The sequence below is a fragment of the Rhyacophila brunnea genome, unplaced genomic scaffold (genome assembly GCF_057557595.1).
Source record: "Rhyacophila brunnea isolate RB1 unplaced genomic scaffold, BYU_Rbru_1.0 scaffold_20, whole genome shotgun sequence".
NCBI classification, from domain to species: Eukaryota; Metazoa; Arthropoda; class Insecta; order Trichoptera; family Rhyacophilidae; genus Rhyacophila; species Rhyacophila brunnea.
This window is the reverse complement of record NW_028232860.1, coordinates 25,762,126-25,884,514: the sequence shown is the minus strand read 5'-3', so window position 1 is coordinate 25,884,514 and position 122,389 is coordinate 25,762,126. Positions and strand designations below refer to the sequence as shown.

At 32.9% G+C, this 122,389-nt stretch overlaps 6 protein-coding genes across 7 annotated transcripts; 4 read left to right on the top strand and 2 right to left on the bottom strand.

Annotated features, from left to right (window-relative positions):
* The first annotated feature begins 7,851 nt into the window (after positions 1-7,851).
* On the top strand, positions 7,852-15,111 carry LOC147071452 (uncharacterized). The gene is made up of 8 exons (XM_085948227.1): positions 7,852-8,130; positions 9,154-9,714; positions 10,112-10,672; positions 11,057-11,617; positions 12,012-12,575; positions 12,960-13,520; positions 13,886-14,446; positions 14,565-15,111. The coding sequence occupies exons 1-8, from the start codon at positions 7,882-7,884 to the stop codon at positions 14,931-14,933; spliced, it is 3,987 nt and encodes a 1,328-aa protein (XP_085804353.1). The 5' UTR covers positions 7,852-7,881; the 3' UTR covers positions 14,934-15,111.
* Positions 15,112-19,270: 4,159 nt separating this feature from the next.
* Positions 19,271-27,717, top strand: LOC147071451 (uncharacterized). Of its 2 annotated transcripts, XM_085948015.1 has the most exons (6): positions 19,274-19,551; positions 21,900-22,460; positions 23,005-23,565; positions 23,991-24,551; positions 25,726-26,286; positions 27,169-27,711. In XM_085948015.1, exons 1-6 carry the CDS (start codon positions 19,303-19,305, stop codon positions 27,535-27,537), a joined length of 2,862 nt encoding a protein of 953 aa, XP_085804141.1. In that variant the 5' UTR covers positions 19,274-19,302; the 3' UTR covers positions 27,538-27,711. The 2 variants fall into 2 exon arrangements, with proteins under 2 accessions (XP_085804142.1, XP_085804141.1); XM_085948016.1 differs by lacking the exon at positions 23,005-23,565 and having other exon boundaries at positions 19,271-19,551; positions 27,169-27,717.
* A 1,789-nt stretch (positions 27,718-29,506) lies between these two features.
* On the bottom strand, positions 29,507-32,368 carry LOC147071450 (protein G12-like). The gene is made up of 2 exons (XM_085948589.1): positions 32,117-32,368; positions 29,507-29,890 (listed from the first exon to the last, which is right to left on the bottom strand). The coding sequence occupies exons 1-2, from the start codon at positions 32,366-32,368 to the stop codon at positions 29,507-29,509; spliced, it is 636 nt and encodes a 211-aa protein (XP_085804715.1).
* An 8,425-nt stretch (positions 32,369-40,793) lies between these two features.
* LOC147071449 (protein G12-like) lies at positions 40,794-43,015 on the bottom strand. Its single transcript, XM_085948588.1, has 2 exons — positions 42,764-43,015; positions 40,794-41,165 (listed from the first exon to the last, which is right to left on the bottom strand). The coding sequence occupies exons 1-2, from the start codon at positions 43,013-43,015 to the stop codon at positions 40,794-40,796; spliced, it is 624 nt and encodes a 207-aa protein (XP_085804714.1).
* A 7,273-nt stretch (positions 43,016-50,288) lies between these two features.
* On the top strand, positions 50,289-65,590 carry LOC147071448 (protein G12-like). Its single transcript, XM_085948587.1, has 3 exons — positions 50,289-50,385; positions 63,546-63,769; positions 65,213-65,590. Exons 1-3 carry the CDS (start codon positions 50,289-50,291, stop codon positions 65,588-65,590), a joined length of 699 nt encoding a protein of 232 aa, XP_085804713.1.
* Positions 65,591-70,297: 4,707 nt separating this feature from the next.
* Positions 70,298-72,108, top strand: LOC147071447 (protein G12-like). The gene is made up of 2 exons (XM_085948017.1): positions 70,298-70,598; positions 71,622-72,108. Exons 1-2 carry the CDS (start codon positions 70,347-70,349, stop codon positions 71,991-71,993), a joined length of 624 nt encoding a protein of 207 aa, XP_085804143.1. The 5' UTR covers positions 70,298-70,346; the 3' UTR covers positions 71,994-72,108.
* Positions 72,109-122,389: the final 50,281 nt, after the last annotated feature.

Here is a 122,389-nt window from a genome sequence, read left to right as displayed (position 1 = left end):
ATAATTATAGGTACCTATTCAGTTGCTGTTGCTAGATGAAAATATAAACTTAATTGTGTTAATATTTTGTCTAGATAAAGTTTCACTTTGAATTATTATATATTTTGAAGATAACATACGATCAACGATAATCTACTTGGCAAGATGCGATTGATAAAAATAATATTAGCTTATTATTACTAACTGTCCTAAAATTTTCACGCGTCTAGACTGCGTAGCGCTGTTACTGGGTCGTCATCATTAGTATGGTGCAGCGCTGTCGCATAGTAAAACGAATAGTAAAGAACTCAAATCAATAAGAATTTAAATTAAAATTCCACCAAGTATCCACGGTCTTTATTAGTCAGTGTTCATTTTTTAAACTTACCTTTCATAAAATATTTTAGGTCCAAAAATAATTCCATAACATATTAGGAAACACATCAATGTCAACTTTTTTTATAGTCTAATACCTACTCGCTAGTCGCACTGTCCACTAATTATTTACTTAAAACGCTGGATAGAGTTTACACGAGTTGACAAGTAAACATGTCTCACTACCATCATAGCAAATACAAAAAAGACGCTACTGCTCGTATTCTAATTAGTCACTGAAAAAATATTCGTTTATTACAAAATATTTCAAATTATGCCAATAAACCATTCATAATTTTAAATATTTTATACATAAGAATATTTTTTATCGATTATAGTTTGGTTAGGCAGGGCTTAATGAATTAAAAAAAACTAACTAACACCATCTTTAAAATGTATTCTTAATTCAACGAAAACAAATAAGTATGACTGAAAAGTGTGCACCATTTTGTCGGATTGCCCATATTATACCTAAACTATTATTGATTTAGACACCCACGGTGGCCGCGCGGCTTAAGCGTTGGACTATCACGCCGTGGGTCTCAGGTTCGAATCCTGGGTCTGGCAAGTACACATATTGTTTTTCAATTTGTGTGTGAGTCATTCAGTCAGTGACATCCATTTCTCGTAAAAAACAAAATCTGTTAATACAAACCTCTACTCTGTGGATACTCATATGATCCTATGAGGATCGGACATGGTCGAAAAAAAAATTATTGATTTAGGCAGAGTTTAATTGCATTTAAAAAAATAACCAGCACCATTTGCAAATAAATTGTATTCTTAGTTCAATGAAAACAAATAAGAGTGACTGGTATAGTTTAGTGTGCACTATTTATGTCGAATCTTAACAGCCTACCTCCACCCTTCCCCACTGCAAGTAGGTACCTACCTACATGAATCATACTAAAATATATTATGACGTGCGTTCATGGCGACCACGAAGGTGTGAGAACGACAGGCAATGTAATCCGTGGATTTATTATTTATTCAAGATAATAATAATGATATGATACAATAATTATTATTATGCGTAGGAACATAGTATCTATCTGTACACCACGTATGCTACCCAAAATGCTGAATACAATTAAGTAATCATGATTTATGAACCTACTTACTAACAAATATGATAAGTTTATATTATTATAATTATGTATGTTAATATATTATTGTGCTCACGTGTACCTATTTTTTTTTTCGACCATGTCCGATCCTAATAGGATCATATGGGCCTCCACAGAGTAGAGGTTTGTATTAACAGAATTTGTTTTTTACGAGAAATGGATGTCAGCCACTTGCTCAACCTATTAGGTCCATACCCTGACTCACACACAAATTGAAAAACAATATGTGTATTTTGCCATACCCAGGATTCGAACATGTTGAAAAATTGATAAGACGTTACCATCTAATATAATTAACAAACTACTTCATAGTCACCCATTTAAAATTTTACATTAATTTTGTTTCATGGCTGATCATGCACATTTCTCTATTGTTGTCCTATATTTCAAAGAAATATTAAATAATAGATAAAAACGAAATCGGAAGTATTACTTCGTTTAACTGTTCATAAACCGTCCGGTGTTCGAATTTAAAAGTAAGCTCATCGGTATAATAAATATTGAATGATATGTAAAATGTTAGCATGTGGCACCCTCATTCAGTGGACAACTTATACTGGTGGATATTATATAAAACCTCCGATGTGACAATTTTGACATTTTGTTTTATTTTAATAATCAAAACAAATTCAGTTTCTCTTAAATTTACATCTGAAAGTCCTCTTACTTTATTTACAAAAACTACATATTTCGAAGAGTACAAACAAGCTACAGTAAATTGTGGCGAACCTATGGCACGCGTTTGAAGAAAAAAAATACATATAATAGTAAATGACAAATCGCATTGTATAAAAAATAGTTGGCAAATGTAAGAAAGAAGTAAGAACCAATAGTTAAAATCGTAGTAATTAAGTAGGACGTCCGTAGCTTAATTAGTAAAGCACACTGGCGCGAATCCAGAGGTTACAGGTTTAAGTACCGCCGGGTGTCTACAAAATGATTTCTTCTAGTGTGTATATGCAAGATTTGTTTTCAAATTATGTATATTCAATATATAAAATGTTACATTCTCAAATCTTGTGTCTTATTCGTTGAAAAAAAAAATTGTTGCTACTTATCGATTGCAACAGCAGATGTTTTTTTCAAACTAAACAGTCGCATTCGACCAATCTGCGGAGCTCCATTTGCTGACGTGTGTTTTGTGAATAACGAAGACGTCACATCGACGTATTCGACACGTTGCAGGCGAGACGAGCCGGTTTACATCTCGAAAATAAGATGTAGAAAGTGTTTTTTATATTTAATACCAAGGCTATTTTAAAAAAATACATAAAGCCTCAAATTTTGTTGAATATTAGGTATATAAAGTAAGTAAATCATGATTATTGTTTCTTAAAAATACTGCATTTTTTGATATCATTTCTTTCGTCATAACGAGGATATCTGTAGCACCTAAATTCCATGCAAAATATGACACTGAATATCATAATGATAACAGAATCTGGAAGAGAAATGTAACTAATCGAAGATAATATTATTTTGCTATCTCATTTGCGTAAACAGAACAAATAATCCTTTTAAAGATTGGACTTTATAATAAAAAAATAATAAAATTGATTTGATTAAGTAATTAATATTCCAGTTCAAGCCGATGAAATTTTGAACTTTTATCGCAAAGACAAAGGTTTGCGTGATAGCATAGCGATGTTTGCACTCGTGACATTAATAGATTAATACCATAATTTAAATTTGGTTGTGATTCCCAACCGGTGTTCCGCGAGAATTAAAAGAATATTAGAAGAATTGAAAAAACTTGATTGTGACATAGTTTTTATACAATGAAGCTTTTTGAAAGTTTAGTTTGACTAAAAATCGTGGCAACAAGGAACAAAGGAATAAAAATTAACGAATTTAACTGTCAATACTGACTGATGTAGCGTTTCTTATGATTCTGCCAAAGCTCTTAAAATTTGCACTCTAACGTTATAATTCACCACAGTCTTTATTTTTTGTACTATGTATTGTAAAGTATCTTTTATTGACATGTATATTAACAGAAAATTAAGAATGTGTGTAATAATTAAAAGGTAACTTTTGGATATTGTATATCGTCGAGACGACACATTTTTGCCTTAGGCGCCAACAGACCGCCAAGTTTTGTATACGCGTAGAGGCCTGTCTACATTCAGATATTTTTTGTTCGCGAGATAAACGTATCATAGTGCAGTGATCCACCCAGAGGGGGAGGGGAGGCCCTAACACCCCCCAAACATGAAAATTATCAGAATGATTTTAAACATTGAAATTGAAAGCCAATAAACGATACCTTGGACAAATGAAAACACGGTAAAAAATGATTTTAATTTCTAGCATAAAAATTTCGAAACACTAATGTTGGGTTGTTTTAGAAACCCAATCCTTAAATCTCGGTGTCTACCAGAATTCCTGAGTGGTGTAGGTCATGGCTCAGGAGGGCTGACAGGGATCTAGCCTGGGGGCCCAGCGTGTCGGGTTGACCAGATAATTGAGATACATACACATCATAAATTAGCTTTAATAGTAAAAAAAGTCGCTATTATACTTCATAGCCATGAACATTTTAGATTATATAATTGTGCAATATATTTTCTGATTATTATGTGTCGATACTTGACAGCTCCATTATTAAAGTAGATGTATTAAAAATCGCCAATAATTCACTGTATCATCATCATCAACCGGGGTCTATCCACTGCTGGATGAAGGCCTCCCCAAGCTTTCTCCAACTCTCTTGGTCCTGTGTCGTTCGCTGCCACGTATTTCCGCCGAACTTTACCAGTTCGTCAATCCAGCGGCTTTTAGGGCGACCCTGTGGCCGTTTCGTACCCCTTGGGTACCATTGGATGACGGCATTTGTCCAGCGGCCGTCCTTTCGGCGAGCAATGTGCCCCGCCCATCTCCATTTCAGCTGTTTGGCAACGTCTATTACATCGCGTACTCTTGTCTGCTTCCTAACCCATTCGTTCCTCTTACGGTCCTTTCGCGTGATGCCCAACATGCACCTCTCCATGCCTCGCTGTGTGACTCTTAGCCTTTGGACATCTCTCGTGTTGAGGGTCCACGTCTCGCAGCCATACGTGAGCACGGGTGGCACACATTGGTTGGACACCCTACGCTTAAGACATAATGGTAGGTCACTCTTGAAGATAATATTCAGACGTCCGAAAGCACTCCATCCCAGCTTTGTTCTTCGAGCAATTTCATCGTGCATGCTTCCGTCTATGGACACCTGCTGTCCAAGATAGACTTAGCTGCTGACTTGCTCGAGTTGGGTGCCAGAAATACAGATAATCGTAGGGTCCGAAAAACAGTTCCTCATCACTTTTGTCTTTGATTACTTTGAGTCACTGTATAAGTACCATTAATTCGAACTAAAACACAATTTGAAAAACGTTAATGTAGTATTTCACACTGCCTTTAATCTTAGCGGTAGGTAGGGGCTCACCCAATATCCTAGCCTGAAGGCCCGTTTCAGGATGTGGGGGCCATGGTGTAGGTACATCGAGTGCAATAGACAAAAGACCGATAAACGAGAAATTAGGCTGTGTTGTGTTGAGTAGGTTTGTGTATAAGTTAAATGCACTAATACTTTTTTTGTCCATTTTAAATTAATATTTTGGAACCTCAATATTAAAAAACAAAAATCGACGATAAACATTCGGCGAAAAAAACGACTACACCCAGTGACGTCCCGTGGGGGTAGGCAGATTGAGCGTCGCTTTGGGGCGGCAGTTGCTCGAAGGGCGGCAAATCGAGGAGAATCTTTTGGTATATCGTTTATGAGAAAGCAATACCTCGTATGCCACATGACACTTTTTGTGCATGAGATGAAAAAAAATCTATATTATCTCTATGTTTCCATCAAATTTATCACGTATTTTTCGTATTCTACTATTAATCTTAATAGTGATATGCAAAAAATTAAGAATTTTATGCCTTGATAGTGACTAGAGAGAGTTTTCTTCATCTCGTGTTTTGTGGCATACGAGTTATTGTTATCTCATGAGCGATATATAGAAATAGCTACCTAAACTGAGTAGGTACTTAATAACTAAAATATCTTTCATTTAAAAAATCAGTTCACTGGTTGGAAACAAAATGCATTAATTAACGTAAAAGGTTTAACAGGGCTGTATTTTTTATCGGGTTCGTGATGTCTAGTTCACTTCCGTTTCCCTTCGACGTCCTTGGTGACCAGTAACGACACGAGCACGGATGATAAAAAATATTGTATACAAAAATGGGGCGGCATTATGGCGCTGCCCAGGGGCGACATTTTGTCTAGGGACGTCACTGACTACACCCACTAGTCGGTGGTAGTGTAAGTCAAAAGAACATTTTTTTTTCGGTGGAATTCGGCATAAATATTGTAGCTCTCTAGACCAAGCGGGTAGCACAGCCGATAATATTTGAGTAATGTTTTAGCATACTAGGCACACATGTCCAGCATGGTCGCTGTTAGTCACTTCCAATCCGCCAGTCGCTGATGACACGCTCAACGGTTACTACCGTTATGCCTCCAATTTAATAAAAACTAGAAGAAACTGTACAAATATACCGCCGTGTATTGTGAAAATATGTAAAAATAATTATATGAAGAATTAAAAGAGCCTATGAGACTAATTTACATTCTCCTCCTTGGGCCCCTCCCAATATTAAATCCTGGGTGCGCCACTGTCATAGTGCATGCATAGCTTGCGCATTGCCAACCCAAAATCGCTTTGAAAATTACCATTTTTCATTATGAAAACATACCGCATATGCGTGATGTTTAATAGTTTTGACAGAAAATATGACGTAGTTGGAGCGACAGCGAGTGAGAGAAAACGATGCAATAGGCTTAATATAATGGAAATAGTATCGGTAACAATAATTAGGTTCACCTATGTAATCAGTGCGTACCAGAAGAAATGGCATCTGCACAAGTTCATGGTTAAATTGTTCCACTATTGCGCACGTAGTTCCATCACCGATGTGTTTATGTTCAACATCACGTCGGTGTTGCCAACCGATTGATTCAGATAATTAATTTAATAATAAAAATACTATAATTTTGAAAGATTCGAAACGAAAAATGTCCTGTACTTCATTCAGCATTAAAAGATGACAATACTGCTTCCCGTGGAAAATTTAAAATTATTTGACGTTAAAGTGTAGAAAGTTGACGCGATGCGTAACACACTTTTACCATACAGCATGCGTAGAACTACATAGCTTATTAAACATATAGCTTATAGCACCGTTTTAAAGATTTTCTTTGTATGCTTTCATTTACAATAGCCACGTATAAACGATAAAATGTACTAAAGTATAATACCAATTTTTTTCAATCGAAAAGGCGAGTGTGGTGCTGGGCGGGTTGGTTTGGAGGGGTCGTTTGTGTTGTTTCGAAGCCCCATTTTTAATCTTCTGACGAATCTATTGCATCATCTGCGTCAATGTACAGACTTCATTCGGTAAATACGTTCAAATGTCAATGTTAGGTTAGGTTAGGTTTTTTGAAGTTATACTTCTTTAGGCGCGTTTGCAAAATCTGATCAGAGTGTATTTTTGGCGTGTGACATGTAACGCATAATTTATTTTTTCACACAAAAAACACACTCGAATGAATTCGAACCAACGATTGTTCGGTTATCAGCCGAACGCACAACCATAACGCCACAGAATGATACTGCAATCGTGAAGATTATACAGTATAATATTATAATTTAGAATTGTTCTGTTGCTAGGAAGCGAATTTATTATTGTCGGTCATTTGCAGTTACTTACGTAAACAAACTATTAAACATCATAGTGGCAGTTGTTACTTTAAAAATAAAAACAACGATAAATAATTATATAGTATATATATAGTAATATAAGTTAAAGTGTATAGAAATAAACCAACGGCGATCCAATAAGCGGTCCTTTTTCTTGAGTGTGTAATTTCACAAGATAATTAAGAGCTAGTCGAAGAATCTAGTTTATCACAAGTTTTGTTTTTATTTTGTTACGCCAAAGAAATATAGCTTCTAACGCGCGTACATAAGTACTTAGCTTTAATAAATCTTTGTATAAAATCATAAAATCATGAGCGGTAGTTATAAGATTGATCATTGATTCAGATTAATTCAGATACGAATCAAGTATTGAATGCGTTTAAATAAAGTGTTTAATATTGCAATGAAATCAAAAATATGACAAATATATTCAATCAAAGATAAGTATCTAGAAATGCACTTTGAATGCGTATGTACTTTACAGAATATTTTAATGAGGGATAAGAAGATTACGATAATGTGAGACAAGACAATTTAATCCGTCCTAAATACGTGATATGATCATCGTTATAACTCGATACTGCGAATGGAATGAGTATAAATATAGATGTTTTTGGATAAATTGTCACTTTTCAGTGAAGCTTCGATCTGATCAAGCCACAATGAAGGTGTCACTCATCATTCTGGCCGTTCTCGGTCTCTTCTATGGGACAACGGCTCTCCCGGTTCAGCCAAGGGGTCTGAATGAAGATCTCCAAGACTTCATTGCTCTGATCCCCAAAGAAAAAATTGTGGAGATCGTCAAAAGCCACTTGAGTGACCCTGAAATCCAAGCTGTCATTGAATTCATCCACAGCGAAGAGTGCAAAGCCTTGGTCATCGAAATTTCCAAAATTCCGGAATTCAATCAAGTAAGTTAAATTATTTGATTTTTTAAATGGTTTTTGGATGCCTGATTCTTTAAATATACCTACCCTTACTGAACATATTTAGTCAGGTATAGGAATCAACTATTGCATTAATACCCAAAAATATTTTCACTGACAAAAAAAAATATGATGAACCAGGGGATCTAAATCTTTTCTATGCCCGCACCCGAATGCATGTTTGATTATTAATTGTCCACACCTTTACAACATAATTTATTATTTTGAAAATAAGTTTTTAATTTTTGAACCAAATAGAGTACTTTGAGTGAACGAATTGAACTTCAAAACCTTTCCATTAGTGCATAAAATGCAAATATAAATTGGATTGGATGCAAATATAAAGAATTTATATTCAATTTGAAATAAAAACATAATATTTAATGATTTTATTGTTACTACTTCTTTGCTATGATGTTATAAAGGATGTACCATTTTTAAATCTTGAGTACATTTGGTTTTGAATGAAAAAATATTAATTCAAAGAGATCAAAGACAAATTTGGGTTGATCTAGGATCATGTTAGTATTACAATTACAATGATTTAATTAAGAAGTAGGTTGCTTATTATTATCGGAATTTTAAACTGTCATATATCATAGTTGTTATGGATAGTTTGCATGAGTCAGAGAAAAATCGATAGCTTAACGGATAAGAGCACTCACACTGGCAGTAAAAAATGTGAGTTCAAATTATATTCGGTCCATTTTAAAAAAAAAATTATATGTAGCAACGGTTTTCTTATTAATCGCAATTCACATTTCTGCCTGAGAATATAAGCGACTCCTGTCTTGATTAACAACATATAATTGAATCCAAATTTATAAAAGTACGTAGATTGCTAATAAAATGAGAACACGGAGTGATTTTATTGAAGTGTTAGTACTTAGACAAATTAAAAATAATTAATTTTGAATTGGTAGGTACCTATAATACTTTGCATAATTAAATAAAGTTTTGATGATTATAAATTATTATATAAATTAACTAACCTATTATAATTAATAGGTCGTTGCCTACTTGGATGCAGCTGGTCTTCCCATCCATCATTGGATCGAGGTGGTCAAAGATTTCCTCGGAATCACTCGATCATCTTTCAACAGAGCTTCAACCCGTGGGCTGAATGCAGTGATCCAAGAAATCAAAGCTATTCTTCCAATTGATAAGATCATCGCTCTCTACAACGAGAAGCTCACCAGCAGCCCAGCCTTCAAGACCTTGGTCGACAAACTTCACTCACCAGTATTCAAGGGATTGACTGAGGCCTTGAAAGCCAACAAGGGAGTCCAGAAAATCGTGGCTCGCCTCGAAGCCGTCGGCGTGGATGTCAAAGGATTCATCGCTCTGTTGAAACAATTCTTCGGTCTCACCTATGCTTTCTCCGGCCCAGTCAGGGGTCTGAATGAAGATCTCCAAGACTTCATTGACCTGCTCCCCAAAGAAAAAATTGTGGAAATCGTCAAAAGCCACTTGAATGATCCTGAAATCCAAGCTGTCATTGAATTCATCCACAGCGATGAATGCAAAGCCCTGGTCATCGAAATTTCCAAAATTTCCGAATTCGAACAAGTTAGTTATATTTTTCTGGTTCTTAGATGAAAGATTCTTTAAATGTGGTGTTATCAAATATGTTTAATTATCAGTTAAATGACTTGATTATTATATTCCCCAAAATATTTTCATTCACTATTGATTGCAATAATATGCTAATGACATTAATTTTCTTCTTTATGTAATTATTTCACACAGTGAACTTTAATCACTCTCGATACATACCTATATATTTTTTGCTTCATATCTCGACTACTTTTCGTCAAATTGATTTTAAGTAATTTAAAGTAACTATTTAAAAAAATCTCTATATGTAGGTAACATAATTGTTCACAATACAGTAAACGAGTATTCACAATTGGTTTCGATGGTTTTACATTATTTACAATATTAACTAACATTATAAATTTAACAGGTTGTTGCCTACTTGGACGCAGCTGGTCTTCCCGTTCGTCACTGGCTCGATGTAGTCTATGATTTCCTTGGAATCACTCGCTCATCCTTTACCAGAGTTTCCACCCGAGGACTGAACGCAGTCATCAAAGAAATAGAAGCCATCCTTCCACTAGACAAGATCATCGCTCTCTACAACGAAAAGCTCACCAGCAGCCCAGCCTTCAAGACCTTGGTCGATAAACTTCACTCACCGGTATTCAAGGGATTGACTGAGGCCTTGAAAGCCAACAAGGGAGTCCAGAAAATCGTGGCTCGCCTCGAAGCTGTCGGCGTGGATGTCAAAGGATTCATCGCTCTGTTGAAACAATTCTTCGGTCTCACCTATGCTTTCTCCAATCCAGCCAGGGGTCTCAATGAAGATCTCCAAGACTTCATTGATCTGATCCCCAAAGAAAAAATTGTGGAGATCGTCAAAAGCCACTTGAATGATCCTGAAATTCAAGCTGTCATTGAATTCATCTACAGCGATGAATGCAAAGCCCTAGTCGTCGAAATTTCCAAAATTCCCGAATTCGAACAAGTAAGTTTTTCTAGTCCTTGGATGCCAAATTATTTAAATATAGTATTACAAAACAAGTTTAATCAGTTATTGGATAAGATTACTATATTGGAAAAAATCTTATCATTCACTAGTGATTGCAATATGCTAATGACATTTTCTTCTTTCTGCAATTATGTCACACATCGAGTTTTTAATACTCCTAAAGTATATTTTTTTGCATCATTTATCTTGACTACTTTTCGAGAAATTGATTGAAACTCATTTTAATAAACATAATTATACAATTTCAAATTTTACTATGTAGGTATCAGAGTAGTTCAAAATATATGAATAGATAGATATTCACACATGATGGATATAAATTATATACAATATTAACTAACATGATATATCTATTAACAGGTTGTTGCCTACTTGGACGCAGCTGGCCTTCCCGTCCGTCACTGGCTTGATGTAATCCATGATTTCCTTGGAATCACTCGATCATCCTTCACCAGAGTTTCCACTCGAGGACTGAACGCAGTCATCAAAGAAATCGAAGCCATCCTTCCACTAGACAAGATCATCGCTCTCTACAACGAAAAGCTCACCAGCAGCCCAGCCTTCAAGACCTTGGTCGATAAACTTCACTCACCGGTATTCAAGGGATTGACTGAGGCCTTGAAAGCCAACAAGGGAGTCCAGAAAATCGTGGCTCGCCTCGAAGCCGTCGGCGTGGATGTCAAAGGATTCATCGCTCTGTTGAAACAATTCTTCGGTCTCACCTATGCTTTCTCCGGCCCAGTCAGGGGTCTGAATGAAGATCTCCAAGACTTCATTGATCTGATCCCCAAAGAAAAAATTGTGGAAATCGTCAAAAGCCACTTGAATGATCCTGAAATCCAAGCTGTCATTGAATTCATCCACAGCGATGAATGCAAAGCCCTGGTCATCGAAATTTCCAAAATTTCCGAATTCGAACAAGTGAGTTATATTTTTCTGGTTCTTAGATGAAAGATTCTTTAAATGTATTGTTATCAAAAATGTTTAGTCATCAGTTAAATGACTTAATTATTATATTCCCCAAAATATTTTCATTCACTAGTGATTGCAATAATATGCTAATGACATTAATTTTTTTTATGCAATTATTTCATACCTTGAACTTTAATCACTCTCAATATATACCTATATATTTTTTGCTTCATATCTCGACTACTTTTCGACAAATTGATTTTAAGTAATTTAAAGTAACTATTTAAAAAAATCTCTATATGTAGGTAACATAATTGTTCACCATATAGTAAACGAGTATTCAAAATTGGTTTGGATGGTTTTACATTATTTACAATATTAGCTAACATTATAAATTTAACAGGTTGTTGCCTACTTGGACGCAGCTGGTCTTCCCGTTCGTCACTGGCTCGATGTAGTCTATGATTTCCTTGGAATCACTCGCTCGTCGTTCAACAGAGTCTCCTCCACCCGGGGATTGAACGCAGTCATCAAAGAAATCGAAGCCATCCTTCCACTAGACAAGATCATCGCTCTCTACAACGAAAAGCTCACCAGCAGCCCAGCCTTCAAGACTTTGGTCGATAAACTTCACTCACCAGTATTCAAGGGATTGACTGAGGCCTTGAAAGCCAACAAGGGAGTCCAGAAAATCGTGGCTCGCCTCGAAGCCGTCGGCGTGGATGTCAAAGGATTCATCGCTCTGTTGAAACAATTCTTCGGCATCACTTATTCCTACTCCAGTCCAGCCAGGGGTCTGAATGAAGATCTCCAAGACTTCATTGATCTGATCCCCAAAGAAAAAATTGTCGAAATCGTCAAAAGCCACTTGAATGATCCTGAAATCCAAGCTGTGATTGAATTCATCCACAGCGATGAATGCAAAGCCCTGGTCATCGAAATTTCCGAAATTCCCGAATTCGAACAAGTAAGTTTTTCTGGTCCTTGGATGCTAAATTATTTGAATATAGTATTGAAAAAACAAGTTTAATCAGTTATTGGATTATATTACTATATTGGCAAAAATATTATCATTCACTAGTGATTGCAATATGCTAATGACATTTTCTTCTTTCTGCAATTATGTCACATATCGAGTTTTAAATACTCTTAACATATATCTTTTTGCTTCATATCTTGACTATTTTTCGAGAAATTGATTGAAACTCATTTTAATAAACATAATATATACTATTTCAAATTTTACTATGTAGGTATCAGAGCAGTTCAAAATATATGAAAAGGTAGATATTCACACATGATAAATATATATTATATACAATATTAACTAACATGATATAACTATTAACAGGTTTTTGACTACTTGGACGCAGCTGGCCTTCCCGTCCGTCACTGGCTTGATGTAATCCATGATTTCCTTGGAATCACTCGCTCATCCTTCACCAGAGTTTCCACCCGAGGACTGAACGCAGTCATCAAAGAAATCGAAGCCATCCTTCCACTAGACAAGATCATCGCTCTCTACAACGAAAAACTCACCAGCAGCCCAGCCTTCAAGACCTTGGTCGATAAACTTCACTCACCGGTATTCAAGGGATTGACTGAGGCCTTGAAAGCCAACAAGGGAGTCCAGAAAATCGTGGCTCGCCTCGAAGCCGTCGGCGTGGATGTCAAAGGATTCATCGCTCTGTTGAAACAATTCTTTGGTCTCACCTATGCTTTCTCCGGCCCAGCCAGGGGTCTGAATGAAGATCTCCAAGACTTCATTGATCTGATCCCCAAAGAAAAAATTGTAGAGATCGTCAAAAGCCACTTGAATGATCCTGAAATCCAAGCTGTCATTGAATTCATCTACAGCGATGAATGCAAAGCCCTGGTCATCGAAATTTCCAAAATTCCCGAATTTGAACAAGTAAGTTTTTCTGATCCTTGGATGCCAAATCATTTGAATATTACAGTTGGATTAAATGACTATATTCGCAAAAATCTTATCATTCATTAGTGATTGCAATATGCTAATGACATTTCTTCTTTCTGCAATTATGTCACACATCGAGTTTTAAATACTCTTAAAATATATTTTGTTTGCTTCTAATCTTGACTACTTTTCGAGAAATTGATTGAAACTCATTTTAATAAACATAATATATACTATTTCAAATTTTACTATGTAGGTATCAGAGCAGTTCAAAAAATATATATATATAGACAGATATTCACACATGATGGATATAAAACTATATACAATATTAACTAACATGATATAACTATTAACAGGTTGTTGCCTACTTGGATGCAGCTGGCCTTCCCGTCCGTCATTGGCTTGATGTTATCCATGATTTCCTTGGAATCACTCGATCATCCTTCACCAGAGTTTCCACTCGAGGACTGAACGCAGTCATCAAAGAAATCGAAGCCATCCTTCCACTAGACAAGATCATCGCTCTCTACAACGAAAAGCTCACCAGCAGCCCAGCCTTCAAAACCTTGGTCGATAAACTTCACTCACCGGTATTCAAAGGATTGACTGAGGCCTTGAAAGCCAACAAAGGAGTCCAGAAAATCGTGGCTCGCCTCGAAGCCGTCGGCGTGGATGTCAAAGGATTCATCGCTCTGTTGAAACAATTCTTCGGTCTCACCTATGCTTTCTCCAGTCCAGCCAGGGGTCTCAATGAAGATCTTCAAGACTTCATTGATCTGATTCCTCAAGACAAAGTTGTTGAAATCGTTATGAGGAATTTGGAAGATCCGGAAGTTCAAGCTGCGCTTGAATTCTTCTTCAGTGCTGAGTTCAAGGCATTGGTCATCGAAGTTTCAAATATTCCTGAATTTAATCAAGTAAGAAAATAGATGGGTTATTAAAAATAAATTTTTTACCTTATTATATATATTTATAATAGCTTATATTTTATATTGTAAGTAATATTAATTATTATTTTTATTTCCTGATTGATAGGTTGTTGCTTACTTGGATGGAGCTGGTCTTCCAGTAAATGAGTGGATTCTGTGGATCCATGATTTATTGGGAATCACTCGTTCCTCAAATAATGGAATTTCCACGCGTGGACTGAACTCAGTCATCCAAGAGATCAAAGCCATCCTTCCTTTGGACAAAATCGCTGCCCTCTATCGTCAAAAGCTCGCCAGCAGCCCAGATTTCAAGAAACTCGTCGACAAACTCCAGTCACCAGTATTCAAGGGTCTGACTGATGCTTTAAAGTCAAACAAGGAAGTCCAGAAAATTGTCTCTCGTCTCGAAGCCGTGGGCGTAGACGTCAAAGGATTTATCGCTCTCTTGAAACAGATCTTTGGCCTTAGCTACTAAAAAGCTAGTGATATTATATTGTCCTGAAGTATTTATTTAGGTTCTGTATTGAAAATGACTAAGGCTTGGATGCTTAATATGTAATATTAATATTATTATTGGCATTACTGATTTTGAATGTTACTGATTAAAGTCAAGTGAGAAACATATATTATTGAATAAAACATATTCAAACATATTCAGTCGTATTATTTATTATGTTTTTAAATTACCAATTAACATATTTAAACGATATTTTTTTTATATTCTACAAAAATAATATAATTTGTCAACGACACCACTGTCTGTATAACTATGTATTATATAATTACAAGATAAAAATAACTTTTATAATAATATACAACTCTGTTGAACCATATAAACTTGACTTGACTAGCTTAAACGATCAAAAGATATTGACATGTCATATTGATTTCCACGCACGTAAATATTAATAATTTAGTTGCTAGGACCCCAGACTCCTAGAAACTGATAATGGTGTCGAAATAACTTTTCATACAAAACAGAATTAACTGAAAATGAATTTAATTCTACTTAAAGATGGTTAAAAGTATTTAAAAAATGCATTCGCATCGTGTTATGATATATTCTAAAAGTTTCAAATGTATAGCTAGTCGGGAAGTTAGTTAAAAATCGATTGCAAGATTTGTACCGGAGAAAGAACCACCAGACAAATAAGAATACGAGCTAAGAAAAACGTTATAAAATTGATTGCCTAACCAACCGATACGTACGTGACACTAATATGAAACCAGCTAACAACTAACAGACTAATACAATAAAAAAAGAGTTTAGGTATATTTAAGTGATTTCGAATAATTCCCGCATACAACATGTACATACGATTAAAAACACAAACAATGTTAATACCAGTGCCATACTATCGCGTGACCTGAGATTGTAGGTATTTAAGCCTAACAGACTGTCCGGTGCTTACAGTGATGTAATGTTTGTAAATATATATATATATATATATATATATATATATATTTAGACGCGCTGGACATGATGCCAAATAGTCTCGCGGTCATTACGCCTAACTATCGTGATCACTTCATAAAAGGGTGAATGTGGTAGTTAGAAATAGAACATTAATTTTTGTCGTATCGATTTGTTAATAATTAAGTAAATACTTTTAAAACTTAAGTTTATCAAAGAATTATATAAGAATAAATATCTAATATATCGTCACTGTTCTGACAGAAGACACTAATTCGAAAAAATGACATATTGAGTTAGTTATACCAAAATGTTCCTTATTTCAAACTTTACCGTCTGGAAACCTTCTTGATAAATAAACAGTCTTTATTTTAAAGTCGTCCTTTTTTACGACGATTACTTAATAAACTCACATGATAGACCATTTCAAACATTTTAACAACTTCAAAGTTAAATTACTCAAAACTAGTATTCTCCAGTTAGTGTGTTCTGCCAGAACAGAGACAAATTATTATAGATATAATAATCTCTGCATGTTGGCCATTTGGCGTAAAAACCTCAATTTAACTGCTTGATTTTGACAATCATTCATTCATTCATTTATTTATTTTGATAATAATTAAGATCTACAGAATTGTTAAACTCATTATATCGTTATACCTAGTCCCCCAACTATTTTGAACAGGGCTCAGAATGGAACGGAAGGCATCGAAGCGCCGTTCTGGTTCATAAAATTCCCAAAATTATCGCTTCGTCTTGTGGAAAAAATAATTTGACCGTCTGAGGTAGATACGCCATATAACAAAGAATCGAACACACTTATAAAATACACATAAAATTAGAATGTATGTATATATTTATATAATGTAAATATTTTAGTAAAATTGTCAATCTTTCCGGTTCGTAAAATTTTCCATTTCGAGTGCTGAATTTGAAGATAATATTTGATTGATTAAAATGATATGTACCTGAGTTGAGTCCCATTTAATTGAGGCTTTCTAGCGAAAAGAATTGCAGAAATTATATAATTTGATTTTTACGGTGTATTGAAAATCTATCTTATTAAAAATCTATACAACATAATATTGTAGAGATACGACAAAATCAATATTTAATGTAATATTTTTCCTGAATTGTCTCAGTTTTGTTTATTGGTGTTCTGGTTTGTCACCGTACTGCTTCTTCATGTTCTCTTTATCGCTATGCTGTTTTGTCACTATTCTGTTTCTTCATGTTCTATTTGTTCATGTATGTTTATTCATGGAGCCGTATTGTATATACTATTTGAGAATAATTATCATAAGCTTAAGGAACATCATAACTTATACCTAACTCTTAAACCTGTGATATCTGGTGACCCAACGTCTAAGGGATAACTACATATCTACGCACCAGTGGCGTGCGGTGATTTTTTGTTGTAGGGATGCTGTTAAAAAAAATATAGCAACTAAACCTTGGTAGGCGATTGATGAAGCAATATTAGGATTTAAGTATTTTTGCCGAGTGGCATCTCTGCTATATTAAAGAAATGTGTAATATTTTTTTTACCATGTCCGATGCTAAGAACATCACACGGGCTTCTACATGGTGGAGGTTGTATTAGGAGATTTTTGTTTTTACGAAAAATTGATGTTAGCCACTTGCTCAACATATTACGTGCATACTCTGGTCCAAACACACATAATCTGAATATATATTTGTTGGGAATAGTGGATTGTTTTGAGGATTGTAAATAAGCAACGTAGTTTTAATATACGATTAACTTTATTTATATTCAACTGCATGAATATTATTATACAGAATTATTATAACAGATTACATTTTATATGAGCGCGTTACAAATGACCGAAGATAACTAACTAGTATCACGCCGGCACACACAGGTGCGGCGTAATAGTGGGAAGTAGAATCCCTTTTACAAACAATAGTCGGTATCTAGCATCGGCGCAGCGAGTGCTAGGTCTCGACACGTACTTCTTTATTCTTATATTATTAATTATATTACTTAGTTATATTATTATATTAGACGGCTATCTCTAAACAATATTTTTTTCAATTGGCTTTTGTGAATCTGGGCCGCTTCTGAACTCAACTTCATGTTTAAATTTACTAGGTATATATTCAATATGTTCTTTTAATAACAAAACTAATTTATACATGAGTGATACATGAAACACGCAGTTGAATTTTTGTAATTTATCAACCAGAAATAATAATTAGCAAGGGGAAAAGTCATTTTAACAGTTGCAAGTGGTCATGCCTCCCACTGATCATCACCTAACTTGACGTTACGCGCATAGTTCAGTTGCTTACTGAGATACTTTTTCGTAAGCCTACCAAATATGAGAGACGCAATTGCTTTTGTGATTCGTCTACATTAAATGATAGTATATGGTCATGGCTTCCACTCCTCATCTCCTAACTTGATATTTTAAGGGTACCGTGTGTTCGCCTTAATTTTTAGTAGGTATATTAGTATGATACACGTAAGCACTTTGACTTCAGATTGCGTGCTAAGTACACACTTATTATTATTGTTTGCATCATTCCTCTTTCAGTTTATTAAAAGTATGTTTCTGAGGTATTTTAAAATTATGTATGTTTGTCCAAATAGTTACTTTTTCGGTTTATCAAAATCAATTGGTAGTTATATGATTTTAGATCATTGACGCGTTTTCGATTCAAATAAGAATTAGGTATTGCATGGATTTAAATAAAGCGCAAAGTGTTCGACCAGTGTGTGCTTCCCGTGATCACATATGCGTGTGAAAAATGGATCTTAATTAAAGAGAGATCCAGAAACTTGTAGTAGCACAACGTGGTATGGAGAGGTGTATGCTGGGCAAAACGCGAAAGGACAAAAAGAGGAATGAGTGGATAAGGGAGCACACAAGGGTTTGCGATGTAATAGAGCTTATTAAAAGCCTTAACTGGAGATGGGCTGGACACATACCTCAAAGAAGAGACAATCGTTGGACAAATCTAGTCATCCAGTGGTATCCAAGAAGTACAAAACGTCCGCAAGGTAGACCTAGATGCCGCTGGATCGATGATATGATAAAGTTCTGCGGAAGTACGTGGCAACGCAATGCACCGAGAGAAGTAGAAGCAGCTTGAAGAAGCCTTCATCCAGCAGTGGAGAGATTCAGGCTGATGATGATGAAATAAAGTATTACAGTGAAATCATATTATATTTGAAAACAAATATCTTATCACATAATATTAGTATCTCAAAACACACTTTTAATACGTATATACTTAAATAATATTAAATGGGGATAAGATGATTATGATGCTATCAGATAAAACAATTTAATCCATCCTAAATACATGATAGGATCATATCACTGCGAATGAACTGAGTATAAATATGGTTCTTTTTTTGTTAGATTGTCACTTTTCAGTGAAGCTTCGACCTGATCAAGCCACAATGAAGGTGTCATTCATCATTCTGGCCGTTATCGGTCTCTCTTATGGGACAGCGGCTCTCCCGGTTCAGCCAAGGGGGTTAAACGAGGATCTCCAGGACTTCGTCGATCTCATCCCCGTCGCTGAGATCCTCGACATCGTCGTGGCCAATTTGGAAGATCCGGAGATTCAGGCTGTCATCGATTTTATCTTCAGCGACGAGTGCAAGGTTCTGGTGATTGAAATCGGGAAGATTCCTGAATTCAACCAAGTAAGTGAATCAGTTTGTGTTTAAAAATATAATAAATGTCAGAAAACAAATTACCAGTTATCATAAAATATAGTGTCTCTATTTAACATTGAAGTTAATGTCTCCATCAAACCACACCCCTCTCGCATCATGAATCGGGTGTATCGCGGGATCCTACGCTTTCTTGTGAAGCGTATTTTTTTATGACTGGGATTGTCTCAGGTGCAATTACTCAAGACTGAGGTTACCATGTACTAAAAATGTGCTTTAAGAGTGCCTATGTGAGAGAGGAGTACGTAGAGGTAAAAAAATTAAAAGTAACAAAAGCTAATACAAAACTGTCTTTATGGAAAATGATTCGTAGCTGAATCGGTAAAAATCAGCGCTCGGAATGCAATGGATGTGGGTTCATGTCCCATTCGGCACATTTTTTTATTAATGTGTTTGTAGCTCTGAGATCTTACCAAACTATATATATTGTATATATATATATTGAAAAAGTTATAATTAATAATGTATCAGTAATTATTATTTATGCTAGTAGAATAAAATAGAATAAGTTATATATAATATGACCATTTATTACCTATAATAATATTATACAAGAAAAGGAAACTATTTATTTACATATTATATAAGTAATGAATATACTTAAATGTATACATTTAGAATTTATTGATTATAATATAAACAGTACAAATCTATTTTTTTTTCGAATTATTGTTCGAAATGGTATTCATATTTAGAACATAACTTAATTTTATACCGATACATACATACTAGTTATTTAAATTTAAATATGATTCCAAAAATTCGTTCCGATATCAAGATGCCATTATATCTCTGTGTGCAGTGATCTCTATTGTTTCATCCAAGATACCATGATTGTACATAGAAAGCTGTTAAACTAACACTGCAGGATAAATTAATGATCACCAGGAAGACATATGTCAGATTGAATCATAAGAAATGACAATTGCATGTCAGTATTTTGAAAACAATCAGCTGACACTTAAGCGGTCGTCCATAAATAACGTCACACAGTTTTCGGTATTTTTGATCGCCCCCTCCATCAGCACCCAACTCGCCATCAGCGGACCATTTCTTTCCACAAAATCATTTACGCCACTGATTAAATTACGTTACATTTTTGAACTCCCTCAAAAAAATGTTGGAAACGACCGATTTCACTACGTGTTCATAATGCTCTTACAGAATATTCTCATAAAAATAGTGTAAGTTTTGTTGGTTTTTGACGTTATAATTTATGGTAACCGGACAAAATAGAGCATGACAAAACAGAACATGAAAAAGCAGAACAGTGACAAAACAGAACAGCCAGAGGAAAAATAAAACATTCATTTTTGTCGTATCTATGTACTAATTAAATACTTATAAAAAATAAGTTTATAAAGGAAATACAATATATACATTTTTATTATATATTATAATCACTGCATGTTGGCCATTTGGCGTAAAAACCTCAATTTATCTGCTTGATTTCAGAATTATTAAACTCATTATTTCATTGTATCTAGTTAACCAAGCATTTTGATCATATTAGATTGATTAAGACGAGATATACCTAGCTTACCGGCAACACCGAGTTTAGCCCCATTTAATTGAGACTTTCCAGCAATTAGGAATGCAGAAATTATACATATTTTTTTTTTACGGCGTATTGAAAACCTGTCTTATTATCTACACAACATATTATAAAGATACGACGATTTCAATATTAAATGGTATATTTTTCCTGAAATGTCATAGTTCTATTTATCGCTGCTCTGTTTTATCATGCTCTGTTTATTCATGGAACCATCATTGAATACGTGTATTAATTAAGGCTCTAAGTACCAAAAAGTAGTATTGCCTGTAGTTACAAAATACCGAGTCATTGCAGTAAAATTTCATGAAGCAGACCTTTTGAAAAATGTGGTTTCACAGTGTGAAGCAATCACGGCTGCTTCTATAATTTTAGGTATTAAGAACTCGCAAGTGTCAACACACCATCGTCAGCCATTTTATATTGAATGCCGTTGACCACTGCAGTGCTACTTACACCATTATAAATAAAACACGCCAACGGACTTACAACGTAGACAGGTTTAAATATTTTGCTGTATTTTTTTGACTTGCTTGAGGGCACTTGAACCATAGTTATTGGCGTTGGTATGTAGAACATTTTTCTATAAAAATGTCAGTTTTTATTTTTTTGGTACTTAGCGCCTTAATTAATACACGTATTCAATTTATGCAACAACCCTATCCCTTCGTTCCAAATCATCATATTATATCAAACCCCTCTCCTCTATAATGAATGTGGCGTCATATAAGTATGACTGCTTATTTTTTACATTAATTTGCAGGTCATTGCCTACTTGGATGCAGCTGGTCTTCCTGTACATGATTGGATCCAGTGGTTGCTTGATCTGATCGGTCTCACTCGCTCGACTAAATCGGATGTCACTCCAAGAGGACTTGAGTCAGTCATCCAGCAAATCATAGCTGTTCTTCCCATTGATAAAATCAAGGCCCTTTATGAACAAAAGCTCACCAGCAGTCCAGACTTCAAGAACTTGGTCGATAAACTCCACTCACCAGTATTCAAGGGATTGACTGAAGCTTTGAAAGCCAACAAAAACGTCCAGAAGATCGTAGCTCGTCTTGAAGCCGTCGGTGTGGATGTGAAAGGATTCATTGAACTATTGAAGCAATTCTTCGGTCTCAACTATGCTTACTCCAGCCCAGTCAGGGGTTTGAATGAAGATCTCCAAGACTTCATTGACCTGATTCCCACTGAAAAAATCGTCCTTATCGTCAAGCAGCACATAAGTGATCCTGAAATTCAAGCTGTCATTGAATACATCTACAGCGAAGAGTGCAAAGCCCTGGTTATCGAAATTTCCAAAATTCCAGAATTCGATCAAGTAAGTTAAATATTAATGTTATTCTATAAACATAAGACGTACATAAAATGTTTCAATTATTGGATGACAATTTTATATATCCCCGAGAATGAATATTAACTATCAGCTGCAATATGCCAATAATACTACTTTATTTTTGATAAACTATTTTTCCTAACTTCATCAATTAATATTTTTATTAAAGGTTTTGATTATAAATTAACAAACTCGTTGTTAAACCATAAATAAAACTCATCGCTTTTTGAAATTTTGCGGTAAAATAACATCGATTACTGTTTTCAAAGTAAATTTGGTACCCAACGTTCTTGAAGCGTGACTCTATTCATGATGATTTGTCAGACTACAACTCGATATAGTTAACTGCTTTGTAAGCTCTATATAATAAAATCACCCGTTACCAGTTGATACTTTTTATGTCATTTAATTATACTATTTAAAATTATACTATATCATGTACATAATATTAAAAATTAAAAATGCAATATTGAACATACTAAATAAGGTTTCGATGGTTGTAAATTAAATTATCTATTACAATTAACAGATCGTCGCCTACTTGGACGCAGCTGGTCTTCCTGTTCGTTATTGGATCGAAGTCATCCATGATTTCCTTGGAATAACTCGTTCATCCTTCAAGGGAGTTTCCACCCGGGGACTGAACTCAATGATCCAACAAATCAAAGCCATCCTTCCAATTGACAAGATCAAAGCTCTCTACAAACAAAAGCTCATCAGCAGTCCGGCCTTTAAGGAGCTGGCAGATAAACTCCATTCACCCGTATTCAAGAGATTTACTGATGCCGTGAAATCCCTCGAGGGAGTTCAAAAAATTGTGGCTCGCCTCGAAGCTGTCGGTGTAGATGTTAAGGGATTCATTGCACGATTGAAAGAATTTTTAGGTCTTACCTATGCTTACTCCAGTCCAGCTATGGGTCTGAATGAAGATCTCCAAGACTTCATTGATCTGATCCCCAAAGAAAAAATTGTCGAAATCGTCAAAAGCCACTTGAATGATCTTGAAATCCATGCTGTCATTGAATACATCTACAGCGATGAGTGCAAAACCCTGGTCATCGAAATTTCCAAAATTCCAGAATTTGATCAAGTAAGTTAAATAATTATAAGTGTTTATGTGTGATTCTATAAACATGATACATACATAAAATGTTTAGTCAATTATTAGATGACAATTTTATATATATATATTCCAGAGTATGAATATTAACTATCAGCTGCAATATGCCAATAATAGTACTTTATTTTTCATACAATATTTTTCTTAAATTCATCAATTAATATTTTTATTAAAGATTTTGATTATAAATTAACAAACCCGTTAAAACAAAAGTAAAAATCATCGCTGAATGACATTTTGCGGTAAAAAATAAGAAAATCACCCGTTACCAGTTGATTTAAAATTAAAAATTTTACAATATTATGTACATAATATTAAGAATTAAAAATGCAATATTGAACATCCTAAATAAGGTTTGGATGGTTGTAAATTAAATTATCTATTACAATTAACAGATTGTCGCCTATTTGGACGCAGCTGGTCTTCCTGTTCGTCATTGGATCGAAGTCATCCATGATTTCCTTGGAATAACTCGTTCATCCTTCAAGGGAGTTTCCACCCGGGGGCTAAGCTCAATGATCCAACAAATCAAAGCCGTCCTTCCAATTGACAAGATCAAAGCTCTTTACAAACAAAAGCTCATCAGCAGTCCGGCCTTTAAGGAGCTGGCAGATAAACTCCATTCACCCGTATTCAAGAGATTTACTGATGCCGTGGAATCCCTCAAGGGAGTTCAAAAAATTGTGGCTCGCCTCGAAGCTGTCGGTGTAGATGTTAAGGGATTCATTGCACGATTGAAAGAATTCTTAGGTCTTACCTATGCTTACTCCAGCCCAGCCAGGGGTCTGAATGAAGATCTCCAAGACTTCATTGATCTGATCCCCAAAGAAAAAATTGTCGACATCGTCAAAAGCCACTTGAATGATCCTGAAATCCAAGCTGTCATTGAATACATCTACAGTGAAGAGTGCAAAGCCCTGGTCATCGAAATTTCCGAAATACCAGAATTCGATCAAGTAAGTTAATGATTTTTTCTAGAGTCTGAGTATGATTATATGAACATACTTCTGACATACCTAAATAATATATTTAGTGAGTTGTCGGATGACAATGTTATATATCCCAGAATCTGATTGTTAACTATTGGCAACAATATGCCAATAACACTTTCCTTTGGCTAAATTTTTTTCATAAATTCATTAATAATTAATTATCATTCATATTTTTATTACTACAGGTGATTTATAAGCCCGATAGAACTTAAAACTGTAAAAAAAAATTAATCACCTTTTTTCAAAAAATCAATACATGGCAATAACATTTGAACATGATTTCGGGCATATGGCCACCGCCGCTATTATTGAAGAAGCGCTGTCTGGGGTCCATTCAGTTATGCGCCATTTTTTAGAACACGGCTGGCCGTATATAAAACCAGTAACTTCACGCAGCCTCAGAGGTGTCAAATCGCACGACCTTGGATGCCAATTATTGATAGATCTATTTCTCGAGATCGACGTATCGCCAAATTTTTATTTCAATAAGTCGATGGTGGCGATCGTCGTATTGCACGTAGCGCCATCCTGTTGAAACCACGTCTCATTCGGATCAATTAATTTTACTAATTAAAAAACCCGAATTTTCCTAATCGCTGAACATATTTTTGCGATAAAACAACTCCCATAAGTTGGCAAATCGGTGATTATTTTGGATAAACTTGTAGCGTTGTTTAAATGTGACTTTGTCCATGATAATTTATCCGACTATGCTGACCGTAAATATCAGACAGTAAGCGCAGTATCCTAGTTCAGTTTGACAGTTTACCGTTCTATCTAATCAAAAAACCACCCGTTGCGAGTCGATAATTTGTTATATTTTTTTTTAGAATTATTAATAACCTTGTCCTTTTTCGTACAAGGTGGTTGTTATTAATTTTGAACAATCACAAACACCCAGGCTTTGAGAAAATCACATAAATATTGTATCCTTGACGGGAATCGAACACGAACTCTCGGGTAGAGGGCCAGCGCCTTACGCACTGCACCACGAGAGCCACCTAAGTTATTTAATTATATTATTAAAATTTTTACTGTATTATGTACCTACTACCTACATAATAATTCAAAATGCAAAATTGAGTATTCTTAATAAGGTTTGGATGTTCTAAATTAAATTAACTATTACAATTAACAGATCGTCGCCTACTTGGACGCAGCTGGTCTTCCTGTTCGTTATTGGATTGAAGTCATCCATGATTTCCTTGGAATAACTCGTTCATCCTTCAAGGGAGTTTCCACCCGGGGGTTGAACTCAATGATCCAACAAATCAAAGCCGTCCTTTCAATTGACAAGATCAAAGCTCTTTACAAACAAAAGCTCATCAGCAGTCCGGCCTTTAAGGAGTTGGCAGATAAACTCCACTCACCCGTATTCAAGAGATTTACCGATGCCGTGAAATCCCTCGAGGGAGTTCAAAAAATTGTGACTCGGCTCGAAGCTGTCGGTGTGGATGTTAAAGGATTCATTGCACGATTGAAAGAATTTTTAGGTCTTACCTATGCTTACTCCAGTCCATCCAGGGGTCTGAATGAAGATCTTCAAGACTTCATTGATCTGATTCCACAAGACAAAGTTGTTGAAATTGTTATGAGGAATTTGGAAGATCCGGAAGTTCAAGCTGCTATTGAATTCATCTTCAGTGCTGAGTTCAAAGCATTAGTCATCGAAATTTCAAAGATTCCAGAATTTAATAAAGTAAGAAAATAGTACCATGGTTATTAACAATATTTTTTACCATCTTTAATATAATACTAGATGCCATCAACAACTTAAGATAGCAAATGTGGTGTGGTATAAGATTTTCTATTGGTAATGAATGAATGAATGTTCAAGTTTTGTTTTAAAATTACATAAAAGTGGAATAATACGACGGTATCTGTTTATGCAAATTTTATTATTTCTATTCTGTTCTATTCAAATATTTATAAATAAATTAATACCTTTTAGCTTTCCCACTTCAAATTGATGTCTATTAGATGGCAATTCTTAGATTAATACTGGCCAAAAAACTAAATAAAAATGTATCAATAGCCGATAGAGAAAATACTTAAAAGGGTACCCAAGCTATTCCGCTGAACCAATAATACTATCACGTGAGAGCAGTTAGGTCTAATTATTTCGATACAATTACATATTATGTTGCTGTAATACATTTGAATTCCTTTGAAACAGCTTGTTTACCTTGCCCACTCCAGTTGAAGTTTTGTTAGCAATAATTATTACTCTAAATAAACTCTGAAAAAAAAAACCAATGATAGTATAATTTGTAGTAACCAATAAAAATACGTTTTAAAAATGTCACTTTCTGACATTAAATAATAAATTTTCATATAAACATGTTTGTATGAAAGTGACAGAAAATGGATGGGTATTCATTTGTTTTTTTTTATCTTATGAGTGGATTGTATGCAAGAGAAAGTATTTACGACCATCTTTTTTCATTTTTAAAATCTTGTATAAAATGAGAGGATATCAAAATAATACGTTTTGAATTTGATATAGTTATAAAAAAAATATATTTCAGAAAATACTTAAATAATAACTAATAAACTAATATTTTTATTCCTTGATTGATAGGTTGTCGCTTACTTGGATGGAACTGGTCTTCCAGTCAATGAGTGGATTCAGTGGATCCATGAGTTATTGGGAATCACTCGTTCTTCAAACAATGGAATTTCCACGCGAGGACTGAACTCAGTCATCCAAGAGATCAAAGCCATCCTTCCTTTGGACAAAATCGCTGCCCTTTATCGTCAAAAGCTCGCCAGCAGCCCAGATTTCAAAAAAATCGTCGATAAACTGCAGTCACCAGTATTCAAGGGATTGACTGATACTTTGAAGGCAAACAAGGAAGTCCAGAAAATTGTCTCTCGTCTCGAAGCCGTGGGCGTAGACGTCAAAGGATTTATCGCTCTCTTGAAACAGATCTTTGGTCTTAGCTACTAAAAAGCTGGTGACATTATGTTATCCTGAAGTATTTATTTAGGTACTGTATTTAAAATGACTAGCGCTTGGATAATGCTAATGTAATATTGATATTATTATTGGTATTCCTGATTATGGATGTTACTGATTAAAGTTAAGTGAGAAACATATTATATTATTGAATAAAACATATTCAAACATATTTAGTTGTATTATTTTTTATTGTGTACCTACTTAACCTTAGAGAGATAGTAAGTATAATGATTCACAGATGTCGGACAATTTTTGCACACCTTCCTTGATTGCAATAGTAATCGCAAATATTCTAATCCTAATGCATTTTAATCGAAAATATTCTAGGTAAAATTATAGTATTATCGGCCCTAATTAGTCTTTTCTACCTCTGCCGTGAACCCAATTCTAACTGAAATAAAAATTTAGAAATGCAATAAAATTAAATATAGCTTACTCTTAAAATCGTGTCAAAATCTCTAATGCAAACTATGTAAAATAGAAAAAAAAAATTAAACCAAACTTTAAACATATAAACATATTATCACCCACGGTGGCCGCGCGGGTTAAGCGTTGGACTATAACGCCGTGGATCCCAGGTTCAAATCCTGGGTCTGGCAAGTACACACATTGTTTTTCAATTGTGTGTGAGTCAGGGCATGGACCTAATAGGTTGAGCAAGTGGTTGACATACATTTCTCGTAAAAAACAAAATCTGTTAATACGAACCTCTACTCTGTGGAGGCCCATATGATCCTATTAGGATCGGACATGGTCGAGAAGAAGAAGAATAAACATATTATTTTACAAATCAAATGCGCTGTTACCTGCGCCATCTTAAGATACATTTATCTTACTGTATTATGAAATTATACACAGAAGAAGTTTACTTACTTTGGTCGTGATAGTATTTATTTTTTAAAGATCCTGCATGATTTTTTTACAATGAAGTTTACAGAAAAATTACCAGCCAGTATTGACCGGTTGAAACTGATAATATTAATACGAAATATTGGTGTATTATTTTATTTATTATTTTGTACACTACTACAGGCCATGGAGATAATTAATGATAGTAGTGTAGTAGACGCGAAAGAGTAGTATAGCAGTAGCAGTGAAACAATCTCAGAAACATCCATGCTTTGACACAGTAAAATAACTATAATATACATGTACCGTAACGTCACCAGGAATTGAAACCCGAAGCCCTTGGATGAGAAGCTAGTTGCGTAATGAATATGACTACGAGGGTCGTCATGTATATATCTAGGTACGTATTTTATTATATGGTGCAAGAAACAGTATTAGAAATAATATAATTATCGTAAAAAATATATTTAAATACGTTTGGCTCATACTAATAAATTCTTTTTGATAGATCATTGTTATTCTTCATTTTTTTTTATTAACAACTGCTCCGATCAAACTGACATTCGAGAAATGACCAAATTATTTTTTTAACACTACACTAGGCTATGACGCCCACTAATAGTTGTGTAGTGAAACCATCGTGTAGTTAGTAATAGAAGTGAACCAATCATAAAAAAACACCCAGGCTTTGAGAAAAACACACAAATATATGGTGACCTTACCAGGTCGAACCCGGAGCTCCCGGCTGAAAGCATTTACGCACTAGACAACGAGGGATGCCCAGTCAATAAGACAAACGCATAAAATGTAATTGACGTGAAGTCTTAGGCCTTGTCCACATGGCGCGAGTGCAAATGGATACCTCAATGAGGTCACATGTACCTGGAATGCGCGCGAGTCAAAACGCGCCACGTGGACAAGGTCTTGTGTTCGCATTTAAATGACTATTGCCATAATCTGAACTATGCATCTCTCCATTAATTATTACAACTGACTGCAACGTTGTTAATGAAATGATAGCAAAATAAAAGCGGTATGGTACATACAAATAAAAACACCCATTATAATTGGCGCTTGGGCCGATATTAAATTTTATTTAAATATTCATTTAATGTAATACAATAGAGGGGTGACTGTACAGTTTGTCTTTGATACGGTTTATAGTATGATCTACGTCAACACCTGCATGGATTAATTGATATTTGATTGCTTTAATCTTGGGGATGGATTCCAGCTTCAAGACGAATGACTTGTATTCCGGTTCATTCAGCAAGGCAATTAGATGACTGAAGGAATAGTTTGTCGCCAATGCGTGATCGTAATATTTTTCAAGTTCGTGCCAATCGATGACTTCCTTTATCTCTCTGAACAAGGCTTTGAGACCGCCTTTGTCTACAGAAATCTTGAAAGCCAAGGGGATCTTAATCAACTCGTGGTAAATCTCGATCCATTTCTTGGCAGGCACATCATGCGATTCGAAGTATTGAACGAGCTGAAAAATTTAATAATTGTATTATTCAATTATAACATTTAAAGAACCGGTTGTTGATGTTATTTTTGAATACATCACAATATAAAGGTTAAATTAAGTTTCCAAAGTTAATACCAGGGCTTCGAACCGGAACCGTTATTTTTGTCAAAACAAAAACCACAACCGAACCGAAAAAAATATCGGTTTTTTCGGTTCGGTACATGTTAAAATACGCTCGTTAATATGATCTTATTCCCCACTTCAGTAAAGTTGTCGTTCAGTTGTGACGTATCTCGACATAATTCTCATAATTTATGATATATTATGTAGCTGCAGAATAATAGCGATCAAATATCAATTGTTTAAAGGTTTCAAATTACTCTGCAGTAATATATTCCCAGCGAATCCTTTTCCAGTAAACAACTGAGCTAGATCAGCAAGTCGATTGGCGAAATTAGAGACGGTGTATTATTACATCATATTATCACAGCACATTATACCATTACGGTGTATTAGCTGAATAATCATTTTTTATAGTATCATATTTTCTTACAACTGTAATAACAAATAATATTTCATTTCGCGTACTCAATTTATAACGCTGATTCTATAATTAGTCTAATATGATTATGTACCAGAATTTTATGTTAATGTGTTACTTTTTATTGTATAAATAACGAAGAATAATTTATCTAGATGTCACTCGAATCCAAGTATCTAGCTCGTAACTATCATGTATACTATACTATTGTACCGATACGCTGCTAATAAATCTCACCCTGCTACATCGTAGACTTCATTATCATCATCCTCAATCTACACATCAAACACCACACTAGTAACCCAACAATTATTTAAAAAAATTATGGCTACGGTCGTGCGGTGCAATACAACAATTGGTTTCGGAGCGTGCCGCAGGGCTATCATATAAGCACTATAAAAATATTCTAAATTATGATAGAAAATATTTTTTTAATACAAATAACAACATTTAAAAAATTAACCACTCGGGGCTGAACTGAAAATCAAAAACCGGAGAAACAGTTATTTTGTTGGGAACGTTAACCGGAACCGAACCGATTTATATTTTTTTTACTTGAACCGGAATGAAAACCGAAATGAGGAAAATAACGATTCGAAGCCCTGATTAATAGTATACATTAATAAAATTATTTTTAATTCAATGAATAATACATAATTATTGAAATATGTATTTTCTATAACGAATGCTAAATTTTTCAAACTATTGTTTATCATTAAATGTACTGGAATTTTGAGAAATCAATAGTATAATATTATGTATATTTTTAAAAAGTACAAACTCTGCTGCTACATCTTTGCTAGAATAGTTGATACCTAATCGTAGTTTCAGTGATGTTGCAGACATACTAAGTGCTGCTTTGGCATCCATTCGGACATGGCCGAAAACGTCTTCTCACATGGATAGTACCTAAGTTGAAACTCCGGATAATATTTTAATGGATTTGAAATTTAGAGATGATTTTTCTTCTTATTTTTAAAATGGGCATTAATTATTTTTGGACCGGCGGGTGGGAAACAAATTATTAAGATTTAGACTATCCAAACTACATTTAATTTGATATTTATATAAATAATATTATTTTCAGGTTTGGATGTACCCAAAGTCGTCAGTTCCAAGCTAATGGTACACGGATATATGTTTATAGTTATTTTACAACGTTTTTCTTAGCTCGTATTCTTATTTGTCCGGTGGTTGTTTGTCCGGTACAAATCTTGCAATCGATTTTTAACTAACTTCCCGACTAGCTAGACATTTGAAACTTTTAGAATATATCAGAACACGCTGCCAATGCATTTTTTTAATAGTTTTAGCCATCTTTAAGTAGAATTGATTTCATTTTTAGTTAATTCTGTTTGTATAAAAAGTTATTTCGATACCAATATTGGTTGCTAGGGGGTCCTAGCAACTAAATTATTAATATATACGTGCGTTACTATGGAAACCAATATGAAATGACATTTCATTATTCAGTATTTCTATCAAGCACAATTTTTTTGATCGTTTAAGCTAGTCAAGTCAAGTTTATATGATTCAACAGAAAATTTAAAAACGTATATAAAAATTCTTTTTATCTTGTAATTATTTACGATTTATTTCCAGACAGATATATTTTGATCAAAACTACGCGTTACAATTTTGATATCAAAGTTGTTATAGGTACTTATATAAATTTAATATAATAATAAAAAAAGAAAGATACTCACATGTTTATATTCTTCAAATTCTTCAATTTCGTCCATCAGGTGTTCATACTCTGGGCCGGTGATATAGATAAGTAATTTCTGGACCTGAGGATCTAGCAGGTATGCGAGAAAAATTCTGACGAGTTTTTGGCGTGGCACGAGTTCAGCCCACTCGCGAAAGGCCGTATAGAGTCCATAGCCGTCATGCGGTGGATGATCAGCAATGGCTCCCCCAGCCAGCACAATGGTAAAAAGTAATATTACGCACTTCATGATTGAGAAGAAAACCCTTATTTGTCGAAATCTGTTTACACCAGATTGAGCAGTTGAAGAACAGAGTAAGTAGGTTGTAGCCTCTTATTGGATACAACCGTTTGATTCTAACTCAAAAGCGATAGTGGCTAATTTTTGAAAGATCTGCTTATTAACATATCTGCAAGAGTAATTAATATAATTAACAATAAACCATCGATTACAATATTAAATACCTACAGGGTGTTTCGTACTTACAGTATAAATAATTATCAAGTGAGTATGTATTAATTAATTGCTAGGTATATAAATAGATACATACTTATTTCGCTATATTCGACAATAATTTTAACCACGATCTTGAATAATATAATTGTTATAGCAATTGTGACGTTTCTGCAGTTTTTTTTTTTTTTTTTTTTAATATTTGAAATTTTTTTGAATAAATATATATAAAAAATCGGTATGTGTACTTATGTACGCGCGTTAGAAGTTATACTTGTTTGGCGTAACAAAACAAAAACAAAACTTGTGATAAATTAGATTTTTTGACTACCTCTTAATTATCTTGTTAAATTACATACTCAAGAAAAAGAACCGCTTATTGGAACGCCGTTGATTTATTTCTATACACTTTAACTTATATTACTAAATTATATAATGGTTTCTCGTTGTTTAACTGTCACTCTGACGTTTAATAGTTTGTTTACGTGAGGAATCGCAAATGGCCAACAATAATAAATTCGCTGCCTAGGCAACAGAACAATTCTAAACTATAATATAATACTGTATAATCGTCACGATTGTAGTATCATACTGTGGCGTAAAGGTAGTGCGTTCGACTGATAACCGAACAATCTGTGGTTCGAATCCAATCGAGTGCGTTTTTTTCGTGTGAAAAAATAAATGATGTGTTACATGTCACACGCCAAAAATACACTCTGATCTGATTTCCCAAACGCGCCAAAAGAAGTATAACTTAAAAAATATATTTAAAATTAAATTTAAATATTGTGTGCTAACCTAAATATAATATAATAAGGGTTTTACTAAAATAAATATTTATTGTTCCAAGTAATTTCTTGAAACAAAATTATCGATTTAATGTTGTTTAATAAGTTTTCTTGGAACTAGTGAATCTCTCTTGTCAATTAATTATAGTTTTAATGTTTTTTTTTCAATCTAAAATCAATCGATTTTTACGAAAAATAAAAATGTTCAATTTTCAATAATTGCATCAAGCGAAAACGTGGGCCTGTTCAATATATTTTTCTTACTTTTTAGATATATTTAACGTAATATTTTAATTTATATTTATTATGTTATTTACTAATTTCAAATTAAATACAGTCGTCAAGGACGTGCTGCCTCTAGCGGCAACAACGTGCGATACCGAAATAACTGTCATCTGTATTAGATTCTAGTTCGCATGAATAATAGGTACCTACCTCGTATGTAGATACGTGCGGTTAGTATGCATGCACATGGTAATATATTTTATTACGAATGGTCTGAAACAATTTGAGAAATTTATGTTAGCATTTATATTAAGCTGTCTTCTCATTTGTTTACTTGTATATTGATAAAATAAAGCAAACATTCATCAGTCAATTTCAATACACTGCTAGCAACGTTCCCTCTAATTTTTCTATTGTGTGTGTGCGGATCATCAATTCACGCATTTGAGCAGTGGAGTAAATAGGGTTGGTGTCACCCGTCAGCCGGTGTGGTAAATTTACACTCCCCCCCCCACAAACAAACACATACAATTTTTCATTAAAACTTATATTGTTAAGGTAGGTATCTATTTATTAATTTCAGCGATTTTATATAATAATAACACTAACAACAATAATTTTTGAAGTACCTACTTAAATAAAAAAATAGGAAATAAAGAAAAAAAGTAAAACGCCCGATCTGGTCCCACAAAAGCCAATTTGTTGCATTTAGAAAATTTGCGGCGTCATACTGTCAACGTGAAGATGTTTTTACTTCCTTAGATAATTCATAATTATCAGCTTTGTATGAGCTACCAAAATTTTTAATTTTGCTTATGTGTTCCTTTCTTTCATGGCCACTCTTGACTAGTCATATAAATTCGGTTAAAGCACACTTGAGTGCATGGCAACCTCAGTTTGGGTAACTGCTCCTGAGACATTCTCAGTTATAAAAAAGCAATTAGACGAAATAATGTTCGCGCTTACGTAGTAGGTAGGTACAAGTTAATTTTCCTGAATCATCTTATATGAAAAGACATACATATCCTGAAAAACTATCGCGTTTGATTTATTATATGCATTGAATTCTATTACCATTACTTCAAGTGAATGTGAACGCGAATTTTCGCAAATGAATCTAATTATTACCCCAATAAGCAGTGGCGCACCTAGGATTTAATATTGGGGGGGGGGGGCCAAAGGAGGAGAATGTAAATTAGTCCCATAGGCTCTTTTTCTTCTTCACAGCCTAATTTATCGTTTATCGGTCTTTTGTCTATTGCACTCGGTACTCGGTACCTAGACCATGGTCCCCACATCCTGAAACGGGCCCTCAGGCTAGGATATTTGGCGGCCCCCCTACCTACCGCTAAGATTAAAGGCAGTGTGAAACACTACATTAACGTTTTTCAAATTGTGTTTTAGTTCAAATTAAGGGTACTTATACAGTGAATTATTGACGATTTTTAATACATCTACTTTAATAATGGAGCTGTCGAGTATCGACACGTAATAATCAAAAAATATATTGCACAATTATATAAGTAATTGAAAATGTTCATGGCCATTAAGTGTAATAGCGCCGCAGGCGAATTTTTCTACTATTAAAGCTACTTTATGATGTGTGTTTATCTCACTTATCTGGTCAACCTGACACGCCGGGCCCCCCACAACCCGGGCCCCCAGACTAGAGCCCTGTCAGCCCTCCCCAGCCATGACCAACACCACTCCTGAATTCAGTTGGACACCGAGAATTTTTTGACAGTTCATTAGGGATTGGGTTTCTAAAATTTTGTTTGTTTTTTTCGTTTTTTTCGAAATTTTTGTGTTAGAAATTAAAATCTAAGAAATTTTTCTAAAAAGAGTGCTGGAGAATTATTACAAATCATTTTTTTGCCGTGTTTTTATTTGTCTAAGCCCAAAGGTATAGTTTATTGGCTTTCAATTTCAATGTTTAAAATCATTCTGATAATTTTCATGTTTGGGGGATGCCAGGGCCCCTCGATCCAGGGCATATCGACTTGGACACTAAAGACGTACCTAGTGCGTAACGATTAGGTGGCCAATCGACATAATTAGCATACTATTTAAAAGTGGTAATTAAAAAGCAATTATCTAATCAGCAGTCAATGTGTTAAGTAATTAACATACCTACTTAATATATATTCATCGAAAATAAAATTGATACAATGTTTGTAAGTAGCTACATAAAAAAAAAACATTACTTATAAAATATCTGCAAACTAAATAATGTCAAAATTAATTATAAAATTAATTTGGGATATACCTATTCAGATTTAAATAATTAGATCAGTCCTTATTTGGTTTCACTTAACCAGTTTCCAATATTTGTATAAGTAATCAGAAGTATTTACCTACCAAAAATAATCTCGACTGGCATATTTATACCTAGTCACAAATCAAAACTGGCGCAACGTTGCTTTTTTGCGATGGTCCGAGACCACAGAAAAGAAAAAAAAATATTTCTGAGTTCCCTGTCCAGCCAATTCAGCCAGCATTGATATATTACTCGGTAGGTACCTGCACGACTGACAGATGCTTTCCAAATAAACCCTGCAGTGTGCCTGCCTACATTTATTATTATTACCTACGTTTTGTGAATGCCAGAAAAAATAAATTATCAACACATTCGACGTACTGTTTTGAGTCCCTATGGGTCTATTCTATTCAGATGTTAGGTATATTTTCTTATGATGAGAATAAATTATTATTGTCAATGTTTTGGGTTTATTTAATTATTTTCAAATCACCAAACCGGCTTCTCATCTTCGGATTGTTCTAATAATGTATTGATAATATTTATATTTTTACTTAGGTAACCTAATCATTATTTTCTAAAAATGTGTTGTAAAATAGTCTATGACGCCATTTTTATGGAGATCGTGTGTATGGTCTAATGATTCCATACCTAATTAATTATCTTCATTACTATGAGAATGTCAATAATTCACAGATTGTTATCACATATAAATATCATTACACAATATTATTATATGTATATATTTTTTTAATATTACTATAAAATCCAAATTCTAATACAATCCAATCCATTCCAATTAAACTCACATAAGTAATTATTATAAGGTACTACCAGGTCGATGGTCCACGTATATTTTTATAATAATCTGACAAAATATAAAAAAGTCCGATTGAAATAAAATGCAAAAAATATATATACCATTGTTTAAATAATAACTGTAATTATATCACATGTTTTTAGATTTTTTATTAATATATAATTACAGTGACATCTAGATAAGATGCCTCGAAGATTCATTCAAATTGGATTGTAATTGGAATTAGATTCTGATATAATTTTGACCTATATGCTTTGTAATTCGGGAATAGATGGCTCTATAAAAACGAAACTTTTGATGACATCCCCCTTAAAATCGAATGATTTTAAGTTATTACTCTACTAACAGCTGTAACGGATTACATCTCAAATTACACTGATTATCGTGAGCATGTAAATTTATATCGATAGGCAATTCGAAAAACCAAAAAGCACTTGTTTTATATATTTTTATATATGGGCGGCAATATCCGGGCGGTTTTGTTGTGGTGCCCTATATAACATAGACACATACGGTAATATTTGATAGTATTATATAAGTATTGCTTTTCTCAATATTTAAACGCAAATTTGGCAAATTGGCACATGGCGTGAGTTTCAATCAACCTGTATATTTCAATTTTAAATGCTATAACCTGTTCTAGGTAATCAGAGTAAATGCAATGATGGACCATTAGTAAATTGACGAGTTACTTTATTGGTTCTGTTAGTATCATGCGCACTGGGTTTTCCAGTTTGATGGTTTTAAAGTGACGAATCTCATTTTCAAACAGGTATTGTAATACCAAACTCAAAATATCAATCGCCGCTGGGCTATAATTAGGGTGACCAGATTTGGAGAAAGAATAAGTTAAGAATAAGTTTTTAAATTATGATAACTGACATCATATTTTTTATTATCTGGAAATATTTTTCAACTTTCTTTGTTTTTTGCTTAGTTTTTTTTCTATATATTTATTTATAAACGGTGTACTTACCTTAGAAAGAGAATGTATACAAAATATAGATAGCTGGGTATGGACATAATATAAACAGTAAAACAAAGCACACAAAACAATAGTAACAAAATATTATAACCATGTAAAATATAAACATTACAAATTAATTAATTAACAAATTAATCAGGAAAAAAGAAAAAGAACAACTACTTAAATAAACATAATATTTATGATGCTATGGAAAACAAGTTGAGTTCAAGTTCAAAAAACTATCCGAAAGAAAATGAATATAAAAGTTGGCGTCATAATCAGCTGTTTGTCGCATTGGTTTATAAAAAAAATAATTTGTTGTAATCTACATCTAATGCATATTATGGAATCATAGAACACAGACATATGGGAAGTGGGTTACCTTTTATGCTGTGGCTGTAGGAATATGATTCTCGAGGGTTGAAAAATATGGGATGAATACGTGAACAATATGCTATTTTCAATATTTACATATGACTCATAATAGGTATTAAAATTTGTCAAGGAAACGAAACGCGCATTCAGTATTGGTAATATATTTTGAGGCTTTGTATTTATTGCATTTAGGAATATGAAGGAAGTGTTGGTCTATGGCGACGGGCTTTAGTATTTCTATATAATTAATTTGTTTTGTATATACAATTATGGATTCATAACATACTAATAAGTAGGTACATAGTCTTCTTCAGTAAAAAAAATCGATTTATGATAAATTTTTATCATTAACAGTTGAATGTAGAAATTTCAACCAAAATATATCAATACGTTTGTAATAATATCCTCGACTTATACGTGGTTTAAATTAGAACTTTGCCATTATTGGTAGTATTGACTTGTGTGTCCCTGATAACTGATAACTATCTTAGAAATTGGGAGCATCAGTTGTATGTGCAGAACTAACCTGCCATCAGTGATGCCAATTGGGAGGGCAAAAACTCTGTTCAACCAAATCGCTTCGGATGTTGATATATTCCACCTACGTGACGATGAGTATAGGTGGACGTTGTTTTATAAATTCTTAAAATAGGGTCTGCTTAGCTCATTCGGTGTAGGTACGAGTGTATCTAATCAATATTTTTTTGTATTTAGACTTTTCTACTGTTTATTGATCTATTTTTTTTTTATATAAAACTGTTTTAATAATATTTCTTTGTTTCTAAGTGCCATGTTGTGAACGTCTTAAATTAATAATTTGTAATGTTCACTATATGTAAAAATAAATAAATAAATTACGTTATGAATAAAGATTGTTACAAATAATTACGTTAACATGGGACTATTAAGTGCCATGACCACTTTCATCGGGTCAGTAGGACAAAATAAAAAAAACGACATCCCCGTGAATACGAAATGTCTAGTCACCCTAGTCATAGTGTAAAAAGGAACAAAATGTTAATTTGGAAAAAAGATGTAGACAGTATTACCCAGTTATTAATACTTACATTAAGTTTCATATATCTAATTCAATATAAATGGAACCCCCTGAGGGTATATTGACAAGGGGTCGATTATGAGTCGCAAACTTATTTATTTATTTATGACGGCTCTTTACGTAACACCACGTGGCACCTTCGAGTATCCAAGTTGCCAATCATCTTCCGTCTTTCTATGTCATGCTAGCATCTCATAGCTTCGCCATAAACACCTTGTGGATTGATTCTAAGATGCCGGAATTTGCATGACTCCAAGAAAAAGTAAGACAATCTGGATTTTTTATGCATTCGTACCATGTACCTAAATCGAGTCAGATTCATCGTTAATCTAACAAAAGCTGCATATTACGCTACTTAAGTAGGTATTATTATTGTTTATGGTTGATTGTATATGGTAAAATAATGATTATGACTTGAGATAAGGTTTATTTCTTTGACATCAGTTGAAGTACGGTTTTTTGGTAGAGAAAGATAAGTACTGTCTGTGGCTTTATCTAAGTGACTTTCTCTAGGTTTGCTGATACATTTTAGTCAAAAAATCAGAAAAGTTATAATATTTAGTTACGTACTTTTTCCAACTTATACGTGGTGTTATTCCAAAATCTACCATTCTTGGTAGTATTTATAGTATTTACCTGTGTGTCCCTGATAATTACCTTATTAATCGTGAATATCAATTGTTTGTTCTCTTCCAAAGTGCAGAACTAACCTGTCATTGATGATGTTAATTAGGTGGGCAATAACTGTGTTCATCCAAATCACTTCGCATATTCATATAATATTCCACATACGTCTTAAAAATCTTTAAAATAGGGTTAACTTAGTTCATTCGGCGTACTTCGACGTACTTCATAATTATTGTATTTACTCTTTCTCTAATATTGTTTCTATTTCTTCATTTTTATGACAGTTTTAATACCATTTCTTTGTTTTTCATAATGTCTTGTTGCGTACATCGTGGATTTGCAATTTGTAAACTGTAAAAATAAATATATTTCAATTCAATTTTAATATCAATTACCATAGAAAATAGCGAGTTTTTAATGGAAGGTGGTAGTTATTATTATTATATCTTGCATAATGTTATGTTTTCTTTTCATGTGATTGCCTACCCCATAGTCGATAAAGTAGTACATAAGGTATTGTGTTTGTTTGTTAATTTTTTGTCTCGTATAAACCTACACCCAGAGACTTCAATTGTTGGTCTAGACTCGAGGAATTCGGTAATAATACATATTTTAAATTTTGGGGTTGAATTGACATTGGTCTTCATACAATGTTCTTAGATTTTTTTGTTAACGACGTAGTAATTGATTACGGGTTTTAGATAGAACTGTAAAAAATAGGTGTCGTCGATATAATTTTAAAGATAATGGAACTTAAACATTGCATTATTAGTGTGCTTATAGAAAACGAGGGAAGAAGTTCTGACCGGAGTTGATGTAGGCGATCAGGGAGGCTGAACACAATTTATTTTTAATTTAATTATTATTACCTGCCTAGATAAGAAAATTGGTAAACTGAATCGAGTAACCTTTTTAGTACGAACCATATAATATATTTAATATGCAGGTAATGAAAATCCATAATATATAATGATTGGAAATAATGAATTTATTAACAGGTTATAGGTACGTCACACGTTCAATTATATTGAAAACAGTTATATCACATTTTACTATCAGATATTAAAAAATATTATTCACATGTGTAAAAAAGTATATCACAGACTTAATAGTTGAGGCCGAAGAAATCCTTCAGGAGCTTGATGAATCCAGCGATGTCCAAACCAGCTGCGGTGAGTTGGGCTGAAATCTCTTGTATCCTCTTGTTAGCAGCCAGGGCTTGGGTGAATCCTCTGAATTCTTCGCCGGTGATCTTGTCAACCAAGTTCTTGAAGTCTGGGCTGGTTTCGATCTTTACCCAGTAGAACTTCTCGAGTTTCTCCCAGTCGATGATGTCTCTGATCTCATTGATCATGGCCTTGAGACCTCCAGCCTTGGTGATGGTGTAAGAGGGAGTGTAAGGGATTTCGAGGAATTCGTGAAGGGCTTTGATCCATTTCTTGACGGGGAGACCGGTGGAGTCCAGATAGTTGATGACCTTCAATAATTAAATTATATCATTTATAATACATTACGATATATGAATATTATATTATAAGGATTCAAATTACGGATAAAGTTTACAATTTATTTTTGAAAATCGATATACGTATTTTCAATCGTAATACCGGATATTCCGGAATTATACAAATTACAGTAAAATTTTGCTAGAATTTTAGAGCTTTTTTAGAATATCTAACAACAAAAGCACATACAGGAATTTCACATTTCATGGCTGGATATTTTTTTAATAATTTTGTAGGTATATCAGAATAATAATATATTATTGGTAAAGCGTAATTAAGATCGACAACCATATAATATACGTAAACAAAAAATATAATATGTCGTGTAAAATCGTTTTTTTTAATTCCTCGGACGGTAACGTTTTTTAAAATTACAAAGTTTACAATTTATCATAAATTACTTTTAAACAAACTATTTCGTAGATTAGTCGAGTTGAATTCGTGCCTTCAAAATCCTTATTATGTTATCAAAAATATGTCGCTATCAATCCAAGTAGCGCGGGCCTTTTATGGAACGGTATAGTTTCTTATTTTAGTGTCATGGCTTATAATAATATTAACATTTATTTTGACGAAATTGTTATTATATTTTATATCCATTAACGAATGAACATTCTAAAACATTTTTTAAATTTCATTGTGAGTTTATATTTGACATTAAAAATTGTTTAGTTGTCTTTTGTTTTTAATGGATTGATTCATTGAAACAATTGAATAATGTCAATAATTATTATCAATACAATTGGAGTTTCATATTTTACCGCTAGGTGCTTCTAATTTGCAAAGCATTAATAGTAATAAAAAATATAATAAATTAAATTTAGGCTTCATGATCCTGACCATTGTGTTTTTTTATTTAAAAAAAGGCTGTTTGATACTTTTAAATCTTTTTTTTTTTTTAATTTAATTACAATGTTAATAATTATAAAAGCCAGATAAAATTTTGTCATAGAGTAATGAGTCCATTAAAAAATAACGCAACTTTCGGATCGATAAGGACATTATTATCAATAAGGTGGTTGAGGGTTCAATTCGTGTCAAATTTCAGCCCCCTATCTTGGATGACAACTTCAGGTTCAATCATAACTAACTACTATTAACAAATAATTTTTCAATGACTCTAAAAATTAACTGCAAATTATAAAGTCTTTGACACTTTCACGGTTGTTTGATATCAAAATAGATTTTCAAATTGACTAATTGTGTTCTTCTTCCTTCCTTGATGTTTCAGACCCGTTGCAGTGGCCTTTCTGAGGCCTCTGGAACGTGGAGAAAAGAAGAAAGAAGAACAAACGGTGACAACCCAACAATCTATTTCGATAGGTTATAATAATTGATGATTTTCTTATAAATAAATTGATCACAATATATTATTTGGAATTGGGCATTTTGAAAATGGATGCTATCATCTAACCCTTAATCAAGGCATGGTAATATTCTTCCCACATACAATTTGACTGTTTTTATCAGGCAATGGTAAAATATTCTCTACAATCAAGCTATGGGAAAATCGTTCCCAAATAGTTTTTCAGGAGTTTTTTTATATATATATAAAGAGTTGAAGACTTACCGCATTGTATTCTGCAATAGCTTCAACTTCGACGACGAGGTTCTTAAACTCTTCGCTGAAGACGTAGGCGATAACCTCCTGGAGCTCGGGATCGTTAAGGTACTTCATCACAATATTGGTGATACCCTCAATTGGGAGAAGAGCGACGAACTCGTTCAGGTCATCGTTGAGGTTCCTGATCTCCACATTTGTGGGTTGAGCAATGGCACTTCCAGCCAAGGCTACGACCAAGCAGACGAAGAGGAACTTCATAATGATTGATTAAAATGATTACTTCCGCACGGAGCAAACAAAAATGAATGATTTAGTTAAAAAACTCAGATTATTTATACTAAAATACTTTATCAGTAATGGATTAGAAATTTAAATTGCTGACCTAAAATGTGTTTAAAGATAAGATATTATACTGTTTGCAGGTGGCATGATTAAATCTGATGAATAATACAAAAGAAAATAACATATGTTTAAAATGTATCATATCATAGTTGGTTGACTATCAATCAATAATAATTGTTCGCGGAATATTTCGAAGTCAAAAACCTACATTATTTTATATGATTTCTTGAATATTAATTTTTGTATATTAAATTTGAATGCTGTGTTTATTAATAGTTTTATACTGGGACAAACACTCGTTGGAATTCTTACTTTATTGAGTGCAATCAAGCGTTTTTAGGTCATATTTTATTTTTGAAATATGTAATTTAATTTAAACGCATGAAAAAAATCTGCAGGTTAAAATTAATCTCTATAGCGTCACCACAACTTCCTGCCAAGCCTGGCAAGGCCTTTGTACTATTTCTATACCCAATAACAAATAGTTCCAGAATATTGGAATAATAAATATATTATTATTATTATCTAATTTAACACCAAATTAAAAAATAAAGCTATATACATAGTTACATAGTAATACGACATAGTGAGCATTAAAATACATGTGATTTTTCATTGTATTTCTCAAAAAATTTAAGCAATATGTTGTTTGCGATTGTTTAACCATAGGAATAATTATTTTCATTATTTATTTATTCAGGAAGACAAATCATTGTGGACATAACAAATTAAAATTCAGGACGTTCACAACATTAGATTTACATTATAACAAATATTACAAGAGAGAATAAGAAAAAAATAAAAAAAAAAACAATTTTATACAGTAAAATAAAGTTTCAAAAATAAAATGCACAGCACATCATTGAAAATGTAAATTTATTTAGGGAGCGCATTGAATAGTCTTGCACCCCTCATTAATGATGCGTGATAGGATTGACTCGAGGAAACAGTTCTGATGAAGAATAGATCATGGGTGTGACCACGCAGGTTATTGACAGGCGTATATAAATTAAAATTCTTTAGGACGTCAGGATTGGAACCATCCCTCGTGATAGCAAGCAAAAATGTCTCATGAGCAGAAGTGACCTACGTGATTCGAGAGAGTGAAAAGTGAGCATGCCTTGTAGAATGGCAGTCGGAAAGTAATTGTTTGACGAATTATTATTATCAAATATTTATTACGAATTAATGTAAAATTATATGTTTTGATTACGCTTGGGCCAAACTATGGTTGCATTCATCCTTTCTTCCCACCTACCCTCGAATCCTTATTTATTATTGTCACACGACCAGATGACGAGCAATTACGGGCCATAAAACGACCGTGATTGCGAATAATATTGAGTTAGCTCAAGTGATATCCAGAAAGCCGACGTGGGCAAGTTTGTTATAACTTTACCGCCGCTACCTATAGCGTGACTCATACAAAACGTATTTGTTCGACCTTCGTTGTATTAAATCTGTTACGGTTTGAGTGAACGTTGCGTCTATATCATCCATCCTGAACTTATCATCATATATCATCCATCAACAGTGCACCGTCAAGTGCCGCGCACCGGGTAACCCAACAAACAATACCGTGCGAGTGATAGTGCAACCAGCCCACGGAGCCATCATCAACATCACAAAAGGTCAGTGTCTGACATCCTGTTAAGCCCCTCTTCTAGATCCGGAATCCACCATCACCTTAAAATTACAGTCCACTGCTAAAAGCGCCACCAGATTTTATTGATTCATCTCTTGTCTTGAAAAAACGTAAATATCGTTACGGCATGCGTTTTTAAAACTCGGTCCGGTAAAATGCGTTTCTGTATTGTATCTAACTATGACTAACAAAATACAAAAATACTATTTCCTCAGCATAATAAATGCATTTGTTAATATCTCTAATGGACTCTTGAAAACACTAATGCATTATTATATTGATAATAATAATTTACTTCACCTTATCACGCCATTTCCCGAGTCTTTTGTCATGTCAGACATGTAACGTCTGCACCCAGCCTTGTCAGTTCTAATATTTTTGAATAGGGATCTAGCTTGCAAAATACAAATCTTAAATCTAGCATTTTTCGACACCGGAAACAGCTTCAAAATTATCATAAAAATGCTGGAATATTTCACCATATTTGCTTTAAAATCAACATGCCGACCTAACTTGACAAATAAAATAAAAAAATGTAACATACGATATTAGATTTAAATGATGGTCCAAATTTCGTACCTGTATTAATTTTTAGTTGTATGGATTATTTTTGTTAGTTGCGAAACTATAAGTGCTTCAATATTTTTGATATCGTGAAAACAACGTCCATAATTTATTGTGATCTAATTTTTTAAATGCTATTTTCTTTTTTAATTTTGTGAAAATCTAGCATTTTTTATGCCAATTAGTTTATTTTGTTAACCTATCTGGCTTATTTTCATTGCATTGGCAACACTGTCTACACCATTCTTATATCTACGCTGAAAGGTAAGTCAGGGTCAGCTATGACGCCGGAATCCGTGGGACTGTGAAATAAAGCACTATTACCTACTGTAAATGTAAAATCAGGATTTCTTAAAAAATATAAAGTCAAAATCATCCACGGTACCTACTCTGGTGTTTTGTGAGGGCTATAGATTTTTATAAGATTTTCAGAAATGTATTGAGGACAAGTAAGTATCTAAACATATTTCAATCAACCTTTATATTGTGCTAGACAAAGCGGCGTAAATTAATTTCATCATCAGCCGGGGTCGATCCACTGCTGGATGAAGGCCTCCCCTAGTTTCCTCCGCTATTCTCGGTCCTTAGTTTTACATCCACCGAACGTTATGAGTTCGTCCATCCAGCAAGATTTAGGGCATCCCAGTGGATATTCCGTGCTCCTTGGGTACCACTGTATGTCATAATTAGTCCTTCAGTTGTCTAATCGCCGAGCAACATGCCCAGCCCATTGCCATTTTTACTTACTTAGCGACTTCCATCACATCGCGTACTCTTCTCTGATTCCTTATTCATTAGTTTCTTTTGTGATTTTTTCACGTTATGCCCAACATGCACCTTTCCATGCCACGTTGCGCTACTCATAATTTTTGTATTTCTCTCACATTAAGGGTCCATGCTTCACACGCATACGTGAGCGTTGGCAGCACACATTGGTTGAATACTTTATGCTTAAAACACAATATGAGGTCACTTTTGAATATACTATTTAGGCGCCCAAATGCACTCCATGTCAGTTTGGTTCTGCGGGGAATCTCGTCATATACCATCGTCAATTTTTCAACATTTGATGTCCAGGATCGACGTAGTTGATGATCTGCTCGATTTGAGCTGATGAAGATCGCTTTTAGTTCACCAAAGCAGTTTATCATTATTGTTGTCTTCGAAACATTTATATTTTAACCAAGGTACTTTGCGGTTTTTATTTCTAAGCTCCTACATCCTATTCTGAATGTCTTCTGGGTCATTCGCAAAGACAACGATGTCATCAGGCGAGTGACTGCTGTATTTGTAAATTATTTATTTTATAAAAAGTCGACAATACACAATTATTTGTGGAGGCATAATATGTCGTCAACACTCGACCCTAAATGTGGTGGCATCACGAAGAGAAGTGACTAAAATTAATTGGGAAACACTGTTGCAGACGAAACAATTAATTTCAAATTTTTAGAATTTAGGTCGCCCCATTATGATTTTCTTATCAATAGTATGATAATTATGAAATCATTAGTAATCCGGCCAACTATTTTGACCTTGCTTTTTTAGCTTTAAAATAGTAGTTATAAACATACATAATTAATTATATACCCTCTAGAAAAAATCCATTTTGAAAAAAATACGACACCCGACGGGACTTAAACCTGTAACCGCTGGATTCACGTCAGTGTGATTTTCCAATTAACGATCAATTACGAGAATTGTAACTAGTAGTTCTTAAATAATAGCTATACTAAAATTGATAGCCGATAACCGATTTTAATATACTAAAACCGATAGCCAACGTTATAACGCAATTAGATAAGCATTTCATGAAACAACTACTAGTTAAAAGTAGAGGTTATCACGAAGAGACACTTTACGTGGCTGGGACACGTATTCCGGATGCCGCCAAAGAGTGCGACACTTCGTGCCCTTGTGGCACAGCCTCAAGAGTTTCGTCGCCATGGCCAGCACTCTCTCACCCTGCAGCGGTGCTACAGGAGCGACCTACGTGCTGCAGGTCTGACATGGCGGGAGGCGCAAGAGTTGGCGATGGACCGAGGGAAGTGGTGCGAACTTGTGCTTGTCCTATGCTCAAATATTGGATCGTGACAGGGTGGACGAAGAAGACCCGTAACTTAATCGGAAAATAATACTGAGATAGAGGTTCAAGTCCCGTTGGCTGTCGTTTTTTTCTACAAAATGATTTTTTCTAGTATGTATATGCATGAGATGTTTTAAAATGATGTATATTCAATATATGGAATGTTATAATATCAGGACCATCATTATATTGTGTAAGTATGCATTCATCAATAGCGTACCCTTCTGTGATTCGTTCATTTAGTTAACTGTAATAATATTATATAAAAAAGTAACACCATAATGTTGTACGCAATCTATTTTTTTGATCAATATATAGCTGATATTATTCAAATATTTTTATACGAGTTCCTTTGGTGAGACGATTTTTGTTTTTCTCGGCTTACGCCTTACACCATTGCCCCGAGGCGAATGTAGATAGATCACTGAGAATCCGACCTCACCCGAAGAATCGCTTTCCACCTTTGGGGATTGGTTCGCACCGAGAATATTTCATATCGCGATGAACGAGTATTTTTGTAGGTGGGCATTTTTACATTATAGCGGTATTGCCGTCATATTCGATGTATTTAACATCAGAATGAGTAAAATCATATTACACTAAAGTTTCTTTACGCGAGTAAAAAAGAATATTCTTTTATTTTTACTTGGCAGGATTTATATAACTTGCTTGTTTGTCAAAAAAATACAATTCAATTCCTTCTGAATCATTCATTGCGTATAATATTAATGTCTGAGACGCATTTTGTAGTTTTTTGGACAAATTATTGTTCCACGCAGACCGAACAACCTAGATAGACTGGTGGTTTTGGGTGACCTCCCGAGAAGGCGAAGCATAGGAAGAGCGTCAGCGCGCTGGAGCGACCAAGTGCTGATTGGGGGCAGCATTCGCTTTACCCTGAGAGAAGCAGAGGATCGAGACGGATGGAAAGTCAAGGTCGTTCAAAATTCAAGGTGGTCACCATCCTCAGACACGGGGAAACGACCAAGAAGATAATATCAATACTTACGTGTCACAGTTATCGATGATGACAGTCTTTCCAGTGACCTTGGAATCCGCATGGGTATGGCGGAATTGAAGTACCTTGGAGTCACATTGGCGTCAAGGCTATATTCCGTCAGGACCAAATGTTATTTGTTCAACGCGCGCGTGATGCTTGTGTTCACATATGATTGTGAGACATGTCATCTATCCAAGCCTCAAAGGTTTCGACTATTGACCTTTGAGAATCAATGTCTCCATCTAATCTTGGGGGTACATTGGTACGAGCGCGTTACATACACTCGAGTTCATGAGCAGATACCGCAGCCCTCGGTGATTGAAGTAATCACGAAGAGACGCTTCACGTGGCTGGGATATATGTTTCGGATGCCGCCAGAGAGTGCGACATTCCGTATCCTTGTGGCAAAACCTTATGGGTTCAATCGGTACAGATCTCATATGCCGGGAAGTGCAAGACGTGGGGATGGAGAGGTGGATGTGGCGTGACCTTGTGCGTGTACTATGCCCTAATGCTGGGACGTCACAGGTGAAGTAAGTGAGTAATCATATTAATACGCTTAAAGATTTTAAATTACGTGCGAATTTCTTGTATAAAAATCACCTTTGATGATAATCTGATATTTTCAGTTGATTTTATACACATCCGCGAGATCTTTTGATAAAGCATCACAATAGTATATATGTTCCTACACTTCCAGAAATATCGAATGTTAAAAATCGACTTCTCTACATAACACGAATCTATACGGAGATTTGTAAGCTTCTGCCAAAAACCATTCCATTGTCGGCTAGAATGTTTTAAATACATACGTAAATATGTCAAATTTTTAATAAATTCGACAAAATTATTTGAATCTTCGGACACTACAGTAGCACATACATACAATTAAGTATTATATTTTATCACTGATTAGTTTGATAATATTATTATGTAATAAAACATCACTGCACATTTGCAATATGACGTGTCATAACAATCAATGATAATGTTTTATTAAGAAGTCGTTTCATTCAAAAATTTTAAATTTAGAATTCTCTTATATCACTTCAATACGATTTAATTGCAAGTTGTCACTGTTAATATTAATAATAGTTACCTAAATATTAATATTATAGGTATTCCATCGATAATTTATTATATAAATAATTAATAAATTGATAAACAATAATAATGATACAAGAGTAAATTATAGGTAATGTAGGAGAGAAAACATATGAACATATGTAAGAGAGAGCGAGACATGGAGAAGACGTAAAAAATATACGTATTGTCGAACAAGAACTTCTTGTCCACGTGTTAAAACTGTGAACTAACAATTCCCTCCAGTGCAGCTAATCGCACTTCCATTTTGAAATGAGGAACGCCCCCAAATGCATCATTTCATTTTACGCTCCTGTAGTGTACGGATCTATCAATTTAGGTAATTTGAATAAAAAATATGTTTAAAACGATCAGGAGTGATGTTAGAATTAGTACCTAAATTTTTGGTTTATTGCGAAGAAGAAAAAGAGTCAAATCTAAAAAGAGAGCCGAAACATTATTAAAACACGACAATAGCATGTGTTGCCGCCATGACAGGTACGTCACTGAGAAATCTTCTATATGCGACTACAGCGACTTACTGTTGTTGGACAGTATAAACACAAATTCTAAATTTGAAAAATCGGAAGAAAAGTTCGGTTTAAGTATTTGAATCGGGTCGTGAACGAACATAACATGATAATTTCATAATAATTTGACAGATTTTTAAAATACTGTAATAGCATATCGAATAATTAGAATTAAAGTGTTATTCAAGGTAATTACAACAGGGATAGCGTGCTGTAACCGACTGCAACCTTAGGTGATATATACAGTCAATCAAAAAATAGAAACATGAACGAGTTCAACGATGGCGTGCTCGGCAGGCAGGAGATTCTACAGACTCCGCCAGGCTGATGAAACAGCTCACAGACAAATAGTTGAGTCGGAACCAGAATATAAAGAGAGTACGACGGAAAAAAAACACGTGTACGTATTATAATGTTGATAGGTGGTACTGCCACCCGGTATTATTTGCTGGTTATCTAATAATAATTTATCATTCACTACAAGATGTAAAAACTACTACTTAAGTTATTCGTAATTAGATAGGACGCACATGGTTTAATTATTGGCACGAATTGCCGCGAATCCATTGGATGCAGGTTCGTGTCCCGTTGGGCGTCGTATGTTTTGAAAAAGATTTTTTGTAATAAGTACCTATTATTTTATCTGAGGTGTTTTCAAATTATGTATGTTACTCATTAGATGTTCGCAATTCAAAAACGTGTTTCCGATTTTTTTACATTTCACTGATGTTTCCACTTTAGTTTAAGTTAGGCACACTGTATGCCCGAACGAAGCCGACGTCTCTCTACTCGACACGAGGCAAATGTATTTTTATGACAACTTGTAAACAATTTTCCGCGAGCATGTGATAGCATAGCCTTTGCGACCTCATCTCCTCGGCTCGCCCCCGGCAATTTATATTTGCACGGCCTTAAAAAGCCTTTAAAAACAGGCGAACATCAACTTTTACCTGTACTTGACTTCCGTTCGATATTCAAATATTCAAGGACCAATAGGGGAAGGCGTTTTTCCCGCATGGAAATTCGTACGCGAGCCTACGGAGTACTGCAACCTTATGTATGTATTGTTTTGCACCGTGGCCAGAAAATATACTTTCTATGTACTTTTATAGCAGTGGAGAAGTGAAGCTCGAAGCCAAATACTGGCCCAAATTGAATACTCTTTGTTGTGTTCGATCCACAACAAATACTTAAGGAAAAATATCTGTTAACATAATTTTATAGATCAGAGATAAAATTAACTACTTAAATAATATAATTATTTAAAAAATATTTTTATACCTAAATTTATATTTACATTTTTTTCGACCATGTCCGATTCTAACAGGATCATATGGGCCTCCACAGAGTAGAGGATTATATTAACAGATTTTGTTTTTTACGAGAAATGGATGTCAGCCACTTGCTCAACCTATTAGGTCTATAACCTGACTCACACACAAATTGAAAAACAATATGTGTACTTGCCAGACCCAGGATTCGAACCTGGGACCCACGGCGTCATAGTCCAACGCGTAAGTCGCGCGGCCACCGTGGGCGTAACTCTACATTAGTGGGGTTCGAACTTTTTCATTGTATGCCGCTGTTAGTCCATTTATTCTTCATTGGAATCAAGCCAATCAGTAACTAACATACAAAGTGTCGACTATTTTTGTATATTTAACTTTATGTTAATTAATTCAATAGATTAAAAACTTTAACTTCATTTTATCTTAAAATGATACATGCAAGATTTTTTATTTAACGCTGAAATACACATTCACAATAATCATTATTCTTATAGGTATCTACTTATACTGTTCATCAGTATCGCAGGCGAAAATTTTTGTGAAATCTACGGAATCTATTCTTAAGAGTTGCATTGATTCCTTTCAAAATGTACCACCACCAAGCAACGTATGACCTGCTTACCCACACGAAACGTGACTGCAGATATCCTAATTTCTCTCAGATTAATGTGAACTTCTTCATTATAACTTCTTAAAAGTATTTTTGAAATCAGTTCATGAGCTGCGATAAGTGCTGTTAAAAAAACAATTAGTACATATATTTCTATCGTCAGAAGAAACATTCCAGATCTTAAACTAGTGAAACGATGGGATCAATCATTCTGAGAAAAAATGTAAATAATTATAATAATATACCTATTAAATATTTTTTTTTTCGTAACAATGTGTTTTTTACGGGATTAGGTTGTTAGCCCCACGTCTAACCCCCTTTTCGGAGGGCCATTTCTTCCTTCTCCGTTAGACCTGACTACACCTTCCACCAGGGTTGACTACCTGATCTTAGGTATAGTTGCTCAGGTTTCCAGGGTTCACCACGTGGAGGTAGAGATAGGAATTGAGTAGGAGAGGCTATGCGACACTATCAGGATACAGTGTCGTGCGGTACGCATGCACTACCCCGTAGAACACCTGGATAGGGACAGGTGGATGGAGCTGTTGGAGGAGGCCATGACCCACACCGGGTTGTCCCGCCATGCTGATGATGATGACCTATTAAATAATGTAACAAGTTAAACATTAATTCAGATAAATTATGTGTTTCTGATTTAGACATATTTTACTAAAACAATATTTTTATTATTATATTTATATTTTATTGGTCGTTTTTATTATTAAAAAAATCATATTGTTGGATAGATAAAATTAAATAAGTACCCACTGAAGAAAAATATGTATTTTTAATAATACATAACGATTAAAAATGTAAAAAAAATATTTTCTTGGACACAGTGTGCTAAAAAGAATGCAAATAAAAGTAAAATTGTAGATAGGTATAATATTTTTATTTCAACGCTATAACATAGATGGCAATGTTCAGTTATAATATGATGTACACAATAATATTATCGTATCCATCTAGTGTATAAAAATAATAAATCATGAATGTATGTGTGTAAAATTATTTGAATACAAAAATATTATTTTATGTTCGATTAGTATTTAACATAATATGATTATGATGTTTGTCACATAGGTAACTGAAAAGATATGAAAAACTAAATGACTACATCTTAAATCTCTTTATGGTATGGTAGGTACCTACTATAATCTAGTATTTAAAATTTACCCAATGCTTTAAAGTGTAAATAATTGTCAATAATTAATTGTCTCGAATTGCAAGATTCCTATTTTTCTGAAGTAATTCGTAGGCTGATCATACATTAGCGTGGAGGCTCAACCTAGGAGGGCATCTAGCGGCAGAATTAGAAACATGAAATTTAATACAATATAATGGATACGTATCTGAAAATACTAAAAAGTCGATGATACGTCGTATATAACTAATAATACCTTATATTATACTAATTCTAAATATGCATTCGTTGTGTCATCTTATTATTACATACGGTTTTAAGCAGTGGCGCGTTTAATGACGTATAGGCCCGATGCAGTGGCTAATTTTGAGGGCCTGTACGATGATAAAAATGACAATCGAATTTCAATAAAATTGTTCAAATTAATTCATGTAAGTATTCCATAATGTATTATTTTTATTTTGTATGCACCTGGCTTAATCATTACGTGGAATTTAATCAAAATGTATTCGCATACAGTGACTACTTGTTTACAAATTTAAATACATACGTGTGTACTTGATTTGAATTATTTGAAGGCCTCTTGTTAGTTTTAAAACGAATCGGTTGGGTTTTTTTGCGTCAATGAAACGCGTCACTGATTTTAAGGTATTATTTTTATCTTTAAAATGTAGTTTAATAAGTTCTCTCGAAGGTCTCGTGAAGATTTAAAAATAGTTTTAATTAAATTTAATTTTATGTAAGAACGTAGATGTTTTCTAAAAATGAAAATCTTTTTTAGTTATATCAAAACTAGTTTCTGTATACTCAGAGTAGTGGTGCTCGAATTGGCTTTAGTTCGGGTAGGAAGGGAAAGTTTGGCGGAACTAGCCAACGTAGGTTTTAGCTAGCAATGGATCAACCCTGGCTGACTCTGATGTTGATTTTTGATAATATTTAATATGTAAACGTAACACTCGTCGTACCTATAGGTAACGCGAAAAATTGTAATAGTACGCAGCGTTGCCAATTTATCTTTTTTCTTGCCAGATCTAGCATTTTTCGATAGGCATCTTGCAAACTTGCAAAAAACGCACCTGGCTTGTGGCGTTTTTACTAGCATTTTTGATATCTCTAGCACCTAAATGTGCTGAAAATACGCAAGATATTTAGTTTATTTATTTTCATGCGCATCAAATTTCCGACTATGCGGTACCTATTTTAGTAGCGTGAGAAATAAAACAACATAATTTAATACGTTGAAACAATTATTGGAGCCTTTATGGCCTTATAGTGAAATGGTATCATAATTTAATGCGTGCTTAAGTATGTGGCATCAGTTTGACAATTATCGGAATAACATGAAATGAAACTTGTACACTGTTGATACGTTAAATTAAAAAAAATGTTTCTGTTAAAATTGTGTGGTTTTTACATGTATGGACATTTTTTCGATTTTTGCACTTTTTTCGATACGCGAAGAGATTTCGTTCTTGGTAGAATAAGTAAATTTACTTTCAAATTTTATTTTCACAAAACCTAACGTTTTTTCATGCCAAATAGCTTGTTTTCGTACCCCGTCTTGCATGAATATGTCAACGACAGTTGGCAACACTGATAGTAAGTACGTTGAAACTATATGAATAGAAGCTGAGGTTTATTGTTTTTTTTTAATCAATGGATTCTAAGAATATATTTTTTAGAAATGTACCTAGTATTATATTATGTACCTAGACGATATAATAATACGACGTAATATATTTTTTATAGATGGCAACAAGTTGTCTGGAATCTATAATAAAAGGAAAACCCAGGAACCAGGTGTACGGAGGTAGATTATAATGTGGTGATATGTATTGTTGATTTTGCCGATAATTCTAAAATACGTTAAGAGATACTGATAGATAAAAAAACACTCCAATTTTATTAAATCACAATAAATATAAATATACCTATCAATATTTTTGTCATTTAGTGATTCATTAAGTAATCACATGACGGCACTGATAATATTAGGTACAGTAAGTTTACTCATGTGATGAAAAGCCATGTCATGTTATCCATGAAGGCATTTTGTATTGTATTGTATTCTGACTGTTTTAAGTTAAATTGAAATTAAAATTAAAATTCTCATTATAATCACTATGATACTTATATATATTATCATACTATAATACATAACTAAATGGTTTTGGACAGGGTAACGGACCTGCCATTTGTTTAATGTAACCATCGAAAACGTCATCCATGATAAAAAATTTGAAGCCAATGGCACAATATTTTGTCACTGTTTTGGCAGAAAACACTAATTCTAAAAAATGACATATTGAGTTAGTTATACCAAAATGTTCCTTATTTCAAACTTTTCCATCTGGAAACCTTTTTAATAAATAAACAGTCTTTATTTTAAAGTCATCCTTTTCACGATTACTTAATAAACTCACATGATAGCCCATTTCAAACATTTTAACAACTTCAAAGTCAAATTACTCAAAACTAGTATTCTCCAGTTAGTGTGTTCTGCCAGAAGAGAGACGATTTCATAAATCAATACAGTAATTATTTATGCTAATGATATTATTATAATTGCTTGGTCACCAGAACTAATCAGAGAAGTATTTATTTTTGTTAAATCAGCTGTTATACAAATGGGACTTCGAATGAAGAACAACAAAATGAAATTCTGGCGGTTCTTCACAGTGGATCAACATATTATTATAGTAGCAGCCTGATCGTTGGTGGCGATTTTTTTGAAACTGAGTCATTTATCATGTCTAGCAACATCGCAGGATCATACTCGAAAACATTTGCTATTTCGGTTTCAAATCAACAGTTAAAAAAAACCAAAACAATTTTATATAAATTATACTTTCCTGTATTATCGCCAATATTCTCCCAGTATTGTCGTATGAATTAGACTGCTAACATGATGAGAGAAATATGAATATCTTTGGGAGAAAATTTTTGAGAAGAATCATTGGGAGGGGGGAGAGGGCTGTTAAAATTGTTAAGTAAAAAAGTAGGTATTGGAATAGGTACAATGAATATACACACTTTATGGGGACGAAAAGATCACGTCAACGTGGCTTATAAAAATGCAGAGACTACTGCAACACGGGCTATGTATGCACCTTGAAAACTGACCTGCAGGGCTATTCTAATAAGACTTAAAACTCAAAAATCAATAAAAAGTGATAAATATGATATGTCGTATTCAGACAGTTAATTATCACGTCTTACTTGAATCCAAATAATGCATCCAATTAAAATCAAGTAAGATGCAGTGCGGCGTGTTAACAATTATTGTAGATATACACTTTATTGTGGAATTGATCTGAGTGTTATGTTGGAGTAATAAAAATCACAGAAACATGTTACCGTGTTAACTATTTAGAATAGCCCTGTTGTGTGGCCGAAACTGAGATGACTGGACTACACCACGGAGTATTTTAATGATATTCTACCAAAACAGCTGGAAACCAACGGCGTTGAATCGTCAAAAACGAAACCTAGATTATCAGTTGAGAATCCAGGAAAGGAGTAATCAGGGCCTGATCTTTATTATAATTTTATTATTTATTTTTCATTAGGTCTACAAAACGATGTCAATTTTGGTCGCCTCACGAACAGCTTATTGAAAATATATTTTTTGAGTAATGATAACCGATTGCGTAACCAAATCAAGTCCATGTTCTCATATGAATTTGCGAGATCTCGGATGCAAATCAGTGATCCACGAATTCATAAGTGGAACACGTTATCGCTTGTTTACCGCAGTTACATAAAAATGGAGAATAATCGATTGAAAATGAGTTTTAGCATGCCGATTGTATTGACTGGAATAGTAGTGTAACGAATCGACCGTTATGAGTTTCATGGTCAACTATTTATTTATATATAAACACTCAGTCTGTTCAAAAAGTTTCAACAACAATTTTACAAATAAATATAATCATACATAAGTAACTTACTTATAATATAATATTAAAAAATAATGACGACATAGCCATGCGTATTTTCTTCGGTTTTTCATATTATGTTTAGGTACCAATCGACGCGGAAACGGAAACGACGAAATGCATGCATAAAATAATGACAAATCGCATTGTATAAAAAATTGCAGGCAAATCATTTTAAAGAATATACACTACGTTTAATGTAAATATACGATTGCATAGGTCATTAGGATCGAGGAATTAAAAATAAAAATATTCAATGAACAAACCTTATGAAATTAATTATCGGCAGTCACTCAAATATAATACATAACTGCTTGTTATTTTACCTCAAACATAATCTCTAAAAAAATGGAAAACCGCTCAGTGATGGAGAATATAATATGAAAGAAGAGTGGTTTAAATGCTTCCACCGATCTCTGAGTAATTTGAAAACAAGGAAAAAAATATTCAAATAATAAAAAATATGCCTTCGGCTATAAATACGGTGAAAGATAAAACATTAATAACTCAATTGTAATTTTCAAACCTTTTTAATAAAACTCTTAAAAACTATTTTTTTAGAAAATATTTTTTTTTGCCATAAAAAAAACTGCTTGGCACGTCAGACAGTCGAAAAATATTATTTGGGAAATTTTGGCACCCGTATTTAAAAAGGTTCGCCATCCCTATTCTATAAGTTGTATAGCTACTAAGTATATTTTATTTATAATATTTTTTCACCAATATATCATATGCATAACATATCATATGCATAACATATCATATGCATAACATATCATAAACAGTGTTATAAATAACATTAAGATTATATGTAGTAATACATCACTATTAAATTACTTAAATCACTTTATTTTGTTATTATTGTTATATATGTGTGTTTATTTAAATAACTACATAAAGATTTTAAAATCTCGTGAAGAAAAAATAGCTTCTCATCCATTTCAAATAAATAATATTACCATGAAAAATGTTCTCACAATAGTTTAGTGTATATGGGTAGGGTAAGTGAGTGGTTTTGTAAACCTTTCTTTAATATTTCGTAAATGTAACATTTTTTTGGGTCTCTTGGAGATGCTCTGATCTAATTAGAAAAGAAACAATTATTCTAATCTACGACGATAATTGGTTTACACATTAAATGTAACTATTATATATATTATTGTAGTAGCAGTACTACATTTTCATCATAAAACATATTATTATCATCTCTTGATAATGACTCGAGCGACGAGTAACGAGCCCGAAACGTCGAGTAAAGGAAGAAAGACACGGTGGAAACCTAAAAATCTACTACGGTTAATTAACTTATTTTGCGATTTTAGTTATGTCCATTGATTGGTGAATGAGCAAACATGTTACATAGCGGTTGTCCATATATTATGACGCTTCAAAAGGGGGTCTGAGATGATGAATGAGTCAGAGTGATCTCACAGCACAAACAACAAAATATGAACTTCCCTTTATACTGAAAGATCATTTTTAATAAAACGCATTTTTTGCAGTACTTATTCCACCTTTAATCAATAAATTAGGACCGGTTTCGTCCGCCTCAGAGGGATATTGTAAAAAAAATGCGTTTTATTAAATTAAACAACAATACAATGCAGTTCCACGATGAATTGACAGTTAAAAAAACAAAAGAAATTTAATTAAAGATCATTTTAAACAAATTAATTTTTTAACGAAAAGCGGGGGTGTAAAAAATGTAAAGTAATTTAGACAAGGAGTCTAAGATTTTGTAACGAAGTATGATGACTGAAAGGGGGGGGGGGGGGATTTAAATACTGAACAAAAATTATGACGTCATTTATGGACGACTCCATAGGTAGGTTAAAACTTTTAATTTTTCGTTTATTTAATTTTAGATTTATGATGTTATTTATTTAATAAGAAAATTATTTAATTAAGATTGACGTATAGGGTATTTTGGGTATTGCTACATGAAAAAAAAAATGAAGACATTTTTACTATTAAGTTTGTATTAAAATTTGCAGATGGCACGTGGTCCACCATTTAGCGATCGTTCACCAAACATAACCTAAAATTGCGTATAGCCTCTGTAATATAATACAAAGTATAGTACTAGTTCACCTACATAATATAAGAATCCCAAAGGGAGTAAATAAAATTGATGCGTGGATTCATAAGCCTGAGGCAATAAGGAACTTACTAGGTATGTTCCGGTTGTGTGTAGGCGAACATCACTCCTCGCCTGAGCCGACCATAGATTTTTTATGAACTGGATTTTATGCGTTTTGTTTATAGTTTATTTCAGAAGAAAAAAACTATAAAGAAGCTTCATACGCACATGAGACCCTCGAAAAGTTTTGTAGCTATGAAATCTGTTTAGTACTTAATTTGTAATGAATGTTGTAAACACTTGCGATAAATTCTGCTTGCAATGATATTCTGTAAAATATTTTACATTAGATGATCCTATTATCGTCTTATCCTATTATGTCCGATCCTAGTATCCTAGGATCGGACATGGTCGAAAGAAGATAGGGTCGTTCTATTCCAAGAATTGTTTGTTATTTAAATCAAATGAAATGCATAGAAGGTTATATTTTTTTTTTATTATAATACTTAATTAACCTTATTATAATACTTAATTAATGAGAAAATTTGGAGAAAGATCAGTGACAGATTTACCATTGGACTAAAGGGGCTATTGCCCTGTAATGATTGACTTGAATTGAGAGGTAAACACGAATACCTACTTGGTGTATTTGACTAGGTTGCTTCCAGTAAGGCTATTCTAATATAATATCTATTAAGTCTAAAATCAATAAACAATGTGATAAACATGCTATGTCGTATTTCGAGAGATAATTATCCCGGAATGTGAACTGTCAGGCGTGATGATTTTGAACGCGGGCCTTGATGGTCACGCTATCTGCTTAGAGTGGTTACATGTAGCGATTCCAATCCCGGGATCCCGAATCCCGGGATCCCGCACTATTTTCGATACCTATGAATCCCGGGATTAGTAAACATAATCCCGAAGTTTTCGGGATTGATTTTTTTATCAATTTTTATGGAAAATAAAATAAAAACGAAAATATAACAGAAAAAATACTTTAAAATAAAAAAAAAAAAATATTATAATATTTTCAAATAGTGTGGACTCAACTTTATGCTTAAATTAGTATGATGCCATAAAATATGAAGTGTAATATGAAGGCACAATAACCCTAGCCGAAAAAAATCATATCATTAATAAAAATTACACTAATTGACTATTCAAATAATGTAATAAAATAACAATAACAGCTGAATTCAACACTCGATTCTATTTTTAGTTTGTTTCTTTGATCTTTGTGTATTAATTAATGCTCGGTAATAGTTAACAGCTACTATTTTTAATTGACGTAACATCCGGGAGGTTAATGCATTTGTCATTAATAAAAACGTTATTTATTATTATTATCTCTCGTTTTAAAATAATAACAACAATTGAAATTTGAAAATATGCCTACTAAAATTATATCCAGATCAAATTACGAAACACTAGAATCTAGATGCTTTGGTATTAATTCGGGCATATTCAGATTATTTTTTTATATTGTATTGCCAACGCAATAGGTTATTTTTTTATTTTAATTTAACTTGTATTTGTTATGTTATCTTAAATAAATGAAACTGTTTTACTTTCACATTATTATTTATATAAGAATATTATTTACTCCATTAAACCTATGTATTTCCAAGATTGAACATAAACAATATCAAACAAATGACTTAAATAGTACACATAATTTTACTAGATTTATTTTTGACCGATTTTATCAACGTTATTTGTACATATAAAAATTAAATATTAAGTATTGGAAAAAAATGCCAATCCCGGGACCAGTCCCGGGATCCCGGGATCGTCAAATTGTAATCCCGAAATCCCGGGATCAAGATTTTGGCTCGGGATTGGATTCCCTAGTTACATGTCAATTTTAAGTAAAACATTTAACCGTGGCACAGTTCGCCGTGAGCTTTCTCATCGGAAAGAGATGACCGTCTAATTTTATTATATTCAATGTGGATATAGACATAGTTGATTATGGCAAAATTCATGAATTCAAGAATGAAAACCAAACCTAACCTAACAAATAATCTAGTATATCGGTTATTTTCAAAATTTGTTTGCTGCTAGCTTCCTGTAAAGTGTAAACCGACAAGAACCGTGTTTTATTTAGACATGGATTTTATGTCAGCACTATACGGCCTAAAGACGTTGGACGGTCTTTAGTATATGGTCATATATTTCCGATTCAACATTTCACGGTGAAGTGTGATACGGCGAACTGCATATGTACAAGTTTCCAGACATGGCTTAGAGCAGAATATAGAACGGTAATTGCATCTTAAAATGATACAAGTGGAATGTACCTTTGTACTATATAATATTATTAACGACTTATAAAAACTAACCGAGATATAGCGCATACATATTTTATTTAGGTTAAACAAAACGTCAAAGTGACAGCTTAAAAATGTCAGTGACATTGCGCATGTATCAGTTGGTGTGAAGTAAACACTAAAGTGTTAACTTGCAATTTGGATAGCCACCTTGTGTACAGAATTAACCCGAGTGATATCTGTGTTATTTCAGAACAAGAAAAATAACGGAACCGTGTTAACTAGTTAGAAAAACCCTGTAAGAGCACCGACAATTTGAATAAGTTACCCTTTTAAATTCGATGTTTTTGTTTTTATTATCAGCAGTATAGTGCGATCGACTGCTCGATGGAAGCCTCCCCAAACTGACTTAATTTCCTTTGTGTGTTGTTGATTTCGTAAATCCAGCTTGGTCTATTTTCGGATGTTTAGTTACGTGTTTATAAATTGATTCCATGTTATCCTACATAGTGTGAGGGTAATATTATATAATTTGAATTTCGAACAAAAATCGTTGTCGAAATTTGTTTATGAATTAAAAAAAAGTATTATCTAAAACTTCAAGAATAACAATAATAATAATATTATCGTTGGGTGACTCAATTAGTTAAATGTTTATTAACATAGTCAACAAACAGATTAAAGTCAGGCTATCGTTTTAAGCTAACACTCGATTTAAAAAAAATACATACCTACTTATCTAATCACTTAACAGTGGTGAATCGAGGTGGTTTAAATATTCTGTAAAGAGTGTGTTAGCTGTTGAAATTGATACATATTCTATAATTTGCTGTAGGTATACTTTTCTCGATCCTTATTCTATAGAATTTAGAATAGTGATTCTCGACTTTTTTTGATTAGCACCTGAGGTATTTTTCGAAATCTCTGGCGTCTCCAGAGATAAATTACAAAAAAAGATGTGTACATACTTTATATACGTATGCAGTGACATACCTAGAAAACGTACTGTTCTTAATCAGACTCAAAATGCCGTCTTCTACTGTTTGTATTCTCTAATTTTATGTTTATTTATTAATATTTTATTCAATATTTAATTTACACAAGGTTTTAAAAACATACATATTAGAAAAAAAACTTATAATAATAATTTCATTTTTCATATGTACAACATCAATAATAAATACGTAGTTAGCACCAAAACGTCTGTTATAATAATTAAGTTAGTAGGTACTATCATTATAATGTCATTTACCTTAATTGATCACAAAGCAGATTGCCTTGTAATTTGAAGTACTTCAGTAAAACAGTTAAACCGTAGTTATAAGAAATAGTTTGTATGGATCATACATGGATTGATGGCTTATAATATACGATATTAGGTACTCACCCGGAAAGCTCCCCCGGTCCAACTTTTTTTCTATTATGTATGTTTCTGAGCTTTTTAACAAAATTTAGTTATTTTATGTAAATTTGTTACCTACATACTAGATTTAATTATTTTTGCGTGGCAGCAAACTTATTTAAAAAAGAATAGATATTTACTTTGATAAGAATAGTGTCTGTTAGTGCCGCAGGTGAAAACTTTGTTATCTTCATAGAATATTTTCTTAATGTGATGTGGTGTCCCTAAGTAACATGTGGCTCTCCTGTACTACATAGCTAGTTTTGAAGGCACAGTGATGATATGCGTAATATAAAATCTTTTAAAAATATTTACTTTGATTGAAATAGATGCTTCACATCGCCAATGTAGGATCCCGTGATACGTTCGATTAAGACTGAGTGTGGTGCGGGGCGGATTTTGTTTTGCAGGGATTAACTTCAATTTAAATATTATTTACTTGTTGGAAAAGACAATGCACGGCATGGAAAATCATTTAATCCATTTGTTTTATGAACCGAACACAAAATATTTTTATATTTGTTATTTAATATTGTAAATTGTGATGAAAATGTGTGAGTATTAAAGATTTCATAAAATGCTTCATCATACAAATTTATGAATAGAATATTGGTCAGAAAATTGTTTTAGTTATTAAGTTTTGTTGACTGGGAATTGTCTGAACACGTCACTGATTACTTATCGCGATTTAAAAAAAGATCCAGAAATTGATAAAATCACGCGTTAACCAATTAAATTAACGCACGCTTAGTTATAATTGAATATTCAATCAAAATGAAGTTTGTTATTTTGTTGGCATTAGTGAGTGTTGCCGTTTGTAAACACATTAATTTAAATTATAAAAAATCCAAAAGTTTAGAAGCAGACCTCCAGGATTATATCGATCTGTTACCGCGTGATGACATTTTCCAAGTGATCCAACTTCACTTGGATGATCCGGAACTGCTAGATTTCATTACATATGTATTGGTGGGAGACTTCAAAAATGTAGTCATTGAAGCTGAATCCATTAAAGAACTCCAGAAGGTATATTCTGACACAAAACAGTATTAATTATTTTTGCTGGTTTTTATGTTGTCACTGTTTTTTGAAGATAATATACTGTTAAGGCGCGTTTGGAAAATCAGATCAGAGTGTATTTGTGGCGTGGGACATGTAACACATAATTTATTTTTTCACACAAAAATAAACGCACTCGATTCGATTCGAGCCACCGATTGTTCGGTTATCAGCCGAACGCACTGCCTTTACAACACAGTATGATACTGCAATCGTGACGGTTATACAGTATAATATTATAGTTTGGAATTGTTCCGTTGCCAAGGCAGCAAATTTATTATAGTCAGCCATTTTAAATTCCTTACGTAAACAAACTATTAAACGTCACAGTGGCAGTTGTTACTTTAAAAATAAAACAACGATAACTAATTATATAATTTAGTAATATAAGTTAAAGTGTATTAGAAGTAAACCAACGGCGTTCCAATGAGCGGTTCTTTTTCTTGAGTGTGTAATTTAACAAGATAATGAAGAGCTAGTCGAAGAATCTAGGTAATCACAAGTTTTGTTTTTGTTTTGTTACGCCAAAGAAGTATAACTTCTAACGCGCGTACATAAGTACACACCGATTTTTTTTATCACGTCAATGTTTTAGACTCATTGTATAAGCTATTCTTAATTGACAGTGTTATAAAGTACAATGTATAACTGTATGAATACGAAGGCTACAATGAATGTTGCTTAGAGTAAACGCTAATGACGTTTAAATCGATACCTCTTAAAAATCTAGAAACAGGCAAAAATAAAAATGTTAACTTGTACAATATAATATAAATTCAACCTTAAATATATTTTTTTATCACTTTATTATGTTATCATTTATCAGTTATCACATACGTCTGTTACGATAAGAAAAATAAATATTATGACATGGTTAAAACGTGTTTAGTTAATATTATTAACACTAATAATATTACTATTTTTTTGCATGTGTTTACTATTCAATTTACGATCTCATATTTTTACACAAAGTGTCCATTCATAATGCTTAAAATATATTCTGTAGAAGTATTTGTACTGGAATCTAGTATAGACGATCTATATTTATATATATATATATATATTAAATAATTGTTGACTTATTACTTGATTTTATTAACGTTGAAACCCCAAAAAACTCTTCTAACACTTTCTCAAAATTAGCAACAGTTGATTCTTTTAATTTAACCACCAAATTTTTATTAAAATCGATATTATTAAAAAAATAAACAGCACGCTAACCCCCGTTTTACACGCAGAAAAGTTTATCGCCGCTATATAAAATAGTGCGGTTGCAATGGAACTGTATGGAAGCTTTCACATTACACGTCAGTGATAAATGATCACGCGACTCAACACCGCGCGATAAAATTTCCTAAGTGGTGTACAACAGGGTAACCAGTTGTGTAATAGATTTTGTTTGTTTTGAAGATGGCTGATTACTGCGATCACCTTGGCCTAGGAGTCTACAAATGGATAAGCTGGGTGCATGACCACCTCATCGGCCTTCCTCCAGTAAATCCTGAATTAAAAACTTACTCCAACGGAGGCGGTTTCAACGGCTTACTGGAAGACATTCGCGCCATTTTGCCTAAGGAAGATCTTCGTGCTTTATATAGAATTAAAATGGAAACCAGACCAAACTTCAGGGAGCTGTTTAAAAAATTACGATCGAAAGAGTTTAAAGGATTAATTTATTCCTTGTATGCAAACCCACGATACCAAGAATTGGTTATACGCTTAAATGACGATGGAATTGATATGGAGATTGTTATAATGTTCTTATCAGATTTATTTGGATGGTATTAATGGGAATTTTATTATCTTTTTGAAATTCCACTTGCTTGTTATAAATATAATAATATTTATTATTAATTTTATCGACTGAGGTTACCTATTTAATGATAATTGGATTTAAATTCTTATTGTTGAAAGTTTTATACTATTCCATATGGGTCGGTTTTAAAAGGCGCGATGTTACTTTTTGGCAGAGGCACACTATAGACACACTTATTAAATTCGAATTCAAAGATTTCTTTGTCTGTGTTGTGCGAATGTGCAGTTACTAAACGCGAATGAATCCTAAAGAATAGTACATAACTTTCAGTAAATGGAATAATAATAAATATAATATGTGTTAATATTACGTTTTACTCGAATAAAAGTATGTTATGATTGTTTTAAATATTGGTTTTATTTTAAAATTTTAACACAATGACTAAACAAATAACTATTGAGAGTTTTATGTTTGTAAACATTTTCTAGTACAAACGATAAGCATAACGCATACATTACACGAGTAAACTCACACCGATCGTCGTGAGCAAACTTTAACTTCAATAGCAATACAGTAGTTTTTTTTCAACGAATAATTCACATTTTTTTATAATGTAACAGTCTTTTATTGATGATACATAATTTGAAATCAGTTCTGAGGAATATTTAATCATTAGAAAAAAAATCTTTTTTGAATTATTCATTAAATGAATAAAATAGTGCCCTGGTTTGTAGAGTCTCCTTTGACGAAGAATGAATGAGCTTAAGTTAATACTGAGGCTAAGAACAGGGCACACAATGGGCAAAATATTTGATGTCCTCATGGGAAGAAGCGAATCGCAACTCTGCGATGAATGTCATGTTTTAGAGGACATTGTACATATAGCACTACAATGCCCTAAATATGAACTTCACAGAGTACAGCTGCGAATTGCGGATATCTATGAGAATGTCGACGAATTGAAGGGTGTCCTGGCGGTGGGTAAGACGGAAGAGCTAGGCAAAATTGTAAAGTTATTTAACAAAAAAAGGAGTGAGGACCTGATCGACGGATCCCCTTCTATAAGAGAAGAGGCAATATGACAGCGAGTCGCAGTCAAAGCCTCGGTAAAATCACAAAAAAAAATGAATAAAATAGTTTATAAAATTATTAGCAAGTGCAAGTACGTTATAACAAAAATTTGTGGTAATCCTGACTCCGATTAGTAATTAGCCAAATGAGTATATTATTATCATGTTGAATTCAATAAGTAATTCCGATTCCATCAATTCAATAAAACATGTGTTTCTTGCATCTTACCATTTTAAATTCATTTGAGAAAATACCCGTTCTTTATAGCAATTAGATGTTGGTATGTTTAAAATAAATAGCCTGAAAATACTTTTATCCTTTTATTATTACTGTCTCTTTTTCCAGAAATAACTTTTTCAATACAGTTCAATTTCTTTTTTAACATATTGTGGATATTACAAATTATAAGACGTTCATAACATGACATGAAATATTATTATAAAGAAGAAAACGAAGTAATAAAAGCGATAAAAATGAAAATATAAAAGGACAGGAAAATATAAACATACGAAAGCAGTGAAAATACATATATACATTTATAGAAGTTCAAAGAAGTACACCGAGTTTGCTAAGGAGAGTCTATTTTAAGAATTCACATAAACTCACAATCACGCAAGTGGAATATATCAACACCCGAAGCAATTTGGTTGAACATAGTTATCGGCCTCCCAATTAGCATCACCAGTGGCAGGTTGGAATAACCGATGCCATTTTTGCAATCACATCAATATAAACGTATTATTTGTATTCGGCGAATACCTAATCATGAATTTAGCTGTCCCGCACGGGACAATCTATTTTTGCTTGAAATGTGGGACGTCTGGCAACGCTGGTCTCGAAATATTTTAATACAACCTCCACTCTGCGGAGGCCCATTATTATTAATAAAATGCAAATTTTTTAAGTAATTATTCTATTTTTTTTTAAAATTTTTGCGTTTTATTAAATTAATTAATACTATAATGCAGTTCCGCCATGAATTGACAGTTTACACAATATATAAATTAAAGAGGCCCATTATGATATTCTTAAGATCGGACATGGTAAAAAAAACGTGTGAGTTTATAATATATAAAATGTATGAAATACTTACGCAATGAAAATATATTACTATTATTAAAATATTACAGGATCAAATAAATAAATTAAGTAAGAGATTATATTGTAATATAAAATTGACGACACGTCCTGGCAGATAATATTGATATGAATTAAAATATTGAATTCAAATTATGGTAAATATGTTTTATTACTTTTTATCAATGCATTATTTCGAGATATCATAAATGCAACAATGTATGTATGGAACTTTCTTATGCGATTAGAGTTCATGGCCGCAATTTTAAATCCTGGACAAATTCCGTTTTGCTTTATCACTTGATACAGATTTGAGTTCTACGTAATTATTTCACACGTAATCTTATAATCTAGTTTCATGATTCTTTTTATATATTTTTTTCTTATAAATAGATTAATGTTTCGTAAAGCGATCGCGAACAATTTCATAATCTAAAATACATAATTTTGAAAATACTTCTGAGAAAATATATTATAACCAATTGAAAAAATCTTTTTGAAAATCTCAAGCTCGAGAAAGCAAGTTCAAGTAAGTTACAACAAAAAATCTTGGAGTGATCCGTGACGTCGGTTGGTAATTAAAGTAAAGATTTTATGTTCATAATCGTACAATCTACTAAAGGGATAAGCTAAAATATGTATAGTTTTTTGCATTACCTTTCGCTGTCTATTTTGATAAAGCCTTGTCGCTAACTTCTAAAGTCATCCGGAAAGAAATGGAAAAAATATGTGTAGTAGATCTACTTGGTTTTTCTCCACCATCCGCTACGTCTCTACACCCGTTATGCAGGCATATACCGTAGCGCAACAAACTTTATGCACCCTTAAATGTGGTGATGATGGTGATTCTTATGTTCATATAATATTATATTCCGTCAATCCTCGATGGGAAAAGACCTTCTCGCTTCCCTTAAAATGCCGCAAAGTTTCCTTCGTAGATACCAAGTTGCAATGGCCGGCCGGTCTGACTTAAGGTCGGGTCGGGTCGACTTGAGAAGCTCTTCCCTTTCAATCGGTGTATGGGAACACTCCCAGAAGATGTGGTCGATATCCTGCAATTCGCGTCATCCGCCAGAGCGCGTACAACTACACTTTGAGCACACCGACAACCTTCCTCTCCCAGGCCTCCGAGCAAGACGATTGTGCCACCACGGACTTGAATGTATTTTGAATGAATGAATGAATACATTTTGTGAGCTAACGAAGGGTGGGCTAGTATTTTCCCATTCACAAAAAAAAAACACTCAAGATACTAATGTAGAAAGGAATTCCCAGAGGATGTGGTTTATGTTTTGTTGTTCTCCGCCACATGCAAATGTTGGTGGGAGACAAGTCTTAGCTCAAAAAGCTTAGCAGCAAATCCACCATGGCCAGTCGAAAACTGATTTCAAGAATGGGCTGTGATCAACCGCCGAGGGAAATCCTGGATACCAGACTGGACGCCCCGGAAGGTTGGAGTTCGATTGGTAGGCCCAAACAGGTGGTTGAACAGTATCAACGGTGATGCTAGGAGGAGGTGGAGGAAGTTTTCGAAGAGACTAGAATCCGTCTTGGATTGTTGGGCCACTTATAATAATGATGATGATTATAAAAAAATCCCAGGTTTTCGATTCGATATATACTTAATATCTGCACTCATGATAATGAATTAAAATCAATGTTTCTTTAGGCGCGTTTGGAAAATCAGATCAGAGTGTATTTTTGGCGTGGGACATGTAACACATAATTTATTTTTTCACACAAAAATAAACGCACTCGATTGGATTCGAGCCACCGATTGTTCGGTTATCACCCGAACGCAGTGCCTTTACAACACAGTATAATACTGCAATCGTGACGATTATACAGTATAATATTATAGTTTGGAATTGTTCCGTTGCCTAGGCAGCAAATTTATTATAGTCGGCCATTTTCAATTCCTTACGTAAACAAACTATTAAACGTCACAGTGGCAGTTGTTACTTTAAAAATAAAAACAACGATACATAATTATATAATTTAGTAATATAAGTTAAAGTGTATTAGAAATAAACCAACGGCGTTCCAATAAGCGGTTCTTTTTCTTGAGTGTGTAATTTAACAAGATAATTAAGAGCTAGTCGAAGAATCTAGGTAATCACAAGTTTTGTTTTTGTTTTGTTACGCCAAAGAAGTATAGCTTCTAATGCGCGTACATAAGTACACACACCGATTTTTTTTATCACGTCAATGTTTTAGACTTATTGTATAAGCTATTCTTAATCGACAGTGTTATAAAGTACAACGTATAACTGTATGAATACGAACGCTACTCTAAGATATGTGTGTTTAAAATGTTGCTTAGAGTAAACGCTAATGACGTGTAAATCGATACCGATTTCGATTCGATATATACTTAATATCTACACTCATGACAATGAATTAAAATCAATGTTTCCTATCTCTAATGTACAAAATTCTTAAAGAGATATTTGTTTTTGGATTGATTTTATCACGACACCTGCATAAAATATCTTATCACTAAATTCATCTTTAGCTCAGTAACTTAATAATTTCTTACTTCAATATTGAATATTTTCACTATAAATAATCCACGGTTTTGAGACAAAGTCATTCATTGCTGTTTGCTCCTTCCAGAAGTAATCATCCTAAGTAATCATCATGAATTTCATTTTCTCATTCCTGGTCGTAGCTTTGGCTGGAAGCGCCATCGCTCTTCCCACCAATGTTGAGGTTAGGAACCTCAACGATGACCTGAATGAGTTTGTGGCCCTCCTCCCAACTGAAGAGATTGGCAAGATTGTGACGAAGTACCTGAACGACCCTGAAGTCCAGGAAGCCATCGACTTCATGTTCAGCGAAGAGTTCAAGAATCTTGTTATTGAAGTTGAAGCAATTGCCGAATACAATAAAGTGAGTTAAATATTTTTTTACAACTGTCATTATATTCTGTGAAAATAATTTGAACTATCATTTTCTTTATGGAAAGAATTCCATATAAAAATTTTATTTATAGTACAAAAACTTTTGATTTAAATCGATATAAAAATAATATATCTTACATTATATAAAAAAATAATGTAAATAACCGAAATTAGGCTCGATATAAATAAAATGGATTTCGAGTCAAATGCATTTTTACTATTTAAATGAAATATAATATACTTCATTAAAACTATGAATTATTCCTCAATTTTTTGACACTAAAGAAAACTTGAAATTAAATTTCTATGATTAATTTATTGATTAATTAACACTTTAAAATGTAAATTATGAATAAATTGTTTCAAATTGCAAGCATCTTGTTTTTTTTTTTAATATTTATAATGACTCATATACTGATCGATAGCTTAAAAGATAAGAATGCTCACCCGAGTAGATAATGATGTGAGCTCAAATTCCAGTTAGTCCATTTTTTTCTCTCATAGGTTTGTTATCAAGGCCTGAACAAAAACAAACCATAAGTGCTAGTGAGAAAGCATTCGGCACGCTTATATCTCCACAATATGTGTTAGAGTGAGATAGAATATCTACGGCTGAATTAAATGTTTTTTATACTCGTCGCCCGTAAATATTGATTTGGAGTACGTGTTGCTGAAATTTATTGTTTTTGTGTTAAATATAAAGTTAGTGGTAATTATTTTTAGTTATTTTACTAGAAAATATGGTTAACTAACTGTGTTGTGTTTAAATTTAGTAGACGTACTGAGAAGCAGCATGATGGTATAACGTTTAATAGTTAAGTTAATAATAATAAAATTGAGGCTCTACTGTGCGTTATATTAAAAAAAACACGGCTTCATTTTGCCGAACAATACACACTCTATATATTATAACTCTGAGTTTGTTACTGATTAATTTCAAAATTGTGTGTTTTATAATATTATTTTATAGTTAGTTTGGACTATTCTCAATTTGAATCTCTTTTTTTTCCAGGTTATCAACTATTTGGACTCCACCGGTCTGCCCGTCAAGAAATGGATCAAGTCCCTGCACGACCTCCTCGAAATCCCATACCCATCATCTTACAAACTCTCCAGGGCTGGAGGTCTCAAGGCCATGATCAACGAGATCAGAGAAGTCATCGACTGGAAAAAACTCGAGAAGTTCTACAACGATAAGATGCAGAGCAGCCCAGACTTCAAGAATTTGATTGAGAAGGTCACCAGCGAAGAATTCAGAGGATTCACACAAGCCTTGGCTGCCAACAAGAGGATACAGGAGATCTCTGCTCAGCTCACAGCTGCTGGACTTGACATCGCTGGATTCATCAAGCTCCTCAAGGATTTCTTTGGAATCAAATATTAAGTCTAAAAATTAAAAAATTGCATAATATAGTAGAACCAATTTTGAGAAAGCGAAATGTGATAATTACTCAATAAAAAATAAAGATTTTTCATGATTTCTTTTTATTTTTCTGAAACAGTGTATTTTTTTTAAAAAAAGTAGGTATACCTTTTTAAACCTTTATTTAATAGAGTTAATATTTATTTATTCATGTATGGTTCTAATATTGAAGCTTGATTTGATATAAATAAAAAGGATTTCAAGTTATACACATTTATTAATGAATTAATTAATTAATAAATAATTATTAATAAATTATTAATAAATTAATTAAAATCGATGTTTTTTAAAATAGATATAAAAAATATTAAAACTATGAATTAGTCAAAAATCTCTTAAGTCATGCTTAGAAAACTTAATAAACTAAATTTTAATAATAAATATGACCATAAAATATATGTAATAATAGAGTGCGGTCAGATTCAACAAATTCACATTTTTACAATTGTAATTGTAAGTTTATCTTTGACTTAAAATAAAAAATATTTTTCATTTTAATGTTTTCAGATACATATTTATTAATTAATATAGTTGAAATTGTAAATTATCAAAAAAAATCCCAAATTGCAAGCTTCGTATTTTTCCGCTAGGTGCCTCTTTAAAAACGATTCAGTAAAGGCTTCACCTTAATACACGTAAATTTCTATCGATACGCAATTCGAAAAAAAGAACTTGTTTAATATATTTAAATTTTTTTGCGGGCGGTTTTGTCCAAACGGATTTGTCCGGGCGGTATTGAAGAGCACTGGTACGGGCGCATTTGGTTTGGCGGCAGTATCTGGGTGGTAATGTCTGGGCGGCCTAAGTATTGAAATATTTAAAAATGTGCTTTTGACTTTGGCGAAGAGGAGTAGTAATTATTAAAACTCCTAAATAAGCAGCGACCCAGTACATTTACCACTGTATTACTGCTCACTGACTCACCTTTTCTAAGACGTACTTCTTTGCTGCTTGGGGATTTTTCAATCTTGAAACGTGGCCTGCCCCATTTTCATGTTTGAGATGATGGGTGGACTATCGTATAACATGTATTAGTTCGTAGTTGTATATTTCTCGCCTCGCGCCATCTTCCTGGCATATGGTTCCAAAGACAGACCTGTCAAATCACATAATAATAATAAAACAATATTAAATAATAGTCAATTTAATATTTCTTATCAGACTCATCAAAATAAATACAAGACTCAAATCCGTAAAACAAAATCTTTCGGCAATGACGGAAAGATTTGCGGGGAACAAAGGAACATTGAATTGCATTTCCCGCCAACTGAGATGGTGTCAATATAACTAACACGGCTTATTTTATTTGTGGAAGGATAACCTAACAAGACGACATGTGGTCCATGTGGATACATTTAATGGCTGTGGGAAAGCGCGCGACAATTCCTAACCGCGCCGGAAGTTCCGCATTCGAATTCGGCCAATCCAGAATGAGAAACGGAAGCATACTCGATTTCCGGTGGCAGCTAGCGCGCGCCGGAAATTGCCGCGTTATTTGAAACCATCCGGTGGACGAGCGCCGGCGATCGGCTGATGGGGAATCCATGATGACGTGGGGATGTTTATTATGAGACAGTGTTGCCTGATAAATTAACTTAGTTGGTAAACCTACAAGGAAAAACTTATTTTTAACAAAACATTATGTTTTTGATATATCGTGTTAAGAAGATCTACTCCATCCACCATGAGCAAAGTCGAATAAAATGCCTTAAATACTATGTTCCATAACGAATATTACATTCTTAAATATTATATTGAATGAAAATATTGAATAAGTATAGACATTTAAAAACATATTATTATAAATCTTCTTCTCGACCCATCCTCTATTGGAGATTGGCTACCATCAAAGCGATCTTTGATTTATTGGATTCTACCTACTCTTGATGACCGAGCGGCATGGGTCCCATGTCAGAATCCTGGGTCTAGCAAATACACATATTGTTTTTCAGTGTGTGTTTGGAGTCAGAGTATGGATCTAATAGGTTGAGCAAGTGGTTAACATCCATTTATCGTAAAAATAAAAATCTGTTAATACAAACCTACACTCTGTGGAGGTCCATATAATATGATCTTATAAGGATAGAGCATGGTGAAAAAAAATCTGTTACACTAAGATTATTTTAAATAATTTCGGAGCTAAGTAGATATTATATTGTTATAAATATATCCTCTGGAGTGAAAATGCAAATGGTCGAAGAAAATCATCATAACTATCTAATAAGACTCTTTTCATACGAAATAAAAAGCAATACTTTGGTAAATGTAAGAGTGTTGTCAGTCGATGTAAAAATTTATCATTTTGAGTCGTTCATTATCCAGACGATAATAGATGCCGATTTACTAAAATCTTTATTCTGGGAAAATTGTCAAGAAATATCTACCTGGCAACTCTGAAATAGTGCCGTCATAAGCACAAAGCGACACAACGGGAGATGTCGCTATGAAAAAGAAAATACAATATTATTATGTATTACCCCATATGAAAAGGTTCCAGGCAATATAATAGTTATAGGATTTATAGATGATAGATGTGTCCATAAGCCAAACAATATTATTAATAACTTCTAATATATTTTATACGTCAGAATAAAAGCTTTGTAAAATACTTTATTATACTTGTAATTTATATTTTCATAGAGATTAATAACTTGTCGCCTTTATAAAATTGTTATTATATCCTTCATAAGATAATATTTACAAAAATCAATACAAAAGTATTAAACAAAACTCAGTGGTTCACTAGTAAAGTAAGTTGGAGAATTCATATTATGAACTTACAAGTACTATATTTGTCAGTGAAGTCGGTAAAATGAGCTAAAACATGTTTTTTGAAAATGCCTTTTTGTTGAATGAACAAAAGTCCACAATGTATAAAATGGTTGATGGAACGCAGTTATCGAAACCTAGTTTTTCACACCGATCAATCCGACCAGTTTAAATCCAATATTTACCGCAAGGGGACTCTTTTATATAGTGACATATTTTTGTTTTGTTATATTTATTTCTTATACTCACGATGGCCAAATAGCTACGTGCCATGCTTATAATGTCGTGAGTCTAGGTTTTGAATAGCATCTTGTTTTTCAATGTGTGTGTTGACTCAGAGTATGGAACTTATAGGTTGAGCAAGTGACTGATATACATTTCTCGTAAAACAAAAAGTTGGCTTCGCGAGGCGACCCAGATCTACGTAGGATTGTAGAGCTAATTAAAAAAAACCTTTAAGAGTCATAAAAAATTATAATGTAATACCTAATTTGGTTGTCGGTGACTAACCTTGCCGAATTCATAAATGATTTTTAAGTTTAAATTAAATAAAACAAGTTTTCAAGAACAATGGGACAATTAGAGGTTAAGTTAAAAGTAACAGATAGTTCTAATTAATTCATATTATTGAACACATCCTATTGAAGGTATTTGTTTTCGTTTTTCATTTAATTTGTAAATATTTATACATGTGTTTCGTGCTCAAAATTTTGTTCAAATAAAAATAAAAGCATTTATTTTAAGAAAACATGTTGTTGATTTTAATGTAAATTATTCTAGATGTTTGTCCGATATAAATCTAATTGTAACCGTTGCATGATAATACGTAGATGTCACTGCTGTAAAAGTTCAACTAAAATTAATATCAAACACGGTTTCAGTTTTGTTTTTTTGCAATGATAGTGGACAAGCTAATCCATCATGGCCTGTCAGAGGAGCAATAATTATCCTAAGGGGCAGCAGTTTTTACATGCCATTGCGTGCTTTTATTTAATAATATATACTTGACGTTGTATCTCTAGACGGTCAAACCCCTTTCATGTATCGAAGTGAGCTTTTGATAGTAGCAAGCTGTTGGAAAAACATGGATCAGGCCTTATTATCGTCAGCTATACTTCAGTATCACTGAGGTCTTATAATCGAGACGTCTATTTTCAAAAACAGATAAATTTACATCTATTAGTATGTAGGTATGTGTAATTTAACATATAATTTGTATTGATCTATAGTTTAAATCTTACCCCATGAAAACTACACGAAAACAATGTTTAAAAAAATATGATTTGCAGAAATTATTAATTAAATATTTAATTATGGAAAAAAGCTAACATTAAAACAAATCATTTACTCTTGAACACACAAAAACGTCATTAAATTTATCAACTTATTATAAAAATTGAATCGTGGATATATTGGTATTTGAAAATAGTTAATAATTAAACTTTTAAGACCGATACAAATTACGGTTTGCAATCGATTTATTAGAAATACTTACCATCATAATATTACGATTTAAAAAAAAAACAGATAATACATTGAGTATCAACCGCAGTACAATCAAAACAAAATAGTTGGTTTATGAATAAAACGAATATTGAAATTCGGGGTGCAGTTTATCATTTCATGTGAATAAAAAATATGCATTATTATAAAACTGTTCATAAATTACTAAATCAAAATAATGTAAAACACTACATGTAAAACTATATTATTAAATATGAGTAGGTTATATTACTATTATAGTAGTAATATATCTATTGATTAATATAAATGTATATTAAGTCAGCATGATGCAATTAAAAAAAAAAATATTTTGTTTTAGTCAGTTCTCGGCATTCTAATATTTAAAATTTGAATCCTATAATTCGGTGATTGAGAATTTTGTTTGCGATTATATTATTCCCCAATAATAAAATGTAATTACCAGAATTTTATAATAATTTAAAATTTAAAATAAAAAAAACACATTATTATTATAATCGCAAACAAAATTCTCAATTTAACAATGAATTTTAAAGCGGGATTTATATAAAAAAAAGTTTAAATTCATTGTCTGAAATCACAATAATTAATAATAGTATAGTAAACAAGTTAATCAAACAAAAAGCACCAAAAGCGGGAAGCCATTTCATTTAATTCACATATATATTTTTTTATTTATATGAAACTAGAATTATAAATTTTATGAAATCGCTTTCGAGTATTGTATTACTGGCAACCACGCTAGCCTAGTTGGTGTAGTGACTGTCTTTGTATACGTTTTAAGCCGTGTTTGGAGGTTGAAAAGGTTCATGTTGTTGTTTTAATTAAAATTTAATTCAGTGGAAGAGACCCAATATAAATAAACATAGGTCATTCATTATTCCCTTGTAAAACGTTGCAAAAATAATATCAATTCCTTTGATTGGCGAGCGTAGATAGTAATTTAGTTTATTTATTTATTAATATTTTGATATTATGTTCCTACTTTTTCAGAACAAACCTTTGTATTGATCCATCTAGAATCGCACCCAGACGATTATTAACCACGCGGAGAATTACATGCGTTAGTAGATTCACAAAGTGTGTCAAAAAACTATTACCTACAATTTGATTTCAATATGAGTGAATAATCTCTCGATACAAGAATACCAATAATTGTGGAAGTACTTTGTTTCACGACAAATACTATTTCTTCATCATATATTCATTCTTGAATAATGTAAAAACCACAAAGTAAACCATTTTTATACACGTAGAGCAATCGTTGTAATTTTCATATAGTTTTTGAAGTAATTTAATACAATTGGTATTTTTGTTGGAAAATAAATATTATTTTATTTAGAATATAATATACTGCCAACTTAAATTATCTAACAAAAATTATAACTATGTATATTGTAATCAGTTGTGAATACAAACATAAACAATACGTTTAAAAATCGATACTATATTTTTGGTTTGCGTCTTCGATAATAGTTTTCTTATAGACTAAAGCTGGACAATCATATAGGCAAGTAAAGCTAGTTAATTGCTTCATTGCCGAAATAGCACAATCGGTAGCGCGCGCGCTTGCTAATTTTGGAATCAAATAAATCAAGCAAATAAAATAATATATAATATCATAGTAAAATATTCTACGACCATCTGGAGACTGAGTTCTGTACAAGGGTTTATTAGAAATTATTAAAGATTTGCTGATAATACGAAAAACATGCAACAATCTAATTAAACATGACAATTTCTGCATATTAATTTATTATCAGAAAAAAAATGAAGAACAATAAAATAAAATTTTGCAATATAAAGAAATAAAATGTTGAAGAATAAAAGTAAACACGAAATTTGTGGCAGACTTGAAAAAAATATCATTAGTACGCCGTGATATCGTTTTGGTAATAATTGATGGCTTTTTTGTCAACGAATGATGTTATTAGAAGAAAAACAAACACAAAAACCAATACCATTTTTATTCATTCCCTCATAACAAGAGTTGTATAAACCAAAGATTGATGTTCCAGCGTTGCGTGCCTCACGAAATGAATAGCTACTTTATTTGTTACGCTCACAGATGGACATACATATTATTTTATGAGAAATTAATATTATATTAATTTATTTATAATTAAAATTTTATTTAAAACTTCTCGTAAACAGATTTCGTCTTTAAGAATCTTCGACGACGATAATATATGAGGAATCTAATAACAAAACCTAATAAGTTCACATATTATGTTAAAACTAAAATTCCGACAAATCTTGTGTTTGCCAATATTTACGGAAATTGAAATAATACTTCAGGTACACAGTTTCTAGGAGAGTTCTGGATGGATCTTAATTTCACTAGTAGCTTAATCGATAAAGCACATCGCCCGAATTGCGATGATTGTGAATTAAAGTCCAATTTGGTATTTCAAATTAAGTTCAAATTAATTAAAGTATTTCACTGTTTACTCTGTAATATTAATATGTAGGTCTCTGAGGTGAGTCCCTATTATGAGGACTTCACCTTGCCACTCTACCACCCAACCCATGACAAATTGTTACAAGTTCGTTCGTTTTGTGCAATTTTTTACAACGTTTTTCTTAGCTCGTGTTCATATTTGTCCGGTGGTTCTTTGTCCGGTACAAATCTTGAAATCAATTTTTAACTAACTTCCCGACTAGCTAGACTTTTGAAACTTTTATACTATATCAGAACACGATGCCAATGCATTTTTTTAATACTTTTAGCCATCTTTAAGTAGAATTGAATTCATTTTCAGTGAATTCTGTTTTGTATGAAAAGTTATTTCGACACCATTATTGGTTGCTAGGCGTCTGGGGTCCTAGCAACTAAATTATTAATATATACGTGCGTCACTATGGAAATCAATATGATATGTCAAGTACAAATTTTTTTGATCATTTAAGGTAGTCAAGTCAAGTTTATATGGTTTAAGGTATCGAGATGAAACTTTACTAAATTTTTTTGCGTTTTGTGAATATTAATTTTTCAGATATAAATATAATCAGCCCTCGAAATGGAAAATTTCGGCTTGTTAATTTTCTGAAAATATAAACATGGTTATCTAATTTTTTGTGTTTTATAAAAATAAGTGCGTTTGATTTTTTGTTATATGGCCATTTTAGCTCAAACGGTAAAATATTATTTTTCCACGACACGGAATGACAATGTTACCGATGTTACGATCCGGAACGGCGCCCCGGTGCTGTCCGGCCCTGAATATAATGGAGCAAATAGACATACAAAAAAGTATGTTTTATGGTTAGGTATCATTAATCAAAACACTGATCAAAAGGTAAATATTTCGATATTACAGACAGATAGTTCCGAAATTTCAGCATTTATTTTTGTGATACTTATACATATTATATTAAGAAAAATGGCATTTATATCTCTACGGAGCTGTAACAGTAGCCTCATAATGAATACGTACATTATAAATTTGCATATTGTAGTACGTTTAGAAAAATCGTTTTGCCGCTTTTTGATTGAAAGACTTTGCATGAGAAACAGTTAGAATGCAGGGAAAATTTGTTACGAAAATTAAAAAAATAATATTTACACATTAATTTTATTAATTAATTAAAAAATACGTTTGATTTAATAAAAGTAAAACTATGTTTAAGAAAGTATTAGCAGGTCGTTTGAATTAATCCCAAAGAGAAATCAATAAAACACGTCAGTGGTAGCTATAATTATTTCTTAGAAATTTATAATTATTATTATTTATTTATTTATTAAATAATAATTATTATTATTTATTTATTTATTTACAGGTGGCGTTTATACCTTATAATGACAATTTTATTTATTATGTTTCATCAAATAAAATTAACATATAAAAATATAAATTATTGGGCACCCAGTAAATAAAATTTCATTTACTGGAGTGTTTGACTGCTTTAACGCAGGTATTGAACCTATCAATAGATGAACATGGAAGAGAATAAATATTTGGTATTAAAAATACATTGAAATGTTTGGTTTATAAAAACTAACGTGAAATGGGTCGATATTTTTATGATGTCTTGTGGTGACACGAATCTCAATCATACTCAGTGAGCTCGGAGCAGTCGAACAGGGAATTTACAGGTTTGAACATAACCAAATGGTTGGCTGTGTGAGGCTAGGGATTGCAATACCGAATGAAAATGTCAATACCAGTTTTTCGGTATTTCTTATTGAATACCGGTAATAATACCGGTATTTTATTTCTAAAACATTAAAAAACAGAAGTAGGTGCTTATCAATAAATATAGCTATTAAAATCTTTTTAATATATTATTTTATAGCAAAAACCTACATACCTACCTACATTTATTATGTTGATATTAAAAAATATGTATTGATCATAATTGTAGAGCTAGTGATTTTTTACAAATAATTTAAATATATTGATAATTTTAACTAAAACCCTCAAAAGTTCATCAAGTGCAAATAAGTCCGGCTGCAGGAAAAGCTTCTTAAATTCAACGCCATTTTTGTCACGGATGTTTTCTATTTCGAAATAATATTATGATAATTACTTAGTACAATATAAATTTGATGAAATTTGTTTTATTATTTGTTCACCTCTGTTGGATTAACGCAATATATTTGCATTTTGGCAGCAAATAACTGATAATTCATTTTCAAAAACGTAAACGAGTGTGCTTTCTTAACCCAATGCTTACGGGATGCTCAAATTTGTGTTTTTGCTAATTACTTTTCAAATGAAAATTAACACGTTAATTACAAAATTAATTAAAAGGGCCCGTAAGCATTGGGTTAATACCGAATTTTGGATTTATAAAACCGGTATTTTGGTATTGATAAATACTGGAATACCGGTTTTGAAATACTGGTATTGCAATCCCTATGTGAGGCCTTGCTTATATAAATAATAATATTAACAGGCATTTCCTATTTCATTTCATCCTGTCTTGTATCTTTCATACCGTTTTAAAATTTTCCTGATAACATTCCTTCAGGTGGTAGGGGTTTTTCCAACACTTCTTTGTCCTGTTCGAGGCCACTTTTATAGATTTGCTACATTATTCTACCGGTTATCCGTTCAACTCACGTGGCTAGTTCATTGCCATATGCAATGGATGACGTCTGCGAACTTTATTCACCGACGGATATCTTCGTTTACGATTTTACCCTTTAATGAAATTATTAACATTTACTGTTATATCGTTTGCTGTGCTACTTTTGCGTGTACTTACTAGACAGGTGGTCAGGGTATATGCGCCACTAATCCTTATCTCATCGCACGAAGCATATCTACATTGATTGACGACCCTTGATTTGAGGTGTTTCGCTGAATATTATTTCGGTTTACTAAAACCACCTCAAGGTTAGATTTCAGGTAAATACAAGTGTCGTAAAGTTATTCACCTTTTCATACATATCATCATAGTATACAAATTTACTTTGTAAAATCTTGTTTTTTGCACGGATTACTGACTGTATACTTGTTTTGGAGGCATTGATTTTTATAAAATATGTTTAAATCTCCTTTTTCAAGGAGTCACAGTGGCCAAACATCCTCTGTCTGTGTTTAAGAATAAACTTACCCTGTATTGTAATCAGCTATATATCCCCATTAATGGCATTTACATGGATACTATGAATTCTGGTATAGGCTTAAAGACAGTAACACTACTTGACCGATGCATAACTGTCAACTCATTGGTAAAATTGTGCGATGAATGCTGGCAATTAAAGAAGTAACAGGCTGAATAATATTAATTCGTGTCGCGTTTCTTTGAAGCTAAGTAATTTAGAGTTTTGTGCAATCCAGATTATTCCTTATTAACGATGCGTAACAGTTTTAGCAATACATGAGAAATGATACTTCTCAAAAATAGCTTACTATCGAATGGAAATGTTTGAAGCAAGATTAAACTCTATGCAGAATTGTTGTTTTAATTTAATAAAACGTATTTTTTTGTAGAACTTATTCCACTTTTAATCAATAAATTAGGACCGGTTTCGTCCGCCTCAGAGGAACATTTTCAACTCATGTACACTTAGTCTCTATGCAGAATGTCTGGAACCAAATGCTGCCTGTTTATATGTAAAAGGCGTACGTTTACCGTAGCGATTCAGGGCACTTTACGAAAGCTCAAAGCAACTGTATACTAAGATTTAAGAACAAATAATTGCAACAAATATGGTGTGTGGCAGATATTATGAAGAAATGGCAGACCAAGCAGCTAATCGCTAGATCAAAGGTGAAGAAGTGACATTGGACCATATCTTCAAACCTACTGGATACGTTATAGAAAGTTGCCCAAATACCTCTTACTAGTGGTATATGCCAGAGCTGCGGTATGCTAGCATGCTCTGGAAAGACGAAAGAAGATTCGCGAGTAAAAGGGATTCTTACCCTATCTAAATGCATCAACTTGTCTAAAATTGACAATTGGTTATTAGTTCCCCTTTTTATAAATTATATAATATGTCCTTGTGAATATTATTCATCGACTTATCGTTATCATTTTTGTCCGTAAATTTGATTAGAAACGACATTATATATTAGTACATATTGCCATACTAAGCATGATGTGAAAACAGTTTTCTGTGCGGAGTTCAGAGCGGATTTGTGACTCTACGACTCTTATTATATGAATGCCGTAATGAATGTAATAATTATAATGATAGGTATTAGGTACCTATTAATTGAAATATACTAAAAACCATCATACCAACTTGTGGAGACGGCAGAAAGAATTTACTACGCGGATTTAAAAAGATGTTATTTTTCAATCCTAACTGGTATATGTGAACATTTAAATCTTATTTTGTGAGAAAACAATCAGCACTTTAACACTTAGCTTACTCGTAAAAGGTGAATTCTATTGTTATTCTATTGTCTTACCTGTAACGGGTTAGAAAAAAATGTGCCAAAGGCTTTTTGTATACAAACATTCTTACCGAATAACAATCGTTTAGTATTTTAAAGGATTTTTACTTTTGATTATGTATATTAAGAAGGTTTATTTAGCAGTAATCATTTTCATGCCTTGTTACGAATAATGAGAGTATTTTGCAGTAAAGTTAATTTGGGTAACATCCACATGGGTATGGTGGGAACTAAAATCAATCAGTTTTTTTTTTATTTTAACATTATATTATACAACAGCCCATGTGGCCCGATGATAGTAGTGTAGTAGTAGTAGTAAAACAATCACAATATACAGGTTTTGAGAAAATCACATAAATCTATATGAAAATACCGACAAGTCCACGATTTGATATTTGCAGTAAATGATATTTTCGTGTTTCATTAGTGGTTGATTTTAACGTTAATTGTTTTTCTATATTGTGGTTTCAAATAACATCAATATCGCCATTTAACTAGCTGATAAACCCTCCACCCTTAGATTATAGAAAAATATAGATAGAGCTATTGCAAGTGTTTGTCCTTCAAAACATGACGAACTTTTTCACGCACATGCCTCGCCTCGAATAGTTATTCCAATGTTATAATTTTACAAGCGATGTTTTTATAAATTATATTATGGCAACACTGGCGTGTTGGCTATGTACTTGGTAAAACATTACTCACTAAAATCGGCTCATGCGGAGGGCTTATCTCCACCGCAATAAATATAAGTAATATAAAATTTAATATATTAAATTTATTTATGCGATTTTTATTATGCAATTTCTAATTAAATAAAAGCGTAATGCAGAACCAAAAGATAGATGTCTGCTTTACGATGTCGAAATTAGCAACCTAGTTTGAGTGAGAAAAATAATAATTAAGTATCAATGCAATTTTTTACTGGTAGTGAGAAAAAAATTGCGATGTGTTGTTAAATTATTAATTTATTTTATTTTTTCTACGTACGCTGCTATGTATGGTCATAAGCTCTTAGTTTTTAATTAGATTTTAAGGGTAAAGTAAAGTTTAAGTTTTTGTAAGGCGCTTACCTTCCACCCGAGAGTTCCTGGGCTCGATCCCGGTTAGGACACACAATATTTATGTGTTTTTCTCAAAGCCTGGGTGTTTGTGATTGTTCAAAATTACTTACAACCACCTTGTACGTAAAAGCAATGACATGGTTATTAATAATTCTAAAAAAAATCAAAAATAAATAGACCATGGCGTATTGTGTTAAATTATAATAAATTGAATATGTATCTACGTATTTTTACCACGCTTTTATTAGCTCGTATTCTTGTTTGTCCGGTACAGATTTTTTCTTGTGTGTCCATTATAAATTTTTTCTTGTTTGTCCAAGATTTGTATTGGACGATTGAAGATTTTTAACTAACTTGCCGACTAGCAAGACATTTGGAACTTTTAAAATGTATCAGAACACGACGACAATGCATTCTTTTAATACTTTTAGCTATTTTTAAGCAGAATTGAATTCATTTTCAGGTAATTCTGTTTTGTATGGAAAGTTATTATTGTTGGTCGCTAAGGGGATCCTAGCAACTACGTGCGTTACTATGGAAATCAATATGAAATGTCAAAATGACATTTCAGTATTCTCTATTTATTCAGTATTTCTATCAAGTACAATAAAATTTTTTTATTAATGCATAGAATTGTCAAGTTTATATGATTCAACAGAAAATTTAAAAACGTGACATATAAAAAGTTCTTTTTATCTTGTAATTATATCATACTTTGACAGTGCGTATTTTGAAAAATGGTTTTTTTCGTGAAAATCTATCTTTCGTTCTAATTTTAAAAACATTATTTTAAAGTCGACGAACAAAATACTTATATTGTGTTTGCACCTTAAAATGATGAGTAACATTTTGAAGAACATGAAAAAGATTTATTGGAATGTTTGAGAAGGTATTCAGGAGTTGTGGAAATAATAATTTTACATAATGGGTAATATTATTTTCCATAGGCAGTGGTAAAATAATGTGATATGATATTAAACACATCTCTAACATATATTTGAAAGGATAGTTTTTTAAATACTTAATATACAATTTCAATACTTAATAAAATTTTCACCAAGTTTTTAATAATGCATAGCCTAATTATTTAATTACCCACGATGGCCGTCGTCCTATAGGGTCTCAGGTTTGAATCCCGGGTTTAGAAAGTTTAGTTGAGTATGCACTTAATAGGTGGAGCAAGTGGCTAACATCCATTCTCGTAAAAACAAAATCTGTTCATTCAAACCTACACTTTGTGGAGACCCATATGATCATATTAAGATTAGACATGGTAAAAAAGATCTTACATTTATTATTAATATAGTTTTTTCATGGTATGGCGTATATAATATAACCAAAAAGAAAACAGAAATACTAGCAAGTATAGAAGACATTTGTTGATAAATCAAAGGAAAATCCTAAGGCTGTTTGTAAGGGTGAGAAAATAATCCTGCTGACAGAAAGAAAATGGATAGGGGGCGTGTGAGGCCCTAATGAAGAAATGTAAGCGCGCATGGGTTAGAAAACCCCAAAAAAATAGCTAAGGTTAATTAATTGATCGCCGTGTGGTGAGAATGATTCTAAAAAAAACACCCTGTCCTCTTTTCTAATGTGTGTAATTAATTCGGGATTTCTTTTTTGATGGTAATGATTTTCATGTTGATTGTTGGAAATTGAAAATCATAGAAACAGAGAGACACATCTCAATGTTTTCTAAATTGGCAGTCGGCTTGTATGTTGTAGTTAAACTAAAATTTCGAATTATCCTGATTAGTAATTAAGGTAATTGATACCTTGATTTAAAATACAAAAACCGATTGCCAAAAATTAACGGAATTTGATAAGCACTTCAAGATGTTAAAAATACTACCCAATCAATTTCACTATAATAAGATTAACGCACGTGGCTCAATTAGTAAAGCATATTGGTGGAAATCTAGTGGATATAGGTTTGAGTCAGATATTTTAAAATGATGTATGTTCAATAAAAAAATGCTGTTCTCAATTTTTTGTATTATTCGTTGAATTATCTTGTAGTAATTAATATTGTTGATTATCATACACTTAGTTACTAGATAATATTATATACCGGTATATTATCGAATATCCAGATACAGCCATGCATGAGTAGGTACATATTTATAAAAGGCCCAACTTGAATATATATTTTAATGAATTAGAATTTCTATATCAAATTAAAAAATATTATTTACAATAACACATTAACATGTCCGTTACTGTAATGTCACCTTATGTTTCTCATTCTAATAAACTACAGATATTTCAGTTAATATGCACTTCATCATCAGTTATTCATCAAAATCAATAGCATTGATTGATAGATATTCGTCAGATTTTATTAACTGTCATAAATTATAAATCCACATTTCAAACAGAGCGATACATTGCAATCAAATAAGATAGATCTAAAAGTATATGCAAAAAAGATAGACATACTCAATTTTGTGAAAAAGATATTATGAAAGTAAGTGGTGCAATCAAGATATAACCGGCTTTCTCGTACGCTGTAAGAATGTATAGACATATTTTTTATAATTAAAATTTTTATTTACTGTAATATTGTCAATCTCACATGGTAACCGAAGGCTATATCACCCAAGCAGACGAAATTTATTAGTATCGTAAAGAGAAGGTTAAATAACAACATATTAACTCTAATTGCTCATTACTCCTACCAAGTTTCCTATTAAAAATTCCCACCCCTGTACTCAATTATAACTTGGAATTTTACTAAACATCCCTTTGCCGCGTTAAATAGTTCCCTTTTTACCCCCATCATACACTAATGATAATAATAATTATAACATCACTTAAACTAAAACGTAAATATCAGTATTCATACTTAATAATGAGGTTTTTCAAAATTATATAAAGGCTATAAATATCATTTCTTATATATATATATATATATAATATATAAAAGTGACATCTATCCTATGTAAAATAAGATAATTCCACATTAATTGTTATTAGATGACTGAATAAAATATAAACTGACTCATTGTTTTTTTAATGCTGTTTTAAAAATCAATATTACAATGGAATTGCGAATTAATTGCTCATCTAGCTAATGCATAGATTATGAACGTTTTAATAAAATTATAGCTTTATGTTTTACGAGAAACAGATGTGAGCAATTTGCTCAATCTATAGATCCACACTTGAAAAACAACAGTTTTGTTAGACTCTGATTCGAAATCGGGAACCACAATATCATAAGCCAACTCGTCACCTCTCGATCATCGTGGGCGACTAAATATATTATAATCGCGATGGTAAATTTGAATGTCGCGTCGTCTATATTGTGATCAGCTGGAAGGGTCTCCAAACATTCTTTGTCTACAATTCTCCGACAATTCTTCGCGCCGACGATTCTTCCCCTGGAAATATCTTTGCAGCATATATTAAAGAAATGTATTATTAATAAACTTGTAGGAACACAATTATTACTTCTATATACGAATTATTAAAAAAAGGGTTGCAGCTTTATATAAAAAAAAAATATATGTATACAAACCTAAACCAAACCAAAATATAAATATTACACGTAAGTAATTCATTAATTAGGTTTTATTTAAATGATAACATTATTTATGGTTATTAATTGAGTCTCAGCTAGGTTATATCAGATTTTTTTTACAATATTTGATCCTAAAAAGATTATAATAGGCCTCCACAGGATGAGGTGGTATTAAAATAATTTTGTTTTTACGAGAAATGGATGTTAGCCACTGTGGAGTTTTGTATATAATCCGACATTTGTCATGTTGTCTATGATCGTTGATAGACCATAATAGACAATGACGCAACGAAAACACAGTTGTCATTGAGCCTTCCTCTAATGTAGTCGACACGCGCTTCTGTTCCGTGTCTCTCACCATATCTAAATTCCAAAGTATAATTTAAACCTTTCAAATCAAACTAAAATCAATATGACAGTCATTTTTTAGTGCAGTGTTACCGAAATAAATTACCATAAAATAAAACCAAGAAAATACCAACTCGGGTATTATTCATCACTGCCCGAACATTATGTCATCCACACTCAAGAAACCATCTGAACTTAAACATAACATCGGGGGTAAGAACACTATATTCATCTCCCCGATACCACTTTCACAACCTGATGGTCCATACTCTGCGTCCAAAAACACATTGAAAAACAATATTAATTATGTGATATTTTTGTTACCAGCCGATACGTTTTTTACTTGGCGACAAAATATTAGGTACCTAGATGAAATCCTTCAAAATTTCAATAAAGGGAATAATTATTTAATACATTTCGTTATCATTAATTTTATAAGAAGTAGAAGTGTGCACGAAATAGCTTTAGACATTATAAATACATAATATATGCGACAAAGAATTTTCCAAACGAAGAATAGTTGGCACAGATAATTGTGGAAAATATTTGGCGAAGAATTATTGGTGAAGAATGTTCCGGAAACCCGGCGGAAAAACGGGTAAGAAGAAGAAAAAAACTAATTCCGCAGATAACGACAAGCAGAGTTCGAGTAATAGTGTTCCGGTACAATCTGAAACTCTTTCGTCCTCTTGGAGAACGCCATTACTGCATTGACGACCCCTGCAGGAGATAGCGAACGACGATGTATGGTCGGGGAGCGGTACCGCCAAAGCAAAGTTTAAAATGCTGATTAGGCACCCGCATATTTGCTGTTGCCATCGTATATAGCAGCATTCGCTAAAAGGGACTTTCAATATCATCAGGATAATATTTGAATAATATTATTTCATAGACAAAAGAGGAAAATATTGCTATTGGCCATACAATTGGTATTGCCATAAGAGTAGGTACTAATACAATAATTAAATACCAAGTATAATGATGTTTAATACAATATAGTTTTATTAATAAATATACTTAAGGGGGGACATGCTCGTCGAAGGTCAAAATTGAGTTTTTATTGTATTTTCAAACCATGACTCTGGACACTCCTTAAACGTTGTAGATAATCTATTTATATAATTTTGAAGCCTTATTATCCTTTATAGTTATTTTGAACATTTGATGACTGCATAAAGTATTTTTGTTACATAAAATAGTATTCTTTTAAACCTCTCGCTCTAATGTTTTAGAATATAGTCATATTTCGGTACATAACTGTGCAGCGGTGTTAAAATTTTTTACATTTATTAATTTTTAAACGCATTTATAAAACCATTAGTATAATTTATTACGAGATAATTTTTGTAAAATATTCACGATAAAAAATTATATTGATAATCTCTGTGATCCCAAATTTGACAAGAATATGCATTTTATTATTCAAAAAATCGGCAAGATTAACACATTTGAAGATAATTTTAAAGATATTTATTATAAGCTATGTCTTTGACCATTCAAGTGTGATAAACGTCTTATGAATAATGATTGCTTTATAATAATTATTGACCTAAGAATAAGGTAGTGTTTTTTTGAAATACGCCATTTCTTTTGTCATTCCCCAGTGGTTAAGCTACAACATACGACCGTAGCCATAAATTGACAAACTATAATTGAAGTAGGGACTAAAATGATATTGACGCGCGTGTTTGAACATGTACCGTTTAAAAAAAAATAAAAAAAAAATTCAGTTAGGTACATGTTCAAACACGCGCGTTAACATAATTTTACTCTTTACTTTAATTATAGTTTGTCAATTTATGGCTACGGCCGTATGTTGTAGATTAACTACTGGGGAATGACAAAAGAAATGGCGTATTTCAAAAAAACACTACCTTATTCTTAGGTCAATAATTATTATAAAGCAATCATTATTCATAAGATGTTTATCACACTTGAATGATCAAAGACATAGTTTATAATAAATATCTTTAAAATCATCTTCAAATGTGTTAATCTTGCCGATTTTTTGAATAATAAAATGCCTAATTCTTGTCAAATTTGGGATCACAGAGATTATCAATATAATTTTTTATCGTGAATATTTTACAAAAATTATCTCGTAATAAATTATACTAATGGTTTCATAAATGCGTTTAAAAATTAATAAATGTAAAAAATCTTAACACCGCTGCACAGATATGTACCGAAATATGACTATATTCTAAAACATTAGAGCGAGAGGTTTAAAAGAATACTATTTTATGTAACAAAAATACTTTATGCAGTCATCAAATGTTCAAAATAACTATAAAGGATAATAAGGCTTCAAAATTATATAAATAGATTATCTACAACGTTTAAGGAGTGTCCAGAATCATGGTTTGAAAATACAATAAAAACTCAATTTTGACCTTCGACGAGCATGTCCCCCCATTGATTTTAAATTAAATAAATTTCATTGAAAATAATTCTTTAACATCGGAGCATTTACAAAACAATACAATTAAATCAGTGTTTCACAACACAAGGAAAGATGGAGGTGGGGGGGGGGGGGGACAGAAAATACTTACAGTGAACTATGAAATATTTTATTTTAGTATTTGAAAAAAAATAATTACCAACCAAAAATATAATATTATCCGTACATTTATATATTTAGAAAAAATATATACTCGTATGTCAGGTGTTTTATTGGTGAAAAAAGAGAGAGTTTAGCATTGGCGTGCTAAAAGATTTTTTTAAAACATTTTTAATTATTTTTTATGTTAGACCACATAGTTCAATAAGACCCTAAAATTTCTACATATCGCCAAAACTAAAATATACTTAATTATAATAAACGTCCGATGTAATGTATTGCTTTAATATACTCGTAGTAGGTAGGTACATCCAATAAAAGTGAATAATATATATATAAATGCACATTATATTATTTATAGCACTACTAAAACAGGCCATGAAGCCCAATGACAGTAGTGTAGTAATAGAAATGAAACAATAATAAACACCTAGGCTTTAAGAAAATCACATAAATATATTTTTATCTTCAATCACGTAGAAAGCAGCGCCTTACGCACTAGACTACGATTATTACCGCCACCCAATGTACGTCATCATTACATCGGAGCTATTACAAACACTCGATGATAACGAGGTAGTCACAACTGATATTTTGATGAATTAAGTTTTTCATAGACTTTTATGCTTATAAAGCAGTTTTTTTGTCTGTGCTGTAAAATTTAAATGTTGTCAATCATAATAATTATTATAAAGTTTAGTGTTCTATTATTTTTTATATGTACGACAATTGTTTTTTAAGAAGTCTTATTTTTTTCAGATTTAAGGAACTTTGAGTTGAAAAGTTTAAGAAGTACTGAATTAGCGTGATCGAATAATCATTATTACTCAAGATAAAACTGCAATTTCTCATACCGCAGGGGTAAATAAGACGGAAAAAAATATCCTGATAATAAAAAAACAGTGGTTGAGTGAAAAATCTTAAGTTATTATTAGGGGTTATAACCCCTTTGTATTACATAGTATTGTCTCGTCAATCAACCTTTGAAGCTTCTGGCATAAGGGATGACGCTAGGCCAAACCAAAGGGTATTTCCCCCTTTCAAAAACCGTCTATCGTCTAGCCTTGTGAATAATATCATGTAAAAATACAGAGATAAGGAAGTTATTATGCTATCGCGGGTGATGGTATGCTTTATTCTCCGTTATTTCACCGCCAAGTTTTGTATTCAAAGTGCTTCCATTCTTTATACTGCTTTAGAAAATGCACGCGAAACAAAGGCGGCCATTTTATGTTTCCATTATCATGCATATTGGGTGAGAAATAAATTATAAAATGGCGCTTAGTTCTTGTTTTTGAAATTGTTCGAAATTCAAAGTGTATTGGCATAGGCGCGTAGTAAGGTGTTTTAACTAACGGAGCAGTAACAAAAATGCGTCTTTTGGGCCTAGCGCAGACTCTTGTATTTGTCGTAAAAAATTAAACAAAACAGTTTTGACTAGCACATAGAACACACTAAAAGGCCATCCATAGACTGAAATAGTATGCGGTTTAGAACCGTGTGCTATCATACTAAACTTATGATTTCTCTTCATGAAAATATATTTTCACTATGTTTGTAAGTGTAGGTATGGTAAAAATACTATAATCGGATACGTTCAGATGCTTATAATATACTTTGTGAAAATATATTTCCATAAACAGAAATCATAAATTTAGTATGGCACACGGTTCTAAGCCGCATATGGTTTCAGTCTATGGATGGCCTCTAAGTTAAATCAGTCTTAAACTTTAACAAATTTCTTGATTTGTATGAAAATGGATGTAATCGAGGCAGCTGCTCTGAATATAATAGAATTACAAATACGTAAACGAAGATGGCGTGATCATTGAAGCATCGTATATAATATAACAAAGGACTAGTAGACAGACTCATTAAATTTGGTTGATGTACGTGGAAGTGAAGAACTAGGAACTGAGAAGAGAGGAGGACCCCGGCTGATGGTGATAATGAAATAAGAGTATTATTAGGTATTTTAAGAAGTTCTTAGTCTCAAGGGCGGCTCTACCTTAAGGGTTCGTAGGGACCATCCCCATATCATTTTCATGTCAAAAATACAGGTCCGATATTTTTATCGTTGTCATAATATACCAACTTAAATAAATCATTTAATTTATTATATCTATCTAAACCCGTCGCAATTTTATAGGGATATTTATTATTATTATACAAATAAATAATGCAATGATTTTTTGCTGACCGGAGTCACTTAGTCCCACCCCGCTGCCGTGGTACAAATCTTGAACTACAGATGATGTGAATGTATTAGCGTTAGTATACGCATACTGGGGAGCGAATAAAATAACCCTTAGGTGAGCAAAAACCCTCGCTGTATGTCGTTGTTTAAAATTGATAATGGTAAGTCTATAATAATAATAATTCTTAATTAAGTTACTATTTTTAAGCACCCTTTTTGGATGTGATTAAGTAACGATCGAGATAATCATATTATTTCTTCAAAAAAATTACTCATTTCCTTATTAATAAAATCATATTATTATAAGTAGCTTGGTACATAATGTGTAATATGGGAAAGTAGGAAGGAATCTATATTTAATAATTAATGGCCAAACCCTACCACTTAGAAAGTCGCCGAGCCGCCACTGCTTCGTCTAATTTAGAACTAAGCTCATCTCAGTATAAAAGTATGAAAAGCTATGTCAAAAGTTACCACGTGGTGCCCTTATTCAGCGGACAACTTATACTGGTGGATCTATAGGTTTCTATTTAAAAAAATATATGTTTTCCAACAATTCTTCTATTTGCCACCCTTTGTAAAGTCATGCTCTTGCGCGGTACGCTACATACATATAAACTACATTTATCAATACAAGATTTAGTTGTGTAGTTGAATTCAATCTATTTTTAGTAAGTAGATAATATGAATTTTCCTATCCTCAACATTTCCGTTTGATACGGCCTTAAAATCTATAATTATTCACACACATTTTTTTAAAATTAGGTAATTGAGTTATATAATTATAATTACTACCCAGTATCCACACATGTTCGCAAATACATTTATTATTTTACTAAGCGATCTATTATTAAACACACCACAAGTCTGTTTACAAGGAAATTAAAAATTATTCGAATAAATTCTTTGAGTAAAAAAATAAAATTGATGAAATAAACAGGTCCGCACTGGGGGGATATCAAAGGGGCGTATTAGCGCTTTGCGATTCGATGGAGTCTTCTTTGCAATGAGTGTATGTTATCGAGAAAAAAGATCGCAAATGAAATTAAAACTCTATTTGCCATTTTACGCTCGGCGGAGTTAGCGGCTTTTGGTAATGAAAAAAAGGTACTCGTAGGTACCCCAAGTTACCTAATTGGCTTAGATGGCTCGTATTTGGGGAGAACACAGATTCTAAAATGTTTCCAATGAATACGAACTTATTAACGTACATTGGCCAACATTAGGAGAGTATGATGTGAGAGCCAATTTACGATTACAAATTACAGGAAAGTGTGAAAAAGAAATATAACGACAATTGTGTCGCTAGATTTCAAAATCAGCCAAGTCCATAATAGATGAATAGGAGAAAAACAGCTTTTTGTTTTCTCAAGTACACAGTCACAAGGGTGAAAGTTTATATTATTTCGAGTACAGAATATTTAAAATTAATAAGTTCCACATTCCGATAATGCAGAAATGTTAGAAAGCAGTAGTTCTTTAGCAATTCACATATCAATACACAATATCAAAAATATCTAAAGGTGGACTTGGCTGATTTTTAAATCTAGCGACACAATTATCAAATATTCTGATATTATCCGGTTGAAGTCTTTACTATAGAGAAATCATAATATTTAAAAAAACTAAAATATATTATTGCTGGTGAGTAGTTATTGGTTATAAAAATTATTTTGATATATGGAATGGAATCCTAGACATCTTGAGACAAGGAAAAAACAATCATCAACATATTCAAGGCGTGGGGCTAGCGATGACTGCTGAAAAAAATCCTAGATGGAACATAGAACCTATGCCTCAATACTATGCGAGAGATTGTTATCATATTTTAAGACTCTTTTGACATACTGTTCTAGTGTACAAAACATTAAGAGATTAATTTTATTATTTTGATTATGTTCCTGGTAAAATAGGTAAAGAGCGATGTAGTGAGCAAGTGAAAGAATTTACTGGAAAAACATAAGCATCAACCACAATGCATGGAATTGATAGGGACAGGTAGAAATAACTATTACTGACTCAGAGTTCCTCAGTACCTATTACGCAGTTTTCATGATATTCAGTCATGGAGGTTACAACAAAGAAAATCAAGTATGGTTATAATATTGTTAATGGACGTTAAAAATAAAGACACAGTTTAAATAACATAGAATATTGAATATTCAAACAAGTAAATTAAATTTTCTGGCATGTCAATGAATTGATTATAAGTATATTTTGTACAATTTTGTTTCTCCTTTGGTTCCGGTAGTTTCCGGTAGTCGAACTTACTTCGTGTCCGTAATTGTCAATAAATGTTGTAATGATATAATTAATAAATCAATACCACTTAGTCATAAGAGATTCGGAATTTATCTTGGACATACCTGCATACGTATTTAATAATGCTGTCTATATTATGTAAACCAAAACATAATATGAATGATGTTTTCATGAAAACTGTACAATATTCTTTTTTAACGTCTTTGGTTTACCCACAGTTTGACGATCGCCTCCCCATCTCGATTGGTAGATTCAGTTCGGCGATTGTGCCGTTGAATATTTTCCTCTAACTGGAAAATTCTCAAAGTGCTCCCTCACAATTTTATTTTAAATCGTACAAACATAAAAATTCCGAGAAGCATTTCTTTATTGACTTCTTTATGTTTCCATATTTTCATGTTCTTTTTTTTCCTTTTCTCCGATGAGAAATTAATCGGTGATCTGAGAAACGGCACAAGAGATTTCATAAAAAAACAAAAATATAAATCAACTAAGCCAACTACTTACAAAATATATACACTTCATTTTTTGCTTGCTGAATTTATTTATTATAATATTACAGTGACATTTATCTAAAGTAAAAGTGCATTGTATGCAATTATTATAAATAGTAAGTAGAGAAAACGCAATGGTCAAAAAAGTACTAACAAAAATATTATATATAAGGTGCGGTTAGTTAGCTAGTAAACAATATATGGTGGAAGAGCCACCAGTAGAGACAAGGTGATACAACAGGCATGATAATGACAATATACAATAAATATGGAGATAAGAGAATGCACCAAATAGCCTCTCATCACGCTGAAAGTAAAGCGACGACGTTGCCAGAAAATAATGTCAACCTGGCTTGCCCATTCTACAAGCCAACCGGACTCCAGCGCCCTGGGAGACCGCTAAATACTACCTATATAATGTATACGGTGAAGCTACAGGATACTGGTATAACCTGGAATGACGCAAAAAGACTGGTTAGCTACAGAGATTCTTGTATGCGCCGTGTGGTGTCCATATGCTCCAGATTAGGCGCGGACATGGCCGAAGAAAAAAGAATAAGAAATTGTAAATACATCCACAAAAAGGTTAGGTATAATGAAATGTTTTATAACTTGATTTAAGAGTTATAATAAATATCTATTTGGTCAATGCATTAATAGGTTTTATATCAATAAAATGGCATAGTGAACACATCTATATGACAATTATATTATCATGGTTTGCTGAAAACGGTTATTTCATTGAGAAATCTTTAATATTACTTATTAGTTGATTTTTTGAAGAAAAGACAGGGGAATTTAGTAATTACATATTATTTCGAAAGTCACTTTGCCATATTTTTTTTAGATAAGATAACATCTGATCTTAGTATTCTAGCTTAACATCAGCCTAATACAATGACATTATTAATGGACAACGCACTCAATACAGTAGATAGCAAGTAAATTCGCGAATAGCGATATTTGCACGTGTATAAGTAGACGACACGCAATTTCCATTATGCGATATCACGCATCGGGAATTTATAGCAATATCAACTTTATTGTAATGGCGTTAGAACAGTGTTTCCAGTGTCAATGTTCATTTGAGCGAACCTGTTCGAACCGAACCATTCGGCAGACCCGACAACAAGTATTGGGAATTTATAGCAATATCACCTTTATTGTAATGGCGTTAGAACAGATTATGCCATTCGGCAGACCCGACAAAAAAGTGAGTGTCATTATTTTTTCCAGATGATTCGTCCATATTAATGTCATTGGCCTAATAGAAATACAACACATCGTGTGAAGATTTATGCAACAAGATCCAAATGTCTATTTATTCGGCTATTTATATTATTTTATTATTATATAATCACGATGATAATATTACCTAAAATCGGTAATTTCTACAGTTCAACTTGAGAAAATTTTATTTCATACGTATTTATTTATTTATATAACTAACGTTATAAATTGAAAGATTAAGGGCCCACGCACATGGTGTATTAAGGTTGAAAAATAAGAATTTTGAGTATATTTGGGAGTTAAGCTTAAACAATTTGTAAAGTTTATAAATATACGATGTCTATGTCATTATGATCCTACATGTTTTATCATCATATAAATCATCATTTTATAATCATATAAAATATTTTATTACCATAAAAGATCAGTACTGTGGACATCGTGATTTTAAAATTAAAAATATAACAATGATTTGTTATACATACATGTTTTGTCGATTCGTGCATTATAATATTATTTAGATTTTTTTTATTTTCTAACGTAGTATTCGGTAAACTTTTTATTTGCGTTTCCAATTGATTCTTAACATTACATAAGTTGCAATATTATATATATCTTTTACGATGTGTTTAATTATTGATTTATTATCGCATTGACCATTATGGTTCCTATTTTAAAAAGTATATTAAAAACTGTTCAATTTTCAAATGCATAACTAAGAAATTACAGCGTTTAAACTAAATTCAACAATGCATAATAATATATATAACAGTTGTTATGCCTTTGACTTAAAAATGATAATCGATGGATAAATTTCATTCAAACAAAATCAGTTTATTTCTTAATTCTGTAAATCTGTTTAATTTTTCTTTTCATGTTTCATGCGTACGAAGACATAGACGATCGCTAGTATACTATATACATGAATGAAGGTAATTTTGTAGAGGTATATATTTCAGTGGCGAAGGGTGGATGTAGATTGTTAAGATCCGCCATAAATAGTACATACTTAACTTTGTCAGTCATACGTATTTGTTTTCATTGAAATAAGACTACAATTTACAGATGGCGTGGTTAGTTTTTAAAATTAAATTAAACCCTGCAAAACCAATCCATAATAAATAATAGTCAAACAATATTCATCTATCTATAAAATATTTAAAATTATGGAATTCAATCATACATAACTTTAGATATTTCATAGAATAATTCTCATCTATTATAATTTGGTTTAGAAATTAACCAACAATATGTGTAATATTATGTATTTTTAATCCAACGAAAACAAATAAGTATGAATGAAAAAGTGTGCACAATTTTGTCGTATCGCCCAAAATATGCCATAAACATTATGGTTTGGTTTAATTGATTTTTAAAAACTAGCCAACACTATCTGTAAATTGTAGTCTTTATTCAATAAAAACAAATATGTATGACTAACAAAGTTTATTGTGCACTATTTATGGTGGATCTTAACAGCCCACCTTCACCCTTCGCTACTGATATATTTATGGTGAGTGAAAAAAAAATATTAAAGTCATGAATATGCATTGCAAAAATAAATCATTTTTGGTTTAAAAAAGCCTCTTGATTTTTCTCAAATATCGATTAAGTTAGGTTTATTCCTCAAGTTGTGCAAACACAAATTTTCCATTCAGTACCTTCTTAATGGGACGGGGGATTTTATCATCAAAGATTTTTTTGTCAAGGCATGTAATCGCTTGGGCTTATACTGGGATCCTTTGTTCAAATTTATTTTAATTTGATAATATGAATCACCATTTTGGGCATCGGATGTATATTACCTATATTGTGAAAAATGCCCATTGGGGGCTGTCCTATTTAATTCTCATTTTATTTTTTATTCAAAAAAAAGACAATACCTGCTTGTAGTATAATAATGACGTCAAATGATTTTGACTCCACCTTTCACCACTTCTTCACTAAATCTTTTACAACACTCTCTTAATTATGTCACATTTTCGCCTTTCGTTATATAACAAATTTCTTGATCTGTCATAGTATTATAGTGTAGAATGAAATAGTGCAAAGTCAGTGCACTTTACTAAAAGCATATTTTTCAATATTTCGAGAGTTATATCACACATTTTACCACTCTAAATAAAAATCGCGATATATTTTTCTATTAACACTTAGGAATTGGATTGACTAAGTTTTTGTTGTTATATATAATATGTGTATAATTAATTATTGCTTGTTATCGCGACTAAAATGAATTTAATTATAAATATAATACAGTATAATCGATGACAACTAATAACTAACGCTTAATAAAGAAGGGTATTAGGCATGGTATAGACACAAGAGGAGGGCTGACAGGGCTCTAGCCTGAGGTCAGGGCTTAGGAAGGACCCAGCGTGGCGGGTCGACCAATTAAGTGAGATAAACACACACCAAAAATTTCCTCTAATAGTAAAAAGAGTCGCATTCGGCGTTATTTCACAAGTGGGTTATAATTTTATATTTATTTTTAGTATGTTCCCTGACTAATAAAAATGACTATCCAATATGACGAACGGTGTTACTTGGCTATCACAAAAGGGGGTTGCGATCAATGCTTCATAATATGATGCTGTGTGACGATAATTTAAGTGGATTCATTTAAAAATACAAAACATCGCTAAAAACCATGGAATACCTTTTATTTTATACAGAACGGAATACCATTTGGGGCACACTACTGTATAACATTATGCTGTCCTGAATCTTAGTGATAGGTTGGGGGGCCCGCCAAACATCGTAGCCTGGAGGATATGGGGGCCATGGTATTAGGTGTCGTCGAAGTACAACCAATCTAGGAATAGATCCTACCATTACGGTAATTAAAAGTATAATGCTTAATTATCCGTCCACGAAATGAAATTCGATTAGATATATAAATACAAAGTTACTTAGCAAAATTGGATAAAGCATACCAAAACACACTAACATCTTTAAAAAGATGAATCGGAATGTATACGATACCACACACCAAGAAAACACCCAACTCTATGATACCTTACAACACACTGACTTTATATTGAACATACATAACTTGAAAACACCTCGAATTATTCGTTGAATAAAAGAAATGGTTTGTTTAGCCGCGTTGACATGGTCCAAGTACGATCCAAGTACACTTGGACCGAGTGCCACCTAAGCGACAGCTTCATACTAATTATTCCTATCCAAGCTACTCGGACCGTGTCCTACTAATCCAAGTTAGCTTGGATAGGAATAATTAGTATGAAGATGTCACATACGAGTGCGCTTGAACGGCACTAGGTTCAAGTGTACTTGAACCGTGTCAACGTGGCTTTAACAATGACTTTAGATTAAACATACATAGCTTGAAAACACCTCAGATATATACCCACTAGAAAAAAAACTATTTGAAAAAATACAAAACTCGACGGGATTTGAACTCGTATAACCATTGGTGTCACGCCAATCCATGCATTAACCAATTATGCTACGAGCCTCCTATCTAATGAATGTGTTTTCAAGTTATATATGTTCAATATATGAAATGTTACATTCCCAAAATCTTGTGAATTATTCATTTGAATACAAAAAATGGTTTATTAAATACTTTAGATTAGTTCAGATGAAAAGTTGTTTTAATCACCTAAGTACTATTTAATATTTTAAATTTCGAATGTCTGAAAATAGGTGGGGTGGGCAGCTAATAAGTTCGATACGGCAATTATTATTACTGCAAATAAACCAGAGATGTCGCTAATCGCCGCATCATAAAATGGCCGCCGTGTGGACACAGGTTGTTTCATGTGCGCGGGAATTTATTTGGTATTTATTTTCGTTTTTCCGGATAACTGGGCGTGCTTGATTTCCCGCGAGTCGGATGAGCGGCATCACGGCCGGCATTAAGCTGCTCCGGACGGCCAAAAATCTGATAATCCAATACGCAAACTTCGTCGTCCGCGTTCAACTCTCTTTAATATATTAAAATTTCCACTCACATTTTAATATTCTGATAATATTGTCTATTTTTTTTCATGACTATCTTCTGAAACCGACGTTAGTGCGTTGTACGGGTCAAGGGTTTAAATCCTGCTGACGTTAATTTTAGGTAATTTCGAACAATTATTTACCCTTACAGTATAAATAAATGTCATCATTATCAATTAAAATAAACAATTTCTTTCATTCAACGAATAAGACACAAGATTTCAGAATGTAACATTCTATATACTGAATATAAATAATTTGAAAATATCTCATGCGTATACAGTATACACACTAGAAAAAGATAAAATGAACTTTTTATATACCACGTTTTAAAATTTTCTGTTGAATCATATAAAGTTGACAATTCTATGTATTAAAAAATACTTTTTTTTTGTACTTGATAGAAATAGGTACTGAATAAATATTATAGAATACTGAAATGTCATTTTGACATTTCATATTGATATTCATAGTAACGCACGTATATATTAATAATTTAGATGCTAGGACCACCCACTTAGCAACCAATAATAGTATTTTACTTTTTACGGATTTCTTCCGAAATAACTTTTCATACAAAACAGAATTAACTGAAAATGAATTCAATTCTACTTAAAGATGGCTAAAAATATTAAAAGAATGCATTGGCATCGTGTTCTGATATATTCTAAAGGTTTCAAATGTCTAGCTAGTCGGGAAGTTAATTAAAAATCGATTGCAAGATTTGTACTGGATAAACAACCACCGGACAAATAAGAATACGAGCTAAGAAAAACGTGGTAACATACGACACCCGACGGGACTTGTACCTGTATTTACTGGATTCGCACCAGTATGTTTTACCAATTAAACTCTGTAACAATGGAAAAGATGATTTTTGAAAATGGTCAACAGACGGAAAAGATGCATTTTGACATAAGACCTTATTTTTCAAACGTTATACTGACTGCAAAATACCAGTTTTGGAAAATATTTATAGAAACAAGATGATTTTTGGAAATTGGCAACTCACTTGTTCTATTATGAACCCGTAATGCCGTAACTGAACGAATTTAATAAATTATGCTTTAAAAGTTGCAAACCCAATTTCACTTATTTGTCCCTCAGTTCATTTATATACATAAGTAATATATTAACGACGCGAGTGTATGAAAAAGGGAGTATGTTTATTCGCCTGTCAAATCACTTTTAATCTCATGAAAAAGTGAATGCTCAGCATTTGTTTGATCTCAACGAGAAATTTAATAAACTACGCTTCATTTTCTTCTCAAACATAATATATAAATACACGTACACATGTATGCATATATATATATATATATATATATATATATACTTTATATATATATATGATGTTTCTGCAAAGCTTGAGAAAGAATTATTACAAGAGAACAAAATATATGTGGGTAAGCCAACAAAGGATGAGCGGTAAGTGGAGATTTATTTAAGTATGTTATTGTTGTTTTGCCAAATAATAACATTATTTTATTTAGATATGTAGATAATAATAGTAACTATCTCTAATATCTACTAACATTAAAACATTTTTTTTATTAGCCTTAAATTAATATCCAGTTTAACACAACATCCGCCACAGGATCAATAACCAGAAATTTATTCCAGACATAAACTTTGCCATCACTCTTGCCAGGAACATAAAAATATTACACGCACTCACACATATGCCAAAAGGCCACGGAGCGGTGCGAGCTTATCTAAAAAGATTTAAATTGAGGGATGATGACTGTTGTCCATGTGACGGCAACACATCTCAAACTGTGTGGCATGTCATCAACGACTGCCCTATACTAGAAAGAGAGCGATGGACTCTCAGGACTTGGTGTAGATAGCATAATCATAAAATTGACCACCAAAAGCCTCACAAAATACTAAGTAATAGAACAACACAAGAACACTACACAAAATATTTAATCCTGGCCATAAAGAAAATTAAAAATATAAATGGAGGAACCTAATTAGCCCCACATCAATGCAACTAACGCACCCAACAACCTTGTACGAAAAAGCAAGGGCATGGTTATTAATATTAAAAAAAATCCAGTTTATGTTATTATTTATAAGATATTCTCGATTCCTCTTTTCAGAATGTATTATTCTTGAGGTTGGTGATCATTAGACTTTAGCAGGAAATTATGATAATTCGAATTTTTCGGATTCAATTGACATCTGTATAATAATACCCAATTTTATAGCTATGAAATTGCCGCATAGTATCTTTTTATAAATATCTATCAGTGGCGAAGATTGGAGATAGAATGCTAAAATCTGACATATATAGTGCACACTAAACTTTGTCAGTCAAACGTATTTGTTTTCATTGAACTAAGACTACGGTGTGTGGTTAATTTTTAAAATTAAATTAAAGTCTGCCTAATCTAAGCCAAACTAGATAATTGGTAAAAAATATTCATTTATCTATAAAATATCTACAATTATGCCATTAAACCATATATAATTTTGGATAGTTTTTAGATAGAAGAATATTTTTTATCGATTGCGGTTTGGGTAGGCAGTGCTTAATGAATTAAAAAAAACTAACCAACACCATATTTCTGTAATAATAATATGCATTCTTAATTAAACGAAAACAAATAAGTATGCCTTAAAACACTATTTTTGTTGGATATTTTTGCTGGAATGAAATGTCAATAACAATGGCGTATTTCAAACAAATACTACCTTATTCTTAGGTCAATACTTATTATAAAACAATCATTATTCGTAAGATGTTTTATCACATTTGAATGGTCAAAGATATAGCTTATAATCATTATCTTTAGAATGATCTTCAAAGATATTAATAGTTCCCATTTTTTATTAATAAAATACCTAATTCTAGTGAAATTTGGGATCACAGAGATTATAAATATATTTTTTTATCGTAAATATTCCACTATATAATATTAACAACAATTTTACTAATAATTTTATAAATGCGTTTAAAAATTAATAAATCTAAAAAATCTTAACACCACTGCACATGGATGTACTGAAATATGACTATATTCTAAAACACTAGATCGAGAGGTTTAAAATAATACTAATTTATGTAATAAAAATACTTTATGCAGTTGTCAAATGTTTAAAATAAATATAAAGGATAATAAGGCTTCAAAATTATATAAATAGATTATCTACAACGTTTAAAGAATGTCCAGGTTTATGCTCTGAAAATACCACAAAATCTTCATTTTGACCTACGTGGCGCACGTGGGCCGTTAAGATATATGAAAATAAATAATAAATTAGGTAAGTAAGTACCTAACAAATTTGTAGAATATGACAGGACGGCATTCTAAGTCGGCCAAACATCTTTAACCTGAGTTCTCTCTCTCTCTTAACATTCAGTCTCTCTGCGTCCCTCTTTACATTCTCTGCCTATTTCTTTCGGGTGTGGTTCTGAGTTTCTTCTATAAAATTTATGAAGAGCTCTAGATCCATCGCATCTAACAACATGGCATGCCCATCTGAGTCTTCGCGCCTTCAATAACTTGATTATATCGGGCTTAAAATTGTTCACAGAGCTCAGCATTTGTATGGATGCGCTACCTTTGGTTTTTTTTTACCGGCCCAAGTATTCTTCGGTGAATTTTGTTTTAGAATACTTATATTATATTATAGATAGCCTTCTCTTGTTTCTACGGTAGGCATCAGGTTTCACACCCATACAGAACGATGGTTTCACGATCACGTTGTATGCTCGGAATTTTGTCTCTTTAGATAATAGCTTGGACCGGAATAAAATCTTCAGTGCAAAGAACACTGCGTCTCTGTTCTGGGAGAACACGCTAACTGGAGAATACTAGTTTTGAGTTATTTGACTTTGAAGTTATTAAAATGTTTGAAATGGTCTATCATGTGAGTTTATTAAGTAATCGTAAAAAGGGTGACTTTAAAATAAAAACTGTTTATTTATTAAGAAGGTTTCCAGACGGTAATGTTTGAAATAAGGAACATTTTGGTATAACTAACTCAATATGTCATTTTTTCGAATTAATGTCTTCTGCCAGAACAGTGACGACTGAATTACCACTATTCAATCTGCTGTGAAAGTTCTAGGTTCATCTCGTTCTTTTGAAAGATTTTCCGTCTATACTGACAATTAATATTCATTTTCATGTTCCCACCAATATCAGTCGTAACTCTTCATGATACCCCGTCAGACGACGGATGTGATGTTTCATGATACTGTGTATCGTGAGATTAAAATATTTGATGGTACCATAAAGGTTATTTTATTTTTTTATTAACTATATCATGTTTGTGGACGTGTCAAATATATTAAATTTCTCTACCTTGTTTTTTCTCTAGTTGATTTACTTATATTTTTTATTCTAAATGTCATGTTGTAAACGTCTTGAAATAATAATTTGTTATGTGCTCAGCGTGTCTTTTTTAAAATAAATAATCGTATTTATCATTTTACTTTAATATCTACATAAGCACATACTTTTTTCTACTTTATTGTTTTATTGGTTATTACTCGTAGTTAAGTAATGTTTATAATTTTATTTATATTAAATATATTTATATTATTATGTATTATACCGCATTGGCCGATTACTATAATGCCATAATACTATTTTCTAAATAAATAAAAAAATGTTGATTCCTATGTAATTAAAAACAGCGGTGCTCAAAATTGTCAAGTTACCCAACAAAACGTGTTCTGGGTGCCAATACATAGACTTAAATTAGCATTTTTTATATCCCAGTATTGGTGTGTATTGTAATATCCTGAGAAGAATTTTTGTGCATTTGTTTATAATCATTAATCTTTATCAATTCATTTGTGTGTAATACAAACGACATTCGGCGGTAATTAGTGCATTTAAGAATTAAATGTTATCTGCTTGGTCCAAAAAATTTGGTGTTGGTAGTATCAAGCCCTCGGCTGTATAAGGGATGGCAAAGGTACAGCAATATTCAAAGAAACATCAACGGTGAACTAAGAAGAAGAAGACACTGTATTTTGTGGATTAGAAGCTTCGTGATTAGTTTAATGTAGCTCCACTGAATTGTTTGGTAACAGACGATGAAGCAAAGAATGTCCTGGTGATAGCTGACCTCCGATAGGGATGATACGAAGAAAAGAAAGAGATTAATCAAACATTTTACACACTATTAAAAAACGTTATTTATAAACGGTCGAAGTACGAGTTATACTGTAGTGAATTTAATGGATTTAAAATCATTAATTTATTCGTTAAAGCAATGTGTACCTAATTGAGAACTTCATACAAATGGCTATTTTTATAAAGAAGTTATTACCTCTGAATGTCAGTGAATAGCTGTATTATTATCAGAACTTGGCAGTAAACAAGTCTTAGTGACTAAAATAATACGTCAAAAGAGTGTTTGTGTAAAAGCAGACCCGGAATAGTGGTAATAAAATAAAGAATTATATGATATTATAGGTAATATCTGACCAGTGTTATTATTATTTATACCAACTTAAAATCACAGATTGAAATCAAGCGGGGTTTTGATATATTTAAACTAATAAAAAATAAAATAAAAATGTCTATATGTCATTAATTTGGTTATAACTCAAAAACTACTGCACCGATATTGATGAAACTTGTAAAACTTATACATTTACTTATTGGCACAATTTAATTTATCTTAATTCTTGATACTTAGATTAAAAGAAGCTTTTCGAAAATAATGAATTTGTAAAATTATCTGATATTATCATATCATTATAACGCCAAGAATGCTCCTATTGTTTCATTGTGTTGTTTTATTTCTCAATTACTGACCTATTTTGTCATCAAATATCTGAATAAATAAACTAAATATCTAACTTATTTTCAGCACATTTAAAGCTGTTGAAGGCGTCAAAAAATGCTAATAAAAACGCCATAAGCTAAGTACATTTTTTTGCAAGCTATATGGCTATCGAAAAATGCTAGATCTGGTAAGAAAAATGCTAAGTTGGCAACGCTGATTAAAATATGTATGTTTATTAGTGTGTCATCTGCCACAAAGCTGCGAGATGCTGGCATATATTGGAAAGACGTAAGAGGACATTACGTACAAGAAGAAAATATAGCCATACTAATAAGGTATGCAAACTAGGTGCCTAGAACTCTGAATGTGTCAAAGCGCAACGCAGGGTTAGGTTAGGTTAGGTTAGGCAATACCGAATGAAAATATCAATACCGGTTTTTTGGTATTTATTATTGAATACCGGTATTAATACCGAAAGCGGAAAAAAAGCAGAAGTATTTATCAGTACATATAGCTAATAAAATCTCTTTAAACCACATTAAAAAAACTAGGTACTGTTCGGTTAAAGCGGATACAGCGGAAAACGCATTTTGAAAATAGCCGATAAACTGGATTATTTGTTAGGTTAACCTAACCTAACCTAACCTAACCCAACCTAACCTAACCTAAACTAACCCAAACTAACAAATGATCCAGTTTATCGGCTATTTTCAAAATGCGTTTTCCGCTGTATCCGCTTTAACCGAACAGTACCATAAACTACCTACCTACTTTTATTTATTACGTTGACATTTAAAAATAATTTGTATTTGTATTGATCATAATATTGTAAAACTGGTGATTTAAAAAAAAAAATGGAATACGTTGATAATTTTAACTAAAGTCCTCCAAAAGGCTAGTTCATCAAGTGTAAATAAGTCTGACTGCAGAAAAAGGTTCTTGAAGTCAACGCTTGTACAATATGATTGAACATTTTGTCACGAATTTTTTATATTTCGAAATCATATTATGTTAATTCATCGCAACAACTTTATAAATACATTTGATGAGTTTTGTTTTATTATTATTTTACCTCGATTTAGTCAATATATTTGCATTTTGGCAGCACATAACTTATACACTCAATTTAAAAGGAAAAACAGTACAAAGTTATCAAGGAATAACATTAAATTCATTTTCAAAAAACGTAAACGAATGTGCTTTCTTAATACCGAAAATTCCAGTATTTTCGATTTTTAAAACCGGTATTTTGGTATTGATAAATACTGGAGTACCGTGTTTGAAATACCGGTATTCCAATCCCTACGTAGGGTGCCCTTTATGTTAACATTCTGCAAATTTAATACATTAGGTATTATGATTACTTATTTATTATAATACTAATAATATATGTATGACGTCAGAATAGATATTATTTGAATCTACTACTGATGGTATTCAGGTAATAGAACTTAAGATCGTGTTAGTGTCTTTAAAAAAGCACTTTACACAAATTGACTTCAAAGAATGTAATATTATGTAGCGAATAGAAATCTAACAATACCAAGTTGAAAGTGACTGAAAGAAAGCATTTCGAAATAGGTAAATACGAATTAGGATTCACTAAGAATATTTACAAGGTTTTCTGTTGGAATTCACTACCTATTTGGCAAGCAACTTTAGTAAATGAATTTATTATCTATTTTAATAAGTCAACAATGAATTGATTCAGTGCTCGAATATAAAATTAAACACATTTAAACACATTAATGTGAATTAGAGATTAATGAGCTAAACTTACGCAAGATTCACGTAAAGAATTTATTAATGTAACTGTTAGTTTCAAAATCAGTAATCTCCACATTTCGCCATTTTTTGAGATAATCTCAACAAACCGCAATATAATATTTTCATATTAATACTATCGACTGAAGGTAATATGCTATCGGGTGTATTGTTATTAATAAAATAGGGTTTTTACTAATTAGGTTTTTTACTGACACTTCAACTATTCATAATTTGTTTATTGTATTTTTTGTAACCTTTGACTTGATAGGTAGGTAATGGAGTTTTTACCTACTTTATTGTATTGATTTGTTATATAAGCTAGAGTGGAGATAGTTTGTTGTCAGTGTGTGTTTGCCTTTGGTGAGTGTACACGGCGCCTGAAGATGCCGAAAAGCGAAACCCGGGTCGCAAAAAATGACTTAAATATAATAATATGAATCCATTAGAATTTATAATATTTTCTCTTTGATAACATATCTGTCAAAATGACATTAAATTTAATAAAAAAACATGTTTAAAGATAATCGTCAAATATAAAAAATTGCGGCTGATGAATACAATCGACATTGCAATAAACCTCGGGTTTATGTTTGATGAACATACAGAGCTGGATTTTATATTTTATGAATATGCATACGGTGGAAAAACACTTACAGAATCATGGAAAAAAATAAACATAGAGGTTACCGACTTTGAAACTACTATTGTACCTGATACATAAATGTATATTAAATTTGTACTTTATGGGCATGTACCTAATTGCTGTACTGTAAAATGTGACTGCAATAAGCAATAACGATAAAAAGCGACAGACAACGAAACTGGTAAGTGAGGGAAAATTCCAGGTAAAGGTGGAATGGATTCTCCTACCGACTAGTTGTAGATTTAATAGCTGGGTATATTATTTTAATTTCTAGCGCTTATTAAACGGTAATAACTAACTAAATAAGTATTTTGGTACAGTGTGGTTATGAGGAATACCGCGGCAAACATAATTTGAAAATAGCCGATATACTGGATTATGTGTTAGGTAAACCTAACCTAACCTAGCCCAACTTAACCCAACCTAAACTTACCAAAACTAACAAATAATCCAGTATATCGGGTATTTTCAAAATGTGTTTTTCGTTGTATTCCTCATAACCGAACTGTACCAGACTGGTTGTAGTTTGAGTTGATGATCAGAAGGTTGCGACTTTATTGACTGGTTAAATAAGTACAATTGATAGAAGGCCGAAAGTGACAGTTATATAATGCAAGGTAATATGGATAAGGTACTCAGTCCGAGGCTCGAAGAGAAGGAGTGACATTTCCAGTCAGTTTTGATGGGCTATTTATTGAAACACTCACAATCGAATAGTGCTGACACTGAATATCATATAGTGCAACCAGACCACGGAGCCATCATCAACATCGTTAAAGGTCAGTGTCTGGCATCCTGTTAAAACGCCTCCTTCCTAGATCCGAAATCAACCAGCATCACCTTCAAATCACAGCCCACTGCTAAAAGCGCCACCAGCCTTAAAGAATCACATAAAATATTATATTTTATAATAAAGCAATCTCGTCATACATACATCTGTTGATTTTTGACAATAATTGTCGCCGAGATAAATGCAGTCATAGCTCGATTTAAGTCTCATTGATGTCACTTTTGGTTAAGCAAAGCATTTTAAACTTTTGTCTACGAGAAGGAAAACGTAGACATAAAACAACATACCAACCCAGTGACGTCCCGGAGGCCGGGGGGGGGGGGCAGGCAGATTGAACATTGCTTGGGGGCGGTAGTTACCCGAAAGGCGACAAATCGAGGAGAATCGTTAGGTATATGTAGAAATAGCTACCTAAACTTAGTAATAACGGAAATATTTTTCCATGAAAAAAATCAGCTCACTGGTTGGAAACAACGTGTATTAATTGCTATACAAGGTTTAACAGGACTACGTTAAAGTTCCCACCACCACCCGTCATATATGCACAGCCCTGGATATGCACGGCCGCTTTCCATGACGCTTTAAACGTATCTGAAAGGAGTGATTTTAAGTGCTCATTCCGTCCCGAGACAGAGCCGCACGGGACTGATGCTGCAACCATGCACCGTAGTGCTTAAAGAAGAAAGTTAACAAAGATTTTTTTTTGCATTTTGGACTGGCTCTGCCGTCCGCTGACGTTAAGCGCCCTGTGTACCCGCATACAGTGTCACGAATTGAGATGGATGAGTCTACAGAGGAGTCGGGACTATCCCGCTAAAAGGTCAGTGTCTGGCTTCCTGTTAAACCGCCCCACTCCTAGATCCGAAATTAACTAGCATCACCTCAAAGTCACAGTCCACTTCTAAAAGCGCCACCAGCCTTATAGAATAACAGGACTGTGATTTTTTGTCGGATTTGCGATGTCTAGTTTACTTCCATTGTCCTTGGACGTCGTGTATTTAGTGAACAGCAATGACATACGCAGAATTTCGAATTACATTTGAATTAAAGTTAGGTAGATACTTACGTAATTTAAAATTTAACCAAATATTTTTTCCAGTCACTCGCGAGTTTTGGAAGTTGTAACATGTATTTTAAAATGCACCTCTCTGAAACCGTGGACAATATTTGTCTATTAAAGCAGCATATAAATTAGAATATAGGTCTTGTTTGTAGTGTATCCTTACAACACATTTCTTAGATATTGGTGTCATGAAAGGATGATAATAATTACAAGATAAAAAGAAACTTTTATATACAACGTTTTCAAATTTTCTGTTGAATTATTATGCTCAATATGCTCAGACTTTGTACTTGATATGAAGTAAATAAAAAAACAAAGAAACAAACAAATATAGAATACTGAAATGTCATTTTGATTTCCATAGTAACGCACGTATATATTAATAATTTAGTTGCCAGAACCACCCACTTAGTACCTAATAATAGTGGATTGGATTACGGATTTCTTCCGAAATAACTTTTCATACAAAACAGAATTAACTGAAAATGAATTCAATTCTACTTAAAGATAGCTGAAAATATTAAAAGAATGCATTGGCATCGTGTTATGATATATTATAAAAGTTTCAAATGTCTAGCTAGTCGGGAGGTTAGTTAAAACTCGATTGCAAGATTTGTACTGGACAAACAACCACCGGACACACAAGAATACGAGCTAATAAAAATGTTGTAAAATACGATATAAAAAAATGGGGCGGCATTTTGGTGCTGCCTAGGAGCGGCATTATGTCTTGGGACATCACTATATCAACCCTCCCATATTGCGTGATGTGCTACCTCCAAATACCCCTGGATTAATACAGCTAAATAATCACGGATTGACTCCTGATATACGTTTCTCAATAGAATAGTTTAATGTTCTATTGACGGTATTACGGCGAAGTCTTTAATGCTCCGTTTAAAAGCAGTAAAATTTAAAATGCCGTAGGTTTTTGAAAGCGTAGGCGTAAATAGAGCGTCAAACGAGTTGGTTTTATGCGAGACATGTATGAAGAGGTATGAAAAAAGTTGAGAGACGAACCGCAGATGGCCTGATTGATAAGGTCGTCCTCTATTAGCTACAAAAGCGATGCATGTTTACGTGTACCAGCTTACACAAAGAAACCGGATAGCTACTTATATAGAATTTTCATGTAAAATACTTGGCATGGTAAAGAGGACTCAGTCAATATTATTATCAACGGATTCAGTACTTATTTGCTGCGAATACATGATGTTTTTTAATAGTTTACCTTTATATCACTACAATAATATTATTACACTGGGTAAAAAGTCCATATATTATATTTGCCGAAAGAGCTCGCTTTTTGCAGAAAGAGCTCGCTATCCGAATGTCCGAATGGGAATGGCTGGAGCAACATTCAACTTGATGCGGAATGTCTGGAACTCACGTTTGTACTCAGTCAAAACCAAATGCCGCCTATTCGACGCTTGCATTCTGACGGTGCTGCTTTACGGTAGCGTCATGGTTATGGTAAGGTACGAAGGCTCAGAGCAACCGTATACTGAGCTTTGAAAACAGATGTTATGACTTTAGGAGCAACGAGGAGATAAGAGAACGCACCAAGCAGCCTCTCATCACGCTGAAAGTGAAGAGGCGACGTTGGACCTGGCTCGGCCCTGTGCTGAGGATGCCAGAAGAGAACTTCAACCTGGCTTGCCTGTCCGCCTGCCGTCCTGGGAGGCCGCTAAATACAATCTACAGAGTGTATACGGCGGAGCTACGGGATGTTGGTTTGACCTAGAACGAAGCAAGAAAACTGGCGAGCGACAGGGATTCTTGGAGGCGCCGCGTGGTGTCCATATGCTCCAGTTAAGGGGCGGATATGGCAAAAGAAGAAGAAAAGTCCATCACATAAATCAGTGCTGTTCTTAATCTATGTAGTTTTGGGATGCTGTTGAGTTTTGATTTGACATAATAAGTGCAAACTAAACTATGAATTACAGCTAGTATTGGTTTGTTTATAAAATTGAATTAAACCCTGTGTCAACCAAGCCAAAAAAGATAATAAACGAAATATATTCGTCTATGTATAAAATATCTGATAATACCCCATTAAATCATATCTCATTTTACGTGTCTGGAAACTTGTACGTATAAAGTTCGCCATATCATACTTCACAGTGAAATGTTGTATAGGAAATATATGGCCGTATATTAAAGACCGTCCAACCTCTTTCGGTCGTACTGTCATAAAATTTATGTCTAAATAAAAGACGGTTCTTTTATGCACTTTACAGGAAGCCAGCAGTAAACAAATTTTGAAAATAGCCGATATACTGGATTATTTGTTAGGTTAGGTTAGGTTTTCATTCCTCAATTCATGAATTTTGCCAAAATCAGCTATGAAAATTCAATTATTGTTCATAATTATTGAATCTAATGAAATATCCGATAAGAAAGCTCACGGCGAACTGTGTCATGGTAAAATATTTTTCGTACAATTTATATGTAACCCTCATTTTAGATTAGACAATTTATGATTGAGGCGCATTCTGCAATTATTGTGTGTCGAATTTTTTCATTAGTTTTATTGGAAATAAATATATAAAAAATTGACTAAAAACTAAACGCTTTCACTTGAAAAAGAAAGTATTTTAATTGATTCTTTTTATAGCACGAAAACTACGACAATAATTGGATTAGACACTATGATTAGATGAGATTTTGTAAAAATTAATTATTTGATGTGCTAAATGACTAAATATATTTTGAAAAGATTAAAGATCATTTCGCGAGGAGAGGACAGTTTGTATGTGTCATTATCATCATCCTCATCATCACCCTTGTTGGCGACCATTAAACAGACTTGAGTTTTCTGTTGGTGACTTAGGTATAATATCACACCCCACTTGAGGCACAATGAGAGGTCATCCAAATGCGCTGATTCATGCAAGTTTGTCAGAAATATATCCGCCGATTGACATAATATATTATCAGAGATAAACGCAGTTGTTGACCCACTCGATTTGAGTCACACTAGGATAAGATGCAGGAGCTTGCGAATGAAAATCGCAAGTTACGTTGAAAAAGTCTTAGAGACAAAAGTAATGATAAACTAATTTTCTCATCCAAAACGATCCTAATCAGTGGCATATGTCCAGTCATAATATAAGCTTAGATAAAATATATTAAATTAAAATTTGAATCTAGCAACATCATAATATGCTCATATGTTTAGTCTCTATGTGGAATTTATTCCATTAGAAAACTATAAGTAATGTGTGTAAAAATCGCAGTGAAATGATATGCATTTCACAATAATTGATATGCCAAAATGTTCGTCAGGATCACCACCGCCTTGCGCTACAAAGAATTTCTCTTACTGGCCGAATTCAAATTGGCAATACCCGATGCGGGTAGACTAATGGTTTCCAACAAGGCATTTTCTCAGCTGGCCCATTATGAAGATCAGGTAGAGTAGATCTTTAAAAAAACCTCGATAGTAAATGGAAATGGTGCGTGTCATGAACATTAAATTTGAAAAATGTAATATGATGTTTATGAAGTCAGTGGATACAAGTGCCATTATATTATAAATAGGATATTATGTTATTATTGATGAGTATGTCACTCATAGTACAACGTGGAGTTTAGTTTTTCAAAATGGCTGTATATTACAATTTCGTAATATAAAGTTAATAAGAAGATGACGCGTCAGTCTGCGGACCTTTCCGCCATATTTTTACCCCCTCCCCTCCATTTATTTACCTGCAAACTTTCACTCGACTTGACACAAATGAACCTGTTTTATAAATAATATGAGCAGTGACAGCGGAAGGGGAGGGGGCGACGTGTGCAAAATGGATTATTCTCGGGCGTGACGGAATTAGCGCCGGATTACCTGGCAGTTCAGAAATGGAAAACGTCTCTTAAAGAAGGTAATGCCTTTCCTTAAAGAAAATAGAGAACGGCCGGATGATACAAAAATGATAAAGGAATGAAATATTGTGTCTCGACATTTTACGAGGAACGCCAATGCTATTTATATTCATATCTACTTGCGTTCTATGACTGTAGAATAAATACTTACAATATAATATTGACGTATCATTAATAATATGTTAATTATGTTTCAATTTATAAATATTATAGTATTATGTACCAGCCAATTTTTACTAGGTGGAGGTCAGCTATTTTTGGAATAAAACGGATCCCTAAAAAAATATGAAATAGGAATAGAATGATAAATATATTTGTGAAACTTAACAAAATCTAAAAAACCGTGTTCTTAAATTAGTAAAGTAAAATTAGTAAATTTGCTTAGTGTACTAAATCTAAAACAACATGTTTTTCGAATTTATCGTGAATATTTTCACACTAAATGATAAATATTGTTTAGAAAATATACATGAATAGTTTGTTCAGATATTATGACGTTTACTAGAACGCACGAGTTACGTCGACCATGGCCTGCGTGACATACATGCTTTGGCGAGTTAACAACATGTTTTTCAAATTTATCGCGAGTATTTTCACACTAAAATGATAAATATTGTATAGAAAATATACACAAATAGTTTATTCAGAAGTTATGACGTTTAGAAGAATGCACGAGTTAACTCGTCCATGGCCTGACGTGACATACATGCTTTGACGAGTTAACTCGGCTCTGGTAGTGACAATAATCATAATCATAATCATAATCATAATCAAGATCATAATGATAAAAAGAATTAATAGGTAGGTACGAAATAATAATAATAAAAAAATGCATTTCAAAATATTTAATTCACATTAATAGTTGTAATTAAAAGTCCCTAAGTAAAAGTTTCTATGCTATGAAAGATCTTACAATATACTTAAATCTATACGTTAGGATTCAAACCAAATTATTAGGTAAATATTTGCGTTAAACTGAACAAGATATTCTTAACTTACATTTTTAAATTAATGAAATTGGGGAGACAATAGGTTTTAATAATATATATTATAATATAAAAAAAAATACTGACTGACTGACGGCATAACATCATAGTTGGAGTGGAACATCACGTTTTATCCCTGCTAAATAGATTGGTAAGTATTTGTTGACGGGTGTAGTTACATATCATGGCTGTTACGAACTCCACCGGAGAAAGCGACACTCTGCAGCCTCGCGGATGCCTTCACCATGCCTACAACGGTGCTATAAAATCGATCTACGTGCTCCATGTACATGGCATGCGGCGCGGAAGGTTGTGATTCACCGAGGAAAATGACGCGATCTTGTGGTTTCCCTGTGCTTCAACAAATTGACTGGACACGGAAGATTCGCAACCAAGCGCTATGAAATTGTTCGTGTGACGGAGAACTACCGAATGGGAATGTCCGAATTTACGTCTTACTGCGGACATGAAGGTATCTTCACATCGTTTTTTTCTGTCAGTATTGTTTTAGTTTGAATATCTAGTATATATTTATTATGCGTGTGCCCTTCGTGAGTCATAGTAAAATCAGTCAAAGTACACTTGAGTGCGTTGTGATCTTTGCCGGCTATTTGCTCCTGAGATATTTCCAGGCGAAAAAAAATCTGCTGAAGCTTCACATTAAATATAGAACCTCGTAATACTCGATTAAGACCTGCGCATCTATTCTATACACAAGACTGCTTTCTATCGCTACGGCAGCTATCTACGGTAAGTTTGTATCGAAGTATTAGAACTTATTGTAACAATTACAATAAGTTAGTTGTAATTGTTACAATACGTGCTATGTTTTATGAGCACCTCTTTTGGCTGTGGTAAATTTTAGATAGAGATAGACAGTTTTGACTGTTTAGACGGCTAACTTATTGTAATTGTTACAATACCTAAGTGTTAATATTTCGATACTTTCCTACCCTAGTTAGGAGCCGTAAAGGCCGAAAGCAGTCTTGTGTATAGAGTAGATGCGCTGGTATGGTACGAGGCGAGTTGGTATTGACTGGTATGTTTCCAAAAATGGAGCGTAATAGGGTGGAGTAGGTAAGTAGTAAACTAGAGAAGTTCCTAGTGATACTTATGTTAACGAAAGATGATTTTGTAACAGGGAATACAACATGTTTGAAATGTTGTAAAATTACTATAAGAAGAATTTATTTGTATACTACAATTCTGATAATAAATTTTATACTGCTTAATAGGGAACCAATGAATTCATTCATAAAAGAAAGGGTAACCCGATGATACAGTTTGATACATATATGAAAGAACCATCAATTATATTAGTGGCAATAAAAGCCTAGCTCATCAGGATAATGATACGTTTGCATTATTAGTTGAACGTCTTTGACAAAATGTCTAAGAAACACACACGCATTCACATTTAGAGATTTATAAAGCTCAACTCATAATACTTACAAAACATTTTGCAAGCTAAGATGAATATGACCATCATCATCATAATTACCGTCAAACCGAATGATAAAGTGTCACAGTATGGTCAAAAATGAATAAATACGAAATTCAGAAAACCACAGAAACAACTTGAACCCAGATCCACAGGATTGAACCCAAATTGATTTATCAATTTATTGTCTGACAAATCTGAAATCGGCGATAACAGGTAGTCACTGTAGTCACATGTAGAGGGTATAGGACGATTTGGCACCGGGACAACTGGACGCCACGGAATTCGAAAATAAATATACGTTAGGTAATTATAGAAAAATATTTAATATTATTATTTATATTTAAATGATTATATTATGATTTAATAGTTGGTGAGAATGTAAATATGCAGACGTAAACAATGATTTAATCGTGCATATGTTTAAGTTCCAACGAAAAAAGAGTTTTTTATTTTATATACTAGCTGACCCGGCAAACGTTGTTCTGCCATATAAATTATTTCTAGTGAATATTTTGGTTGTTAAATAAAAAAATAACGAATGTATCGTAAGTGTGTGGTGATGGGATCTATGACAGAAAGAGGAATGGAGCGCTGTAGACGATGACCGCCGATAAAAACAAAAAAACACCAACCATTCATTTTCTCAATTCAAAATGAGTAATGATGTTCATAATGAATGAATTACCTGTGATAGGATCTCGTTGTTTAATGTTTATGCAATAACCGTCTTGTCCCTTCCAGAAAATTAGCGGATATTGGAGAGAATCGTATGGACGACGTGACGCTTCTCTTGAATTCTTCTCGGACGTAGCGCCATCTGTCATTCAACAACATAAATAATTTCGTTCTGTTTGAAATACGAACGACGGTTAAATTTGTTAATACTAAAATAATAAAATCGCGATAAAAAAATGGGAGGGTGGGGTAGGAAGGTGAAAATTTGGGATTATAAGTATTTTTTGATGCAAAATAATAAAAAAAAATTTCAAAAAAATAAAAGAAATTTTTTTCTGGATAGAGATACCCTAATCACCTAGCGGTATGAAATATACTTGTTGAACTATTCTCATACCTAAAAAATATACATTAAAAAAATCATAAAAATCGGTAGAGCCATTTCGGAGGAGTGCGACCACAAACACCGTGACACGAGATTTTTATATATAGGTATATAGATAAAGCCTTAGGCATGGTAATTCTCAATCCCCAATAAAGAATACATTATGTTAAGAGTAAAATGAATTAAAACTACTAAGTAGTGGATAGAAACTGATTAAAATACCTCGTCTACGTTCTGTATACGTATCTACGACAGTGCGGCGTCCAATTGTCCGGAGTCCAGTCGTCCCATTCCCCATGTAGAAGACTTCTCCACTTTTCAATGACGTATTTGTCATGGCGACAATGCATGCTAGAAGCGTGTTTAAGTAATGAATCGGCTCTCCTTTTAGATGCGACTCCTTTTCTTATTCGCGATAAACTAAAAGTTTACTAATTATAATTCTAACATCACCCCTGATCGTTTTAAACATAATTTTATTATAAAAAGTTTCAAATGACGTAAATTGCAGGTCCGTACACCACGGGATGGTAAAATGAAATGATAAATTTGGGGGCGTACCTCATTTGAAAACGGAAGTGTGAATAGCTGAATTGGAGGGTAATGTTGGTTCACAGTATTAACACGTGGACAAGAAGTTCTTGTGCGACAGTAGCTACTTGCACCGTATCTATTGTACATATGAATTTTAATAAAGTTTCTTAGTCAAGGCACTCCGGCTCTAGGATGAAGATGATGCCTAACAATATATTTTTTAAATGTATTATATATTTATTTTCTTCTCTTCTTCTTGGTCGTGCACTCATGGCTGAGGATCGTGACCACATTTAAATTTCGCCATCCTTTGAGCGACCAAGACTTTCCATCCTTCTCGATCTTCCGCTTCTCTCAGGGCAGAATGGATGGTGCCACCAGTCAGTTCTTTCACTTGGTCGCTCCATCGCGCAGACGCTCTTTCTCTGCTTCGCCTTCCCTGGAGGCTACCCAAAATTACCAGTCTCTCCAGGTTGTCCGGTCCGCGCCTGACAATATGTCCAAAAAAACTGCAGAATTCTTCTCAGACATATCGTCGAGAGCCGTTCCTTTATCTTCAGTCCCTGGATGATTGACTGGTTCGTTCTGTGCTCCGTCCAAGAAATGCGAAGCATTCGGCGCCAACACCACATCTCAAAGGCATCAATTGCCTTCCGTTCTCTTGCCTTCAGGGTCCACGACTCGACTCCGTATAGGAATATCGAGAACACTAATGTTTGCACAAGCATCATTTTTGTGGCAATTGAAATTCCCCGATCCTTCCATATAGTGGTAAGGCGTGTCATCGCACTTTTTGCAATTTGTGTGCGCCTTCTTTTTTCCGCTTCGCATCCGCCCTTTCCACTGATGTTCGATCCAAGATATACAAACTCGTCGACTGTTTCATGGTTTTGGAGTGTACTTGGTGTTGGTAGAAGGTTGGCCCGATCAACAACCATTAACTTGGTTTTATTTCTATTAATAAGGAGGCCGTATTTGCGACTCTCTTCCTCTACCCGGTATAGCAACTCTGTGAGTTCTCTTTCATCAGCAGCGATTAGTGTGGTATCATCTGCGAATCTTAAGTTATTTATTTTCTGGCCACCAATTGTTATTCCGCCTTGCCAATGATCTAGGGCTTTTCGCATTATATGCTCTCCATATATATTGAATAACTGGGGAGATAAAACACATCCCTGACGAACTCCCTATTTTCTTAATACTATATAATATTATATTAATATTTATTATTAATATTTAATATATATTATTATTTGATCTATTTTATCAGTTTAGAAAGAAGTGCAAAAAAGTGCAAAGTTATACAGCGTATACTTACTCTTCTTACATTAATTTAAGTTTTAGCGTACCCGGGGCCTTATGTTATAACTTGTGATATGAAGTCACCCGACGACATGACGTAATTGTGACGTAAGCTCAATACACGCTCGAGACAAGCCGCCCAACGCACACGGCTCACCATAGATATTATTATGCTGAAACACCTATTCGTGTATGGGGACATTAAATAACGCCAGTATTTGAGTAGCGTTTATTTCTCGAATGCTTTGACTCACTCCGGTAGTACATCACAATGATGTCATATGACGTCATCTCGACCGGGCGACTTCAACTCGCAAGTTACAACATAGTATTTAAAGTTTTTTTTAATTCAATGAATATTTTCATGAGATTTAAGGATGCTACATTCTTAAATATGGTAAATTATTCACTAAATAAAAATAGTTTATTATCATAATGGAAGATTTTAACCGACTAAAAATATTAGCAACATTGAACGTAGATACTTATTAAGTATTTCGAATTGATTACTAAATTTGGTTGTGCAAAATCGTGAAAACTTTTGTTAAATAGTTTTACTATTTATTAATAGTTAAATTTAAACATTCAGTACTAATTATTCCATTTTTTTTTAAAAGTAAGTACTCGGAACTAAATATAGTGTTTTATTTAATTAATAATACAATGCATTACGTAAAAAATAAAAATGTATTTATTAAATGTGTACATAATATTCGATACCACACTCAAAAACTAGCATTTAAAATTAATTGTTTTTCTCATAGTTTTGTATTTTGTAAAAGGAAGAGGGGTAAAAATACACACGGTAGGAAATAGGCCTCGCGTTTGCTCTGAAAGACGCAGGATTGTCAGGAAAGCGTAGAGGATTTGATACGACCGGTCCAGGATAGAGAGATGTACAGTAAATTGTCAGAACAAAACAATAATAATGGGAAAAATCCGTTAATTTGTTTGGTTAAAATACTGCGGCTGAATACCGATGCAGTCGAGAATTTTGCAGACAGAATTTAGTTATTAGTTTTTCATTATTCTATTCACGGACCATATAAACTATCCTGTAGACGGGTAGCTTAAGGTGCTATTAGCGTGACAAAATCAGTGGCGGTGGACCCCTCTAGCGGTGATGTGATGATCATTCAATCTGTCGTAAGAAAAGCAAGTTGCCATTCGGCAGTTTATCGTCACGAGCGATTAACTGCCTGCCATTCCACTGAATCTGTATGAGTGTGTCTATCTGACAGGTCTCTCTGTCTGCCCTCGTATGTATATATTAATAATATGTATGTGTGCGTTTTTCTATAGTTAGGTAGGTATACTATTTTGGTGATGTTAAAAACAAGGGTAGTTGTATATTTATCGTACATTTGACTGTATGTGTGTTTTGTGCTTAGGGTCATTGTGTAGGAGAAGTAAATCATACGTAGAGATTGTGATTAAGAAGATGAGAGATTTGATTATAGGTTAATCAGTTTTCGAGAAGTTAATCATCCAAAATTTTGATAATTCTCATTTTTCGAGAGATTGCTAATGAGAATTCTCGAGAAATAAAAAAAAAACATTACTAGGCTAAGCTACCAACCGTCCCGGTAATAGAAAAGAAAAATATAACGTTGACCTGAAGAGCTAAAAAAGGAACTCACTTGACTTCAATTCTGAATGGAAATCTCTGAAATTTATTACAGAGAAATTACAAAAAAATCGACAAAAAGAAGTAATTTTACTTTCTTCTTTCGACCGTGTCCGATCCTAATAGGATCATACGGGCCTCCACAGAGTAGAGGTTTGTATTAACAGATTTTGTTTTTTACGAGAAATGGATGTCAGCCACTTGCTTAACCTATCAGGTACATACCCTGGCAGACACAAATTGAAAAACAATACGTGTACTTGCCAGACCCAGGATTCGAACCTGGGACCCACGGCGTTATAGTCCAAAGCTTGAGCCGCGCGGCCACTGTGGGTGGTTTTACTATAATGTCGATTTCTCAAAAATCTCGATGATTCTCCAGAAATCACAAAACCAATCTCGAATTCGCGTGAACACAATTAATTCTCGAATTTCGAGTAATGAAAAAAGAAATCACAAGCTCTAATAATACGTGATAATCAAAAAATTCTATACTAAATCATATTATGCAAAAGTAGATGGAAACGGGTTTCAATCGTATTGAATGTTTTATATTCGTAAAATAATATAATATTAGATATCCGGTACAGCTCCCTGTGGGTTGTAAAATATTGCGACTGAGAGAATTAGTACATTCATTTATTTGCACTATCTGAAAATGCGTATTTTGATTTATTTATATAATATATAAATACCATATATTAGTATATTATACTTATTATAATAATATATTACATTTTTACTTGCCATCCG

What these genes read in the sequence shown, in the direction of transcription:
- LOC147071447 (XM_085948017.1), top strand. Translation starts at nt 70,347, where the DNA reads ATGAATTTCATTTTCTCATTCCTGGTCGTAGCTTTGGCTGGAAGCGCC. An exon ending in CAATTGCCGAATACAATAAA is followed by an intron (nt 70,599 to 71,621) that starts GTGAGTTAAATA and finishes TTTTTTTTCCAG; the next exon opens with GTTATCAACTATTTGGACTC.
- LOC147071448 (XM_085948587.1), top strand. Translation starts at nt 50,289, where the DNA reads ATGGCGTGCTCGGCAGGCAGGAGATTCTACAGACTCCGCCAGGCTGAT. An exon ending in GGAACCAGAATATAAAGAGA is followed by an intron (nt 50,386 to 63,545) that starts GTACGACGGAAA and finishes TGTTGGCATTAG; the next exon opens with TGAGTGTTGCCGTTTGTAAA. An exon ending in CCATTAAAGAACTCCAGAAG is followed by an intron (nt 63,770 to 65,212) that starts GTATATTCTGAC and finishes TTTGTTTTGAAG; the next exon opens with ATGGCTGATTACTGCGATCA.
- LOC147071450 (XM_085948589.1), bottom strand. Translation starts at nt 32,368, where the DNA reads ATGAAGTGCGTAATATTACTTTTTACCATTGTGCTGGCTGGGGGAGCC. An exon ending in AATTTGAAGAATATAAACAT is followed by an intron (nt 29,891 to 32,116) that starts GTGAGTATCTTT and finishes TAAATTTTTCAG; the next exon opens with CTCGTTCAATACTTCGAATC.
- LOC147071452 (XM_085948227.1), top strand. Translation starts at nt 7,882, where the DNA reads ATGAAGGTGTCACTCATCATTCTGGCCGTTCTCGGTCTCTTCTATGGG. An exon ending in AAATTTCCGAATTCGAACAA is followed by an intron (nt 11,618 to 12,011) that starts GTGAGTTATATT and finishes TAAATTTAACAG; the next exon opens with GTTGTTGCCTACTTGGACGC. An exon ending in AAATTCCCGAATTCGAACAA is followed by an intron (nt 12,576 to 12,959) that starts GTAAGTTTTTCT and finishes AACTATTAACAG; the next exon opens with GTTTTTGACTACTTGGACGC.
- LOC147071451 (XM_085948015.1), top strand. Translation starts at nt 19,303, where the DNA reads ATGAAGGTGTCATTCATCATTCTGGCCGTTATCGGTCTCTCTTATGGG. An exon ending in AAATTCCAGAATTCGATCAA is followed by an intron (nt 22,461 to 23,004) that starts GTAAGTTAAATA and finishes TACAATTAACAG; the next exon opens with ATCGTCGCCTACTTGGACGC. An exon ending in AAATTCCAGAATTTGATCAA is followed by an intron (nt 23,566 to 23,990) that starts GTAAGTTAAATA and finishes TACAATTAACAG; the next exon opens with ATTGTCGCCTATTTGGACGC.
- LOC147071449 (XM_085948588.1), bottom strand. Translation starts at nt 43,015, where the DNA reads ATGAAGTTCCTCTTCGTCTGCTTGGTCGTAGCCTTGGCTGGAAGTGCC. An exon ending in CTATTGCAGAATACAATGCG is followed by an intron (nt 41,166 to 42,763) that starts GTAAGTCTTCAA and finishes TAATTATTGAAG; the next exon opens with GTCATCAACTATCTGGACTC.